The 121,896-nt window shown below is 47.1% G+C and overlaps 5 protein-coding genes and 1 long non-coding RNA gene across 6 annotated transcripts; 2 read left to right on the top strand and 4 right to left on the bottom strand.

Annotated features, from left to right (window-relative positions):
- Nucleotides 1-1,513: 1,513 nt before the first annotated feature.
- On the bottom strand, nucleotides 1,514-7,334 carry RBMX2 (RNA binding motif protein X-linked 2). Its single transcript, XM_026674736.2, has 6 exons — nucleotides 7,248-7,334; nucleotides 5,811-5,926; nucleotides 5,636-5,687; nucleotides 4,502-4,631; nucleotides 3,074-3,254; nucleotides 1,514-2,248 (listed from the first exon to the last, which is right to left on the bottom strand). Exons 1-6 carry the CDS (start codon nucleotides 7,250-7,252, stop codon nucleotides 1,839-1,841), a joined length of 894 nt encoding a protein of 297 aa, XP_026530521.1. The 5' UTR covers nucleotides 7,253-7,334; the 3' UTR covers nucleotides 1,514-1,838.
- A 2,287-nt stretch (nucleotides 7,335-9,621) lies between these two features.
- RAB33A (RAB33A, member RAS oncogene family) lies at nucleotides 9,622-16,627 on the bottom strand. Its single transcript, XM_026674735.2, has 2 exons — nucleotides 15,969-16,627; nucleotides 9,622-10,203 (listed from the first exon to the last, which is right to left on the bottom strand). Exons 1-2 carry the CDS (start codon nucleotides 16,161-16,163, stop codon nucleotides 9,751-9,753), a joined length of 648 nt encoding a protein of 215 aa, XP_026530520.1. The 5' UTR covers nucleotides 16,164-16,627; the 3' UTR covers nucleotides 9,622-9,750.
- A 2,834-nt stretch (nucleotides 16,628-19,461) lies between these two features.
- Nucleotides 19,462-25,360, bottom strand: MARS2 (methionyl-tRNA synthetase 2, mitochondrial). The gene is made up of 3 exons (XM_026674734.2): nucleotides 25,027-25,360; nucleotides 23,337-23,671; nucleotides 19,462-21,977 (listed from the first exon to the last, which is right to left on the bottom strand). Exons 1-3 carry the CDS (start codon nucleotides 25,286-25,288, stop codon nucleotides 20,811-20,813), a joined length of 1,764 nt encoding a protein of 587 aa, XP_026530519.2. The 5' UTR covers nucleotides 25,289-25,360; the 3' UTR covers nucleotides 19,462-20,810.
- A 77-nt stretch (nucleotides 25,361-25,437) lies between these two features.
- On the top strand, nucleotides 25,438-30,333 carry LOC148129757 (uncharacterized). The gene is made up of 4 exons (XR_015750745.1): nucleotides 25,438-25,618; nucleotides 26,898-27,037; nucleotides 28,077-28,173; nucleotides 30,107-30,333. It is a non-coding gene; the product is annotated as an uncharacterized LOC148129757 (long non-coding RNA).
- A 2,854-nt stretch (nucleotides 30,334-33,187) lies between these two features.
- On the top strand, nucleotides 33,188-56,153 carry AIFM1 (apoptosis inducing factor mitochondria associated 1). The gene is made up of 17 exons (XM_087972374.1): nucleotides 33,188-33,349; nucleotides 36,650-36,789; nucleotides 37,551-37,641; nucleotides 38,797-38,826; nucleotides 41,529-41,647; nucleotides 41,743-41,873; nucleotides 44,046-44,136; nucleotides 45,154-45,238; nucleotides 45,503-45,579; nucleotides 45,974-46,082; nucleotides 47,705-47,812; nucleotides 49,185-49,273; nucleotides 50,488-50,628; nucleotides 51,216-51,358; nucleotides 52,675-52,799; nucleotides 54,530-54,726; nucleotides 55,896-56,153. Exons 1-17 carry the CDS (start codon nucleotides 33,277-33,279, stop codon nucleotides 55,965-55,967), a joined length of 1,821 nt encoding a protein of 606 aa, XP_087828500.1. The 5' UTR covers nucleotides 33,188-33,276; the 3' UTR covers nucleotides 55,968-56,153.
- Nucleotides 56,154-57,663: 1,510 nt separating this feature from the next.
- On the bottom strand, nucleotides 57,664-121,386 carry BCORL1 (BCL6 corepressor like 1). The gene is given in 16 exon segments (XM_087972357.1): nucleotides 57,664-59,679; nucleotides 61,337-61,493; nucleotides 63,143-63,220; nucleotides 64,600-64,745; nucleotides 66,262-66,428; nucleotides 68,736-68,921; nucleotides 71,543-71,763; nucleotides 75,269-75,673; nucleotides 78,122-78,202; nucleotides 79,384-79,513; nucleotides 81,344-82,899; nucleotides 82,902-83,691; nucleotides 83,829-83,913; nucleotides 86,754-86,879; nucleotides 105,444-105,533; nucleotides 121,266-121,386. Coding segments are annotated over 14 exon segments (4,374 nt in total). The 5' UTR covers nucleotides 86,840-86,879; nucleotides 105,444-105,533; nucleotides 121,266-121,386; the 3' UTR covers nucleotides 57,664-59,393.
- Between the last annotated feature and the right edge of the window lie 510 nt (nucleotides 121,387-121,896).

Raw genomic sequence — 121,896 nt, 5'->3', positions numbered from 1 at the left:
TCCCCCTTAAAATGAAGATGCGTGTTATACGCCTGTGCGTGTTATACGCCGATAAATACGGTATTACAAAGAGGCAATGTTCATTGATCAATGAACAATGAACCCTCACCATTGTCATCCCCAATGTGCATAGCAAGCATTATTGAAAGTGTAGAAAAGTTCTGATGAACTGCCTGCAATACTGCAAGGGTGCCAAGCTGAGTAACAACCAAGCCACTTGGGGGGGATACTGTTCTGCAAGGTTAGAAGCCCCTCCCACCCAAAACACATTATTGGTGAGCTCCCACCTCACCTCACCTTTGCATCTCCACTTGGGAGAAAGGTCAGAATGAGGGAATTTCTGTTCTGTTCTATTCTATTCTAATATTAAAAAGCATATGCATCTAAAATGTACTCAGTAGCCCAGTTGGTGGTGATAAGGGCCTAAGTCACACTCCCTGGGGCCTTTTGCTCCTGATAAGGCTGCAAAATGCACATTTCCCTTATCAGGGGGAAAAAATAAAATCAGCTGCTGCTACCAATAGAAACAGCACATGTTCTACCAGTGCTAGTAAAAAAAAAAGAAAGTGCCTGAAAGGAAAAAGGTAAGAAATGAGCCAGCAAACATGACAGGGTGAGAGAATACAAGCTGGCAAACACACCCACACAGGAGCATGTGCATCTGTTAGAATGTGGGTGCGTGTGTATGTGAGAAGATGAATGGATGAATCTTCGGGATGAGGGAGGACATGAACCAAAGTTTCTGCTTTGCTCCAATCAGCGTCAGGTGTGCGTATCCCAATTGCTTAGCTAAGGGAATGCAGTCTCTGTCTTGAAAAGACTGCTCATCCCTTGCCATGCAGTTATATCGCAACAAAGCAAAGGTAAAGGTGTTCCTGCGAGTTTTACTTCGCTAGTCGTAGCAGACTTTAGGAGGCGGTGGTCATATCTGTTTCTTCAAGCCACTGAGCCCGTGCTGCCCAATGTTTCTGCAGTCGTGGTCAGCATGACATCATCTTTTAATGACCCCATACTCCCTTGTGCGGGGTGGAATCTGGGCAACTGAATGGAGCTGAGTGTTTACTGGCCGGATGCCCTTCCTGTCGCCAATGCGGAGCTTTATTCAGCAGATATATTCTCATTGTGCCCAGAGAAATATCTGCCTCTACCTAGGACTGACCTCACAGCCTCCTGAATGTGAGGCGAGAGCTCCACCTCTAGGCCATCGCACCACTCTTCAGCATGATATCATGCTGCAGTGCAAAACACAGAACGCTGTTTGCCTTCCTACGGGAGTGGTACCCATTTATCTACTTGCACTTACATGTTTTCGATCCGCTAGGTTGGCAGGAGCAAAGGCAAGTGACGGGACCTCATCCCATCACACGGTAGTAGGACTCTAAACTGCCAAGAGCACAGACCTTCTCGAGCTCCTTTGAAACCATCACGCCTCTGTACCGCCACTTAAGGAGGATGAATGCAAAAGGACGAGCAGCAGAAATGAGTTTGGCACGGGAAGCTGCAGACATGGCAACACGGTTCAAAAGCGGATTTATTAAAGCCTAGATTTTTGAAGTGGGGGAAGGGAAGGCTCCTACTGCTGCTTTGCACCTGGAATTCAGGCCTTTACTGGGAGGCAAAATAGCACCTGGGTTTTTGTTTTGTGTGTGTAGTTTTCCTTTCTGGAAAGACAAACCGCTGCTCCAAAGAGCACACCAGAGTTTCCTCTTGCATTTTCAAATTTTAACATTGTGCTGTCTGCCCTGTCTACTATATTTCATAGAGCCAATGTTCTGAGCACACAGCCTACAGCGGCCTTTCCTCGTGCGTGCAAAGAGAGAAGATACACAGCAGTTGAATTAATAACGATTTGAGGATTTCTCCCGGGGAGGCTTGTCTCTATTTTCTGAACGATCGCGCAGTTTGCTTCCTGATGAGCAGCGCCTATCTTTCGTGGCCTCTGTTTTCTTGTGCTTTTCCTCGTTTAAGGGTGTTCTGCGTTCGCGCCTGTCTCTTTCTGACCCTCTTTCTTGAGGTCGCTCTGTCCCGCTCTCGTATCTGAGCTCTTGTCCTTGTGGCATCCTACTCTGCTGGCGGTGCCCGGATGCGCTGCCCCAGGTTTCCTGGTTTGTCCCAGCGTAACATTCATAGTCCGGGTCCTCTTTTTCCACTTTAATCTTGGATTTGGGGAAAGGCACATCTGTAGCAGGCTCCTCTTTCAGATGTTTCCGATGCTCTTGCTTTTCTTTCTTCTTCTTCTTCTTTTTCTCTGAAAGTACAGGAAATGTAGTCAAAAACACTTCCACAAATCTCTCCTTCAAGATGCTTTTCTAGGCCTCCTTTTTATATTTCCTGGTATTCCATCGTTCCAGAAACTCTTTCCTAGCTTTCAAATCGCAGGCAACTTTCTTTCCAAACGATTTGAATCTACTGACTCTTTTCTCTCTCTTTAATTTTGTATTTCTCCTGCTTACCCCGAAATGTTAACCCTAATGTTTATTGTACCTCATCTAAACAAAAATGACCAGCACTTTCCATTTCATTTTTGCTCAGTCTCAACAACTTTTCAGATGTGTGAATTTCAATTCCCCAAATTTTAGCTGGGAAAGTGCAAGAGCCAAAATACAGGCAACTTACAGTGGCTCAGAATGAGAAACAATGTTCAATTTTATTTTATATTGCAACAAATTTTTAAAAAATAGGAAATTAGCCTTTTCTCCTTCATCCCAATATTTTTTTTTGTTTTCTAAAAGCCCTCCAGTTAATAGAGGCTGAAACACTACATGTATATTGATGCAGGTATAATCCACTCTAATCAGATATAATTCAAAAGCCAGAAAACTAACAGGATTCTGGATTTCCAGGTCATTCTTCTTCACTGAAATGTATATTCCTACATCTGGAAGCTTCCTATAGTTTTAAAGTTGATGTTTGCACACAGCATAGAAACACACAACACAGCCTAGTTCAAATAAGGCACATTGTAGCACAGCACATTGTGTGAATCAAGTCAGTTGTGACTTAATCAAATGTGATGAAAGGAACTATTAACTTATCCAGATTGTATAATTCTGGCCAAAGAAAGACATCTCACCTTTCTTGTGCCTTTTTACTTCAACTTCCTCATCTTCTGAGGATTCAGCTGAACTTGGAGGAGGGGTTTTAATACCGCATCCTTTCTCTCGGAGAGCCTTTGTAATCTCATCAATGTCCTCAAAATCTTTGGGTGGGCGGTAGTTGGCCACGTGGTCCACACGAATTGTCCTTCCTTTTATCTGCAAACATGAAATTACAAACATTGTGAAACTACTCAGCAATATACTTATTTTAACTGTAGCCATCCTTCCTATCAATGATAGTTTCATTTTTTTCCAATTTTCCAAATCTGTTTTAATTTGTTGTATCAATTTTTGATAATTATCTTCCTTAATCATTACACACCTTACTGTCAAATTCCTAAATATTTATTTTCTTAGTAATCTGAACATCTATTCTCTTCATTAACTCTTTTTTATGTTTATCTGTAATGTTTTTCACTAAAATTTTGGTTTTCTCTTTATTTTCAGTCCTGCTACTTCCCCATATTTTTCTATTGTTAAAATTAATTTAGGCCGTTTCTGTGGGTCTTCCAAAATAAATACGTCATCTGCAAATGCCTGTAGTTCATACTGTTCTTTTTTATTTCCATACCTTTTATCTCTAGAGATTAGTGAAATAAAGAATATATGTTGAGATAGAGATGTAAACAATACGATGATTATTAAATATGATTGTTAAGGTGACCATACTCAATACAATATTATATTTTTATTAGAAGATATGTTAAGAGGGAGAAATGAATAGAGTTATAATGCTGATTATTAATATTGTAAGATTAGAGAATTATTATCAATGTAATGAATATTGTAAACTTTGACTGTAATGGCACAGAGACATTTGAACCTAGATGACACGCTGTTTAATGGAAGGTATGTTCAAGTTTTTAAAAAAATTAAAACACTTAAAAAAAAACATTGTGAAACTACTGTTTTTCCCATGGAAGCTATAAGGAGTCTCGATGGCGCAATGGTTAGGTGCAGTACTGCAAGCTACTCCTACTGCAAATTTCCATCCTTCTGAGGTGGGTAAAATGAGGACCCAAATTGTTGGGGGCAACAGGCTGACTCTGTAAACTGCTTTGAGAGGGCTGTAAAGCACTATAAAGCAGTATCTAAGTCTAAGTGCTTATTGCTATTACTATATGAGCAGGTAACCATCAAATATAAGCAATTAAGATTTTGGCTTAAGACACACTGAAGCCTGAGATAATCTTTGGATTATTATGAAAGAGGCTTTATTTTTGCTGATCTAAAAAGAGGATTTCCAGCCTGCTGTTCCCTTTCTGTTACGTCCATGAAACCCTGCATAAATTCACTGCATCCTTTCTTAAGAGGTGTTTCTAAATATATATTTTGCGTGAAACTGTATCACAGCCCAATCTGAGCAGCAAAATACCCAGAGGATCTCTGGCGGTGAAACTAACCTTTATCCCATTCAAGTTATCAACTGCAAGGATAGTGCTTCGCTGATCTTCGTAGCATATGAAGCAGAAACCTTTGGATTTCCCTGTCTTTTTATCACGTACCAGGTTTATATTCACAATTTCTCCATACCTGAACAGAAAAAAGGAACTTGTCAAAACAAGGACAAATAGGCTGAAAAACAGCTTCTATCCCAGGGCAGTAGCTCTTTTTGAATTCTACTGTATAGTGCAGTGTTGGTGTGGTGTCGGGGGTTTTCGGTTCAATGTGTGGAGGGTGAAGGATGTGTGTTTGTGCTTATTTTCATGATCATGATGTGCACTGAAGATGGTGTTTGATTTCGTTGTACGAGGTGCAATGACAATAAAGTAAACTATTTAGTCTTGGGTCTAAAGAACAAAAAAAAAGCATGGGATGATTTTGAGAAAATACAAGTGTTGATGTAGGGCTTAAAGACTGTAGCCCTGTTCCATATGCTGAGATTAAGAGCTATCTTACTAGATTATACTTCATCCAGCATTTTCAATCAACTAAGCCTTCCAGAAGCAATATAAGAATATTACTTATTTTCTAAACTTCTGCTTTAACAAATAATCTCAGGAAAAAAACCTGCCCTGGAATGGATGCTGTTCCAGAATACCTGGGTTTTCTCCAACAAAACACTTAATATTATTATTTTTCAGATTTGTTTCAGCTAAACTGATGTTTTAAGTAAAAAATAAAGGCATCAGTTTAGCTAAATAAAATAATTTTTATTGTTCAGAACTTTTTTAAAAAAATAAAAAAATGGTGTCCATGTGGATTTTCCCAACAGAGGGAATTCCACATTTACGCTGTAAAGCCTGTAATAGCAGCATCTCCCTGGCAGTAGGTAAAGACAAGAGCTGGCAAAATCATTGGTAAAACTACAAGGCTACACTGCACTATTTTGAAGCAAGCACTATTCAGTTCAATAACAGCTGCCTCCAAATAGATGTGATTTCACTAAAGCTAATTTCGCCAATTACCCTTTTAATTCCCGTTCACTGATGTTATTTGCATTATAGTTTGGTTTTAATTGAAAAGCAACATTTAAAGCAATCTCAAACAAACAGCTTCTCATTTTCTGAAGTTAAGTTTTCCTTCTTCTTACTTACTGTGAAAATACACAGATAGTGTCCCCTTCCGTCAGTTCATATGGCAACCCCCCTAAAAGGAGAACAGAAGGGAAGTGATGGTTAAACGTTTAGCCATTTTCCTATATGACTAATCATAGTTTACAATGCCGCAGGGGCTTGACAGGGGAAGATGCCTCTAGGCACAACTACGCACCCACAAACACCCAGGCGCTGTCACTATACTCCGCGTGCCAAGAGACCTTGTCCTGCACCCCCAGCTCTGCTTCACGCTCATTCAGTTTGTTGATCAGCTTCACTTTGGTTAATGGGCTGGAGAAGGAAAGAAGAATAAACAACCATGAGTCTTAATCTACAGTTCACAATCCTTTTAAACCCCTGCCTCCCAGGAAGAGGTGGCGATCCCAAGAAACTGCTTACTCATTTTATCCCAACGTCACCCCAGAGATCAGAGTTACATGCACACATTTTATCCCTCCACCTCTACTGCCCACATCACACAGGCCAGCTGAAAGAGGGGGCTTGGATGGACAGACATATTTGACCCCAGGCATCCTCATTTTCTAGCCACTGATAGTCCCAATGGGGCTTTTTCAGGAGGCAACTGGACTTTCTTTTTTTCTTTTGAAGATGTTTCACTTCTCATCCAAGAAGCTTCTGCAACAGACAGCGGGTCATTTGCATCCTTTTAGAGGGTCGTTGAGGCACTTGGAGGTTTATCTGTATACTCAGGGTCAGCTGAGTGGTGCAATTTTTGTTGCTCTTGGTTCCTGGAGTCTGCAATTTTTTCCTCTGGAAATCCATTCCTACTCCCACACCCTTCAAAGGGTTTCCATCCCAAATTGTATAGCTAAAAGTCTGTAGAGATTCTCAGCCATCCAGGTCATGGTTGTCTCAAAGGTGCTTTTTCAGGTGGCAACTGGACTTGCTTTTTTTTATTTTTCAAAATCCAGTTTCTCCTGAAAAAGCACCTTTGGGGGCAACCATGACCTGGATGGCTGAGAATCTACAGACTTTTAGCCCACTGATACTATATTTGCCTCTACCCTATATACATATATATGGTATACTTATCCTACTAGTTAGTTGGTTAAGTTAGTTTACTTTATTGTCATGCACCTCGAACAAGGAAATTAAATGCCACCTTCCGTGTACATTATAACTATAAAAAATAAAACATAAACACACATCCTTCGCATTCTGTACAATGGAAAACCCCTGATACTGCATTAAAATTGCACTATGCAGTAGAATTCAATTCAATTCTGGGATAGAAGCTGTTTTTCAGCCTATTTGTCTTTGTTTTTATTGTCCTGTACCGCTTGCCAGATGGTAATAGTTAAAAAAAAAAAGGTGAGCACAAAAAAAAAAGGCAACTACTATTGCCCCTTGTCTGAGCAGAGGGCTGGACCAGACCAGACCAGCTCCAACTCTGTCGTTCTATTACTGCTAGATGAAAACACACTCTGTGTATGCCCAGAAACTCTCTTCCGCATTAATATTGCATCGATTCCACGCTATATTCCCCATGGAGTTCCAAAGTTGAAAATGTATCCCCCCCCGCCAAAGCCCTGCTCCCACTTTTCCCTTTTCCATAAAAATATTTTTTTGTCATTATCCAATTGCCACTTACTTCATCCTGAAAGCGTCCACCCGGATTTGTACATGCGTCCTACAGCCCGCTGCACTGCGCAAGCGTGAGCCCGCCTCTCCCTCTCTCCGATAGGCTACGCCTCCTGGGCTGGTAATGAATGAATTTTTTCTTCCTTCCGTTTCATCTCTCCTCCTCCTCCGGAGTTCAGCAGGAAACCATAGAGATAGAAATGGTAGGATAACACCTTAAAGCTTAAATTCCGCGCAGGAGAGATCGGTTTTCAGACGTCGCCGGTCTAGCACTTCGCTTATCGATGGTGAAAACTCTGCATTTTTGGTCTGGAAACTTACAAACGAATTGCACTTGCGGTGGACATGCTCCTAAAATCACTTCTTGTGGCTGTAATTGCACGTCACGTGTGCATATCAATTCATTGCCTACCCTGTATCATTCCTTCCTAAAATTCTTCCTGAACAATGTGAATGTGGCCAATAGCCCTGATATTTTTCAAATAGTTTTTATACTTATGATCAATGCAATGTAAGAAAATAACCAGACGTTGGCATTAAAAAAAAAGCATGGGAAAGATCCAAATAAATCTGAGTTAGAATAACAGGTTGCTTACCTAACCAGACCAGCTGCGGCATTTGAGTTGGCCAATAAAATAAATAAACTATATCAGATCTACTGATGTATTAGTGATGACAGAATGGGTCTGGATGGCTTGAATACTGGAGCTTGATAAGCAATCCGTATAAGAAAGATGAATCAAGGTCTTAAGTCTCCTGGTACTCTAAGGACAGCTTATGTTTCCATTGCAGAGAATACAAAATTTCTCCTCCCAATTACTGTTGGTAAACCAATAAAGCAAACGTTGATAAGCATTCTTAGACCATCCTTAATTATCATGATGAAAAAAGGGACAGAGTGATGAATTGTTAAGACATATAAACACTCATAGTCTGATGCCCTTCAGATATGGGTGGCCACAAATCTAAGAATGTATCTTACATGAGGATAACGCCTCTAAGTGTCACCTGAAGAGACTTCTCATCTATGAATGAGAACATATTTTTCAAATGTTAAAAGATGCCATTCAGACCGCTTGTTAAGGGGTTTGGTGTAAGGAGGAGCACAAAGCCACACAACTTAGCTGTTTTACACTGCAGACGCCCTTATTGCCAGTCACATGCTGTGTGAGAACTTTTGCAAGATTGTTTGCAAGCGAAACAAGGAGTTGAACTTCATCCTTCAACCAGTCAGGAAAATGTGCCTTAAGTTGTCCTTGCTGCCTCGATTCATAGGCTATGAATGTGTTTTCACTGATAAGCCTACATCTTGTCCAGTTGAACGTGGTTCATTCAATAAACCAACAATAAGATTTGGCAACAAGCATCAGTCAGGTGAATCCAGCCAGGGAAATTGAGCAGCCCAGACAACACATATTGATGATCCTTGACTTATGACTGGTCACTCGGCAACCCTTCAAAGTTACAACGGACCCCCAAAATAGGACTTACAACCTGGTTTAAAAGTTACAACCTCCATCCCCCTGCGACAGCATTTGGACCACCCCAGAGCAAACAATTTTAGCAATAGCCATAGCACTTAGACTTATACCGCTTCATAGTGCTTTACAGCTCTCTCTAAGCGGTTTACATAGTCAGTGTATGTCCCTCAACGATCTGGGTCCTCATTTTACTGACCTCGGAAGGATGGAAGGCTGAGTCAACCTTGCGCCAGTCAGGATCGAACTCCTGGCAGTGAGCAGAATCAGCCTGCAATACTGCATTCTAACCACTGCGCTGCCACTGTTCTTTTTAGTTAATGAATTTTATACTTCATGACCCCCACATTTGCTTAATGACTGCCACAAGCAAGTCACAAAATGGGGCACAGTCCCATGTTGTCCACTTTATGATTGTCACAACTTGGTTGTTTTCCTGAAGGTGTTTCAATTACCCAATCATCAGTGCTATCAGGGTTTTTGGAAAGGAGGAGGAGGAGGAGGAGGAGGAGGAGGAGGAGGAGGAGGAGGAGGAGGATAGGGTCCTGGGTGCTCTCTGAGCTTGGTTGTTTTCTTGAAGGTGTTTCATTACCCAACTAGGTAACCTCATCAGTGCTAGCAGGGAGTATGGTTTTTGGAAAGAAGGAGGAGGAGGAGGAGGAGGAATAGGAAGAAGGAGAGGATGAGGAGGACTACAGAATCCTGGGTGCTCTCTGAGCTTGGTTGTTTTCTTGCAGACATTTCATTACTCAAACTACTGGTAGTTTGAGTACTGATGATGTTACCTAGTTTGGGTCATGAAACGTCTGCAAGTAAACGGCCAAGTTCAGAGACCCCCCAAGGACTCCTCAATTACAGCCAATGGATTTCAACGGAGGGCAGAGAAAAAGCTAAACCCAAAAAAAACCAAGTGTGAAACGTTTATTCTTAATTTAACATGGAATTCATTGGAGACGAGCCACGTTGATTCCATTTATTGAGGCACACACCAAACCATCTGCCCGGCCCTCCCGGTTCAATGGTCAAGGCTGCTCTTCAGCAAGGACAGGTGTTCCTATTGCCAGAGGCTGGTGCCAACTCTATTTTGTGTCCCTTCCCTTGCCTCTCCATGTCCCGATAGAGCAGAGACTTATGAGCCTTCAGCCGGCAGGCCAGGCACATAAAAATAGACTCCACGTTCTGACTCTCTTTGGGGTCCTTGGCGGAGGTTTCAAACAAAAGCATATTGTGGGCATCAGCAAACTTCAGGGCCATGCTGGACGGGACCTGGATTTGATCCCGCAAGTCACACTTGTTTCCCACAAGCACTTTGGGGACGAGAGCTGGGACCGCGTGGCCGTTGCACTCCTCAATCCAGTTTTTCAAGTTGAGGAAGGAGGCCATTTTTGTGACGTCGTAGACGAACACCACAGCGTGGACGTTGCGGTAATAATGCTCCACCATGCTCTTCCGGAACCTCTCTTGGCCTGCTGTGTCCCACACCTGGACCTGTAAAAGAGAGCACAACAACTTGGCAAAACCTACAGATAACAGCGTTCCTGCCTCCATTGCGGGAATCCCTAGCTCCGTATTGCTTTTTTAAATTTCCCCTTACTATGTCCCAAAGGTACTTTTTTTCCACCATCCCCACCCAAGAGGCTCAGTGCTGTTGTAATTTTGAATGGTCACGAAATGAATGGTTTTAACCCCAGGACTATCTACCTAACTTGATGTCCTTCTTGCAAGGGTAACGCAAATGTTTTTCTTCCTTCGTTTTATTCTCCTAACAACCCTGTCTTGGCCGAGAGGGGTTCACCCTGATTTCAGGACCACCACAACAGATTTGCACATGGATATTTGCACACTCTGGAGACAGCGTTGATCCCAGCTTCCTTAACTCAGCACACAGCATGATAGACCCGTTGTCTGGCTCAGCAAATAGAGGCTGCCACTCCCCTCATCTCATTCCTTCCACAGCACAAGCTGGCCTTTGTATTCTGGTCTCAGCAGCTCCTTGGGGCTAGAAAGCTATCTTTTGTCCCCAGAGGGTGCGTAAGATTGCACTGACACATAGAGCAAAACAAGGTGATAAAATAGCTTAGAGAATTTCAGATGAGGGGGCAGAAAGTCACTTTGGACCATCAAACAAAGGAACAGTAAACATCCTGGAAGGACACAGGGATTCATCAGACAGAAAATATTCAGCCTTTTGCATTTTTCTTCTTCTTTACTTCTTCTATTTTTCTCAGCTTGCATTATTCATTTCTCTTTGCATTTTTGAACTGTAATAAAATTATTATCTTTTTTTTTTAAAGGCACCCTCATGCCTGCTCCTTAAAGTCTATTCCCATCTCCTGAACATCCTTTTATCCTTTCTTTACTTAAAAGACATTTTAAAGTAATGTTGCCCCACAGCTACAACTGGATGATGGATGCAGACCATTAAATAATTCTCTGTCCAAAATTCCTCCTTTTGCAAAAGAAATGGGGGGAGGGGGGAATCAAAGGTTTTTTTTTTCTCTCTGGCTGGGATGGTTCCTGGCTACTTAAAAGATTAAAAGCAGCATTTCTCCATAGAACCTCCCCCTCCTGCAGGAATAATCTCAGGTCATCTTACTCTCACCCACACCTGGGCAAGGCAGAGAGAAAAAGGAACAAAATAGAAATAGAATGGGTTTCCACATATGCTAGAGTAGGCTAAGATCACATTTTGCAAATTCTGTATATCATGGATAGACCCGAACTCCGGCCTCAATATGATCTCTAAACCATGCCTTCTGACCAAACCAGAATATGGTGGATTTCAGTGGTGGGATTCAATTTTTTTTTACCAGCGGTTCTGTGGGTGTGGCTTGGTGGATGTGGTGTGGCTTGGTGGGCGTGGCTTGGTGGGCGTGACGGCGGAAGGATACTGCAAAATCCCAATTCCTTCCCCACCCCACTAACCTGCTTTCCAGCTCCATTCTCCTGTGCAGGGCAACCAAAGAAGACCCAGCCGATCAACTGGGACTCAGTGTGAGGCAGAGAATAGATGGGGGCGGGGCCAGTAAGAAGTGGTATTTACCGGTTCTCCAAATTACTCAAAATGTCCGCTACTGGTTCTCCAGAACTGGTCAGAACCTGCTGAATACCACCTCTGGTGGATTTGCTTATGTGCTTCCATAACCCAAGTTTAAAATATATGAATACAGGTTTTGAGTAACATTTGGGTCTTATAGTACAAATAGGAACTAAAAGTGGGCAGTCTGCTAGCAAAAAGTTATGGAAGTTTTGTTTTTCTGTATAACAACAGAAGTGAAATTGTTAGATGTTTAGAAGTGGAAAGGTTTGACACCACCCACAATGGAGGAATGGGGAAGATGAAGGAGCTTGCAGAGGTGGCTATCTTTGATTAGAGAACAGAAAATATCCACATTTATTACTGACTGGAAACCCTGTGTGAACTTTTTTGCATGAAACAGGGGGGGGAATGCATTTAAAAGTTGTGGTTACAATGATTGGGGGAAAATGGGATAATAGAAAGAGTTAGCTTTTTTGTAATCATATAGTAAGAGATAGTTTTGTATTTGCTGCAAAGGAAATCGGATGTTTTTATTTCTTTTTATATTTTCTTTCTGCAGTTTTTTAAAAATTCTCTCTCTCTTTTTTCTTTTGTTCTCCTTATTTGTATCAGTTTCTGTTCATTTAATGTTCTCTTTTTTAAAAAAAATAACATTTAAAAAAAAACCAGGAACTAAAGATTATTGCTACTTTTAAAGAATCGAAGAATACAGAGCCTGTGTTTTTCTTCCAGAATTCAGGGCAATTCAAAAACCTGAATCCTTCTGCAGTTATTCCAATAAAAGTATCTTTCTAACTTTTCCAGACTCCTATTTATACATTCACCTTTATTAACACTAGAACTCTGACTGGCTATCCAGGATATAGCAGATATGATCAAAGGGTTTACAGTTTACAGATGACCTCTCTAATGTGCCAAGTGAAAGAAAAAGAAAAAGCTATTCCTAGGCATCTCATCCTGTTTTCTTCCACATAGAAATAAGAGAAGGATGTTCAGCAGTACCTGCGTTAAAACAGATGGGTTTGTAATCTTGGTGTTCTCACATCTCTCTTCCTTTTTGCCAAGATCCACACCCACATTTTTATCAGATTTTTGCCAATGGGATAAACAAAGCCCTCATCATGAGTGCATCCAAACATTACCAAATCGGTTCATCCATGCATCATCATCTGATCTGGCAAAACAGCAATCTATGAATGAAGCATGACAGCTTAAACATCGATTCCTCTCAACATATATATTTAAAAAGTCCTTTAATGCCTTCAACTTGGCTTCACTGTTTAATTGTTCACAGTGAAGGAGTAAACTATTTTCAAAATAAAATTTCAAAGGAAAGAAACACAGTTCAAATTCAAAGAGCTGATAACGAAGCAAAAAACAAAAACAAACCGCACTGAATAAAGTTCCAGGACAGACCAGGATAGATAATTGCCAACTTCAGGAAGATAACAAGGTGTACAATCCCTTGGAAGAATGCCAACCAAGATAAACCTTCTTTAGGAATGAAACACTAATTTGTCTCCCGCGTCTGTCAGCACGCAGGTCCAAACTCTTATGCAAATCTCACACCTGCAGCCTATGAAGAGGATCATGGCCCTCTCCTCCCAAGTAGACTATGTTTTACCCTGATCCTCTCCTCCCTGCGTGCCCTAGGATGGGGAGGGGATGGGCCTGGGTCCTCCTCTGACTGCTCAGCCGGCATCTGCCCTTCCACACCCTCCTCCACCACCTCTGGAGCCACACTTCCACTCCCTGTCGGCTGTTCCTCCTCTTCCTCAGAGTCAGTCTCCACCAGGGGCATGAAGAGCCTCGCCCCAGACTAACACCACTCACATCTGCCAACTCACATTGGACCAGCATCCCAGTTTATAGTCTATTCCTTCAACATGTCAGTGCAACCTCAAAAAAATTCATATATAGTATAAAAGAAAGAGCCAGTTAGGTGTAGTGGTTAAGGCATCATGCTTGAAGCTGTGAGACTGGGAGTTCTAACATCCACTTTAGGCACAAAGCCAGCTGGGTGATCTTAGGCCAGTCACTTTCTCTTAGCCCTAGGAAAGAAGGAATGGCCAACCACTTTCTGAAAACCCTTGCCAAGAAAATGGCAGGAATCAATCCAGTCAATTGGTCAAGATGGAATGACAAAAATATTATATGTATTAACATTATTTTATATACAAATTTATAATGCACATAATACGTGCACACAAAACACATATACACAGATTTATTGAGTTTTCTCAGTGGAAAATTGTGATTTGGATCCCTTGGCAACTGGGGTGTGGTGAAACAATTCCAAAAATATTATACTGGACAAGCCATTGTTTAAGAGGACCAAACCAGGAAAATCAAATCTGAATATGCTAATTAGTCACACCATTCAGTAGATGACTTCAGGCCAGTGGTTTTCACACTCCCCCTTCCCACTTGACAGGGTTATGGGGAGGAAATGGGGGAGGGGGAGGAGAAGGCATCAATTATTTAAATGAAAAACAGACTAGAGCCAGGCATTGCATTAACCACACATTGCATTAGAAGGATTCGTTCAATGGCTCATTTTCTGAACAATGGGCTGTTTTATGCAAGATCCTGGTTCTGAAAACTGGTGTGAATAATGCTTTTTTAAAAAGTTGCTCGTCTAAATTCAACTCCAAGCTCAACAGGTAAACTTTGGGCTCGTCACTTTCCCAGGTTGACCTACCTCACAAGGTTGTGGGGGGTGTGGGGGAACAAGAGGATTCCTGGAACAAGGCATATACATCTAAGCTAGGTACAAACACATACACCGATAACTCAGAAACTTTGTTTACAGGGAAAGTGGCCAGGTTCACACAGCAGGTAACTCAAATCCCAGCCAGGACACGAACCAAACCATCTCCTTGACTGACCCTTCCAGCCGTTTAGAGAATGAGATCACGCGCTCTCCCGGTCTGTTTCAAATTCCCTTATTTCAAATTCAAATAAGTTACTGTTAGAATAGAATGGAGCTGGAAGGGACCTTGGAGGTCTTCTAGTCCAGCTCAAGCAAGAAACCCTACACGATTTGAGTCAAGTGGCTATCCAGTCTTTTCTTAAAAGCCTCCAGTGATGGAGCGCCCACAATTTCTGGTGGCAAGCTGTTCCACTGGTTCATTGTCCCCCACTATTAGAAAACTTCTTCTTCCTTCCAGGTTGCTTCTCTCTTTGATCAGTTTCCAATCATTGTTTCCTATCCTGGTGCTTTGGAGAATAATTTGACCCCTTTCTTCTTTGTGGCAGCCTTTCTAACACTGCTATCATGTCACTGCTATCTGGCTGCATTCACACGACCCTCTGTAACCCAAACCCCACGGGCCTTTCTGGCTATATAGACACACATCCCCGGTTTATGGACAATCCAGAGATAATGTCACAGGAAGGCTTCAGTAGGATGGGTGGAAGGAAGAAGCCCTGGCTTAGAGATGCTTACAGATTTAACAGAGTTGGAAGGGATCTTGTAGGTCATCTAGTCCACCACCCCCTTCCCCCCTCCCTCTCCCCCCAAGCAGCAGACTCTACCTACACCATTTGTGACAGATGGCAGTCTCTTTCTTCTTGTGGTGGTGTTGCTTATCAGAAATGGGGGCCTCCTGCTTGGGCAGGGGAGGGTTGGACTAGATGACCTACAAGGTCCCTTCTGTTAAATCTGTAAGTGTAAACGGCACTCCAATCTCTTCTTGTGGTGGGGTTGCTTATCAGAAATGGGGGCCTCCTGCCTGGGCAGAGGGGGGTTGGACTAGATGACCTACAAGGTCCCTTCCATTAAATCTATAAGTGTAAATGGCAGTCCAATCTCTTCTTGTGGTGGTGGTGTTTATCAGACATGGGGGCCTCCTGCTTGGGTGGGGTGGGTGGGTTTGGACTAGATGACCTCCAAGGCCCCTTCCAAGCCTGTTAAATCCGTAAGCATCCAGGGCAATCCAATCTCTTCTTGTGGAGGGGTTGCTTAAAGAAGGGGAGGGGGCTGCCCCTGGTCAGGGAAGGGCCTTCCTCCCAGCCTTCAAGCCCTCCCGGTGGCTTCGGTCCAAAGGCAGGGATGTCAAAGGGAGGAAGGAGGAGGAGGAGGAGGAGGAGGAGGAGGAGGAGGAAAGGGTCTCCAAGGAAACCGGGGCCCCGAGCATCTCTCCGCCGGGGAAGATGCTCCCGTCGTCCCCTCACCCGCCCCTCTTTGGCCGCCCCTCCGTCCCCGCCTTACCTTGATGTGCTCGCCGGCGATCTCCACCGCCTTCTCCCTGAAATCCACGCCGATGGTGGCCTCGGTGTTGGCGGGGAAGGTGCCGCCGCAGAAGCGGACGGTCAGGCAGGTCTTGCCCACGTTGGAGTCGCCGATGACGATGATCTTGAAGATGCGCGCCTGGACCGACTGCTCCAGGGAGGCTTCCAGCTCCATCCCGGCGGCGGCGGCGGGGGGGGGACAAGAGGAGGAGGATGCAACAGCAGCTGCAGCAGCAACAGCAGCTGCAGCAGCAGCAGCAGCAGCCGCGCGGGGTGGCCAACGGGACCAGCGGGGCTCAGCAGCAGCTCCGCTGCACCGGCAACGCCAACCTGACCAGGGACGACGGCCGGCCGAGCCGCAGCCGCCCGAGCAAGCTCGCTTCGCCGGCCGGGAGCCGCCCCTGGGGCCGCTCGGCCATTGGCTGCCGGGCTTCCAGGCGGTTTCCCAGCGCCCAGCCCGGCTTAAGGCGGAGCCTACGGTGGGGGCCCGCAGCTGGGACCGGCAGGCAGGCTCGGCCCGGGGGTGGGGGCGGGCGGCTGCCTCTTGGCCGGCTCTGCCTTCCCTTCCCACCCCAGCCTCTCCGCCGGGTCTCGAACTCAGCAACCGGGCTGACTGCTTCGCTAAGCCTTAGTGTAAAGGAAGAGCCAGGCGGGGCGTTGCGCAAGCCGGGCTTTTCATTCTCTCCGGCGCTCTTGAGATGGGCGGTGGGCAGGGCTTGGGCTATTGGACCCACAAGAGCGCTTCATGCTTACAGATTTTAACAAGAGTTGGAAGGGACTTTGGAGGTCATCTAATCCAACCCCGCCCAAGCAGGAGGCCCCCCATTTCTGATAAGCAACACCAAGGCAAGGAGAGATTGGACTGCTGTATATCAGAAAATGGGGGCCTCCTGCTTGGCCGGGGGTGGGGTTGGGGGTTGACTAGATGGCCTCCAAGGTCCCTTCCAAGTCTTAAATCTGCAAGCGTAAACGGCAGTCCAATCTCTTCCTGCGGTGGTGTTGCTTATCAGAAATGGGGGCCTCCTGCTTGGGCCGGGGTGGGGGTTGAACTAGATGACCTCCAAGGCCCTTTCCAAGTCTTAAATTTGTCAGCGTAAACAGCAGTCCAATATCTTCTTGCGGTGGTCTTGCTTAAAGAAGGGGAGGGGTCTGCAGCTGGTTAGGGAAGGGCCATCCACCACTACGGGCCATCGTGTCCTTAAAATAAGATAAGCCTTCATTGTCATTTTTTCCCCCTGTGAGCACACATTAACAAAAAAATTCAAAAGAAACAGCAGGCAATCCTCAGATTACGACCGCGATTCAAACCCCACCTTTCTGATGACCAGCCAGATGTCGGTTAAGAGCTGGGCAGCCACTGTACCGCCTTGCTTGCCCCGGTTTGTGAAGGGGATCATGGCAGTGGTGGGTTAAGCCGGTTAACTCAGTTGTGGAGCGAATCTGGCTTGCGACCACGTTGGCTTGGCTTGTTGTAGGGTTTCAAAAGAGGATCGCGTGACCTTGAGACTCAGCAACGGTCATAAATAGGAACCCGTTGCCTAGCCTTTGAATTTTGATCCCAGGATCGTGGGGATCAGGCAAAGGTCGTAACTTTGAAAAATTGTCAGAAGTCACATTTTTCAGTGCCGTTGTAACTTTGAACTGTCACTGAACAAACTGAGAACTACCTGTATAGATCTACCCATATACATAACACACATACATGCTATGTACCTATACACACACACTCTACCTACCATCTACCTACCTACTGTATCTACTACCTACTGTATCTACTAACCTACCTACCATATCTACCTACCTACTGTATAACTACCTACCTACCTAATCCCTCCCTCCTTCCCTCCCTAAGCAAGGTAGATGCTCTGTGAGTCAGGCCAAATTTGACCCTTTCTGCCACCGTTTTTAAGCAAACAACTGCAGTTGCTAAGCGAATCATGCAGTTAAGCAAATCAAGATTCTCACATTGACTGTTTTGTTGGAAGCAGGCTGGGAAGGTCACAAATGATGATTACGTGACCCCAGGGATGGTGCAACTGTTATCAATACATGCCAGTTGCCAAGCGCCAGACTTTTAATCATGAGGATGCTGTAATAGTCCTAAGTGTGAGGGCCTGTCATGAGTCACTTTCTTCGGTGCTGCTGTAACTTCAATTATCTAAAATGAATGGCTGTAAGTCAAGGATGACCTGTGTTGGCATAAGGGCATCAAGAGGGGAGGCTCTTAAAATCTAGGAGAGGAGAGGATGCTAGTTAGGGGTTCCCATCATCCTGCATTGAACAGGTATGAGCAGAAGTTCAACATTTGGGGGGGGCAGACTCCCCCTCCTCAGCTTTATTCGGGGAATAGGGAAAAGAGAGGTACAAAATTTTACTTAAGAGACGGCTCAGTGTCTAATAATAAAATGGAGGCATGCTTGCTTTCCTAATCGTAATTTTCAATTTTTAGGCACAGCTTTAAGAGATCTTGGCTCTGAACTGTGAGAATTGCACCATGAAAATAACACTTAGGTGATATCCCGTTAGAAGTGAACTAACACTTGATCTCTCATGTAACCCTAGGAGGAAAGAAAAATCACACTAACACGTTAAAAAATGTATTAGTTACACCTTAGAGTAGAATAACAGAGTTGGAAGGGACCTTGGAGATCTTCTAGTCCAACCCCCTGCTTAGGCAGGAAACCCTATAGCATTTCAGACAAAGCTAATATGGTGACTGGCTGCTAAATTCATATATTTTCGCCTTCTGACACACTGAAAAATTAACTTAATGTTTTGGAAAGATTCTGGAGAAATCATCGCCAAGGATTAAGAGAGGAAACGTATCATTTTGGGGCCTTACTGTCTCAGTTTGGTTAATTCTCAATTCTTTGAGCTTCCTTTAGGCTTTTGGAGCTGTTTTGCTCCATTGAAACTGCATTAACCTCGGTTTTATTTTTTGAGTACAAGGGGGTTCACTTGTAAGATTTCAACCTGCAGTTTTAAAGGCCTATGTACCAACGGTTCCCGTTTTTAAGAACTTGGAATAAATGTGGTTAGGCTTGCACTGTTCGATGCTTATTTGCATGCCAATGTTTAATTACACCAGCGCCAACATACTGCCTTCTGGAGAAAAAGCTGCTTCATCTCTTACAGCTTCCAGAATTAGCTGCTATAAAGACTTTTATAGCACCCATAAATTGAATGCACACATGTAAAAATGGCATTCCATCACTCAATAAGAAGGCAGTAGAAATCACTCTTTCTGGTTTCAGGTTTTTGTAGCCTCTTTAAATCTTCTTACAGGAGTTTCAACAGCATAACAGGAATATATCACCTCAAACTGCATCTGATTGTTGGTCTCCTTTGGCTCTTCCAAAGTGGTACATAAATCAAGCAATTAATATGGGGTTTTTAAAACTCCAGAACAGAGGAGGCAAGAGGGTGAAGTAATAACGCATGCGTAGAAAGAATAAATATCTGTGGAAACAACAAAGGATTGTGCAGTTTGTTGCAATGTGGGAAGGTTTTGGCAATGAGTGGTGAAATACAAACTCTGATATTTTCAATCTTTAACACTGTGCTTAACATAAAGTTGTTTTCCTTCAACACGGTTATTTCGATTGAGTAGAACGTTCATTCTTTACTTAATCTTCTTAATTCCATACATCTTGAGAAGACACATATTGTCGAAATTCAAGTGAATTACACTAGAATATAAAAAAAAGGTAACCCCACAAGGCGTGGAAAGCTAAAAATAACAACTCAGACATCTGAGTTAGTTGCATATTATATGAATCCTTTCCCCCCTTATTTTAGTTCACCCTGACTGCACATTTTCAGAAGTTTTAGTTCCCTGTTCTTCTCTTTTTTTAAAAAAAACCAACTTAAGAATTTGCACCGGGAGACAAGTTCCTTGTGTATCCAATGAAGTATTCTAAAAGTAGAGGTAAAGGTTTCCCTTGCACATACGTGCTAGATGTTTCCGGCTCTAGGGGGCAGTGCTCATGTCCGTTACAAAGCCGAAGAGCCAGTGCTGTCCGAAGACGTCTCTGTGGTCATGTGGCCAGCAGGACTAAACCCCAGAAGGAGCACGGAACGCTGGAGCACGGACACCAAAGTGGTCCCTATTTTTCTACTTGCATTTTTTACATGCTTTCGAACCACTAGCTTGGCAGAAGCTGGGACAAGTAACGGGAGTTCACTCCGTTATGCGGCGTTAGGGCTTCGAACCGCCAAATTGCCGACCTTTCTGGTCGACAAGCTCAGCATCTTAGCCCCTGAACCGCCAAAGAATAGAACCAAGATGGAGAACCTATGGCATGCATAGGTAGCACGGAGAGCCATTTGTGCGGGTACGCGAGCCCCAGCCAAACCTACTTGCACTGCGCATGCACGCATCTTCCAGCTGATTTTTGGCCTGTTTGAGGCCATTTTTGCTCTCCCGGGGGCTTGAAGGAAGCCTCTGGAGGCCAAAAAAAACGGGCCTTCCGGAAATACCAGAAGTGCCAAAACGGGCCCATTTTCAGCCTCCCGAGGCTTCTCTCGAGCCCCTGGGAGGACGAAAACGGTCTCAAATGGGCCGAAAATCAGCTGGGAGCTGCGCGCATGCGCAGTACAGGTAAAGGGGTGGGGGTGTTGTGCATGCATGTGCAGGGGGTGGTGGGGCGCATTGCATTGTGGGTGCGAGCACACGCGCCTTATCGGCACACCAGAACAAAAAGGTTCGCCATCGCTGGAATAGAAATATTCTATTCTATTCTGTTCTGTTCTGTTCTTCTATTATTCTATTCTATTCTATTCTATTCTATTCTATTCTTCTATTCTATTCTATTATTCTATTCTATTTTATTCTATTTGCCAGCTTCAGACTTTTCTCAAGCCTGGGAAAGAGGAGGCCAGGATCCGGCCCCAGCTTCCTGCCTTCAAAGGGGCATCTTCTGCCATGATAGCGGGGGAGGAAGTCCAAATCTTTTAGAGATCTTTCCGTAGGAGAAACGCCCAACCGTGAGAGAAGTTTGTCAGCCATGGCCGGGACCACCGGTTGCAGCAGGAGCCCGTATACCCGAAGGCATTCCAGAGCCACGTGGAGAATGGTTTCTTGCCACTCTCTCTCTGCGGGATCCTCCCGGCGTAGCTTCCACGGCCTGTGCCTCTGGACGAAGCCGTTGGTCTGCCTCACGCACTCCGTGATGGATTCCAGAGCCTTGTAGATCTGGAAGCGATCGAAAAAGGCGCTCACTGTCACAGGCAGGCTCTCGACCGACGACACCAGCTTGTAGTCCTCTGTTAGGGCCTTGCCAGATCTGTTTGGAATCTCCACATCCCTAGGGAAGCAGGTCTCGGAGAAGAGGGGGTAAGCCCCCCTGGGATTCAGGGCAGAGGCCGTGCACCTGTTCAGGAGGCCCCCTAAGGCGTCGGCCAGCTCCGAATTGAGCAGCTTAACCACCTTCTCGTCGTAGTAATCACAATCCCGCTCCGGAACCCCCTGTCTCAGCAGGAAGTACCGAAAGCCATCGACCGTGTAGTGCCGGAAGCACTCCTTTGGATCAACCACATTGCCCAGGCTCTTGGACATCTTCTGGCCTTCTGCCGTCCAATGAGAGTGGACCCAAATCCGCTGGGGGGGCTCCAGGCCTGCAGCCATCAGCAAAGCAGGCCAATAGATGGCGTGGAACTTGAGAATGTCCTTGCCCACGATGTGGCAAACGGCGGGCCACCAGGCCCCGTGCTTCTCAGGGTAACCTACCACCGTCAGGTAGTTCACCAGGGCATCCACCCAGACATAGATGGTTTGGGTCGAGTCCCCAGGGACAGGGATGCCCCAATGCAGCCGGGTTCGGTCACGGGATACAGAGAGATCCGGGAGATCCCCTTCCAGACCCTGGAGGACCTGTTGATAGTAGGGCTCGGGGGTGATGGCGCCCTTATTCTCGCACAGCCATCGTTGCAATGGCTCCTGGAACTTGGACAGCTGGAACATGTAGTTTTTCTCCCTGGTCCAGTGCACCTAAGATGCAGGAGGGAAGTTATCACAAGGTTTTCCTGGTTTCATCAGCCTCTCCCATACAGTATATATTTATATCAGAGGTCTCCAAACTTGGCCACTTTAAGAGTTGTGGACTTCGGCAACTCCCAGAAATCTGGGACAAGTCTTAAAGGGGCCAAGTTTGGGGACTCCTGATTTATATTAATGTCTATTTTTCCTTCTTTAGAGGTGAAGGCCGCACGCATGCACCAGAAAGCTTGCCTCTCACCAAGGATCTTGTCTTCCTAGCTTCAAAAAGCTAGCAGCTCCAGCGCCTTCAGTCTGCCTTTTCACAGCTTTCTTGGGCCACATCTTTTCTTCACACTATCCCACTTTTCTATTCTGCTAATCTTTGTTTATCCCTCTGATGTAACTCCGAAGGTGTCGGCTTAGACACCAGGGGACAGTGAGTTCTAGGTCTCCCTCAGGCACGAAAGCCAACTGGGCGATTTTGAGCCCGTTTTTCTCTCAGTCCAACCTCCCTCAGATTGTTGTGGGGAAATAATCATCTAATAATAATATAATAATATAATAATAATAATAAAGAGACTGTAGATTATTTAGATGTGGGTTCTCCAATATAGACATGGGACATATTACCGTGTTTCTCATATAATAAGGCCGGGTCTTATTTTTTTGTGAGCCCCGAAAAAATGGCTAGGCCGCTTTTTTGGGGGTGACTTAATTCCCCCTTTGCATCTTCGGGCAGGCGGCGACAGCTTGGATGTTGACCTCGGCATTGGTGGGGCACTTCGTATCGGGGTCAATGCAGGCAGCACCATATCCGGGTGTGCAACCAAAGTACTTCCTAATGGCAAGCCCCCCACCATTCCCCCATTTTGCATATTTTAATATAGGCCTTAATTTGAGAGGAGGGGCTTAATTTCATTTCATGCCTATAAAACATGCTGGGACTTCCTATTGGGGAGGCCGTATTGTTGGAGAAACAGGGTATTATTATGGACAGTTTGGTGCAGTGGTTGAAGGGCTGGCCTAGAACCCAGGAGAAAGTGAGTTCTAGTCCTGCCTTAGGCACGAAGCCAGTTTGGTGACTTTGGGCCAGTCTCTCTCTGAGCCCCACCCACCTTTGTGAGATAAATAGAAAGAGGAAGGTGCATTAGGCATGAATTACCTAAAAAGTAATACAGGCGGGAGAAACATATAATAAATAGATAAAATATTATGCTATGTGGTACTTGTGCATTATTGGCTGGCTATGTGGAGAAAGCACCACACGGAGTAACTGGATTCACACAACTCTATGACAAAACCATGTGCATGAAGGCAAAGCAAGCTGAGTAAAGGCACTAAGAGAACTTGCCAGGGTACATTGTACCATACCTGGTGCCCACTCTCTATGGAAACCATCTGCTTGCTCCCTTGGGCATCAACAGACTCTGTCACCTGAGAGGCTGCCAAAAAGCTCTCTTCCGCTGTGCAATACCACCCTTCGTAGTCAGCTTGATAGAGCCAGCCACCATCCTGCAAGGCAGCCCAGAAGCACTCCACAGCCTGCCGGTGCCGTAGTTCTGTAGTGCGGATAAAATGGGTGTAGGAGATGTCCGCCTGTGCAAAGAGCTCCCGGAATTCGGCCGATACACGGTCACAGAACTCTTCCGGAGAAATGCCGGCAGCTGCCGCTGCTGTCTGAATTTTCAAGCCATGTTCATCCGTTCCTGGCAAAGGAAACAGGACAGGTTAAGAAGCCAAGAGGCAGCCTTCCCCATCCTGGGCTGGGAGGGCTACTACTTCAAGAGTCATACCAACGAGATGAGCAGCTATATAAATTTGAATAATACATAAATGCTTTCATTCCCAGCAAGCAAGGCCAAACCTTCAAACAGCGCTCTCAGAATCTTTATAGAGGTTGCGGAAGCTTATACAATGAACAAAAAGTTTGAGACTTTCTCACACATAAATGCATGGTTTATTGAAGAAATGCTACTAACTTTATTCACATCTAATGCCATCAGCCAGGATGGAAAAACTCATCAGAAAAGTGAGGTTACTAAAAGGGATGTTTGCCAATTTTCTGAGGGGAAACAAGACACTCTGGAAAAGCAAGGTTGTTTTGTATTCTATTTAAAAAGTCATTCCCACCAGCAAAAATTCACTCCTAAAGAGATGAGTGTGAGGTAGCAAGTTCCCCCACTAAATCCCCCCCAGATTAGTAAAAAATCAGAGATGTAATGTTAGGGCAAGGGTCTTCAAACTTGGCCAGTTTAAGACGTGCGGACTTCAATTCCCAGAATTCCTGAGCTAACATGACCGGAAGAGGAATTCTGGGAGTTGAAGTCCACACGTCTTAAACTGGCTAAGTTTGAAGACCCCTGTGTTAGGGTGTCATATATGAGTTTCCATCAACCTAGCCTTCAACTACAACAAGATTATTGCAAAGGACTGGAGCATGATAATATGCGGCCCACTTTTCTTTGCACCAATATTCATCACGCCAACACTCCAACACTGTGCATAATGTATTGTACTGCAATAATGCTAATGCAGTAGTTTTTCAACCTAGGCAATTAAGCTGAGTAGACTTCAACTCCCAGAAGTCCCCAGGCCATACATCTTAAAAGTTGGCCAGCTTGAAAAACTCCACCCAGTCCTACCTAGACCAAACGTTGCTGGAAATGCAAATAGAAAAGAAAGACGAAGGACTTGCTTCTCCGTTTATAGCGCTTTTTATGCATCCTTGCTAGAAGGAAACCTATTTTTGAACTCGTGAAACACGCGGATTCCCTAAAGCTTCCTCCAGGTTTATCTTAGTTTCATCCAGGAGTTTCTAGCCGACTCCCTTGCTTTGCAAAACAGACTACTACTCCATTCATAGTATATCTTTTGCATCCTGGTTAGAAATAAACCTATTTTTTGGAAGCCCCCGCGCCTCCACACGTGAAAGCAAACACGCGGGGTTCCCTAAAGCTTCCTCCACGTTGATCTAAGTTTCACCCAGGAGTTCCTAGCTGACTCCCTCGCTTGCAAAGCAGACTGGCGGCTTCAAAAAACCCTTGCACAAGCCTCCGCAAACCTGTAGCCAGCCGCCCTCCCTCGCAGCCCAGCAACTCCCGATGCCGGTGCAGAGCATCAGCCAGGACGGCCGAGTAGAGATGCCCGATGTGGGGCGGCCCGTTCACATAGAAGATGGGCGTGGAGAGCAGCAGCAACCGCCGCCGGGACCCGCAAGAACTCCGCCGGAGACCGCCGCCCGGCTGCTCCGCCAAGCGCCGAAGGAACCCCGGGCGGAGAAAGCAGCGCGCGGCGCGAGCGTGGCACACCTGCATCGCCGGCATTTGCCCGGGACGGCCACGCCCCTCCTTCCCTCCTCCGGCCACGCCCCCCGTCCCCCGCTCGAGGAGCAAAGGATAGAGTGCCGGACACCTAGAGCGGCGCGCCCGCGCGCCCCCGCAAGGACAAAGCGGGCGAGCGCTGCCGCGCCTGCGCACGAGAGGGCCGTTCTTGGGAGCGGACGGAAGGACAGCCGCTGAGGAGGGAAGGAAGGAGCCGCTGAGGAGCTCGTGAAGGGCCGCCGCTTGCCGCCGACCCCGCCGCCGTCATGTCCCGCTTGGGAGCCACCCTGCTGCGGGCGGCGGGCCCAAGGGCGCGTTTCCTGGAGGGCCCAGGTGAGCGGGGCATCGCCGTGAGGGGCGACAACCTGAAAAGGTGTCTGGGGGCGGGGCTTATCGAGGGGGCGGGGCTTGTGCGGAAGCAGTGGAAACCCTCTCCCCCCGCATAGTCCTTTCGTCCCTAACAGTGGGGGGAGGGGTGGGATCGTCTGGACCGTGGGGGGGGGATTTCTCTTGCTTGGGGGCTTCTTTAGTGGTCCTCATTTGCTCATCCCAGCCCGCTCCCCAAAGCCCCCGCCGGGACTCCCCCACTCCCACCTCCCGAGCGAAATCCAGTGGCCGCGAGTTCCGCAGGATCCGCTAAACGCCCTGGCTGCCCGTCCGCTCGACGCCAAGGTCACGTGACAGGTGCAGGGCGGAAGTGGGTGCCCTTAAATTTACACAGAGACATATATTAATGTAATATAATTAATATGATATAATATATAATGTTATGTTATGTTATATATTGTAATGTAATATATATTATATATAATATATTATAATATATATTATGTAATATATAATATATAATATATAATTATATATAATAATATAGTGTGTGTTATGTTATACTTTGTTTATGTTTATTATATTTATTATATTATATATTAATTAAGGTGAGTACTCCTTCTGAGGAACATTACAACAGCCCCCTTCCAATGCTTGATTAAAGAGCTATGTTTTCACTCAATTTCTGAGGATTGCGAAGAAGGGACACGAGAATGCTATCCCAGAGGAGGGGAGATGGCACCTGAAAAAAAAAAGCAGCATGTTTCTAGGACCCCATGGGTGACACTCTCTAATCAAGGGGATGAATGAAGAGCCAGGCCTATTAGATATAACTGGTGGGCAGATATTTATTGACCAAATGTATTTGCCTCCCATTTTGTGGTTCCGGCGACTCTGAGCGGCTTACATCAGGATAAAAAGTCGTACTGTACAACAATGATTGTAAATATAAAAATGAATTAAAATGACAAGCAAGCTAAAATACTTGGAGGGGGAGCTGTAGGGTGCTTCCTCTATTAGTGTATCAATTCCCCTCCAGCCAGCAGCTTTTCCTTCAGGGTCCCATGTAAGCTTGCAGAATCAAGGGAGATACTGCCACAAATGTTCTCATTTTCTGACCTGGTGCCTACCCAACCATTGTATGATGTCAACCAGTCATCTTCGGCCTACCAACTGGTTGTAATGGGAGCAGAGCCTGCTTGTGGGACACTTGGCCTTGTTTTCATCCATGCCTTATGAAAGTGCATCACTGACAATCTTCCTTCTTAATAAATTGTGTTTCCAGGCCTCTTTCAGCAATGGAAGGCTCCCTCAAAAGCACCACCCTGCAGACAAATGGCCACTTCTAGCTTTGCATGGCGGCACAACAAAACACTCTATACTGTCATAGCAACGAGCCTCTTTGGAATTGGAAATGTGTTCTATGTAAGTAGAGAAGCTTCCTTAGAACAGGAATCCAGGCTCTTCTAATATAGTGGTTACTGTCTCTTTCCCATGGGTCTCCCCCCTGGCCTCCATATGGCTTTCTCTGCAGAATCTTAAGAGGAAGCTTAAACCTAAGGAGTCCGTGGTGGGCTGAGCCTTACCCTTTCTCCTCTCATTGTTTCAATTAATTTCCTAGAAGGTCACTCGGAAGACACAGAGAAATGAAATAACGCCTTCTCGCTATCTGATGTATAAAAGTCAACCTGCAGTCCTAGATGCTGCAGAAACCAGACAGTTTCCATTTTTTAAAGAACCTGGTGTTGTACACTTTGGAAAAGTGGGTTGGATGCGGCCCTGATATCGGTAATGAGAATGCAAGGGCACTACTTCGTTATTCAGGAAGTGTTAGTTGAGGCAGAGACATTCTTAGAGAATGTCACCGATTTGAGTTTGGAAGGGTGATGGCAGGTGGCCTTTTCCTGTCCACCAAGGAAATTATATTCCCTTCATCCAACTCAATCTCAGGTTGAAACAGACTTTCAAAGGATTGCTGTAGGCTTATGGCAAGCTTCTTTATCTCAGCTCAGTTTATTTGGCCGTTGACATTCAACCTTTAGCATGCAAAACTGTTTTTAATTTGGAGATGTATGCACGGATTGGCAAACACCAAGTGAACATTACTTTGCTTTTTAAAGCTGTCCATCACAGTCTCTGCTTATCAGGCATAGGCAAGGGAATGGAGGGCGAATAGTTTTAAAGAAGTGTTCAGACAACCACACTGGAAAGTTTTCTACCTTTCAGAACATAAATTTGCCATCGGTTTGAAACAGCTTAAGAACAGTTTGCATATTTTATTTATAGAAATTACTGTGCTTTCTTCTCCGTCTGATGGTGCCAGCTTATTTGTTAGAGATTAAAATACTTTTATTTCTAAAATAGAGCTTTTTTAGCTATAGCAAAATACAAACTGGGAAAAGTTGGAGTTTCCCCCCTGCCCCCTATAGTATTATGTTAAATATTACTTTTTTTGGTTGCACAGGGATATGAAATTATGAGGAGGGCTCGACAGCGCGATGTGGACCGTGCAGAGAGGTTCTCACGCATGGAGGCCCAATTGAGGGCTCATAACTATTAAGGTAGGAGTGAAGTTGTAACAAATTGGCTTTTTATAACTTGGATTTGTAGGCTTTCTACTCAGAGGAGGAACTCTTAAGTGGCCTTTTGTAGACTAAGCATGAACATTTCCATGGACTGCTGATCTCCAACAATAATAAGTAAAGGACCAATCTTGAAGTGATTCTGGAGTAATTACACCCAGGGATTTAGGGATGAAACATTTAGTGCTTTGGAGCTTTGTCATACTATATTCTCCCTTTATTGAGCTCTGTATGATCAAAGATGTCCAACACTTAGAGGCCAAGTGCCTCATCCGAATCTTTCTTTTTCTTTTTAAATAATTTTTATTAAAGTTTTACAAAAAAAAAACCCACACAAATCGTGTTTACAATTTTTGCAATTTATCGTAGCATTGGTTTTCCCCCTCTTCCCTTATTCATACTTACATATCTACATTATTTGTATTTACCTTATACTTTATTATTCCTGTTGTCTATTCAAACATACAATTTCTCCCAGACTGTATAAAATACTTCTTTTTCTTTCTCTTGTAACTCCATCATAGGCATATTCATATCTGCACAATCGATAATTTTTGTAATCAACATAGTGTCTGTGGGATTATCCTCCGATTTCCAATTTTGAGCATAGGCTAATCTCGCTGCTGTTAGAATATGTATTATAAGATATTCAATTTCTTTTTTATATTCACCTTTAGTTATTTCATTTCCGGTTTGAGTTCTATTTTTTCATTTGTTATTCTAGCCAAATTCTAATTTTGTTCCAAAATTTTTTAACTTTGGGGCACAACCACCACATATGAAAGAAGGTACCAGTTGTTGATTTACACTTCCAACATGTTGACTCATCCAAATCTTTCATCGGCAAAGTATTGTTTTCTTTCTCTGTTTTTACTCCTGTGGAAGTTCATGTAGAATTATTTAATTCCTGCATGGTATGTTACAGATTAATTTACAACCATATTTTTTGAATGTAGTATGTTTATCTTTTTTTTAATCCCACTGCCAAAACATGGGTCCCAGTTTCTACATTAAGTAAGGACCAATCTTCTCCAACCTATCACACTCTAAAAGTATTGAATGGTCGCTCTCAAATCCAGCCAAATCTAAACACTAGTAAGGATGGCACACTATTGGATTCAAAAGAATGTTGATAAACTAAATAAAGCAGTATTTTTGATTCGCACTTGAAAGAATTCCTAAAAATTATACCACTGTGATATCCAAGATAAGCATGCAGTAATTCTTGATTCTTTGTGAAATTCCTTTAGCCCTGTTTAGCCCTGGGCTAAACTCAATTGAATTACCCAGTTCAATTGGCATTAATCTCATAATTTGTTTTGGTGTACAGAGAGGTTCACTTACAAGATTTCAGACTACTAAAGAACTACATGGAAATAGTTCTGTTAAGATGAACAACAACTTTGGTCATGGTTATGATTAGACTGTTCACTATATATTTGTATGCCAATGTTTAATTATATTACCTAAGGGCAGAAAACTGCCTTCTGACTAAATTAAAAGACCTGCATCTCTTGAAACTTCCAAAATTAGCTTCTGTAAAGATTTTGGCTCTTGTATCCTTTTTTTTTTTAACCCACTAGTGAGTTTTGGTAGCTTACTTAATTTGTCCAATTCTTTTTTCCCTATCTCCCTCTGTGCAATGTTTATATATCTGAGATTTTAATAAAAGTTTGAAGAACCTGTGTGTACAAATGTCCCCTGTCAGGCAAACACTTTTTTGGGGGAAATGTTATCATTCCTTGCAAGCAAAAAATAAATAAAAAATCCAAGAGCCAAGAATTTTATAGCATTCATAAAGCTAAAAGGGACATAAGCAAAAATGCCATTTGATCAGCCAATAAGAAATCTGTAGAAATCATGTTCTCTTACTACTAGTTGCAGCTTTGTTGACTTCCTATTCTTTTTCCAGGAGCTTGACAGCACCAGAAAGCTACATCCCCCCTGGTTCTTCAAAGTGGTAAATAATTCAATTAATATGGGGATTGTAACTCCAGAATACAGAAACAGCCATGAAGATCAGTTGAACACTGCAGTCAAAGATTTGGTGGCAGTTTCCTTACTTGAAACACAAAACTTTTCACAGTGACACAGTTGTATTTTGAAGCAGTGTCAAGTAATAAAAACAGGTGGAAAGAATACAGAATCCTGTGCTATGTTACACAGCATACACATACACTGCGTTATGCTAGAAGACTTGGGAGTGATTGGGGATTTTTTCTTTTAACCTCTACATTTTGTCATCTATGAAGACAGACATGGATACATATGAATAGAAAGCACAGAAAAGCCTCTTTATCTGTACAGCAATAGAGAAAAAATGGCTACTTGGCTTTATTCCTGTTGTCAAAACAATAACTTCAGTATCTTCTTTTAGCTCCGTTGTTTCATTCATATGAAATGAATCATCACTAAGATTTTTTTTCCTCCCCAAACACCAAAGAAATAATTTTCCTGGTAATAAATGCTTGATATATTAGCAAAATATTCTCCACCTACCAGTTTCTTTGGGAGAGTAGGGAAAGGCATAAGAGGAACCATGGCAACAAAATCTGGCTGCTGCATGAAATATTTATGAATCTTGCTACCTTTGAGTGATCAGGATTAAAAAATACCAGAGGAGAATAACCTGAATCCTACAGCACTGATCTAAAACAATTGAGCATCCTGTGATAAAATCCTTGTCTTGGCAAATCAGAGGGCCAAACAGAACAATGGAGTAAATTTTCAATACATGCAACGAGTAGCTTATTTTTCTTAGTTAAAATATACCTGCTAGGTGGGGAGAGGAGAGAGCTGTGAGAAGCGGTCTATCCAGTCATAACAAAATCTGCCCAGAGCTACCATACCTGGCTACAGAGCTTTTCTGGGGGAAAAAAGGGTTTACTTAAGGGACTACGCTAGGGTTGGTTTAGCCATTTTTATTGATGCAACATAACAAGATGGGGTCATAGTACATGGTAAACCATAAGCATTCGCACAACACCATAAGCCACATTCAGATCAAAGCTTAACTCGGTTTCTTCCACATTCCGATCCATTTAATCTAGATTGAGCGTTCCTTCTGCCCCCAATCAGCCCTTTCAGGGCCAAATATCAAAAGTAGACTAATCAAGGTGTTCTGAATGGATTTTCAGCAACCAGCCTTGACTTCAACAGGGCTCAAGCTGGATGATCTGAAGTCCTTCTCTGTGCAGCCAAATTCATCACCCACGCTCCCATTGCGTTGCAACTGCATTAACAACTATTTCCCATAACACCATCAAACTATTTAGTAAGACTCTATTACTATTACTATTCTCATCCTTCCTATTCCCTATCTCTTCCAATTTATAACTATAACTGTGTTGCTTGAATCTTTAGAATAGAATTCTTTATTGGCCAAGTGTGGTTGGACACGCAAGGAATTTGTCTTGGTGCAAGTACAATTTATATTGGTTTTTTTTGTTTCCTAGTATGATTTGATTGCTTATTTAGTAACCTATGACTATCATTAAGTGTTGTACCTTATGATTCTTGATGAATGTATTTAATTTTTTCTTTATGTATACTGAGAGCTTATGCACCAAAGACAAATTCCTTGTGTGTCCAATCACACTTGGCCAATAAAGAATTCTTTTCTATTCTATTTTATTCTATATTCTATTCTATTCTCTTTTATTCCTATTCTATTCTATTCTTCATTCCATTCTATTCTATTCTTCATTCCATTCTATTCTATTCTTCATTCCATTCTATTCTTCATTCTATTTCTATTCTATTCCTATTCTATTCTTCATTCCACTATTCTATTCTTTTTTTTATTTTATTCTATTTTATTTTATTCTACTCTACTCTTCATTCTATTCTATTCTATTCTATTCTATTCTATTCTATTCTATTCTATTCTATTCTATTCTATTCCATTCCATTCCATTCCATTCCATTCCATTCTATTCCATATTTTCTATTCCATTCCATTCCATTCCACCAAGTGGACCAAGGAGAAGGAAAGGCTGGCTTCTCCAGCAGATCTTTTGCATTCCTGGTTAGAAAAGATGCTATTTTTGCAAATCCCCTAACCCCCACCCCCACACGCTTACACTGGTGAAAGCAAGCAGAGATTCCCTAAAAGCTTCCTCTACCTCGATCCAAGCTTCACCCAGGAGTTTCTATCCAACCCCTTGCTTGCAAAATGACACGGGGGGCTGCAAAAAAAACACCTTGGACCCTGATGCACAAAGACCAGTACCAGCCCTCCTCCCTTGCAGCCCAGCTGGTGCTGATTGAGTTAGAGATGTGGGGCAGGTCCATTCACGCAGAAGAAGAGGCTGCTCCCAGAGACCCTGTGCGTGGATCTGCACAACCCTCCCTCCGGCTCTCTCCCCAATGCAGTGCGTATCATTTATTTTTTATTCAATAAATATTTTGAATAGGGTGTATTGTCAGGGCATATCATTTGCAGAAAAGCAAAGAAAGAACAAAAAGATGTATTAATATAGAGGCTAATACCAATTGCAATCGTGTAACAGAATAGTTTCAACTACATTTATTTATATTAGCTCTTTATATTAACTTATTTATACTGACATATTTATCATTATAAACCAGAGGTCTCCAAACTTGGCAAGTTTAAGGCTTGTGGACTTCAACTCCCAGAATTCTCCAGCCAGCAAGACCTCTGTTATAAACCATCTTTATATTCAGTTCATAGTAGCAATAATCTTCATTTAATTTCCACCTCTCCTCTCTAACCTCTCGTAAAACCTATTCCATGTTAAGTAATATTCTGGGTCTTCTTTGTCCTTTATTTTTAATGTCAATCTATCTACCTCCGCCCAGTCTTCACATTTCTAGAATTACAAAACCCGGCTGTAGCCCGAAGCCAGCCACGCCCCCTTCCCCACTCACTTCCCCCCACCTCCCCACAGGCATAGAGTACGAATGCCTAGAAAGGCGGGCTGGGTCCGGCTTTCCAGCATGGCGTCGAGCGCGCGCAAGGGCAGGCATCGGCGCGCCTGCGCAGAAAGGAGGGGGGGGGGAAACACGGTTCTTCCATAAGGGACGGTGACCGGGAGTCCCGTCCGCGCCCCGCAGGTCGTCATGTTCCGCTACCGTCTAGCCGCGCGAGCGGCTCAGGGCCTCGGGCGGAGGTCGTGTTTTGTGGCGGGGCCAGGTGAGAGGAGCTTTCGCTGGGAGCGGTGGCGGCGGGTCGGACGGAGGGGTGCAGAACCCGTGGAAACCCCCTCCCCTTACACCCGCTCCCCTCATCCTGCCCTCCCCTCAGTGGGGCTCATCGGGGGTAGGGTGGGCTGGGGTCTGTCTCTTGCCGCCCCCCCTTCTTTAAGTGGCCCCTCATTTGCTCCTCAAAGCCCCCTCCCTCCCTCGCCCCGCAGGTACAACCCCCCCTCCCGAGGGAAATCCAGTGGCCGCGAGTTCCGCAGGACCCGCTGAACGGGCCAAGGTCGTTCTGACAGGCATAGGAAGGAAATGGGTGCAGCTTCTGCTCGAGGGGAGGAAGCTGCTTTGGGCCGGAGAGGTGGGGGGGGGGGGAATTGAGCAGCCCCAAAGGGCGCCAGGTTGGAGGAGCCTCCTTGCATGACCTGGTGGGGAGTGGGGTGGTTGGGGAGGAATATCAGGTGAATCTCCCGATCTGGCTTTGCCCTGAAGCTGGGCTGTTTGCTAGAATCGCCCAGGCAGAAATGCATGGCTAAATCTCTATGGAGGTTGTCAATCACCCAGGTTGTCAATCACCCAGGACATGGTGGTCCGCCAAAGGTGTTTTTCCAAATGGCAACTGGACTTTCTTTGGGTTCCCCTCTCCCCTTTGGAAACGTTTTGGCTTCTCCTCCAAGAGCTAAAGAAGCTTCTTTAGTTGAGTTGAGTTTCTAGTTTAGTTTCTAGTTTAATTTATAGTTTAGTTTAGTTTCTAGTTTAGTTTCTAGTTTAGTTTCTAGTTTAGTTGAGTTTACTTTATAGTTTAGTTTATAGTTTAATTTATAGTTTAGTTTCTAGTTTAGTTGAGTTTACTTTATAGTTTAATTTATAGTTTAGTTTCTAGTTTAGTTTAGTTTCTAGTTTAGTTGAGTTTACTTTATAGTTTAGTTTATAGTTTAATTTATAGTTTAGTTTATAGTTTAGTTTAGTTTCTAGTTTAGTTTCTAGTTTAGTTGAGTTTACTTTATAGTTTAGTTTATAGTTTAGTTTATAGTTTAGTTTATAGTTTAGTTGAGTTTAGTTTAGTTTATAGTTTAGTTTATAGTTTAATTTATAGTTTAGTTTATAGTTTAGTTTATAGTTTAGTTTATAGTTTAGTTGAGTTTAGTTTATAGTTTAGTTTATAGTTTAATTTAGTTTAGTTAGTTTCGCTTTAGTTTACCATGGATTTCAGTCCCAAAAAGTGCTTCTCTGAAAGGCAAATGGTCTTTCTTTGGTTTTTTTTTCCTCCTTGAAAACATTTCTGCTTCTCCTCCAAGAAGTTTCTTTAGTTCAACTAGAACTTCACATGCAGCTGTATTGAATTTTACTGTACAGTGCAATATTAATGCAATATCAGGGGTTTTCAATTCAATTGTACAGAATGCGAAGGAGGTGTGTTTGTGTTTTATTTTTATAGTTATAATGTACACTGAAGATGGCATTTATTTTCGTTGTACGAGGTGCAATGACAAGTAAAGTAAACCAAGAAGCTTTTCAGCTCTGTGACGTTCTAGTTGAACTAAAGAAGCTTCTTGGAAGAGAAGCAAAATGCTTTCAAGGAGAAAAAGCCTGCTCGCCTTTTAGAAAAGCACCTTTGGGATAGAAATCAGTGGGTTTCTTAAACAAACAAAAGGGAAAAAAACTTCCAGTTTTTCCTCTGCCTTGTCTTTGCAAAATGCCACTTTTCCACTGCAGAGAAGCCCAAACTTTCCCCAAAGTTTCAGAACAGGGCTTGTAAAGAGACAATGAAGCTGTCTGTCATTGCAGTTTTTTTTTTTTTTTGGAAACTTGGCTTATTCCTCAAAGGCTTTCATTGGTATTCGTGAGTTGTATACATGTGATCCTTGACTTACAACAGTTCATTTGTTGTGACCGAAGTCACAATAGCACTGGAAAAAAAGTGACTTAGGGCCGTTTTTCACACTTAGGACCGTTGCAGCATTCCCACGGTCACCTGATTTACATTCACACGCTTGACAATGGACTCACATTTATGACCGTTAGAGTGTCCCGAGGTCACGTGATCCCCTTTTGCGACCTGACGGGCAAAGTCAATGGGGAAACTGGGTTCACTTAACAACCATGTTGCTAATTTAAGAACTGCAGTGATTCGTTTAACAAAAATAGAAAATTCATAAAACGGGGCAAAACTCACTTTAGCAAATTCCTCACTTAACAACATAAATTTTGAGGTCAATTGTGGTCATAAGTTGAGGACTTCCTGCATTCTATCAATGCTTGTTCTCCTTGGTTATACTGGGCTTCTTGAATTAAGTCTCAGTGCATAGTGTTGCACAAGTGCGGTCTGTCTATGGGTGTTTAGATTTTACAGGTTAGAACTATTTTCTCCCAGATCAATGTGTCTGCCAAATGTCACCAATTGAGAAAGAAATGGATAAAACTTAATTATTGCATATAAAATTATCCTGATCTTATTTCAATTATTTGCCCTCCATGTCTTATATGGAACAATTTATAATAAAGTTGTTACTTTATTATAAACTACTAAGTCATAATTGTTATTCAGCAAGAAATGGGTGAAATGTGGCATTTAAGACACTATTAAAGAAGCCACATTAAAATAATTAACAAGAGAATCAAAAGCCTCTCCTGTCTAAATTCTATTTCATTAGAACTGTGAACTTGGATCGGAGATTATCATGCATTGCCTTGAACAGTTGTTTAACACACCTAGTGCACATTCCTTTGCCTCTTGCAGGCAACCCAAAAGAATTAAAGTTCTTTTTTCTGTTTTTAATTTAGCATAATAGACCAGTTAAGATAAACATTGTAAACTCTAACCATGTGAAAGATAAGGGGGAGAGAGCATGAACCTGAGGTCTTGCTGTGGCATGTTCCCACTTGAACATGGCACCCTGGGAACTGTAGCTTAAGCAATCTTGGCCCTCTGGCATGAGACCATCTGTTTCATAAGATATTTAATGACTTAATAGATGGTCAAATTAATCAGAAGAGAACAAAAATGGATGGATGAGTTCTATTCTGACCATCTGTTTCTGAGAAGAGGGCTATGTCGTGTGAGCCAATGTTTGAGACCAACTTTAAGGGGTGTCCACTACTTTAAGACTTGTGGACTTCAACTCCTAGTATTCCGCAGCCAGCTTGCTGGATGTTGTGATGTCAATCACTGTCATCTTTGGCCAGTCAACTGGTTGTCATGGGAGGAAAGCCTTCTTGTGGGAGGGTTGGCCTTCTTTTCATCCATGGTTTATGAAAGTGCATCACTGACAATCTTCCTAATAAATTGTGGTTCCAGGCCTCTTCCAGCGATGGAAGATTCCCTCAGAAAGACAGCCCTGCAGGCAAATGACGACCTCAAATTATTCATGGAAGCACAACAAAACACTCTATACCTCCGTGGCGTTGGGCATCTTCGCAATTGGAAATGCGTTCTATGTAAGTAGACCCTGGATGACCGAAAAAAGGAACCCAATCTAACAAGGTGGCCCTCCTAGCCTGTATTCTGGCATCCCATGGTTTTTTCCCCCCTGAAGTTAAAAATATTGAGGACAGAAATTGGGATGATTAGGGGAAAACATAATTCTGCTGCCATATCCCAAATGGGCAGAGCGGTGGCTCAGTGGTTAAGATGCTGGGCATGTCAGCTGGAAATCCGGCAGCCCAGGTTCGAGACCCAAGTGCCATGTGACAGGGTAAGCTCCCATCTTCACCTCAGCTCCTGCCATTCTAGCAGTTCGAAAGCATGCAAGCGCAAGTAGATAAACAGGTATCACTTTGGTGGGAAGGTAACACTACTCCATGACATCATGCTGTCCACATGAATGTGGAAATGTCTTCGGACAGCGCTGGCTCAGTGGCCTTGAAACAGAGATGAACTAAGTGCCTCTCACCGTCTCAACCACTCACTGTGTCCTAAGATCACAGCATGAATTTCTTCACTTCCACAAAACTTTTTTGATTCTGGTTTTATGGACCTGGGTCCTGCAAATCAATAGTTAACTGATGTCCAATTTAGCTATTCACGAAAGAAGCTCTCAGCTTCAACAACAGTTTTAGGAAAGGCTTCCCAGCTGCTGCTCTAGCCACTGGAATAGTAAGCTGAGCTATAGCAAAATGCAAAGTTGTGTGAGTGGGGGAATGGTGCTCCCCCTGTGCCCCTGTAGGGTTGTGAAAAACGTGCCCTTTTCGTTCTACAGGCCTACGTGATTTTGAAGAGGGCTCGACAACGAGATGTAGACCGTGCAGAGAGGAACGAGCGCATGGCTAGCCAGATGAAATCCCTTTCAGGTAGGAGCCAAGTTGTAGCAGATTGGCTTTTATAGCTAGGTTCTGTAGGTTTTCTGTTTGAAAGGGAGAATTTGAAGTGGGTTTTTAGCACTTGAGGACGCACAAAATTTCCATGGGAATCTAAGGTAGCCTTAGTTGTCCATAAACATAGGTTCAGAAATTGGAGCAATAGACTCTGATTAGACCAACTGGAAGATCAGAGATGACAACTTTTTGAAGACAACATTACTACTCTTAAATAGTAAACACAGCAACAATAGCAATAGCCCTGAGACTTATATACCACTTTACAGTGCTTTACAGCCCTCTCTAAGTGGTTTACAGTCAGCATATTATCCCCAAGTACCTGGGTCCTCATTTTACCCACCTCGGAAGGATGGGAGGCAGAATCACTCTTGAGCCTGGTGAGATTTGAACTGATGGCAGTGGATAGAATTAACCTGCAATCCTGCATTCTAACCACTGGGAGGGAGGGAGGAAGGAAGAGGAAGGAAGGAAGGAAGGAAGGAAGGAAGGAAGGAAGGAAGGAAGGAAGGGAAGGAAGGAAGGAAGGAAGGAAGGAAGGAAGGAAGATAGCACCTAGACATAAACCACTTTACAGTGCTTTACAGCCCTCTCTAAGCACTTTACAGAGTCAGCATATTGCCCCAACAATCTGGGTCCTGATTTTATCAACCTCAGAAGGTTTGAAAGCTGAGTCAACCTTGAGCTGGTGAGAATCGAACTCCTAGCAGTGGGCAAAGTCAACCTGCAAGCCATCAAAATAAAAGAGGACTAGAAAAATATTGAAGACGTGGACACTGTATTTACTCGCAGCCCGAGAAAGAATACGAGACAAAAGTTTCGGACATGGTGGTGCAGTTCATCTCAATGCAGTCATCGAGACTGATTTCCCATTATTTATTAAATTTCTATGTCACCCATCTCACTACCGAGCGACTCTGGGAGGCTCATGGAATGAAGGAAACTAGCGGAGAGAAACTTCATGTCAGGAAGGGAAATGAAATAAACTACCACCATATTAGGACTCAGCACTTATTAGCTGCACCAGACAACTGTAAATAACAAGCACATTGCATGTTCTGTGACATAAAATTGTACCCTGTGGTCCTGTACTTGATATCCTGCCAGACTCTTTATCTTCTTTCTTTTTAGAAGGAGATTCTTCCTCCCAAGGCACTAAAGGTAAGCAAGAGTTCTTAAAAGCAAGATATGGTTTGTCCCACCACCAACCCCACTTAAATTTAGCCTTTTCCTCCTATAACACCTGGCGACAACAAAACAATTCTTTTTCCACTCCAGTGAAGAGTCACACAGCAAAAGCGGACATAAAAAACTAGTGCAACTGGGGATTATTACATTTTGCTTCTGCAGAGTTGATAGCTGATCATTTTGGTCGACTTTGGACCCTTTGGGGAACTTGGGAAATGCTTAATACTGCACAAGACCATTGGCCCTCGTAGCTTAACTGTAGATCATATAAATTGATCCACAAGACTTGGCTTTGATTCCTTCAGAGTCCCTTTAAAAGTTGTTAATAAACTGTGAGAATGTCATCAAAAGATAGAATCATACCCTTATGACTGAATATGTACGTATGTGTGTGTCTATATGAAACAGACATCCTGCGATCTCTGGAACTAAAAATTACATTTACTACTAAGCTTTCGTCAGCCTTTGCTGACATCGTCAGAGTATTAAGTTACCATTACAGAGATCTCTGCCTTTTTATATTATTAATCAATTTAGCCCTTACAAGGCCCTTCCAACCACCTCCCATCTGTAATTTTAACTTTTTTGTTTCAGTCATGTTAGTCAAAGGAGGCTTATCTTTTGTGGTTGGTTCCTCCCTTGTCAGACCCAGCGCACACATCCATCTCTCTCTCTCTCTCTCTCTCTCTCTCTCTCTCTCTCTCTCTCTCCTCTCCCTCTCCCTCTCCCCTCTCTCCCTCTCTCCTCCCTCCCCCTCCCTCCCTCGGATAAATCACTGTTTTAATGAACTATTTGAAGGGAAGAGATTCTCTTTGTCCAATGTCGGTTAAATCCAAGGGCATTTTTGTAGACATGGAGAAAGTCCGACTGCAGTTTTGTGCATATTGCATTACATATTTTGTGCATATATGTTGAGCCACTTGCCTGCCTGCCTGCCTCTCATCTTAACCTGGGTTTTGCCACTGTTGTTGGCCAATTACTCAGTGGCCGGTCATGCCACTGACCCAGGAAGCAGAAGTCTCAGCTGAATGAACTCTTCCCATTATTTCAGAGATGTCTAGCCACACATTTCATTCTTTGCGTCCAAAGTCTGTTGAAGTGAGGTCTGTTAATTTAAGCATTCACAGGTAGACCTCGACGTATGACCACAATTGAGCCCAAAATGTCTGTTACTAAGCGAGAAATTTGTGAAAGAGTTCTGCCCCGTTTTTTTTTTTACAACTTCTTGCTGCCCTTGTTAAGCGAATCCCTGCTGTTGTTAAGTTCGGGAAACAGTCGTTAAGTGAATCTGGCTTCCCCATTGACTTTCCTCACATGACCCCTAGATACCCTAACCATCATAAATATGAGTCAGTTGTCAAGCATCCCGTTATAAATCACTTGACCATGTGGGGAGGCTGCAGTGGCGGTCATAAATGTAAAAAACGGTCGTAAGTTCACTTTGTTTCAGTGCCGTTGTAACTTTGGTCACTAAATGAACTGTTGCAAGTCGAGGACCAGCTCTACTACATTTTAATGTTGATGGACCATAAATTTGAATTGAGTTTAAACTTGATACTGGGGTCAGGGGATTATTGGTCCTGGCCTTGTTCTGTTTTGCTCCTCACACTCGAGGGCAACTCCAGACTCTTAAAAGTTGTCCGTGCTTCTCTTGTGGCAGCGCAACAGATTTTGCTTTTTGCAAAGCTTTTTCCGAGCCCTGCTAGGACACCCCGGGGATCCAACCTGCCTGCAAAAGGTTGCCAGTGTTGTGCTGGATCGTTCTCCAGGAAGTGCTGAAATCAGGTTTAGTTGCCAACCCAAATCTGTTGCAATACTTGTTCTTTCCCTCGGATTGCAAAAGACCCTAAAAAAATGTGTGTGCAATGCAGGTGGACTTAGGGATGCGGTTCTTGATGCAGGGAGAACCAGAGCATTAAAGGAGAATATTTGTAGCTCAGGGTTGAGAGGAGGGGTCCTTGGTGGTTTTCTTGCAGACGGTTCCTTAACCCAAACTAGGTTACCTCAACAGTGCTAGAAGGGAGGAGGGTTTGCACTGATGAAGTTGCCTAGTTTGGGTAAGTGGAAAAAAAAAACCAACCTCAAGAACACTAAGGGGTCCTCAAAACAAAAGCAACTGTAGCTGCTTCCGAAAAAGGAATTCACAGGTAGCAGGAAGACGAGAATAAGGCTAAGAACTCCTGCATTTCAGCTTGCTTTCTTTCTTTCTTTCTTTCTTTCTTTCTTTCTTTCTTTCTTTCTTTCTTTCTTTCTTTCTTTCTTTCTTTCTTTCCTTCCTTCCTTCCTTCCTTCCTTCCTTCCTTCCTTCCTTCCTGTTTCTCTTTCTCTCTCCCTTTCTCTCTCTCTCCCTCCCTCTTTCTTTCTTCTTCCTTCCTTCCTTTCTCTTTCTTTCTCTTTTTCCCCCTCCGTCCCTCCCTCCCTTTCTTTTTCTTTCTCCCTCCCTCCCTCCTTCCTTCCTTCCTTCCTTTCTCTTTCTTTTTCTCTTTCTCTCCCTCTTTCTTCCTCCCTCCCTCTTTCTTTCTTCTTCCTTCCTTCCTTTCTCTTTTTCCCCCCCTCCCTCCCTCCCTTTTCTTTTTCTTTCTCCCTCCCTCCCTCCCTCCTCCTTCCTCCCTCCTTCCTTCCTCCCTTCCTTCGGAACTAAGTTTTGTTCATGATATTTTTATTACTTCATGCAGCTGCACCGGCAGGTCCTCGTCCAGAAGTCCCGCCCCACGTTCCTTTCCTGCTGATCGGGGGAGGCACCACCGCATTTGCTGCTGCCAGATCCATCCGGGCTCGAGATCCTGCAGCTCGTGTAAGCACCCCGAATGTCTCACTCTTACTTGGCGGCTTTTTCTGGGGCCTGTTGAGGTGTTGAATGTTGTGTGTTCCTGTGTTCCCACCCCCCAGGTGTTAATTGTGTCTGAAGACCCTGAGCTTCCCTACATGCGCCCTCCTCTCTCCAAGGAGCTTTGGTTTTCGGAAGATGCGGATGTGACGGAAACTCTGCGGTTCAAGCAATGGAATGGCAAGGAGCGGAGGTGGGCTCTGGGCTTTTCCCTCCCCTTTCAATCCGAAATGATAGAGGCAGTCCTCGACTTATAACCATTTGTTTAGTGACCGAAGTTACGGGAAAAGTGAATATGATCATTTTTCACACGTATGACCATTGCAGTATCTCCACAGTCATGTGTGATGACCCAAAGGGTGTGGCACAAAGGCAACCCAAGTCAGATAATCGGTAGGAATCCCTTTATTAGCTCCAACTTTGCCCCCAATGTCCTGATTACCTTCTGGGCTAGAGAAAAACTCTCCCAGGAACAGCCTTTGGCTGCAGAGAATTAAGTCCAAAACGTGGTCAACAAAAGCTGTAACTATAAGTCCAATCAAGGCAAAATGAGGCAATTAGTTTGGCAGGGCAGGAGCAAGAATTCCAGATGTGAAAGGCATGGCAATAACTCAACACTGTTGGGAGGATGCCAGGAACGCAGATAACCAAAGTCAACACAAGATAAACTCATGTTTGCTCCCAGCAGCTGCCGCAGTCAACATTCAGTTCTTATAAAAACTCATTCCCAGGTGTGCCTTATGAAGGGAATCAGGGCCCTTTCCTCCCCCATAAGCCATGCAACTCACGTTGCTCTCTTCTCCGTTCCTCTCTGCGTGTCCTAGGATGAAGAGGGGTTGGGCCTGGGTCTTCCTCTGAACTCCCTTGTTCTACCTCTCCCCTGCTCTGTCCAGCTGGACTTTGCCCTTGCCCAGTTTCCTCCACAGCCAATAGAGCCACACTTGCACTTCCTGTCAGCTGCTCATCTTCCTCCTCAGATTTAGACTCTGACAGGGGCATGACACCAGTGTGATCCAAATCCAGACACTTGGCATCTGACTCCTATTTATGAATGGTTGTGCCGTCCCAGGGTCATGTGATCCCCTTTTGTGACCTTCTGACAAGCAAAGTCGATGCGGAAGCCAGATTCACGTAACAACCATGCAGGTGTTTTGTCCTAGGCCTCCCCAAAAAGCACTAAGCCAACTCTGAGTCCCGGCAAAGCTTCTTTTTATTAAATGAATGTGAATTTATTGCATTCACATTCAGCCAACGGCCTGGCAAACAGTCTTGCAAAGGTATAATTATTAGCTCAGACCTTATCTAACTTGGAAAGCTGCCCGGTAAATATTTCCACGCTTAGTGCTGACAGGGAAGGGCTGGGTGCACAGTCTCTAGGTTACACAGTCAGATCTTCATGAGGCTGGAACGAACGAATTGTTTCCTGCAAAAGGCCCCTCCCCTTTCTCTCCTTTTTTTAATCCTGATAGGAAGGGGCCATTCATCGTCCACCTGTGGCCGGAGTTCTTAATTGTTCCTTCCTTTTGGCAGCTCTGCGCATGCGCAGGCTGGGAACCGGTTCCAGAAGCTCCCCTGCCTCACTGCTGTCCGAGCCTGAAGGCAGCTGATGACTGCCAGCCTGCCCTGGCCCCACCTCTGCCTCTGATGCAGAGCCCTCATCTGAGCCTTCCTCAGCCTCCAGGAATGGCCCAGGTTCCTCCCCAACCTCCTCATTACTGTCTGACTCTGCTGCCAGCTCCGCCAGCCAGAACAGCAGGAAAAGTTGTAAAATGGGACAAAAACTCCTTAGCTGTCTTACTTAGCAATGGATAATTTGCATTCAGTTGTTGTTAGTGGAGGACTGCCACAGTAGTTGTGGGATGCCCAAGTTTAAAGCCTTTATCCAGGAACCCACAGAGAACCCACAGAGAAGCCATGGCTGCGTCTCGAGAAGTACTCCTCTGCTTCACAGAAAAAAATAAATAAATCCTGGCACTTCCTCACAAAGTCTTCGTTTTCTTCCTCTTAACTCACCTTCCTTCTTTGTAGAGTTGTAATTGCAGGAAGGTCATTATCTTGATGGCAAACCTCAGATAAGGACAAAAGCAAATCCAACGCAGACAAACAAAATCACTAATGCAAAGAAGGATTAGAGAGAGGAAGTAAACGTGTTAGACTTTAACTAGAGATAATTAAATTGTGTTAATTACTATGCTAGACAGTAACCAAGGCTGATCAACAACCAAAGTTAACCAATGTTAGAGGATTACTAGAAATGTGTATAAATACAAGACTAGACTCCAATAAAGTCATCATGATTCATTTGATCATGGTCAAACACCTCGACTGCCTCATCATTGCAACACTTCTTCTCTTCTCCCTGCAGCGTGTACTTTCAGCCCCCTTCTTTCTACATATCCCCTCGCGACCTGATGTTTGTAGAGAATGGTGGCGTAGCCGTCCTCAGCGGAAGGAAGGTGAGTGGAACAAGGATCAGACCTTGGTTTGCAGCCCATTTTTACTCTGTCCCGTTCATTTTTCTTTCTGCAGGCAAGGGCAGCCAAAACATTCAAAGTGTACCATAAATTCGAAACATAAATACTTCCTGGCCATCCCTAGTAACACGACTCTTCTAGGACAATTGTTCTGGTTTGGTGAAAAGGAGCACAGATGGCACAAAACCAAAATTCCTTGAGCGAGCCGCGGTGGCCCAGCGCTGAACCATGAACTATTCTGTATAAATCTCAGTAGCTGAGTTCACCCAAGACTTTCAGATAAAAGCTAACCCAGTTCCGTTACAGCTGTGCGTGAGTGCAACTTTGCCCGCATACACTTTTTGACAGAGGTGGGGTCGATGCTCTTTATAGCTTTGGCTCGGATGCCTAGATTTCTTGGACCAGTCCCGGTTACCAGTCTGATGGTGACCTTCTACCTCTGCACCATAGAGAATATCTTAATCCTGCACCTCTGTATGGTTTGCCAATTGCATAGGGGCAAATAGGAAAGCGCTCTAGAGGGTTAATGTCCAGAAGATCCTGGGTTGCCCTCTCCCCTCTTTGGAAGAGCTTCATAGCTCCCGCTGACTTAAGAAAGTTTAAAACATCCTCAAAGATCCATCTCACCCTGGGAACCCTTTTTTTGAATTGTTACCATCTGGCAGATGGTACAGAATAATAAAAGCAAGGACAAATAGGCTGAAAAACAGCTTCTATCCCAGGGCAGTAACTCTACTGAATTATGCTGTATAGGGCAACACTAATGCAGTATCAGGGGTTTTCAGTTCAGTTGTACAGAATGCGAAGGATGTGTGTTTGTGTTTATTTTCATAGTCATAATGTACACCGAAGATGGTATTTAATTTCGTTGAATGAGGTGCAATGACAAGTAAACTAAAACTAAACCCAAACCAAACTAGGGATGAGCTCTGTTTCTGCTCCAGAGATGTGAAGAATCATTCTGAACACAGAGAAAAAGCAACCTTGTTTGACTTGCAGGTGGTCCACATGGATGTCCGAGGCAACACGGTGAAACTTGACAATGGCCTGCAGATTGCCTACGACAAATGCTTAATTGCTACAGGTGAGGGCCTGCTAGGTTGACTTTATGATCATGGGGGTTTGCGAGGGGCATAACTTGGAGACGGAAGTCACTTTTCCGGAAACCGTCATCACTTTGAAACATCCTGAATGGATCGTAAGGCGAAGACTGTCTGTAGTTACATCGGCGGGATGACATCGTTGTGTATTGGTTTCACTGCCGTTGGCTACAGACCCTCTTGGGTGATGGCCTGAAGAGCTTTGACCTGAAGTCCTCATGTGAGCTTATTCTACCTTCTCTCCTTAGGTGGTTCTCCAAGGAGCCTTCCTGTGCTTGAGAGGGGAGGTCAAGAGGTGCAAAAGAGGCTCACGCTCTTCAGGAAGGTAATCTGAGGAAGGTTGGGCTCCTCTACCTCTTAATTTGAAAAGTGTGCAATGAGCAGAGTTTTAGATTTATTTATTTTTTAAAAATGCATTAAAATTTCATTGATTCTATTTCATTTGTATGTTACTTGGCTGGTCTCTGTATTTCCATGAGCAGAAAGAGAAAAAAAAATACACTACAGCTATTCTATGAAATGTTCAACCAAAACTTGGGATAAGGAGCAGATTTTTCAGAGATCTCAGTGGGTCTAAGAAGGCAGATTTGTTTCTTTCACCTGTCCCGTGGCATGTTTCTGGTCTGACTTTAAAAAAAAAAAAAGAGAGAGATAGGAATTTTATTAAACCTGATGATGAAAAAGAAAAACTAATACAAACTCGCACAATTTCATTGCAGATTGAGGATTTCCGTTCACTAGAGAAAATTTCCAGAGAAGTCAAATCAATCACCATTATTGGTGGTGGTTTCCTAGGGAGTGAGTTGGCCTGTGCTTTGGGGCGAAAAGGTGAGTGTGGCCACCCAGAAAGAGCAGCTGTAAGTGGCTCTTATGTTTTTTTAATTAAGGTATTGGAACCAGTAACTTCAAATGTATCTAAATCCTTGTTTTCCTTACGAAATTTCAACGCATATATCACTAAGAACATCTATTATCTTAATGAAGACAGCTCTTCTTGTTTTCTATGACCTATCAATAATAATAATAATAATAATAATAATAATAATAATAATATCATGTGTTATTCCAATTGTGATTGGAGCCCTTGGGGCAATACCTAAAGGGCTACCTCGCTATTTGGAAATCCTGAATTTATCAGAGTTGAATACCCTGATTCTGCAAAAAACCACCCTACTTGGAACAGCCTATATCCTCCGACGCTACCTGAACAGTTCCTAGGTCCTTGGTTAGGACTCAAGATGTTGAGCTAGCAACCAGCCCCAAAGGCTGTGAATCTCACTAAAGATTAACCAGTAATAATAACAACAACAACAACAACAACAACCAGAACAGCAAAATACTGCGCTACTCGGAACATCGTATATTTTAAGAAAATACTTGGTTGATACCTAGGATGCTGGCAGCAACCCATCAGTGCCAGTTAATAATATTCGTGATATATTTTTAAATGTTCAGTTGACTGCATTTCATGTTTACTGAATAATGTATATAATTAATAATAAAAATCTGGAAAAGAACTGGAAAAAAGTCACGAAATATCGCGACCTGACCATTGAAACTACACGATTATGGATGAAATATGTAACAGTGATACCCATTGTCATCGGGGCACTTTTACCATGTCCAAGAATTTTACAATGCTGCCCTGTGTGCTGTGCCTTTTGATTTTCTCTCTCCTGAATTTTGGCTTAGTTCTAGACGTTTTAAAAAATTACCTGACACAACGTGGCATTTCTTCAGATACTGAATTCCTACTCCCGTGTATTTTTGGTACTCGGGTATTAACCCAGCGAAATAAACCAAATTATTTTATTTTTATTGCAGCCTGGCACATTAGTTTTCTTGGATGCCAAAGAAACAGCAATACCCTCTGGTAGCTGGCTGGCTTTATAAACCCTCTGTTTCCAAACCATTCAGCCCAGATTCATTGGTGTTGCTGCTCATTGGCCTTGTGCCTGGTCTTCATTTAGTGTGTGTGTGTGTATTGTCCATGTGTTTAAATATTTGCACTTGATCTTCAGGTTTTTTTTTTTTCACTTCGAGGCAGCTAGCAATAAGCAGACAAGAAAAAAAAAAGACACTATAGCTGCGTCAAATCAAATGAGAGGAAAGAAAAACGCAACAACAAAGCCAAAACAAAGGCTCAGCAATAAAGTAAAAAAAAAAAATAGGCATATTGTCTGCACCTTTTCTGCCAAAGCATGTCAAGCATCCTCCAGATGTCTTCAAATGGTATAATTCAGTCTAGGCACCCACAGGCAGAAGGGCTTTTTCCTGGTTACTTTCTGCCTAGTAAGAAAACGGGAGTGAAGCTGTTCATGGCCATGTGGTAAAAGAGACACGTTTGCAGGGCCCACAGAAACCCCCCCGATGCCCAAATTCCAGACTGAACGAATCACTCCCAGAAAAAAACCAAGTAGGCAACCTAATCTCTGCCCTTCCCTTTGCAGCGCAGTCGAAGGGCCTTGAGGTCATCCAAATGTTCCCAGAGAATGGCAATATGGGCAGAGTCCTTCCTGAATACCTGAGCAACTGGACCACCAACAAAGTTAAGCAAGGTGAGACTGCCAATTGCTTTCTTTTCCACCACTGTTCCTAGTGCTGCTGGAGGCTTAGGGGGTGGAGTCTGGGCAACTGAATGGAGCTGAGTGTTTACTGGCCGGATGCCTTTCCTGTCACCAATGCGAAGTTATATTCAGTAGAGATATTCTCATTGTGCCCCGAGAGAGAAATACCCTCCTGTACCTAGGATCGAACTCACAGTCTCCTGATTGTGAGGCGAGAGCTCCACCTCTAGGCCACCGCACCAGTCCACTCTAGTATAAACCACAAGGCTGTGTGTAAAATACATTCTGTGTTTCCTTGGCACAGACAGCTTAATGTTTTCTAAGGGAAATAATCACTGCACCGAGATGCCAAGCCTAAAAGTTGGGCTCTGCCCACATTGATGTCATTGTTCTGACCAAGGCTTCGTTCCAATTAAGAAAACACAAGCTGTGTGTAAAAGCAAACCTTTTTAAATGTGACGTTGGGAATTATTTGCCTTCCCAGCCAAAAACTCATTAAACACAATCGCCCGAGATAAGAGCAGGCCTTTCAGGGGTTGTAAAAGGCTGCCGAGAAACAGACGTCCACTTAATTAGCAGATAAACTGTCAGAAGTTCCAGCAAAGACAAACCAGAGTCCACAGGGCTGCGATGAGGAATCAGAATCTAATGAACTTCTTTGCTTCCTGCAAAGATGTCATCCTTGAGGTCTGACTTTTATCCCTTATGGGAGGGGCAATCCCCTCCCAGCCTTACTCCCGAGTCGCCCCTTCTGCTCCAGCTGCTCTCACACGCACTGGGAACAGGCTCCCTGGGGCCTCCTCCTGCTTCTCTGCTGCCAGACTCCCAACGGCTCTGAAGGTAGCACACCACTCTCAGATAGTCCTGGCCCCATCCTCGCATCGGACACAGGACCCCCGTCCAAGTCCTCGCCGGACTCCCTGACTTGTTCCCTTTCGTCCTCGCTGTCCGTTACCTCAGCCGTCCGCACCGGCTGCCAGTGAGCCACAACAGTCATGAACGCACCATGGCTATGGTCTTGCCATCTCTCAAAGATTGACAAAATAAGTTTTGCTCCTGGAAAAGAACGATTGACTATTCTTTTCTAAGCAGATACGTATTGGCTAAGCTGCCGACATGTCTCTTGATGGCTGGTTGCATAAATGAAGGGCGAGTTAGGCCGACCATCTTCGTTTTGGTCTTCTTAGGAGGAGCTGGGTACAGCCGGACACTTGAGCTTTGCTGCCATGAGTGTCTGCCTGCTAGCAGGAGAGCGCAAAGCCTCCCCGTTTCTCCTTGTAGCAAGGCTGTAGTTGTCAGTGATGTCAGCCCGATGCTTCCCCTCATCCTAAAGACGCAGCTTCTTCCGCCTTTCTCTTTTCAGAGGGGGTCGACGTGATTCCCAACGCCGTGGTGAAGTCGGTATCTTTAGCCGGGGATCGGCTGCTCATAGAGTTGAAGGATGGGAGGAAAGTGAGTAATGCAAAACAACGCTTGCGTATTTCTCCAGGGTTAGATTGTCCCAAAGGTGCTTTTTTTTATTTTTTTTTTTTTTCAAGAGGCAAAACTGGACTTTCTGGTTTTTTTTTTTGTGGAAGACGTTTCGCTTCTCATCGAAAGAAGCTTCTTCAGCTCATTCTTCGGAGCTGCTCGGATGAGAAGCGAAACGTCTTCAAAGAAAAAAACCGGAAAGTCCAGTTTTGCCTCTTGAAAAAGAAAAAAAAGCACCTTTGGGGCAACTGTGACCTGGGTGGCTGAGGATCTGCATAGACATCTAGGGTTAGATGCCTGTGAATTCCATTTACTGCAAAATTTGTGGAGTTTCCCAGAGGGGGTGTGATGACCCAGAGTGTAACACAAATGTAACAAAATCCAAAGCATAAATAAATGTCCTTTAATGCCTCCAACTTGGCCCCACTGTTCAAATAATTCTCAGCTGGAGATAAAACTTATTCAAAAATAGTCTTCAAAAGAAAGCAGTACAGTCCGAACTCAATGAGCGGATAGAGGTGAAATAAAAAACCAAAACAAACTACAATGAAGGAATTTCCACAACGGACTAGGATAAGTAATTACAAGGCACAGTCTGTTGGAAGGATGCCAACCAAGATAACTTCAGCCCAAAATAAAACATGCTTTGCTTCTGGCAATGCTGTGTTTTAACCGTCTCTCTTATATACTATTCTCCCCAGTTGCAACCAATGAGGGGGATCATGGCCACTTCCTCTCTCGCAAGCCAAGTTGTTTCCTTCTCTGTTCCTCCCTGCATGCCCTAGAAGTGGATCACTTTGCACCGGGCCGCAAAGAAAATATAAAATAAAATGGCGGCTTTCTTCGCCTTGGTGAATGCTGCTGGGATCAGGGATCAAGGACACAAATGAAAGAAGGGAGGGAGGAAGCAACCAAAGCCTGTCCTGCTCTCCGGCTCAGCGGCTTGGTTTCCTCCGCCTCGTTCCTCTCTCAGTCGCTCTCTCGCTCCTCCACCAGCCCAGGAAGAAACTGCTTCAAAGAAGCCGGCAGGGTGGCTTTTCCTGTCAGTGCGCAGCTCTCCCAGCGCCCGTTCACCCCCACCCGCCAGCCAATCAATCCAGGTTCACAGAGATGGCCCTTTGGCTCTCTTTGTATCCTAAAATCCCCGTTGAAATGCGCAGTGCAAACAGTTGTGTCTGCTTTTTCCTTCCGCTCAGGTGGAGACGGATCACATTGTGGCAGCTGTGGGCTTGGAGCCCAACGTGGAGCTGGCAAAGTCGTCCGGCTTGGAAGTCGATTCCGACTTTGGGGGCTTTAGAGTGAACGCTGAGCTACAGGCCCGCTCCAATATCTGGGTGGTAAGTCTGGATGACCTCACAAAGACCCACAAAGAATCCAACATGTAGATCAGCCATGAGATCTGAGAAGGAGCTTCTCAAATCCCACCATCAAGCTTCAAATAGTCCTCGACTTACGACCCAACAGAGCCTGAAATTTCTGTTGCTAAGGAAGTCGTTAAGTGAGTTTTGCCCCATTTTACAACGTTTCTTGCCAAAGTTGTCAAGTCAATCACTGCAGCTGTTGAGTTAGTAACACGGTTCTTAAGCGAATCTGGCTTCCCCGTTGTCAGAAGTTGCTGACCCCAGGACAATGCAACCGTCATAAATAGGAGTCAGTGGCCAAGCGGCTGAACTTGTGGCCGCAGGGATGCTGCAAACGGTCGTAAGTGTGAAAAACATGCGTGCAGGTTCCTTTTTTTCCCCAGTGCCGTTGTTAGCTTTGAACGGTCACCGAAGGATCTATTGTAAATCAAGTGCTCCTTTCCTATTTGTCCCCCCTACAAACAAGCCAAAAAATAATCCCAAAGTGAAGCCATCCCAGCCAACTGAAAGGCGAGGGTGAAAATGCACCTTATCTCTCTCACCTTCCTCGTTTTGTTATACAGGCAGGAGATGCTGCGTGTTTTTATGACATTAAGTTGGGCCGGAGGCGAGTGGAGCACCACGATCACGCGGTTGTGAGCGGAAGGCTGGCGGGAGAAAACATGACGGGAGCATCAAAGCCGTATTGGCACCAGTCCATGTTTTGGTAACTTTTCATTCCTTTTCCTTCTTTCAGTCCAAGGACTGTTGAGAAAAACAGTGCAAAAGGGGAAATTAGATTACAGGTTACGGATTAACAGAGTTGGAAGGGACCTTGTAGGTCATCTAGTCCAACCCCCCGCCCAAGCAGGAGACCCTACACACCATTTCTGACAGTTGGGAGTCCACTCTCTTCTTGAAAGTCTCAAGTGATGAAGCTCCCACAACTTCTGAAGGCAACTCTGTTCCATGGGTTGATTGCTTCTCACTGTCAGAAAATTCCTCCTTATTTCCAGGTTGAATCTCTCCTTGTTCAGTTTCCATCCATTATTCCTTGTTTGGCCTTCTGGCACTTTGGAAAAGAGTTTGACCCCTTCCTCCTCTCTGTGGCAGACCCTCAAATATTGGAAGACTGCTCTCCTGCCTCCCCTGGTCCTTTTCCTCCCTAGACTAGCCACGCCCAGTCTCCTTTACCTGATGCCTGGCGGCAGGGGAATACTCCATGGAGAGGGAACTAATAATGGCAGAGAGAAGCTACAAAAAATAGGGACTGAAAGAGGCCTGAATCCAGCCAAGGACTGCAGCAAAATAATTCCAGGAAAAAAAAATCACCAGTGGTTTCTTTACACACTGGGGAGGCAGCTGGGCAGCAGCTCACAAGTTTGCTGATGCCACCCACCCTCCTGTACCCAGGGTGTGTAGCCCACCTTGTGCTTCCCAATGCACACACAGGCAGCACGGAATAAAATGCAGACCACCTCTGGCCGCAGCTGTTAAAAGGCTGGAAAGAATTCCAGAGGCTGTCCTAAGTGCGTCCTTGTCAGTTTTGTTTCCGAGTATCTCTGCTCCCTGTGGATCTGCCTTGGGTGAAGGCATGCAGGGGGTGAATTCAGTCCGTGGCTGCAGAACGCCCTTGCAAATCCTTCCTAAAATTGCTACCGAGCTGTCATTTGTGACCTGGCAGAAAGGAGAAATGCTAAACATACCAAAGGCATCGTATTAATTATATGTAATCAACTTCATTATACTTTAAAAGGAACGGCTCGCTTGTCAGTGATCTGGAGTTTGGTCCCCAATGGCTTTCTGTCAGTAAAACAATATTTTGAGTATGATTTGTGTCTGCAGAAGGATTTGTTCTTTCGTGGCACCAAAAGAGAACGATGTTCCAGCGTAGGTTCATTTTAAGTCCAAAGGTTCAAAAAAAAAAAAAAAAAAAAGAGAGAGTGAGAGAGATCCCTTTATGTCAATAGCAAGATTCCCAGGATTTCATCATTCCTTTCTAAACTAATCCCGATATTGTGTGCTCTCCTGGCTTCATTTTAGGAGCGACCTAGGCCCAGATGTTGGATACGAAGCTATTGGCCTTGTGGACAGCGGCTTGCCCACCGTGGGGGTGTTTGCTAAAGGGACAGCAAAGGACACTCCAAAATCTGCCACAGAGGAATCAGGTTAACAGTCTGAATTATTCTAGAGGGGTTGTTTTCCATCGTGTGGACCGCTAGGTTACCTGGGCAGGCCATACTGTGGTTTTATTATTTGTGTAAGCCTTCCTCCTTGCATGACCCATAGTTCCAAATCCTAGAATGTAAGGATTTGGGAGTGACCTCATCAGTCATGAGTTCAGCCTCTCCTGTCTGTGCATTGCAGGCAGGTGGGCCTCCAACTTCTGTTGAAACACCCCCAGCAGAGGGGCTACCATCCCCCTAAAGTAATCTGTTCCATTGTGGCAGTTTTTTTCACCATGAGGAATTTTATCCTGGTCTCCAGGCCAACTTCTGCTGCCTTTTTCTTTTTGGTCCTATCTTTTGAAGCTACCGTGAACAATTTTTTGCCATTTGTGAGGCACAAAAAGCCAGATCCGCAGGTTGAAGGTCCAGTTAAACTGATTTATTGCTACTTGTGCCTATGCAGTGGAATCTTCTCAACTAACCGTCAGCACCTGCTTGGAGTTAGATAAGGGTCAGTAGAATTCAAGGGGAGGTTGGACTTAATTTGCTTATGACTACATAGAGATTCTAGGCAGAGTCCTTTTTTTAACTCCACCCCCAGGTTTTGCCACTCCTCCTCCCACATTATGATTTCTTATTTGACCTTTAATATACTCCAACATTGCTGTCACCCCCTGGTTTTCTTATCTCCAGACTTGAGTATATCCAAATATCTCAAACATTCTCAGTAGATATTCCTTCCAAAGCCCTTAACAGACTTCAATGCTCCAGTGTGTCAGTGTAATAGCAATCGCACTTAAGACTTCTATACAGCTTCGTGGTGCTTTACAACCCTTTTTTCTAAGTGGTTTACAGTCAGCCTATCGCCCCCAACACAATCTGGGTCCTCATTTTACCCACCTTGGAGGGATGGAAGGCCGAGTCAACCTTGAGACAGTCAAGATCGAACTCCTGGCAGTGGGCAGACGCAATACAGCATTCTAAGCACTGGGAAGAAAGGAAGGGAAGGGAAGGAAGGAAGGAAGGAAGGAAGGAAGGAAGGAGGGAGGGAGGGAGGGAGGAAGGAAAGGAAGGAGGGAAGGACGGAGGAAAGGAAGGGAAGGAAGGAAGGAAGGAAGGACGGACAATAGCAATAGCTCTTAAGACTTATATACTGCTTCACAGTGCTTTACAGCCCTCTCTAAGTGGTTTATAGAGTTAGCATCTTGCCCCCCAAAAGCCAGGTCCTCATTTAACTCACCTTGGAAGGATGGAAGGCTGAGTCAAGCTTGAGCCTGGTGAGATTCGAACAGCCAAATTGCAGGCAGCTGGCAAGCGGCAAGAAGTAGCCTGCAGTACTGCACTCTAACCACTGCGCCACCATAATGTGGTTAACTTTAGGGCAGGGGTCTCCAACCTTGGCAGCTTTAAGACTTGTGGACTTCAACTCCCAGAATTCCTCAGCCAGCAAAGCTGGCTGAGGAATTCTGGGAGTTGAAGTCCACAAGTCTTAAAGCTGCCAAGGTTGGAGACCCCTGCTTTAGGGCCTAGTGTGCTCTGAGGAAGTAGCCTCTTCCTTTCGAGGGCTGAACAAGCTACTCATGCCTACCCAGTGGAAATGGAAGTGCCTGTCTTTTGAAAGCATGGGGCCTCCCTGGTGTGATGGGAGAAGGAAGGGGCCCAACATCTCGGGGGTGGGTGGGGTGGGGGCAATTGTTGATCCAGTTTGTGTTTGGCCGATGTTCATCTAGGAACTGGAATCCGTTCAGAGAGCGAAACCGAACTGGAAGCCTCGGAACTCAAGGTCTCCGCAGCCTCCGTTTCCACTCCGCAAGCTCCACAGCCGGGAGAGGATTATGGGAAAGGCGTCATTTTCTATCTCCGGGATAAAGTGGTGGTAGGAATTGTCCTGTGGAACATCTTCAACCGGATGCCGATCGCTCGGAAGGTCAGCTTGGGCAACTCTTCTCCAGGAGGGGGCGTAGGGGGCATGCACGGAATCAACTGGGTTGGAGGAAGGAGCCTTGATGGGTTCAGTTTACTCTGATTTGGAATTCTGTAGCACGTCGATTTACACAGGTTACACGTGTGTATGTATGTAACAGTTAAGGCCTCAGGGTAGAAAACCGCAAGATGGTGAGATCTAGTCCTGCCTCGAGCGCAAAATTAGCTGGGTGACCTTGGGCCAGTTTCTTTCCCTTCGCCCTAGGAAAGAGCCAATGACAAACCACTTCTGGAAAAACCTTGCCGAGGAAACTTAAGGGACTAGTCCATGCAGTCACCAAGAATCAGATGTCCTCATTTAATGACCCCATAATCCCTTGCAGGGTGGAGTCTGGGCAAGTGAATGGAGCGGAGTGTTTACCGGCCAGATGCCCTTCCTGTCACCAATGCGGAGTTTCCCCCCCCCCCCCAGAAATATTCTCATTGTGCCCAGAGAAAGAAAAGAATCAGATATGACTCTACTAGAAAATATCTCGTCCTCAGGATGGAGTTTGGTCAAAATTTCTTACTTCCCTTATTTGAAAGGAGCATATAATAGGCTAAAGAGAGAGCCTTGAGATTCAGCTCCAGCATATAGAGACGAGGATGATGAAGGAGGGAGGGAGAGTGGAGTATTTGCTGAATCTTGTGATGGGCTGGCAGTGGGAAATACAGATGTTGGCAGCTGGGTTTACAGAAAGTGTGCAGTGATTTTAATAGAAATCTAAATAGTCCTCCAGCAGTGAGGGATTCCTCTTCCACCTTGTAACATCCAAATCTTTTGACCTTATAATTATGGATTGGGTTAATTCTTTTTTCCCCCCTACTTCTTCTGCCCTTACTCACTATTCATCAGCAACTAAGGATCTACGGGTAAGGCTACTTCGGAGAAGCAGGCAAACATAAAACTCTTCTAAAATGCAGAATAATGAAGGATGAGTGAGCTACAGCGAAGTGCCGTGTGTTTCTTCTTTCCTTTCTTGCCCTTCCTGGATAAAGGAGCCAATAGCCAGAGATTCGTCCAGCTTTTTAAGTGGGCTTCTGTTAGGCAAGGCACGAGTAGATCCAACAGAAAGAGAGAGGCCTGCCCCAAGGGCCTTTTACTGAAAAAAATGCTTCCTTTTTCTCTTGCAGATCATCAAGGATGGGGAGGAACACGCTGACCTGAACGAAGTTGCCAAACTTTTTAACATCCATGAAGAATGAACGCTGGGTGGGGCAGTCTGGGTTGCATTTTGCAAGTGGAGTGACAGAGACGGGCGCAGCCTTGTACAATCCTCTCCGTTTGTGTCTTCCTGCCACTCGGGGGCAAATGTGAATATGAGATTCCCGGCCCCGTTTTTCTTTTCCTGCACCGTGAATTAAATGAGATTTAACTTTGCTATGATGAAGGCCCAGCCGGCCTTGGCCTACTCCCTTCTCTGCTCTTAATTGGGGGGGGGGGGCATATTAAGTGGGGCAGCGGTTCACAGCTGCTCTTCGGAGCGACTGGTTCTATAGAACCGGACCGAATCGGTAAGATCCCAACCCCTGGGCTACTTGGAGGTTTGTCTGTGTTCTCAGAGTCGTCTCAGTGACTCTCTTAAAAGGATGCAAATGACCAGCTGTCTGCAAAGAATATAAAACCTTCTATTTCCCACCATCCAGCCAGAGCTGAAGAAGCTTCTTGGATGAGAAGTGAAACACCTTCAAAAGAAAAATCAGAAAGTCCAGTTGCCTCTTGGGGGAAAAAACACCTTGGGGAAAATTTCTGTTAAGTCACGTACGATCACAAGGGCAAACTCTCCTTCCTGTGGCCTTGGGCAGGAGGCCTCTGACCTTGGCAACTTTTTAAGACTTGTGGATTTCAGATCCCAGAATTCCTCAGCCAGGCTGAGTCCACAAACCAGTTTGGGTGCTGGAGCAACCCTTTGATATGCTGAGGGAGTAAGCTAGGCTGGAGCAACTTCTTTGGTTTCCTGCTGAGTACATCCCATTTGAATAGGCTGAGTGGCCTGGAAACAACCCCTCCTTGCCTCTTTTGTGTGTCATACCTGTCAAGACCCAAAGAAGGCTAATGCTTTAATGGAGTGAAGTCCCCTCCTCAGGCCTGAGGCTCCTCCTGCAACCAGTCCCCTTAATATTTACATTTTAAAAAGAGCCAGGACCCTGTAAATCCCACCGACTGGCACGTCTGGATTCTTAGAAACACAAAGAGGTGTCTTTTAAAAACGGCACATCCGCAGCTGAGGCTGCTCTGGCGCGGCTGAAACGGTTCTCCCGTCACGGCTTGGAACCCGGCCACTTTTGTGGAGCAGACAGCGCCGAAGAGCAAGGCAGGGAACAAAAGAGTTAAAAGGCTGCTCTTAAAAACAGGAGCTCCCAGCTGCTTTTAACTGCAATTCCCTTCCACTTTTTGATTTGGCTGGCGGGAATGGCAGGCACAAAAGGCGGTGACGGCTTTAGGCTGCCTGAGAAAAAGCTGGAGGCGCGTAGATACCGGTCCCGTTTCCTGGACCAACTTTCCTGCTGCCTTCGACTTATTCCCCCTTCCGCCCTTCTCTGAGAAACAGAGCAAAATTCAACATGGTCCCTCGGAAGGACCTGCTACACACACGCACGCATGCACACACACACACCCAGCTCAGATGGGCTGGGCACCCGTGGCGTGCAGAGAGAAAGGATGCTGGGTTTTGATCAAGGAAGGAACACAGGTTTCCCTCGCGGCCAGGATAAAGCGACAGCAGGCAGGGGGATCCCAGCTCCTCCTCCTGCCTTTCCGAATCATCCATGCAGCACAGCGGTCCTTTTCTCCCCTTCCCAACGGAGGAGCCGGCGTGTCGTCGGCGATGCCAGGTTCTTCCACCCACCTTACTGCGCAAGACCCACCCACCCCCTCCCCAGAAATGAGACACGGGAGACGGGGGGCCCTGATGCAGGTTTTTTCTGTACAGAAGTGTTTTTTTGACACCAAAAGCCTCGTTGAAGAAGAAAACAAAACCGAAGAGGGGGGGAAAAAGTGGGGTGGAACCAGCAGCCAGAATAAAACACCCAAAGGCTGAAGCCTCGACATGAGAAAGAAGAAAGGGGGGAGAGGGAGAGAAAAAAACAGAATTGGGGAGGGGGGGTGTCAAAGAGGCAGCCAGCCTCCTTTGGGGGGGGGGGAATGGAGCGGAGGGGAAGACAGAAGTGGGAGGAAATGCAGCTTTTCCCCTCACCACCACCAACTGGGAGGGCGGCAGGGTGTGTGTGTGTGTGTGAGGTGGACCGCAACACAAAAGGATGAGTAAAGCATCCTGGCACCCCCCCGCCCCCCAGTCCCGTTAAGAGGGGGAGAGCTGGTCAAATGGGGCTGCCCAGTCCTTGGTTAGCACCTGTACATTAAAACTGTACCACCTACGCCAGGGGTCTCCAACCCTGAGCAACTTTAAGCCTGGAGGACTTGACTTCAACTCCCGGGAGCTCCTCACGTTGCTAAAGGTTGGAGACCCCGATCTATGCCCCTTTTCCTGCTCCCCCCCCCCAATCCCCACGCTGGGCTGCTGCTCCACTGCCTGGCTGAAGAAGGTGGCCTGGCCAAGCTCAACCCCCCCACCCCACCCCCCGGGAAGATTAAAACAGAACAAAACCACAAAAAAGATACCCCCCCCCCCCAAAAAAAAAATAGCAGGGAGGAGACAAGGTGGGGGCGAGGGGGGGAAGTTAGACCAGAATACTGAAACTCCTTTGGCTTCCATAACCGGTTCAGTCCCCGTCCGCCTCTCCCAAAACAGCCGAGGTGAGATAAATCGGGAAAAGGGCACGGAGGGAGGGAGCCAAAGAGGGAATCCTTCCCCCTCCCCGCCCCAGAACAGAAACTGGAGGTCCCTCCAAACGAAAGAAAAGGTGTGTGTGTGGGGGGGGGGGCAACCCCATTGTCCTCCTCCTCCTCCTCCTCTTCCTCACATTTCATAAAGTCCACGAAAGCAGGAGCAGTCTGGTCCAGCCGGCATTGGAAAAGAGGGAGGGGGGCGCTCCAGGAAGACCCCCCCTCTCTGCCCCTCTCTGCAACTCACCCTTCCCAAGAATCACAGTGATACAGACCTAGCAGAAACCCCACCCCTCCCCTCTTCCCCTCCCCTCTCGCACTCCCCTCCCCTCCCCCACTCAAAAGGAACACCACAAATTAAATACTAATTAAATAAATACCCTGGAAGAACTTTGGGGGGGGGGGGGCAGGGTTTAAAAATGAGGAGGGGGGGAGGAGGAAAAAGAGGGAGATGCGTTCCACTCCAAAAAAAAAACCAAAAACCCAAAAACCCACCAAGTTCTGCAAGAAGGAAAGGAAGGGGGAAGGGCAGCACACTTTAAGAAGTCCGAGGAAAGCAGGGGGGCTGTTGTGGCGGTGGAGAAAGAGGGCGAGGGAGGAGGCAGCTTCTGGCCATCTCCCTCCCCCCTCCACCTGCCCCCCCCTCAACCTCTAAATGGGAGGAGAGCCGCCAGTCAATCGAAGAGTTGTGGGCAGCGGCTCCATCCCCTTCGGCCTCCTGGGTCCGTTATTGCCTCGGGGTGCAGTCCGACGGGTGGTGGGAAGATGGTGGGTGGTGGGTGGGGGGGCCTTCTCCGGCTGGCCTGTCACGCGGGAGTGGGGGAGCAACCCCCCCCCCCCGCCGGTCAGCTGCTCCAGGCTTCGAACGCCACTTCGGAGCCCAGCAAGCGGACCAGCTCCGGCTGGTAACGGACCAGCTCTACCGTCTCTAGGGCGCCCGGAGCGGCCGGGGGACGACACACGTATTCCCGGATTTCTTCGGGAGCCAAGACCTGGCTGAGCGAGATCTGGTGCTGGAACTCGGCACGGGGCAGAGTCGCCACCTCAAAGTGCGGGAAGCGAGCTTGAAAGATGCGGGAGGAGAGTTTGAGGCGCTTCAGGACGTCCGAGAAGAGGAACCAGTTGCAGGGCCTGGAGAGGAAAGGGACACAAAAGGAAGGTCGGGTTGGGTGGGAACCCCGAGGTCCCCTCCTCTGGCCTGCCGCTCTCGGACGGACGTTGAGCTGCACGCGCCTGCCCCAGCCAGCCATTCACAGGGCCCAATTCCCAAAATGGGGTTGGGGGGAGGCCCTGCGGCAACCTTCAAAACTGCATTTTGGGAGGAGGGGGGATGAGGTGAGGTCACTTCTCTCTAGATTTGGCTTAGCTTTTTTTTTTTTTTAATTAATTGGGCTCCGAGATGCCGGCTGGAAGATTGTGTAAAGTTAAATGTATCTGGCAGGCTAAGCGACATGAACAAGGTTCAAAATATATGCCTAGGTCCATATATGGGTCCAAATATAGGTCCAAATATATGCCTAGGTCCATAAGAACTCAGGAGTTTGGAACTGGCTACAGACTCACCATCCCTGCCTAATCCTCCTTTTTCTTTTTCTTTTTGGTGTTGGAAGATGAAACGCCAAGACTTTGGCCTCCTCATGAGAAGGAAGGACTCACTTGGAGAAGAGCCGAAGGCTGGGAACGGTTGAGGGCAAAAGTCCCCTCCTTCTAGGGCAGGGGTCTCCAACCTTGGCCACTTTAAGCCTGGAGGACTTCAACTCCCAGAATTCCCCAGCCAGCAAAGCTGGCTGGGAATCTGGGAGTTGAAGTCCTCCAGGCTTAAAGTGGCCAAGGTTGGAGACCCTGTTCTAGGGGACGACAGAGAATGAGGTGTACTGAAGGGAGTCACTGGACAGTCACTTGTCTGGAATGGTATAGGATCTCCTGCTTGAGCAAGGGGGCTGGACTAGAAGACCTCCAAGGTCCCTTCCAGCTCTCTTCTGATTCTAATTCAGTCGGTGTGAGCTTAAATCGACTCTGTAGAGCAGTGGCCCCCAACCTGATCCGCGGCCCGGTACCGACATCAGCACGCATGACAAGGTAAGGCGAGCCGAGCGACCGGCCAGACAGCCGTCCCCCGCTTCTCCCCGCCACCTTCAACTCCTCCTTTGTACCTTTGTCGATGGGCTTCGCTTCGGGACGTTTCATTCGAAGCCCCCCCCCCCACCCTTCGATGAAACTAAGGCGCGAGGATTCTTTCAGCACCCAAACGCCGCTTTCCAACCGGAAAAGCTCACCCGGAAGCACTTTCTCGTCAAACAAGATGGCGGCGCCCAGCAAACCGGCAGCCCGGTAGGAAATGTTCCGCGGACCGGTACCGGTCCGCGGCCCGGTGGTTGGCGACCCCTGCTGTAGAGGACAGGAAGGCCTGGAGGAGCGTTGTCCATGGGGGTCGCAATGAGTCGGACACGACTTAGCAACTAACAACAACAATCCTCCAAGCCCTGCTTACAAGTCCTTTGGAAATCACTCTAGGGAAAGAAGGGGCCTCCCTCGTCCCCCCAAAACCCCAATAAATCCCCCCCTTTTGCAAGCCAGGTTTTTGCCAGCTTCTCATTTCCCACAGCGGGTCGCCTAGATGCCCTTCCCTTCGCAGAGCAGCTGGCAAGCCACCCGCCAGCTGTGCCCAAGCTTAGGAATCAGAGGAGGGGGGGCAGAGAAAGGGGGGCAGAGAAAGGGGGGCGGGGCTCTTGCATAGGGGGAAACTTCCCCCCCCCCTCCGCCGAGACGCTCTCAACAGCTCCCTTACCCTCGGGAGACGGAAACTTGCAGGTTGTAGCAAGGGAGCAACGGCTTCTCCGAGAACTCAAACATTAAGCGGTCCGAGTCCAGCTCCTCCTCGTCCTGATCGGAGGCCCCGGGAGGCGGGTCGAGCAAAAGGTCGCAGCTGATCTCCTCTTTCCCCTCTGAAAAGAGATGCGAAAAAGACAAGGAGGGAAGGTGGAGGGAGGAAGAGGCGGTTGGCCCCCATCGGGGTCACCAGAGGTTCCCGGTCTGCGCGCCTGGCCCTTTAAACGACTCAGTCGGGGCTGCGGCAGGAGCTCCGCGGAGAAGAAACAAGCGACATCCGCAGGAGCTGGAGGAAGCCCAACTCCCCAAATTACAGGCGCTCACGTTGCTTTGAAGCCGGCTTGAAAGAAAAGCAACCCGTTCCCTAATTGTTCTCGCTGCAGGATGGACAAGCAGATATCCCTCTCCCCCCCCCCCCTGCAGTGGTGGTGGCGGTGGGCAGTGGACTTGAAGAATAGTCTCTTATTCCACTAGCAAAACCAGTAGCGACTTCGGTAAATGGGAACAAAAAGAAAAGAAAATGCTCAACGAAGGGAAGGAAGAGAAATTTTGCACAGGTGCCCCATTTGTTCGGTTCTGCAGGACAGTGAATTCTGAATGCGGAAGACTGGGGAGAGAATGGAAGGGAAGGGAAGGAAGGGAAGGAAGGAAGGGAAGGAAGGAAGGAAGGAAGGAAGGAAGGGAAGGGAAGGAAGGGAAGGAAGGAAGGAAGGAAGGAAGGAAGGAAGGAAGGAAGGGAAAGGAAGGAAGGAAGGGAAGGAAGGAAGGGAAGGAAGGGAAGGGAAGGGAAAGGAAGGAAGGGAAGGAAAGGAAGGAAGGAAGGAAGGGAAGGAAAGGAAGGAAAGGAAGGGAAGGAAGGGAAGGAAAGGAAGGAAGGAAGGGAAAGGAAGGAAGGGAAGGAAGGAAGGAAGGAAGGGAAGGAAGGAAGGAAGGAAGGAAGGAAGGGAAGGGAAGGAAGGAAGGGAAGGAAGGGAAGGAAGGAAGGGAAGGAAAGAAGGAAAGGAAGGAAGGGAAGGAAGGGAAAGGAAGGGAAGGAAGGAAGGAAGGAAGGGAAGGAAGGAAAGGAAGGAAGGGAAGGAAAGGAAGGAAGGAAGGAAGGAAGGGGAAGGGAAGGAAAGGGAAAGGAAGGAAGGAAGGAAGGAAGGGAAGGGAAGGGAAAGGAAGGAAGGGAAGGAAAGAAGGGAAGGAAGGAAGGAAGGGAAGGAAGGAAAGGAAGGAAGGAAGAAGGAAAGGAAGGAAGGAAGGAAGGAAGGAAAGGAAGGGAAGGAAGGAAGGAAGGAAAGGAAGGAAGGGAAGGAAGGGAAGGAAGGGAAGGGAGAGAAAAAAAAGAAAAGAAAAAAGAAAAATGAAAAGAAGGGAATGGAAGAGTAAGAGAAAGAGGAAAGAGGAAGGGAAAGGAGGCAGAGGTGAAAGCTGTACTTGTTAACTGGGCATGTGTTCAACCACGAAACCCAAACCAAATCACCACATCCATCCAAGACCAAGATTACTTTTTGACGATTGTAATTCAAGTACAGCTTTCCAGGCCCTACTTTTTGGGGGGTGGCTGACTAAATAAGTGTTTTCTCTTCCAGAGGCCCCTCAATTAGGGAGCCGTGGAAGGAAAGGGGGGAGAAACCCCGTCTTTATTGGTCGTCGTTAAGTCACCCAACCTCCGTCTCCGGTCACTCCGGGATAGGAGGAAATGAACATAGACTGCCCATTGCTTGCGCTGGCCATGGAGTCAAGCAGGCGGGGGTGGGGGGAGGCTGAGTTCTCTACTCACCTAGTACTGAGCTGCTGTAAAAATCCCAGGCAGTTTGGGGATCCCCGTCAGGTCGTCCCTGCAGGTCCAAGAGGTGATCTACAAGAAAGGAAGAAGCAAGCTGAGGTGGATTCTCTTGATCCAAAGGTCTTGGAAAAGACTCCCTCAATTTCTATCGTGGTGTTTTTTTTAAAAAAAAATCACACTGGAATGACAAATCCAGCACGATTTTGCAAGTCGGTTTCTTGCTGGATTTTATGTTTCTTGCTCAAGGAGCTTTCCTGCAAACCCCAGAGTATAGACTTTGCATTCAAACCCATCTCAGCCTTTCCTCTGAGAATATTATTATTATTATTATTATTATTATTATTATTATTATTATTAATCTGCAGAAAGCCACCTTACTGGGACCTGCTCGCATAATCCGCCAATACATCACACAGTCCTAACACTTCAAGTGTTCGACTAGTGATTTGTGAAACGAAACCTAGCATAATTATCTCGTTTGGTGTGTACACTGTCATTTTTTGTGTCAAATAATAATAATGATGAAGATAATGATGATGTTCTGGAGAATGAAAGAGTCAAGATCTTGTGGGACTTCAGAATTCAGACTGACAGGCACTTGGCCCACAACCATAGTTGAAAAGAAAAAGGGTTGGTTCATTGACATTGCAATACCTGGTGAGACACGCAGCAAGAAAAAAATCACGAAGTATCGGGACTTACAAATTGAAGAAATTGTGTGTTATCCCAATTGTGATTGGAGCCCTTGGAGCAATACCTAAAGGGCTACCTCACTATTTGGAAATTCTGAATTTATCAGACTTGAATACCCTGATTCTACAAAAAACCACCCTACTTGGAACAGCTTATATCCTCTGACGCTACCTGAACAGTTCCTAGGTCCTTGGTTAGGACTCGAGCTGTTGAGCTACCAGCCAGCCCCAAAGGCTGTGAATCTCACTAAAGATTAACAATAACAACAACAACAACAATAAAACACATCCTAGCCAATTCAAGAGTCCAACTGTTCATCTCCTACAAATCGGTAATCATTATCATCTTTTAACGATCCCATAATCCCTTGCGGGTGGAGTCTGGTTAATTGAATGGAAATAGCGGAGTGTTTACTGGCCGGATGCCCTTCCTGTCACCAATGCGGAGTTACATTCGGCGGATATATTCTCATTGTGCCCAGAGAGAGAAATATCTGTCACAACCTAGGATCGAATTCACAGTGTTCCTGATTGTCGAGGCGAGAGCTCCACCTCTTGGGCCACCGCACCACTCCTCCTAGAAATCGGTAATCCCTCCCACAAAACTGAAATAGATTTTCCATTTCAACGTAAGTCTCTGTGTGCATTTTCCATCCCTGTGGAGGAGGATGGCTGGAGAGTTGAATGGAGAGACCGAGGATGGTGGATAAATAAACAGCTAACAAACCACCGTGTTGCTTTTAGGAGGGAGCGACTTACCAGTCAGGTAGTTCTTCATCACATCGCTGTTGGCTAGCTTCAAGGCCGTCTGCCCCGAATAGGTAGCCAGGGTTGGGTCAGCACCGTAGGAGAGGAGCAACCACAAAATCTTCAGGTTGTCGTTTGCGACTGCATCGTGTACAGGCCTGGTGGCAGGAGAAAAATTTTAAATAAATTTCACTGCCTCCACTTCCTGGAACAGGCCAAACATTTGGCAGGTCTTACGGCTGTAGCCCAGGTATCAAGAGTATCATCAGCTCCTTCCGGCTAACGTGTTTTAACACCGTGAAAGAAATTTGCATTTTGAATATTCTTTGTTTTCGTTCTCTTTTGGAAAAAAAAAACTCCTTTCTCAGATTTTAAACGTTGCTCTAACTCAGGCGCCTCCAAATTTGGCAACTTTAAGCCAGCATGGGGGATTTTGGGAGCTGAAGTCCACAAGTCTTTAAAGTGGCCAAGTTGGGAGACCGCTGCTCTAACTGGAGAAAGGGGAAGGGAAGGGAAGGGAAAGAAGAGGAGGAAAATAGAAAAGAAAAAAGAAAAAAGAAAAAAGAAAGAAAAGAGGGGAGGAAAGGGAAGGAGAAAGGAATTTTTTTCTCTCTCATTGCAAACACAAAATCCGAAAGTATTTTCAAACGAGCGACAAGAGTAAACATAATTTCTTATCTGGATAAAAGAAACGTGTTAACCGTCTCAGCTTCCCTTGCTCTGGGGAATAATATATCGTTCATTCTCATATTTTCCCATCTAGTCCATAATATTTTACCAAGTTAGAATATTGTTCAGCATTACTTAAAAAAAACTGTAGTATAGTAATAGCAATAGCACTTAAGACTTATATTGAATTGAATTCTTTATTGTCATTGTATGTATATACACATACAACGAAATTCACCTAACACCCAGAGACCAGACTCAACATGCACACACACAATGACAATCCCCAAACACCTCCCCACCCAAAATTCCCCGCCTCCTAAAAACACACAAGCATCCACACAACAGACCAAATAATACTGTCCAAAAGCTTGCTGATGGTGGTCTTTAAGTTCATTGTTAAGTGCGATTATAGCTCTGGGATAAAAACTATTCAGAAAACATGTGGTCCGAGTTTTAATTGTTCTGTATCTTCTGCCAGAAGGCAACAGTTCACAAAGATTGTAAGCAGGATGGGAATATACCGCTTTATAGTGTTTATAGGTTTTTACAGAATCCGCCTCTTGCCCCCAACAATCTGGGTCCCCATTTTACTCACCTTGGAAGGAGGGAAGGCTGAGTCAACCTTGAGCCGGTCAGGATCAAACTGCTGGCAGTGGGCAGAGTTAACTACAGTAATAGACTTAGACTTATATACCACTTCACAGCGCTTTTACAGCCCTCTCTAAGCAGTTTACAGAGTCAGCCTATTGCCCCCAATAATCTGGGTCCCCATTTTACCCACCTCGGAAGGATGGAAGGCTGAGTCAACCTTGAGCCTGGTGGGATTTCAACTGCCAAATTGCAGGCAGCCAGCAGGCAGCAGAAGTAGCCTGCAGTACCGCACTCTAGCCACTGCGCCACCGAGGCTCTTATATGTACATATAGATACAGGCTCAGTTTTATATATTCCAAAAGTTGGAATCCAGAATCCACACCTGCCCCCCCCATGGAAGGCCCGCTCACCTGGTGCCTTCTTGTGCACTGCAATTCACGTTGGCCCCATGTTCCAGCAGCGTCTGCAGGATGTCGACCCAGCCCCGGGCGCAGGCCTCGTGCAGAGCCGTGTACCCGGCGTTGTCTCGGTGGTTGACGTCGTTGTTTGGCTTCTGCAGGCAGTACATCACCACGTCCTGCGAAAGGAAAGGCCGCGGTTTGCACAGGTTGGGCTCGGCTCCCGCGCATGGTGACAAGAATGTCCATGCCACGAAGCCAGGTGGCGGTGAAGGGAACCTCACCTGATTTTATGGGCCCCTCCCCCCTTTTTTTGCAATGGTGGTTGGAAATGAAATCAAGCAGTCGTTAAATGAATCACACGGTTAGCTTGTTGAAAGCTGACTGGGATGGTTGCAAATAAATTGACCCCCCACACACACACACACCCTCTTCTTTGTGGCAGCCTCTCAAATACTGGAATCATCCAGGGGGGGGGATTCAACTAGTGTTACTACTGGTTCGGTTATTGCGTTTTGCGCACGCATGCACCTTAGGCTGTGCCGCCCGGACAGCTGACAAACGCTGCGTGCGGGTGAGCAGCGTTTGAAAAGCCTCTTTTCCCCTGCTTTTTCAACCTCAGCTGTGCCGTGCAAAGCAACTGAGGTTGAAAAAGCAGGAAATAAAGGACAGGTAAAAGCTCAGGTGGGGCGGGTGGGCCAAACAGCAGCAGACACAGAACCGGTTTGGTGTCTGCTGCTCTTCAGAGCTACCGGTTCTATAGAGCCAGGCAGAACCGGTAGCATCCCACCCCTGGCTATCGTATCTCCCCAAATTCTCCTTTTCTTTAGTCTAGCCAGACTCAAAACCTGCAGCCGTTCTTCGTAGGTTTTAGTCTCCAGGCCTTGGATCATCCTCAACAGATGCCGGCTGCCAAGCCCCCAAATTCGATCACATGACTGTGGGGGATGCTAGAGCAGTCAAAAGTGTGAGGACCGGTTGCAGGTCATTTTTTTTCCCAGTGCCTTTGTAGCTTTGTAGATTCCCTAAATGAATGGTTGTTAAGTCAAGGGCCACCTGCAACACTGTCCCTCCAGCACTGCTGGCCTTCATTGCTCTATAGCAGGGGTGTCAAAGCTGAGGCCCATGGGGGCCGGTTCTGGCCCACGGGGGCTCTCTGGAAAAAGGGACGGACCGGACTGCTGTGTCTCTGCCAGCAAAAACAGCTTGGAAGGGCCCCACGAAGCCCTCCTGGGCTCCATTTTCAGCCCCGATGGCCTCCTGCAGCCCTCTGCCAATGAAAATGCCCCCCCCCCGGCTCCATTTTCGCTGGCAGAGGTCTAGCAAAACAAACTAAAAACAAAACAAAAAGAGAAATGTTTCCCCTTTTGCATTTCAACATCCAAGAAGGGAGAAGAAAGGAGAAAGGGAAAGAGGAAAGACAGAGAAAAGATGGGAAGAAAGCAAGAAAGGGAGAATGAAGAGGTAAGGACAAAGAAAAGAAGAAAAAGAAGGAAGGAATAGAAAGGAATAGAATAGAAAGGAATAGAATAGCAATAGCAATAGCAATAGCAATAGCAATAGAATAGAATAGAATAGAATAGAATAGAATAGAATAGAATAGAATAGAATAGAATAGAACAATGGAATGAAGAATAGAATAGAATAGAATAGAATAGAATAGAATAGAATAGAATAGAATAGAATAGAATAGAATAGAATAGAATAGAATAAGGAATAGAATTAGAATTAGAATTAGAATAGAATAGAATAGAATTAGAATTAGAATTAGAATTAGAATAGAATAGAATAAGGAATAGAATAGAATAGAATAGAACAGAATAGAATAGAATAGAATAGAATAGAATAGAATAGAATAGAATAAGGAATAGAATAAGGAATAGAATTAGAATTAGAATTAGAATAGAATAGAATAAGGAATAGAATAGAATAGAATAGAATAGAATAGAATAGAATAGAATAGAATAATGGAATGTAGAATAGAAGAATAGAATAGAATAGAATAGAATAGAATAGAATAGAATAGAATAAGGAATAGAATTAGAATTAGAATTAGAATTAGAATAGAATAGAATAGAATAGAATAGAATAGAATAGAATAGAATAGAATAGAATAGAATAGAATTCTTTATTGGCGAAGTGTGATTGGACACACAAGGAATTTGTCTTGGTTCAAAGGCTCTCAGCGTACTTAAAAGAAAAGATACATTCATCAAGAGCCAAGAATCATCAGGTACAAGAAGGAAGGAAGGGAGGGAGGGAGGGAGGAAGGAAGATTAAGGAGAGTGAGGGGGAATCTGAGGGAAGTGCTGCCCTAGCACTTGGCCATCACAGGTGTCCCCCCCACTCCACACACACAAGTGACATTGAGCTGGCCATGCCTACCTGGGGCCCCCTGAGGTCAAACACAGCCCTGACACGGCTCTCAATGGAATGGAGTTTGACCCCCCTGGTCTATAGCATTAGCCCCCCCAAAGAGTACTCACCTTATACCCAAGCCGGGCCGCTCTCTGCAGCAACGTTTCCCCGGCGTTCTTGTTCACGATCAGACGTCGAGCTTCGGGGGGCACGGCTGGACTTGCGGAGGTCTCGGGCGTCCTTTCCAGGCTGTGCTGCCGGACTTTGCCAAAGGGGCTGGGCTCCCGGGACTTCTTTGGAGAGCGGGATTTGGCCTGGAGAGGCACGCAAAGACACGGAATTTAGTCAAGGTGGGGGCAGAGAAGTCAAAAGACGCTTACGATCACAGAGATGGGGGAAAAAATAGCAGGATGAGGCCTTGTGTGCCCAACAATTCCCTCCTGGATACTACAGGCAGAATAAATGATGAACCTGAAATAGATTTATGCCAGGATTTGCACTGGATACTGTTTGTTCTCCTTGCAGTGCCTTGCTAAGTGGTCGTTGTGTTTCAGAGAACTAATTCCCACCTGCAAATAACAACTTTAATAATATTTTTCATTGCTGTGATATCATTTCTTCTTTCGTGTTCTTTCTTTCTTCTTTCTTTCTTTCTTTCTTTCTTTCTTTCTTTCTTTCTTTCTTTCTTTCTCTCTCTCTCTCTCTCTCTCTCTCTCTCTCTCTCCTTTGTATGCCATCTTTATTATTTTTACAAATAAATCAAGGTGGAAAACATATCCAGCACACTTTCCTCCTAATTTTCCCCACAACAACCCTGTGAGGTAACAAATTAACAGATAATCAGAGATGGAAGGGACCTTGTAGGTCATCTAGTCCAACCCCTTGCCCAAGCAGGAGACCCTACACCATTTCTGACAAATGGCAGTCCAGTCTCTTATTGAAAGTCTCAAGTAATGAAGCTCCCACAACCTCTGAAGGCAACTTCTGTTCCACGGGTTGATTGCTCGTGCTGTCAGAAAGTTTCTCCTTATTTCTAGGTTAAATCTCTCCTTGTTCAATGTCCATCCATTATTCCTTGTCTGGCCTTCGGGTGCTTTGGAAAATAGCTTGACCCCTTCCTTCTCTCTGTGGCAGCCCCTCAAATATTGGAAGACTGCTATCCTGTCTCCCCTGATCCTTCTCTTCCCTAGACTAGCCAGGCCCAGTTCCTGTAACCGTTCATCATATGTTTTAGCCTATAGTCCCTTAATCTTCCTGGTTGCTCTTCTCTGCACTCTTTCTAGAGTCTCAACATCTTTTTTATAATGTGGTGATCAAAATTGGATGCAGTACTCTAGGTGTGGTCTTACTAAGGCTGTATAGAGTGGTATTAGTATCTCACTTGATCTTGATTGTATCCCTCTGTTCATGCAGCTTAGGATTGCATTAGCTTTTTTGGCTGCTGCTGCACACTGATGGCTCCTATTTAGCTGGTTGTCCACTAAGACTCCAAGATCCCTCTCCCAGTTCCTGCTATTGAGCCTGGTTTCACCCAGTCTATATGTGTCCTTTTGGTTTTTCTTGCCTAAGTGTAGGACTTTATACTGAATTTCATTTTGTTAAATGTGTGTTCCAGTCTGTCAAGATCCATCTGGATCTTGAGCCCACCTTCTTGGGTGGGCTGGGCTGAGACAGAGGGACTGGCTCAAAGTCACCCAGCTGGTTTCCCTGCTTCAGATGGGTGGGCCTCCCACTTTCTACCTTGGCGCCTTAATCACTAGACCAAACTGGCTTTTTTTTTTTTTTTTTTTGGAATGGTTTTATTCTGTATTGACAGTGTAAACCAGGGGTGTCCAACCTTGGCAACTTTAAGACTTGTGGAATTCTGGGAGTTGAAGTCCACAAGTCTTAAAGTTGCCAAGGTTGGACACCCCTGGTGTAAACTAACCTGAAGCATTTGGAAGAATGGCCGTATAGAAATACAGTCAATGGGTAAATATAGCCATCAAATGATATCTATGTGCCCGAATCCCCAATTTGGTCATCCTGACCATCCCATTCCCAACATCGCTCCGTACCCCAAAGGTGCTTTTTTTTCCTCAAAAGGCAACTGGATGTTGTTTTTCCTTGAAGACGTTTTGCTTCTCATCCCTTCACTTCAGAACCGAAGAAGCTTCTTGTCAGGTTCCAAGCAATGCAATCACCATAAAACGAACTCAGAGCCATTCTAATTCCTAAATTCAGGCATCTTGGATGAGAAGCGAAGCGTCTTCAAGGAAAATCTTGGAAAAAAAAGCACCTTTGGGGCAATCTAGGACCTGGATGACGGAGAATCTCCTGTTCTGACCCAGGCTTCCTAAACCGTAGTTACGCACACGCTTATTTTAAAAACAAGATTTATTTTATTGCCACACTGGGAATTGCTTTCATTCTCAGCCAGAATTAATCTCAATCCCCGAGATAAGCACACACCTCTCGGTTCTGTGAAGTGCTGCCAAAAACGGAAGTATCAAATGAACAAGAGAAGAAACCAACCAAAGTACAAAACAACCCAACTGAAGTACAAAGAGCTTCCAGAATGACTCTGAACTGATTGAACGACTTTGCTTCCTGCAAAGGTTTCGTCATCTTGGCCTGACTTATCTTGGCCTGCCTTACTCCCGAGTCACCCCTTTTGTCTCAGCTGCTCTTGCCTTCCAGCAGCTCTGTGCACACATGCACTGGGAACAGGCTCCCCTTGTTCCTCGGCCTCACTGCTGCCAGACTCCGGAGGCTCCGGAGTCAGCACCCCACTCCCAGATGGTTCTGGCCCCATCTCTGCATCGGACACAGGACCCTCATCCGAGTCCTCCCCAGACTTCCAGACTGGTCCCTGTTCTTCACCACTGTCCGATTCTGCTGCCGCCTGCACTGGCTGCGGGTGAACCACAACATCTCCATAGACCCCTCTCCTTACCTTCCCCTCTTCGCAGATGCCCGACAGGTGTTTGGTTTTGCATTTGCGTTTCCCGGAAGGTTTCTCCAGCCCTTCTTGAATTGGAGCCATGCCGGAGTGATCCAGGAGGAACCCATTCTGGAAGTCCAGGTGGCCTTGGAGGGATGGAGAGAGCCGGCTCCTCAGGCAGAGCTCGGAGCCTTTGCCCAGAGCGGAGCTTTTGTGCTTTCTGTACCGGAAGTCTGCAAGCAGACCACAAAGAGAGAGAGAGAGAGAGAGAGAGAGAGAGAGAAAGGTTAGAGGTGCCCTCAGAGAAAAGGTTCTGCCCCTCCAGAATTTGTCTGAGAGAAGAGAGAGGGGAGGGCCAAGAAAAAGGGAGCAGCAACAATCAAACAGCGGCCTGCTTGTTTTGAACTTTTGCTCCTGGGGCTCAGCAACTGACTAGAATAGATGCCCACTTTGGGTGTGAAATAATTCCCAATCTTTGGAAGAACCCCGACTGTGTGTTGTGATCTATAGTCCTACATACAACATTCTCTCTCTCTCTCTCTATATATATATATATATATCTACCATCTCTCCCCCCCTCTCTCTATATAAAAAATACCTATATCTATCTACCGTCTCTCTCTCTCTCTCTGTGCATATATGTATGTTTTCTTAAGTTTTCGCGGGTACTTACATGTATGGTATTCAGCTTTGTTCGGGTATTTTCCCACGTCATTATAGTTGTGCTTTTAAAGGAGCAACGTTTCAGCAGAATCTCATCTGCCATCATAAGGCTTCTGTCTAGAAGACGAACACAATACAGAAGCCTGATGATGGCAGATGAGATTCTGCCGAAACGTTCCTACAACTTTAAAAGCACAACTACAATGACGTGGTAAAATACCCGAACAAAGCTGAATACCATACATGTAAGTACCACAAAACTTAAAACACACACACACACACACACACATATATATACACACACACACATACACACCTATATCTATCTGTCTGTCTGTCTATCTATTTCTAAATCTCTCTCTCTCTCTCTCTGACTATCAAGAAGTGTTGTATCTTATGATTCCTGATGAACGTATTTTTTAATGTACGCTGCATTTGCACCAAGACAAATTCCTCGTGTGTCCAATCACACTTGGCCAATAAAAGAATTCTATTCTATCATTCTATTCTATTCTATTCTATTCTATTCTATTCTATTCCCATTCCCATTCCATTCTTATTCTAATCATAATAGTTAAATTGTGGCATACACAGAGGTCATGGGCTAAATGTCCGACTTCTAGATTTAATTGATTCGAAGCACTTCAACGTGTTTCACCAGCCCTTTCCCTACCAAGCAGAGCTTTCCCTCCCCCCCTAAGTGTTCTCCCCTTTTCGTGTTACAGTTCCTCGCACCCGGCTTGCGATCCAATCCAGACTATTTTAGGCAGGGAGGTCCAATCTTGGCAACTTTCAAGGCTTGTGGCCTTCATCTCCCAGAATGGGCTCAGGGTACTAAGCACCTGACAGCAGTGAAAGACAGCCTGCCCTGCTAAAACATTTTAGACTTTAAAAAAAAAAAAAAGCTATCTCTTTTTCTTGGTGGATTTGCCTTGTACTTTTCTAGTTGTATAGTAGAAAATGGGTCTTGTGTTATTAAGCTGCTTGTATTAAAGCATCTCCCGCTACCCATCCTGGTTACTCGGGCCGAGTTCTTATGTCCGCATTCACCAACTGCTAAGGAAAGAAAGGAAAGACCGTGTGATTCAAAAGCAAAGGATTCTGGGAAAATAGGGAGGGTGCCAGGAGGAAAGGATGCTAGGAAAAAGGAACTTCTGCCTTCTTACTAAAGGCTGCCTGCATCCTGCAAGAATGGAGGATAAACTACAACCCAGAAGTTCTCGAGGACTCAGGATCAAAGTAATGCATTTGGCCAAGGATGATGAGACACCACAATTTGTCTGTGGTGCAGAAGGTGGAGAAGATAAAGAAGATGGATTTCATCCCGCCCGTTTTCCAGTTTCTGCACAGTGTCCCCGCGTAATGCACCCTGCATGGATTCTTCCCTCCCCCCCCAAAATCCATTTCCCTGCAGCCCTTCCCAGCCTCTCCGTCTCCGCTGCCACCTTTCCTGCCTGCGACTGTCGCCTGTGGGAGAAGCCTGCCCCCTGGTGGCTGTTGCAACCGGGAGGCTGCGGGCGTCTTAAGTTCAAACCGAGCGCAAGCAGCGGCGTAGCCGGGGGCCCGTTCCTGCGGAAGTGGGTTGCCTGAGCCAATGTGTAAAAGCCGCCATTCTCCCTCCCGCCCCAGGATCCTCACGGTCTGAAAAGGAGAAGAAGAATAGCAATGCCACAAGGGAGAGAGGGGGAGAGGGCAGTGGGTGGAATGAGAGAGAGAGAGAATGAGAATGAGAATGAGAATGAAAGAGAATGAGAAAGAAAAAGAGAATGAGAAAGAGAAAATGAGAGAATGAGAAAGAGAAAGAGAATGAGAGAATGAAAGACAGAAGAGAGAATGAGAGAATGAGAAAGAGAATGAGAGAGAATAAGAGAATGAGAAAGAATGAGATAGAATGTTAAAGAGAATGAGAAAAGAGAATGAGAGAGAATGAGAAAGAAAAAAAGAAAATGAGAAAGAGAGAAAATGAGAAAATGAGAAAGAGAAAGAGAATAAGAAAGAGAGAATGAGAAAGACAAAGAATGAGAGAGAATGAGAAAGACAGAGAATGAATGAGAGAATGAGAAAGAGAATGAGAGAATGAGAGAAAATAAGAGAATGAGAAAGAATGAACGAGAAAGAGAGAATGGGAGAATGAGAAAGAGAATGAGAGAATGAGAAAGAATGAAAGAGAATGAGAGAGAATGATAAAGAGAATGAGAGAGAATGAGAGAATGAGAAAGAGTGAGAGAAAATAAGAGAATGAGAAAGAATGAACGAGAAAGAGAGAATGGGAGAATGAGAGAGAGAATGAGAAAGAGAATGAGAAAGAATGAAAGAGAATGAGAAAGAGAATGAGAGAGAATGAGAGAGAATGAGAAAGAGAATGAGAGAATGAGAAAGTGAGAGAAAATAAGAGAATGAGAAAGAATGAACGAGAAAGAGAGAATGGGAGAATGAGAGAGAGAATGAGAAAGAGAATGAGAGAATGAGAAAGAATGAAAGAGAATGAGAAAGAGAGAATGAGAAAGAATGAGAGAGAATGAGAAAGAGAGAATTAGAAAGACAAAGAATTAGAAAGAGAGAGAGAATGAAAGAGAGAGAGAGAAACGGGGACTCTTTTTCAACTTTTTAAAAGCATGGCTGGCTGCTGCTACTTTTCAATGGCATGAAGCAGGTCGAGACAGGATGAAATGCTCCAATTTGGAGGGAAGTGGGGGAGGAAGGGAAGGAGGAGGGGGCTACGGCCAACCCTTGGTGGCTGTTGAGACCTCCAGAGAGGTTCTGCAAAGGGAACTGGGGTGGGCATCGCTGAGGCCCTGAGGCCTTTGCAATCTCTGGCACAGCTTAGCCAATACAGGAAACTGATGGTGTGTGTGTGTGTTTGTTTGTTCCCAAGCTGACCAGGAGAATCTCTCTTGTTTGTGCTTCCCTCACAGCGAGCGACTGTTTGTCCTTGGCCTGATCCTCTTATTCCAGCCGGACCAGGAGGCTGGAAGCCCGGGGATGATGGGAGCTGCAATCCAGCCGAAAAGCGGCCACCTCGAGATCCCTCCTCCCTCCTTCCCCCCACCAACCCCGAGGCCTATCCTTTCTCACCTGCTTTGGATTTCCTCCGCTTATGGCGGCAGCAGCTCAAGTGTTCCCCTTTGTCCCTTTCGATCAGATATTCTCCGCTTTGGTACTTCCAGCTTTTCTGCCGCCTCCTTTTCTTCCTCTTGACGTGGCTGGTCTCCTCGTCGGCTTCCTTGCGGCTCCACGGAGGCCGGTTGGCCTCTCCTTGCCAAAGAAGTCCCTGATTCTTAATGGGGTGGTGGAAGAGGCCCCTTTCCGACCGAGAACGCTCCTTGCAGCCGGAGTGAGGCGAGAGGCGGTGGGACTTGCGTAGCCGGTGATGCTTCGGGGACAGTTCCTGGGCTTCGTTCGCCTCCTCTAACAGCGGCACCGTTTCCTGCCCGGCTCCGTCACATTCTCCTAACATGCTGGAAGAGACCCCTGTGGTCCCTGCAGGAGGGAGAGGCGGGGGGGAAAAAAGGAAAGACCCCCTCCCGTCAAATAGGAAACACAAACTACCACGAGGACCTGAGCTTTGACCCTGCTCTACTCTGGGATGGCTTTATTTGGCTAAACCCATCACTGCTGGTGCTCTCTGAGCTTAGTTTGTTTCCTTGGAGACGTTTCATTACCCAACTAGCTGGCATCATCAGTGTTCGAAGGGGAAGGGGTTTGCTTTCTGTTTAGACACAAGCGCCTTGCCCTGCCAGTGAAGAAACCCCACATCCTTCTAGCATTGATGATGTTATCTAGTTGGGTCATGAAATGTCTGCAAGGAAGCAACCCAGCTCACCGAGTACCAAGGACCCCACAGTTCTCCTCCTCCTCCTCCTCCTCCTTTGTAAACCCCACTTCTCTTCTAGGATTGATGAGGTTCCCTAGTCGGGTCGTGAAGCGTCTGCAAGGAAACGACCCAGCTGACAACAGTACCAAGGATTTCATAGTTCAATCCTGAGCTACAAATATTCTATTTGGTATCCTCATCTTTCCCAAATGCACAAAATTGACTAAAATCTTTGGGGGGTGGGGAATAACAGTGTATTTATTTAGAAATTTTATATTGGTGCCTATTCGCACATGGCGACTCAAAGAGGCTTACAGGAATATAAAAACATCACGTATAAAAAAATAAAACTAACAGAAGAAAATTAATCAAATAATATAACAGCCCCCAATCCTCCACCCCGGTGACAACACATCACACAAGCTGTTTAATGGGCTCCATCCCACTTTGGGTCCCCCAGGCAGAACCAGGTCCTCCGTATGGTTCATTTGAATGCCAACCTGTGGAAGGAATGTACAGTTCCAAAGCCAACATGCTCCAGTTAAGAACGAACGCTCCTCCAATCAAAGTCATTTCTCTGGCTCATACATCATCCTCAGACCGTAAATGAGGTTTGGGCTTAGTGCCTTGTGGGAACATAATCGACTGCAGTTTGCAAAGTATGAACACCACTCCTGCAGTTTCTTCAGCAAACTCTGCTTAAGCAAGCCATGGTTTAGGGCGAAGTTAAGTCCCGATCCTGGCTGTTTTGCCTGGCAAACGAGGCCCTATGTCAGGGGTGCCAAAACTCAAGGCCCGGGGGCTACATCTGGCCTGTGGGGCTGCCGTGGAAACAGCGAAGGACTGGCCTGTGGTGCTTTCTGGCAGCAAAAATGGAGCCCACAAAGGCTGTGCGCAGCCCTCTTTTCACTGGCAGAGACTGGCAAAAGGCTGTCGGCAGACGAAAACGGAGCTCGGGAACCCCGTTTTCTCTGGCAGAGTGCTTGGGCTACCACTGTGGGCCCCCCCAACATGTGTGATGCCATGCTGGCCCGCCCCCCCCAGGTCAAACACAACCCTGATGTGGCCCTCAATGAAACCCTGCCCTATGTCTATGGAAATTCTCCAAACATCCAGATCATCGTTGTCCCAAAGTCACTTTTTTTCCCCCAAAGGGCACCCAGACTTCCTTGTTTTTTTTTCCTTTGAAAATGTTTTGCTTCTCATTCAAGAAGCTTCTTCGGTTCTGAACTAAAGCACCTTGTCACGCCCCTGTTGGAGTCTGAATCCGAGGATACTCCCATTGGCTGTGGAGGAAACTGGGGAAGGGCAACATCCGGCTGGGCAGAGCAGGGAAGAGGTAGAACAAGGGAGAGGGAGCTCAGAGGAAGACCCAGGCCCACCGGTTCTTCATCTTAAGACACGCAGGGAGGAAGAGAGGAGAGAGCAATGTGGGTTGCATGGCTTATGGGGGAGGAAAGGGCCCTGATTCCCTTCATTAGCCACAGCTAGGAAGAGAGTTTAAAGAGATTGCATGCTGAGTGCGGCAGCTGCTGGGAGCAAACATGAGATTATCTTGTGTTGACTTTGGTTATCTGTGTTCCTGGCATCTTCTCAACCGTGTTGAGTTATTGCCATGTCTTCACATCTGGAATTCTTGCTCCTGCCCTGCCGGATTAATTACCTCATCTTGCCTTGATTGGACTTACAGTTACAGTTTTTGTTGACCATGTTTTGGACTTGAATCTCTGCAGCCAAAGGCTGTTCCTGGGAGAGTTTTTCTCATAAAGGGACTCCTACTGATTATCTGACTGTGTTGCCTTTGTGCCACACCCCGGGGTCATCACACTTCTTGCGAGACATTTTCAAGAGAGAGAAGAAAAACCCAAGGAGGTCCAGTTGCCTTTTGGGAAAAGCAACTTTGGGACAACCACGATCTGAATGTTTTGAGAATCGTCATTGAGATCATGGATAGCACCTTGGGGACCAACAAGGCCCTACTAACGGTTGTCTGCAACCAACCCCCAAGTCAGGGTGACCAGATCATAACCCTGCCCTTCTCCCCCTCCTCCATAATTGGCATGCTGCTCCCTTACCCCTTGACCCAGTCATCATCTCCTGGCTCAGCCACCAACCTGACTGGCTGCGTGTCCGGCTGCTGAGAACGATGGGAATGAAGTCTCTAAAATTGTTCTTGGCTTTCTTCTCCACGTAAGCTGAAAGAATTAAAAATAAAATATAAATAAAACTGAGAAACAGCCATCGGAGAGGGACTACACTTTTGGGACCTGGAAAATCGTTTCTGCCCCATCCAAAATCCATAAGAAATTCGTTTTGAAAATACAGAAAATCCTGAAAATGGGAGATAAATTATGAAACCAGAACTTTTCCTCTTGGGTCTAACGGAAAAAAGAATTGGAGAAAAAGTTAGGAGCTTTGTTACTATATATGTTGACAGCAGCAAGACTAGTATATATGCAAAAATGGAAGGACACTTCCATGCCTACGCTGGAAGAATGGTTGCAGTAGTTGATGGGAGTCGGACTGAAACGGCAGTCTTTTCTTTGGTTAAAGAAAAGAACGTTAAGTACTTTTCTTTCCCCATGGAAACCGCTTCAGAACTTCGTGCTCGAGGTGGAAAAGAGTGAAACTTTGATTTGGGGTTTCACAGATCAGATTCATAAAATTTTGCAGAAATGACTGGTTCATACTATTGTGGTCTAACAAAAAGTTTTGTAAACCAAAGAGAATGGAATATAATGCACAAATACGAGATGAAACTAATGTATGAGTATAAAAGACAATTGTAAATATGTATATAATGTATATAAATGTATATAAATGTAAATAGAAATAACATGCAGCTAGCACTATACATAAGGGAACAAGGAAATTAACTGTTACGTGTATCTCTATACTATAGCTTGTATGGCCAGAATGATGGCCAAGAAAGTTGCACTGTGTTCAATTGTTTTTAATGTTTATTCAATAAAATTTAATTTTTTTAAAAAAAAGTTATGATTTGTTTTTAATGCCTTATTCTACTGTAACAGAGAGAGTCAGAAGTCAATGTTTCTTTTTCTTTCTTTTTTTCCCTACCCTTCCTCCCTTTTCTTTGCCCTCTTATTTGCTTTTGTATTTTATAGTACGAAACTTAATAAATAACTTATAAATTTATAAATTAACTTATAAATTATAACTTAATAAAAATGTATTTGGAGAGTACCTCCCTTGATCTCCATTGGATCCCTCTGTTAACGCAGTTTAGGATTGCGTTGGCTTTTTTTGGCTGCTGCTGCACAGCCTCTTCCAGGAGCATCCTGGGATGGTTGGGACAGCCTTGGATGAGAGCGGGAACGGCCACTACCCAGCCCGAGACACCACCACCCCCGCTTACCTTCCTCGCAGCTGTGGCCCCGGGACAACTTCCGGCATTTGCGCTTGACACGCAGGTTCCCCCGCTCCTTTACGCAGCCCAGCCGGCCGTCACCCGTGATCTCATGGAGGTTGCTGTGGTGCTTCCGCCACTGTGGGGGTGATACAGTGGTTAAGTGTGTGGCCGAGTTTCTCGCTCCGTGTTTTTACATCGGATTGGAATATATATATATATATATTTTGGACCCCTGGATGTTCTTTAGCCCTTGACCTACGGCCAAAATGGAGGCCAACATTTCCGTTGCTAAGCGAGATGGTTGTTAAGCGGGTTTCGCCTCGTTTTTAACGATCTTTCTGGCCACGGTCGTTGAAAGCAAATGACGTGCAGTTGTGAAGCTGGTCACACGGTTGGTAAAATAAACCGGACTTTCCTCGCCAGAAGGTCGCAGAAAAGAGGAGCCCACGACTCTGGGACACAGCGACCATCATAAATATGAACCCGTTGCCAAGAATTTGGCCCACGTGGCCACGGGGATACCGTTGTTGTTAATGGTCACTGAGATCCACGGGGAAGCCAGATTCACTGAACAGTGAACTGAGGGCGGCAAGGAAAGTCTCAAAATGGAGGGAAAATTTGCTCGACACATTTCTCGCTTAGCGACAGAAATTCTGGGCTCAACGGTAGTCGTTAAGTCGAGGACTGTCTGTACACTGTTAATTAAGTAACAGCCTGGTTTTCTTCCTTTTTAATGTTGGGCTAAAAGGACAAAATATAAACAATCGTTGGAGGTTTTTAAGAAGAGACAAAACAAGCACTTATCTGAAAAAGTATAGGTTCTCCTGCTTGAGCAGGGGGCTGGACTAGAAGATCTCCAAGGGCCCTTCCAGCTCTATTCTGTTCTGTTTTACTCTATTCTACTCTACTCCTATTCTATTCTATCCCATCCCTATTCCATTCCAATTCCTATTCTTATTCTTTATTCTCTTCTATATTTTCTATTCTTTTCTGTTCTATTCTATTTCTATTCCTATTCCATCCTAATTCCATTTAATTCTTATTCCTTACTCTATTCCATTCCACTCCAATTCTTATTATTCTATTCTATTCTATATTTTCTATTCTATTCTATTTCTATTCTATCCTAATTCCATTTAATTCTTATTCCTTACTCTATTCCATTCCACTCCAATTCCTATTATTCTATTCTATTCTATTCTATTCTATTCTATTCTATTCTATTCTATTCTATTCTATTCTATTCTATTCTATCCTTATTCTATCCTATCCTTATTCCATTTATTCATTTTATTCCTTATTCCTTATTCCATTCCAATTCCTATTCTTGATTCTATTCAATATTTTCTATATTTTCTATTCTATTCTATCCTAATTCCATTTATTCCTTATTCCTTATTCTATTCCACTCCAATTCCTATTCTTAATTCTATTCTATATTTTCTATATAATTGTATTCTATCCTATCCTATCCTTATTCCATTTATTCCTTATTCTATTCCATTCCACTCCAATTCCTATTATTCTTTATTCTATTCTATTCTATTCTATTCTATTCTATTCTGTTCTGTTCTGTTCTGTTCTATTCTATTCTATTCCCTGCTTCTTGTCCTGTCCCATCCTATCCTCATTCCTTTTATTCATTATTCCATTCCATTCCATCCCATTCTAACCAAACGGAGCATGCATGGAGAACTATAAACACAAGCCCACCTGCAAGGCTAACAAACAAGGTGTCCATGTTTCCTTTAAAAAAAATGGATGCCAAGCTTCCAAAAACTTTTGCTTTTCTGCCACTGCCATGCTTCCCCTCACCCAGCAAGGATCACCACCCTTCAGCTCATCCCCCCTCCCACCGCACGGGAGCTAGCCCATCCTGTAGGCCCCTAACCCCACTGGCTTTTGACTCCCCATCCCAGAGCGCATCCCTGCCCTTCCTCTCTTCTGCCCAGCCGCGCCAAGTCACCTTCCGGCTGTGCTGATTCTGGCTGCTTGTCTTGCAGGCGGCCGCCAGTTCTTCTCCCCCGCGTGACTTCGGCTTCTTCTGGGCCGGCCGATCGGGCCCCTCGTGGTGCCGCTTGGATTTGCATGGGAAGCCCCCCTCGACTTTGATGTGGGCCACCCCCTTCAGCTTGGCTTTCGGAGGGTCCCGCACGGTGGCCCCCGCATTCAGGCAGGTGGCCGAGGCAAAGGGGGGCTCGGGCTCCAACCGCTCCTTCTTGATCCGGCTGAGGTCCACCTGGTGCACGGGGCAGGGGGGCACCTCAGCCTTCGGCGGGTTGCGGGAAGTGTCCCCTCGCCACTCCCGGCCCTGTTTCTCGGCCGGGGAAGCCGACTCGGCGGTGACCCGGAGGCTTGCCTGGGCGGCTACGGGCAGGCCGTGGGGCAGGTGGGCAGTCACGAAGGGGCTCTTAGCTTTGGGGTCCCCCAAGTGCTTGTGGGCGCAGCCCTCCGGGGCAGTTTCGGGCGGAGGCAGAAGAGCGTTCTCAGCGGCCGAGTCCATCTCTTGTCGCTCGAGACCCCTTGAGCCCTTCGCCTCGGGCGGGCTGGCCTGGAGAGCCGGCGAGATGCACAAAGGGCTCTCAGTGCTGGGCAGGGCAGCCTTACAGCCTTTGCCCTGGGAGGGGGCTTCGGGGGGCTTCTGGACCGCTGGGGTAGCTTCCGCCAGCTGCCCAGCAGGGAACACAGCTGGTTCGCTGGGGCCGGGTGTCTTAGAGGGCCCGACCGGATTAGGGGACAGCTGTGCCGTCGCCGAGATGCCGATGGAAAGCAAGGTGCCCGGATGGTAATGGGACCACCCGATGGGCAGGAGTTGGGGGCTGGCCGGCTTCCCGTTGAGCAAACACCGAGAGTAAAGGTTGGCTTGGCTGGGATTCCAGAGGGACAGGTCCTTGGAAGGGCGTAACGGAGGAGCCGGGGTGCGCCTAGTGGAGTCCACTTGTCCCTCAGCCCCGGGTTTTTTCCCGGACGGCAGCCCGGCGCTCCGGGGTTCTCCTTGGTCGATAATGCAGATGGGCTCCTGCTTTGGAAGGTGGCGGGAGTCCCTGCTGCTTAAGTCGGTCCCGGAATCCTTGCTCAACAAGACCGAGGCCGGCACGGGGTTGGCCACCCCCATGTAGGTGCCTGGAATGGTGCCGATGAAAGCCGTGGGGTTTTTCACCCAGGCGCTTTGCTCGCCGTTGCGCAGGAGCTCTGGGAAGATGACGAAGGGCGAGGCGGCGGCCTGGGCCACTCGCTGGGCCTTGGAGGAGACCGGCGTCAGCAGAGCTTTGCCGCTGGGGTGCACCGGGGTCAACACGGGCATGGGGGGCGTCTTGCGCTGGCTCGGCGGAGGCAGCTTCTGCCGGTTGGACTTGGAGGACAGATCCAGAGGCTGCATCTCGCTGCATTCTGGCGGGGAGACCATCTCGCGCTCCAGCTGCGGAGGGGACTTCAGCGGGGAGAGGGACGCCAGGACCCCCGCAGCCAGCCGCTCGGGGACACGGGGCAGCACGGTGGCGGGACCTGAGAGCGGGACGGCCCGGCGCAGGAGGCTGCCAAGGCAGGGGTGCCGGAGGGCAGTTCTGGGCCGTTGGCAGGAGGGCCGGAGCCCGGTGTCGCAGGGGCGCTGCCATTTTCTCTGGGAGGCGGAGGAGGGCAGCTTAACGGAGCCGCCTCGACACAGGCTGCTTTGGGGTCAGGAGCCAAGGGCCGGCCCACAGAGAAAGCGTAGGGATAGGGGTGGGGACCGGGCAGGCAAGGGTCTTGTTGGAAGGATGACACCGGGACGGCCAGGGCAGGTGAGACCCCCAGCGGGTTGGAAAGAGGAGGGAGGTAAACCAGTGGCTGGCTGGGGGCCAGGACGGTGGCTCCGGGAGGCAGGGAAAGGGACATTTTTTGCATAGGGGGGGCCTGAGAAGCAGAGAAACAGACGCTCTTCAGGGTGTAGGTGGCAGGAGCCGGCGCCACCGTATTGCAGCTGCTGCTGCTGGCAGCGGAGATGGGGTTGACAGAGGCGGCGGGCGTGGGGAGTCCCTTTTCTTTGCCCATCTGCTCGCTCTCCAGAGCCTTGGGGCAAAGCGGGGTCACCTCCGCCGTGTCTGCAGCAGAAGGAAAGAGGCAGCACAGGCTGCGGCTGCTATTGTTGTCCAGCTGGGGCAATTCTGGCTCTTGAAGCTTGCCAGGCTTGGCATCGCTGTCCTTCAAGGCCTTCTGGGCACTGTCTGGCTCGTGGGCCTGCTCCCGGAGTCGAGGGCCGGCTTCTGTCTCCACGGTGCCCTCCGGTTCAAACCCTTCGGCGCCCCCACCGCTTCCCGAAACCGCTGTGATCTCCACCTGCCAAAGGGGACAGAGAGAGAGAGAGAGAGAGGATCAGAAGCGGGGCAGTTCGGCCACCTTCATGGGGACGAGGCCATTCTCCCCGGCCATTCCCACCCTCCTTCCCTCTCCATCTCTCCGACCCAACCTCTCACCTTGGAAAAGCTGTTGCAGAACTCAGTCGAGCCCAGGTGCTGGGAACTGCTGGTGTCAGATTCTTCATCAGAAAGTGGGGCTCTCCTACAGGAAAGTTTAAAAGAAAAAAGAGAGAGAAACATGGAAAAATTATCCAGAGGTGCTGGGGATGAAGCCACTGATCTGACCGGCATGGCACATCTGTGGCCAAAGTCACATCCAGCTGTCATCCGACTTTTCTTAAAAGGGGAATGAGTAAGAAATAGCCTCTTGCTGATAGAAGGGAGTATTTGTAGCTCAGGGTTGACATGAGGGGTCCTTGGTGATCTCTGAGCTGGGTGATTTCCTTGCAGACGTTTCAAAACCCAACTAGGGAACATCATCAATGGTAGAAGGGAAGGGGATTGTGAAGAAGGAGAAGGAGGAGGAGGAGGAGAAGGGGAGGAGGAGGGGGAAGGAAGAGGACTATGGGGTCCTTGGTGATCTCTGAGCTGGGTGATTTCCTTGCAGACATTTCATAACCCAACTAGGTAACATCATCAGTGCGAGAAGGGACCAGAGTTTGTGGAGTGAAGAAGGGAGAGGAGGGAGAGGAGGAGAGAAAGAGGCGGAGGGAGAAGAAGGAAAAGGACCAATCTGTAGTTGTTCCCAATCTGGCCCCTTTCAGGAGACTACTGGAAACCTGTTGGAGGTTTTCTTAAGAGCGGCTTTCTATTCAGAATTGTTTAATATAAAAGAGATTATGAGGTCATAGGTACTTTCTGAGCTTGTAGACGTTTCATTACCCAACTAGGTAACATCATCAGTGCTAGAAGGGAGTGTGGTTTGTGGAGAGGAGGAAGAGGAGGAGGAGGAGGAGGAGGAGGAGGAGGAGGAGGAGGAGGAGGAGACAATGATTGTGTGGACCTTGGTGCCCTCTGAGCTTGGTGACCTTCTTTCAGACATTTCATTACCCAACTAGGTAACATCACCAGTGCACTGGTTTGATACTAAAACCTAGTCGGGTAATGAAAACATCTGCAAGAAAACCACCAACCTCAGAGAGCACCAAGGACCCCGTAATCTCCTTTATACTAAACAATTCTGAATAGAGAGCCGCCCTTAAGTCAGAGCACCGCAATAGCTTTCCCAGTCTCCTGACGGGTGCCAGATTGGGAACCGCTACAGATCAGAGAAGACCATTTCCGTCAGCCTGAGCTTACCTCTCTTGTAAAAATGGGCCGTAAAAATAAAAGAAATAGAGAGGCCAGGGGATGCTTTAAAAAGACACGGAACTTCCTTTGCCTCTGTTCTGAATATAAAACTTACCAGCAAAACACCTTTTAGAGCCAATTTTAGAAAGGCTATTTTGTTCCCGCATGTACCTGTTCGAAAGGCAGAGATGCTGGCGCATTTTAAAGATCGGAATATTAAATATGACTTTAAACCACAATGTCCCAAAGGTGCTTTTTTTTTAGGAGGCAACTGGACTTCCTTGTTTCTCTTTGAAGACGTTTCACTTCTCAGCCCAGAAGCTGCTTCAGCTCTGACAGCAGAGGTGGTATTCAGCCGGTTCTGACCAGTCCTAGCGGACTGGTAGGGAAATTTTTTGACCGGTAGGGAAAATTTCGACTGGCCCTCCCCACTCGCCCCCTCTCTTACCTTTCCCACCTTTCCTATATTTTGTTGTTTTATTAGCTCATCTGATTCGCGTGGCAGAAAAGGGACTTACCTCAGCTGAGGTAAAAAACAGCAGTTGATAGAGAGGGTGGTCCTTGAGCCCCGTGTACGCACGATAGGCATGTTTGGCGCGCGCACAAGATAAGCGTCAATATATTCCTTCCAGCGTCGATACAGGGGGCAGTGTTCGAGCACTGCGCAAACACCCGCAAAGTGATGTGAGCTTGCAAAGCGAGGTCTGCCAACTGGTAGGATTTTTTTTTTTTTGAAACCCACCACTGTCTGACTGGATAGTGGGGAATGGAAGGATTGATATTCCTGGCAGACAGCTGGTCATTTGCATCCTTTTAGTGGGTCGTTGAGGCCACTTGGAGGTTTATCTGTGTCCTCAGGGTCATCTGAGTAGCGCTCCTGGTTCCTGGAGTCCGCAATTTTTTCCCCCTCTGGAAATCCATTCCTACTCCCACACCATTCCAAGGGCGTTCATCCCAAATTGCCTAGGTAAAAGCCGGATGTCTGCAAGGAATATAAATCCTCCCATGATCCACTTATCACTGTCAGAGCTGAAGAAGCTTCCCGGATGAGAGGTGAAATGTCTTCAAAAGAAAAAAATAATCCAACAGGCTTTTTTTAGCTATACAATTCGGCTCAACTGTTGTCAAGGACCACCTGTGATTTCCCCCCTCCAATTTACCTTATGCGCCTGAATGCATGAGTGGCATATCTATGCGCCTTCCCAGCCCTACTGGCTCGGCCTTCCATCACCGTCCCAATTTCTCACGCCGGCTCCTTGGGAAAATTAACTGCCATCCCGTTTTTAAAGCTTCCGCTTGAGAAGGCAAATGGACACACACACACACCATACACACAATATTTTGCAAGCAACCTGAGTTGTGTATGTGTGTGAGTGATCTCAGGCAATGGGGTTTAAAATCTCGAAAGAGGCCGGCATTTCTTCTCCCCACCTCATCCCTGAAAGGAAACAGGATGCTCTCTGCACAGATGTGCATGCTCTCTCTCTCTCACACACACAAATAACCTCTTCCCCAAATATTTTGCAAGCAACTTGAGTGTGTGTGTGTGTGTGTGTGTGTGCGCGCGTGTGTGTCATCTCGGATCGCCGACGGATTCAGCGAAAGGAGAGAGGCGGCCATGGGGTTTAAAATCTCGAAAGAGGCCAGCATTTTTCTTCTCCCCGTCTCATCCCCGAAGAGAAACACAAGTGCTTTGCAGAACGCTGCCCTCCCCCCCCCTGCGCAAGGGCACACACGCACACACACACACACCTTTCTTCGTCGAGGCTGCTCGTATGAAGCCGCTCTGCGCCCGTCCAGTTATGCACCCCGCTGTAGAGAGGTGCCGCAGAGATCATGACAGCCGCTCCGCGCGTCCGCTTCAGTCAGGGGCTCCGCCTGGAACGGCAAAAAGAAAGACACGCCGTGAGGCTCGGGGGTTCCGGTGCTGCTGCTGCTGCCGCCGTCGGTGCTGGATCGGCAGCTCCCAAAGCTAAGCAAGGCACATTGTTTGCAACGGCCCAACAGCTTTGATGGGAAATGCTGCTCTTGCATCCAGAGAAGGCTGGAAAGGAAACAAACGAACTGCCCAGGAAGAAATATAAACGCAGGTCATCCTCGCCTGACAACCGTTCATTTAGTGACCATCCAACCTTACGACGGCGCTAAAAAAAAAGTGACTTAGGGCCCTTCTTCGTAGCAGCATCTCCATCACTGTGTGATCCAAATTTGGACGCTTGGCAACGGGTTCGTATTTATGACCGTCTCCGTCTCCCGGAGTCCTGTAATCCCCTTTTGCGACCAGCAAAGTCAACGGGGGAGCTGGATTTGCTTAACAACCGGGTTACTGCCTTATCCACTGCAACGATTCATGAGAAAGGCTCGTAAAAATGGGGCAAAACTCCACTTAACGAATGTCTCACTTAGCAATAGAAATGTTGGACTCCACTGGGGTCGTTGAAAGCTGAGCGCTGCCTGTCATCCAGCCCTAATCCTGAAGGGATCCCAACTCTCCCCAATGCTAAAAACGGGCCCTGGGAGATCCGTTAATTTGCATTTGGACTGTTCGTTCTTGAGCCAAAATTCACGTTAGGGAAGAAACCATCCACAGGGCAGCTCTGCAAGGTCCAAGCTGTCAAAATCTGCAACTCGGAGCAGTTCTGGGAACGGATTAAAAGCCGCTTGGTTCTCCCCAGACGAAGAGCTGGCCCTGCTTCAAGACTCACGAGGAATGCAGACCCGGGGACAGCCAGCATGGCTTCCCGTGTGTTTCTTCTCCCCCCCGCCACCCCCTCCCCACGCCTGGGAATAACCAGCATTGTGGTTTTAACATGTCCCGGACAGCCCCCAATCTGGGGAATGCTAAAGACCCGTTTGTGGAGGTCAGTTTAGAGCTAAACGGACAGAGGCTGGGATAAGTGCGTTGATTTTCCCTACGTTCAGTCTAGCCTATGCACAAAATAAAAAATAAATCACAAAAACCGTGTAGGTTTCCTCAATTGGTCCAGAGCAGACGTGGAGTGTATTCGTTAGGGCAAGTAAAAGAATGAAAGAAAAATCAGTCATTATTTTATTGGCTGCAGTACCAGGCCCAGGGAAAATGCATCCCAAAAAGAGGCTTTAGGTCAGCTATTCCTTCCGGGGGAGGCTCCCCAAACTTGGCAACTGTGGAGCTGCTGATCCAGTTCTACAGAGGAATGATTGAGTCTGTCATCTGCTCCTCTACAACTGTCTGGTTTGGTTCTGCAACCCAACAGGACAGACACAGACTTCAGAGGATAATTAGGACTGCAGAAAATACAATTACTACCAACCTGCCTTCAATCGAAGACCTGTATACTGCACGAGTCAAAAAGAGGGCTGTGAACATATTAACAGACCCCTCACATCCCGGACATAAACTGTTTCAACTCCTTCCCTCAAAACGACGCTATAGAGCCCTGCACACCAGAACAACTAGACACAAGGACAGTTTGTTCCCGAACACCATCACTCTGCTAAACAAATAATCCCCTCAACATTGTCCAACTATTTACTAAGTCTGCATTACCATTAATCTCATCACTCCTTATCACTCATCCCCTCCCACTTGTGACTGTATGACTAACTTTGTTGCTTGTATCCTAATGATTTTTGTTGCCTGTTTCCTAGTCTGATTTGATCGCTTATTGTACCCTATGACTATTATTAAGTGATGTACCTTATGATATTTGACTCTTGATGAATGTATCTTTTCTTTTATATACACTGACAGCATTTGCACCATGACAAATTCCTTGTGTGTCCAATCATACTTGGCCAATAAAGAATTCTATTCTATTCTATTCTGTTCTATTCTTCAATTCCCAGAATTCCTCAGTTTGGAGGAATTCCTCAGTTTGGAGACCCCTGTTTTATAGCCCACGCTGACCTTACAGGTAAATCTTCCGTGAAGGCAAAAAGAGGAGATCCAGTGGTGTCCGAATACAAAACCTCCAATGTAGAAATAAAATAGGGAGAGGAGAGGAGGGAATGATCCAAGGCAGACCCCTCCCTCCCTCCCTGGGACGCATGACCCCGGTCCAGACGGAAGGCAGCCCAGGGATGGAAGAAGAGCCATGTGGCTCCAGCCTCCAGTAGAACCCAACCCTACGGCCTGGAGAAGAGATGGTGGGGGGTGGGCAACACAAGGAGGGATCCTTGGCAGACACCCCCCCCCCAAAAAAAAAACAGAGGCTGGAAGGAGGAAAGTGAGGCTGCCTCAGCAGCTGCGGGACATGTGGGGGAGATGTTAGTGGGGCATTCACCAAAAACGGACATGGTAGCAGCTCATTTTTCTTTCTTTTCTCCCAGAGAAGACGTGGGAAATGAGCCAGACAGAAGCATTCCCAGGAAACAGCAGCAGCAGCAGGAGGAGGAGGAGGAGGAAGTAAAGGAGAAAGAAAAGGAAAAGGCGAGGAGAAGGAGGAGGACAGGAGGAGAAGGAAAAGAAGGAAAGAAGGAAGAGGAGAGAAGGAGAAGTAGAGGAGGAGACGGAGGAAGAGAAGGAAAAGGAGAGGAAGAGAAGGAGAGGAGGAGAAGGAGAGAAGAAGGAGGAGAGAAAAAGGAGAGGAGGAAGCGGAGGAGGAGAAGTAGAAGAGGAGAAGGAGAGGAGGAGGAAGAAGAGGAGAAGGAGAGGAGGAAGCAGAGGAGGAGGAGGAAGAAGAAAAGGAGAGGAGGAAGCAGAGGAGGAGGAAGAAGAGGAGAAGGAGAGAAGGAGAAGAAGTAGAGGAGGAGAAGAGGAGAAGGAGGAAGAGAAGGAGAAGGAGAGGAGGAGAAGGAAAAGGAGAGGAGGAGAAGGAGGAGGAGAGGAGGCAGAGGAGGAGGAGTAGAAGAGGAGAAGGAGAGGAGGAGGAAGAAGAGAAGGAGAGGAGGAAGCAGAGGAGGAGGAAGAGAAGGAGAAGAAGTAGAGGAGGAGAAGAGGAGAAGGAAGAGAAGGAGAAGGAGAGTAGGAGGAGGAGAAGAGGAGAAGGAGGAGGAGAGAAGAAGGAGGAGAGAAAAGGAGAGGAGGAAGCGGAGGAGAAGAAGTAGAAGAGGAGAAGGAGAGGAGGAGGAAGAAGAGAAGGAGAGGAGGAAGCAGAGGAGGAGGGTAGAAGAGGAGAAGGAGAGGAGAAGGAGAGGAGGAAGCAGAGGAGGAGGAAGGAGAGGAGAAGGAGAGGAGGAGGAGAAGGAGAGGAGAAGAAGGAGAGGGGAACAGGAGGGGAAGAGGAACCCTCCCAAGTTGAGCAGAATCGAAACCTCTGAAAAGGAGGCGGGCCATGGCGAGAGGGAATAATGCACATGCAGCCATGCATGCACACAAAGCTATGGCATCGCAAGGGCATGTTTTTTAAGAAGACAGGGGTGGGGTGTGGAGTTTCCTGGGAAGGGGGCATCAGGAACAGGGAGGTGCCAAGCCCAGAGGCTTCCCCCAAAGGACTTTCCAGAGGTCCAAGGCCACTGTGAAGACAGGCCAGCGTGAGAGGGGCTCTCCTCCATAACCCAGGAGAGAGCAGCGAGACCCTCCTCCTCCTCCGGGGAATGCCCACCGCCTGTGGCTCCTCCTCTTTCCCTGGGGTCGGTCACATGGCTGAGCAAGAGGTCAGGGCAGCCAGATGTCCCTTGCCTTGATCCTTTCAGGGAGAAAGGCAATGGAGGGTGCCCGCACGAAAAACAGAGAAGGGGCTGAGAAGGGAAGAGATGCTCAAGGGTTTTGGACCTAGGAAAGAGGAGATGGAGACCCCTTGGGGAGCCGGGGGGGATGAACCAACTCCTTGATTGTTTTGCAACATCTCTCTCTCTCTCTCACGCACACACACACACACACAGAGGAACGAAGCAGAGCTTTTTGCAAGGAATCCACTTGAATTGGCACCTCTCTTGTTAGAGGGAGGCTGGAGAGATTTCAGGCGGATTCATTTGAGGATGCAGAAGACTGCCACCGAAGCAGAAGTTCTCTTATTGCAGAAGGAAGGAAGGGAAGAGAAGGGAAGGGAAGGGAAGGGAAGAGCTAGGGGGTGACATAATGGCAGCCTTGCAATATTGGAGGGGCTGTCGCAGAGGAGAGGGGAGGTCGATCTGTTCTCCAAAGCACCCGGAGAACAGGACCAGAAGTAATGGGGGCAAGATCATTAACCAACCTGGAATTAAGGAGAAATTTCTGGTCGATGAGAACAATCAGTGGAATGGCTTTCCTCCTCCAGAAATTGTGAGTATTTTAAGAACAAAAAAAGTAGACTGCTACTTGTCCAGAATGGTATATCATTTCCTAGTTGAGTACGAGTTGGACCAGAAGAACTCCAAGGTCCTTTTCAACTCCGTTAGTCTGTATATTTCGGGATTATACACCGGATTGTTGCTAGCTGTCTATGTCCATTTCTTAAAATCTTTCAGAGGTTCCCAGATCAGGCTGACTCTAACTCATCCCTCATCAGGTGAGCTTCCCAGGGTTCTCCTTGCCCGCTTTGGTCTAGACTCAGAGACAGTAAGCTGGCAGTACCATTCTACTAAGACAAGGGTCTTCAAACTTGACAGCTTTTAAGACTTGTGGACTTCAACTCCCAGAATTCCTGAGCTAACATGACTGGAGGAGGAATTCTGGGAGTTGAAGTCCACAAGTCTTAAAAGCTGTCAAGTTTGAAAACCCCTGATCTACAGTATCGATCTCCATATCTATCTATCTCCATATCTATCTATCTATCTATCTATCTATCTATCTATCTATCTATCTATCTATCTATCTATCTATCTATCTATCTATCTAATCTCTCTCTCTCTCCCTCTCTCTCATCCAAGTGTCTTCAAACTTGGCAAGTTTAATACTTGTGGACTTCAACTCCCAGAATCCCTGAGCTAATATGACTGGAGGAGGAATTCTGGGAGTTGAAGTCCACAAGTCTTAAAAGCTGTCAAGTTTGAAGACCCCTGATCTACAGTATCTATCTCCATCTCCATCTCCATCTCCATCTCCATCTCCATCTCCATCTATCTATCTATCTATCTATCTATCTATCTATCTATCTATCTATCTATCTATCTATCTATCTATCTATCTATCTATCTATCTATCTATCTATCTATCTATCCTCCCTCTCTCTCTCCCTCTCTCTCATCCAAGTGTCTTCAAACTTGGCAAGTTTAATACTTGTGGACTTCAACTCCCAGAATTCCTGAGCTAACATGACTGGAGGAGGAATTCTGGGAGTTGAAGTCCACAAAGTCTTAAAAGCTGTCAAGTTTGAAGACCCCTGGACTAAGATTACCTGGAAGCCCATCACCCAAGCTACGTCCCTGGTGCAAACCGCTCGCAAAGAAGTGATGGGGAGGAAAAAAAGGGACTCAAAGTAGGTAATCCGGAGAGGCAGGTGGAGGAACACCTAGGCATGACTCAGAGCCTAGAGACTGACAGGACACAGGGAACCAACCACAAGCTAGCCTAAGCCACCCAATTTTAGCCAGGCCAGACAGATGAAACCCAGCCTGTCTATTGTACAAACTCCCAAAACCACAATTCGGTTCGTCCTGCGGAAGCCTTTCCTACAAGCATCGCCAGGAGGGATCATGTCGGCTGAACGAACAGGCGAGGTTTAAAACAGGGTAAACAAACCAACAAATAAAAACAAGGCAAGGCACTTGTGGAAGGACAGCAATGACTACACACCTTCAGGACTTAGCAAAGCTCCCGTTCAAAATTCTTTCAAGGGGTTGGCAAATGCTATTTAGGCTTCAAACCGGCACCTTCCCAACACACCAGGTGGGAAGGGACGGGAGGGAAAGAAATTCCTGGAGTTTGGGTTGAGGGAGTAAGCACCAGTGCTCTGGAGCAGGCTGGCCACGGGTTTGACTTAGGTGGCAGGGCTGCCAGAGTCCCAGCTGAAAAGCAACAGCCCCACATGGGCTTATCTGAGGCTAGTGAATGGGAGGTTGAGATAGCTCGGCTGCCGAGCAAAGCAATTATGCCGAACCTCCCCCCTCCTCTTCCCTAAAGGCTGGGAAAGGTGCAGACAGAAATGGAAGTATATAGATTTTTCAAAGCCAAACACGTGGAGAAACCTTCTCCACTTTATACCAATTTCAGCTGCTCCCTCCAAAGTCCGAAAGCAAAGTCTGAAGGGCGAGGGGAGAGGGTCTTCACCTTTGATCTTCCAACTCCTTGGTAAGTTAGATCCTCCTGTCGGATCAGTCAAGGCCCATATAGCCCATACATATATATATACACACCCCTATACTTTACCATGCCAGGTGTTGCTAAATAGAGCCACTCCTACAGCCACATTCCAGACGGCACTGCAAACAGCCCAGCGCATCCCCCCACCCCAATTTTGCCCAGCTCAGCAACCAAGTTCAGTTCTGCAGTCCGGCACCGCTGGCCCAAGTGTTGACAGAAGAGCAAGACGCACTTAAAAACAAGCATTTCCTCAAGAGAAACGCAACGGTGTGAGCTGCCAGTCCACACCTCTGAAGCGAAATAATCAACTGAGAGGCAAAAATCCCACCAAGGCTACTTCCCGGGATTGCCAAGAACTAGCCAGAACTCAGTGGGCTCACCTAAGCCTTGCAGGATTTGTAAGAGTTCTGACCCACAACTGGGAATCTGGGCTTGGCATCTCTGCGCAATCCCCCCAAAAAAAAACATGTTGGCCATCTTTCTAACCAGCCCAGAGAGATGAAACGGGACAATTTCATGCTCCTGCCCCAAAGCCAAGGCGGCATAGGATCAACACGAACAAATCCTTAGCCTTAAATAAGCTTCTGAAGGCATAATTCAAGGCAAGAAAGCTCACAATCTTCTAACACAACTTTCGTGGCTAGACTTCCAAGTTCTGAGTTCCGTTTAGCCTACATCTTAAAAGGAGTCTCAAACATCAAGATATTCCTGCTGTGTTTAACCCTATCACACAAATATGTGAGATGTTTAGTGAAAACTGGATATTGAAATAAACAGATAGATGGATAGATGGATGGATGGATGGATGGATGGATGGATGGATGGATGGATGGATAGATAGATAGATAGATAGGTAGGTAGATAGATAGATAGATAGATAGATAGATAGATAGATAGATAGATTAGATAGATTAGATATATAGATATAGATACACACACACACACACACACACACACACACACTTTACAGTTGGATATATATACACACACAACAAAACAAACAATGCATACACATCTACCAAGGGACAGGACTACTTATGGACATCTATGGAGATTCTCAGTCACCCAGGTCTTGGTTGCCCAAAGGTGCTTTTTCAAGAAGAAATTGGACTTTCTGGTTTTCTTCCTTTGAAGGCGTTTTGCTTCTCATCCAGGAAGCTTCTTCGGCTCTGACTGGATGGTGGGGAATGGAAGGATTGATATTCCTTGCAGGCAGCTGGTCATTTGCATCCTTTGGGAGGGTCCTTGAGGCCACTTGGCGGTTTATCTGTGTCCTCAGGGTCACCCGAGTTAGTGCTCCTGGTTCCTGATTTGGGACAACCATGACGTGAATGACTGGGAATCTCTACAGACTTTTAGCTATTCAATTTGGGATGGAAACCCTTCGAACGGTGTGGGAGTAGGAATGGATTTCCAGAGTGGGGGGGAAAATTGCAGACTACAAAAATTGCCCTACTCAGGTGACCCCGGGGACACAGATAAACCTCCAAGTGGCCTCAACGACCCTCTAAAAGGATGCAAATGACCAGCTGTTTGCAAGGAATATAAATCCTTCCATTCCCCACCATCCAGTCAGAGCTGAAGAAGCTTCTTGGATGAGAAGCGAAACGTCTTCAAAAGAAAAACCAGAAAAAGTCCAGTTGCCTCTTTTGAAAAAGCACCTTTGGGACAAGACTTAGGGAGTTTTCTCGGACTTAATAGTCAAAGGAGATATATCTGCAAGAACAATGAATACAGATCCTGTTCCAAGACCAACGGATGGTCCAAATTTTGGAGACGAGGAGGAGGAGGGGGTTGGCCCTAGGGACTTTTTACATACTCTGATGTGGATTCTTCGTTATCGAAGAGATCCAGACAAATTTCGATGGAGGGAGGCCTGGCATATGTCGCCTGAGCCTTCTGGACCCTGGATTCCACACAAAAGTGGCATTGTGTGCGTGAAGAAATACCCCTTAATTTTCCTTCAGAAGTTAAGGGGGGTCTTGCCTCAATAAGGGCAGGGGGAAAACGAGGGAAGAAAGGAAGAACAGACGAGACACAAACAAGACGCAATACAGGTAAGCCTTTGACTTACGACCGTAAGCGAGCCCAGAAATTCTGTTGCTAAGTGAGACATTTGTTAAGTGAGCCTTGCCCCCCACCCCATTTTACGACCCTTCTTGCCACCGTTGTTAAAGGGAATTGTTGAGAAGTTGGTAACCCCAGAGTCGTGGACGTTGCGTGTCAGAAGGTCGCAAAACGGGGGGAAAAAAATCACACGACCTTGGGACACAGCGACGGTCGTTAAGTGCAAACCCGTTGACAAAGCGCCTGCATTTTGGTCGCACGATCACGGGGAGTTACGTGTGAAACGTCGCTTTCCCCCCCGGTTGCGATGCAATTTTGAACGGCCATCCAATGAGCTCTTGTAACCAAGCAGTCCTCATCTTACAACAGTTCATTTTGTGACTGTTCAAAAGTCACAACGCAGCTGGGGGGGAAAAAACCCCAACTCATGGATGTTTTTCATACTTACAACCGTCGCTGCATTCCCCCATGGTCACGTGGTCGAAATGTGGCCGTTTGGACAACTTGCGTTTAGGATGGGCGCAAGGTTCCCTTGGGACATGGGATTTACTCTTCTTTTCTTTTTTTAAACCTTTGCTAACTTTAACAACGTGTGGCGATTCACTTAAGAACGGTGACAAGGAAGGTTGTAAGATGGGGAAAACGTTCGCTTTAACAGCTTGTCTGATTCAGCCACCAAACTTCAGGGGTTCCATTGTGATCGCGTGTCAAAAACTCCCTATACTGGATGGGTTTCAACCGAAATGATGGTTTAGTTCACGTAGGATGACCTGTTAGGGCTGTCTCGAAAAGGAAGGTCACTTTGGGTGCCAGTGTGGATGCGCACCCCACAACGGCAACTTAGCTAACGAAAGGAATAGAAGAATAAAAGTGTGCAGAGAAGAGCAACAAAAGGAATTAGGGGTCTGGAGGCTAAAACATACAGAGAATGGTTGCAGAAACCGGGTATGTCTAGTTTGATGAAAAGAAGGGCTAGGGGAGACGTGATAGCAGTGTTCCAATCTCTCAGGGGCTGCCCCAAAGAAGAGGGAGTCAAGCTATTCTCCAAAGCACCTGAGGGCAAGACAAGAAGCAATGGGTGGAAACTGATCAAGGAGAGAAGCAACTTAGAACTAAGGAGAGATTTCCTGACTGTTAGAACAAATAACCAGGGGAACAACTTGCCTCCAGAAGTTGTAAATGCTCCAACACTGGAAGTTTTTAAGATGTTGGACAGCCATTTGTCTGAAGTGGAGTAGGATTTCCTGCCTAAGCAGGGGGTTGGACTAGAAGACCTCCAAGGTCCTTTCCATTTCTGTTATTCTGTCCTAAAGAGGTGGCTGCCCAGTTTCTTAAGAACTTCTGAGATAGAGAACCCACAACCTCTACAGACAGACTACTCCATTAGCACTGATGATATTGTGTGTGTGTGTGTGTATGTATGTATATGTATATATAATATGCTTCTAATCAAGGAGAGAAGCAACTTAGAACTAAGGACAGATTTCCTGACAGTGAGAGCAATTAATCAGTGGAACTACTTGCTTCCAGAGATTGTGAACGCTCCAACACTAGAAGTTTTTCACAAGATGAAATGGTATAAGGTTTCCTGTCTAAGCAGGGGGCTGGACTAGAAGACCTCCAAGGTCCCTTCCAACTCTGTTATTCCAATTCAGAATTTTCTCCCCTTTTCCTACCACACAGTGCCAGCTATCCAACAGTCTTTCTTTGAATGCACGAAAACGAGGCTTTGGTAGCCACTCTATGCGTCTAGACAGCTGTTTGTTTCTTTAAAGAGTGTTTTTTTAAAAATAAAATAAAATACAGTCCTCAACTTACAACTTGAATGGAGGCCCAAATTTCCGGTGTTCAATGCAATGTTTGTTAAGCGAGTGTGTTGTTAAGTTAGTTACATGGTTGACTGCGCTTGGCAAAAGGTCGCAAAAGGAGGCTCACATGACCCCAGGACACTGCATCCGTCATAAATACGAATCAGTGGCCGAACGTCTGAACGTTGATCAAGTGAAACATGGGGAGGTTCCAAGGGTCGTAGCTGTGAAAAACGGCCATGCGTCACTTTTTAAAGTACCATTGTCACTTTGAACGGTCACTCAATGAACGGTTGTAAGTTGAGGGCTACCTGTACTCCTTTAAAGGTTGTTGTTTTTTTAAAAAAGATTTTCTGAGGCTGCCCCCAAACCATTCTGGAACTGGGCAGCCCAGAAACCCAGCCAGTAAATAAATCCGATTGAAGCATGTTAAAATTAAAAGGAGGACGGAAAAGATTCCGCTGGGAATACTTCCGTGGCCGACAATTTCAGAGGCTGCCCCCAAAATCTGATATTGACACCTCAGTTTGAACCCCAGTCAAAAGCTAGAGAGACCGATGCTCCTTTCAGCGAGTTTTCAGCTCTGTCACTTAAAGCGAAGTTCATGCCTCCTTTACAATTCCTTTAAGCAGAGACAGGCTGCATATAAAACCAGACTTTGAAATTGCGCATGTGGCGGAGGATATATTTGAAGGAGGAGAGGATCCCCCTATTTCTCCCCACCCTCTGGAAAGAAAACACCCGTATAGCCGCCCCCCCCCCCAGTGCCAGGCTCCCAAAACTTTTAGGGATATGCGAAAAGGCAGAGAGACAATTGCAGCCCTATGTCCCTGCTGGGACTTCCTCTACTGATTCACAAAGGCGTGTGCTTGGAGCTTAATTTGAGCCAAGGCATAGCCGTCACCCGGGGAGGAGCGGGGAAAGGGCACCGGTGGCTCTTTACATTTAAAGAAGCCGAGAAAGGCTGCCATCTCCCCCCCCCGCAAAAAAAGGCAGTTTCCAAGGTTTGGAAGTCGCCAACTTCTCTTTCGGAAAGCAACCGATTCGGGGTAGCACAACGGAGGACGACGGACGATGTCATCGTGGAAGACATGCCTAACAGCCGCAGGCCTCTCGCGGTAGAATGGCCCAGCTCAGCCCATCCTTCCCTACTAACAAGACGAACAATTATGTACACGGCAACAGCAACAGCGGATCTTTTGCGCTGGCACACCAGCTCGGTCCAACGCGGTGCTTCCTACTCCAAGGAAACGCAGTAGCGGGTGTTTCCGTTCCTCCCCTCCTGCAGCTGCCCCACACAAACTTTCGGGCCCCTTTCCAAAACAAGGCTTCTCCTTCCCTCCCTCCCTCCCCTCTCTCTCCCTCTCTCTCCCCCTCCCTCCCTCCCTCTCTCTCTCTCTCTCCCTTCTCTTGCTCTCTCCCCTCTCTCATTTTTTTCCTCTCTCTCTCTCAGCAAAGGGGCACAGGCGAGTTTCCCTTTTTTGCTCTTCAGCCTGCCTCACCAGTGGAGGAACCTGATTGTGGAAACCTGTGGCAGCTGCAAATTAGCATGATGCTTTTGAAAAACACAGGCAGTGAAGAAGGCGAAGGAGGGTTGGGGTGGGTGGGGGGAGAGAGAGAGGAAGGGAGCCTCTCCCAGACCTTTTGGAAAGAACTGGAGAGCAATAAAATCTGCCCCCAACTCAGTTTTCTCTTCCTGGCTTCTCTGTTAGGCGGAGTTTGTGCCGGAAAAGCCAGGATGCCTGCAGGGATCACCGATGTGGATGGGTCACCTGTTGGGGCAGGTAGAGGAGGTTCCCCTCTCTCTTTCTCTGCTGTCAGGCTGTGGTTCTCCAGGCAGGCGGGCCAAGTAAACAAGGCCATTCCCCTGGCCTTTGGGCAGGCAGGGAAATGCCTACCTGCCAGGGAAGGACCTCTGGCTCCAGCCTGCCGCAAGCAGCCGACCTCTGCGGCGGCCGGCCTGCCAGGCACGGGGCTCCTTGCAACTCGCGGAGTCGCCCGTCCCCTTTGCGCCGCCGCGCAATCCCTCCCCGATCGCCGCTTTCTCCTCCACCTCCTCCTCTTACCCTGCGCTTCCTTTTCAAGCCCCGGCAGGCCTCGGCTCCCCCCGACCTCTCGCTCTCGCTCTCTTTCTCCGCAAAAGCAGCAGCAGCAGCCGGCGAGGTTTACAAGCTTCCGCCGAGGCGCCCCCGGGACACAACCACCCGGCCAACCCCGGGGCCAGCCCCAAGTTTGCCCGGCCCGCTTCGCCTTGTTCAAACGGCCGTCCCCGGAGCTTGCTTCCTTTCTCCTGGCTCGGCCCCGCTTAGCGATCGGGGTCTGCTGTGCGCGCCCGAGCTCCGCGGCATCGCCTCCGGGGCGGATTGGGCTCCGCCTCCGGCCGCGCACCCAGACCTCCAAGCCCCGGGAGCTGGCTGGCTTTCTCTCTCTCCCTCTCGGCCGGCCGCCCGCGCGCTCCGCCCCGGCTTCCACGCCACCCACCCACCCACCCACTCGCCAGGCTGCCCGTTCCCTCGGGGCCGTCGCGGGCATCGCCCTTGTCTCTTGTTTTTATAGGGGCCGGGCTGGAGGGAAAAGCCGGCGCAGATGCCGGAGGGAGGCCAGCCCAGGGAGCCTCGGCCCGCCCCGAGCCGCAAGTCTCGGGAGAAGCGAAAGCGAAGGGTCCCGGGCTCGCTTCGACGGCTCCTTCCTCTCCTTTTGGGTGGGGGACGCGACGGGACGGGACACGGGGATGGGGGAGCGAGAAGGGTCGGAGGGGGCTCCGATGGCGCTTCCTACCCCTCCCCAGCCAAACGGGGAATTGGGAGACCCGGGGTGGGGTGGGGAGATACTGCTATGGGTCTCCCCTCCCCCTCGACGTGCAAAAGCCCTTTTCCTCCCCGGAGGCGGCAGCGAAGAGACAGTGGTGGTTGCTTGCTTGCTTTTTGGGGGTGCAGAAGGAAGAGATCGAGGTGGCTTCTTCTTCTTCCCGGATCGACGCTGCGCCCGCCCCGTCGGAGGGGAGACGGGGAGGGGAGGGCAGGGCGCGTCCGGGCGGAGCAGCTTCCTCTCTCCCTCTCCCCTGCCCCCTCCCCGCGCTGGACGGGCCGTCGAGGAAGTGGATCTCTGCTTCCTGCTAGACGGAAGGGGCTCCTCCGAGGGGATCTCTACGGCCCCCACCCATACCCATACGGGGGTGGGGGGGCAGAGAGTGGCCGCGGAAGAGCCGCGGGGCGCTGCTGCTGCCGCCGCCGCCGCCAGCCCCGTCGCTCTTGGACGGGACCTTACCCGGGCGGGCGAGGAAGACGGGGCGGGGGGCGCCTGAAGGAGGCGAGGCGGGGGTCGCGCGCGAGGAAAGGGCCGCGGTCCAAGGCCCGCTCCCTGTTTCCATGGAAACCTCACTCACACGCCGCGGCCCCCCTCCTCTCTCCCTCCCCGATGGCGACGAAGGGGGAAGGCAGGCAGGCAGGCAGGCGAGCGAGCGAGCGCGGCGGGCCTGAGGAAGGGAAGCGGCGGAGACGCACCTGCTCCCGGGGCGGGCCCCCTCCGAGGGACCAGCGGCGTCTTGAGGCGGTGGGGGGAAGGCAGCCCCAGCCGAGCGGAAGGGCCGGACGGCGGGGCTGGGCCGGCTCCCCTTCTTCTTCTTTTTCTTCTTCTTCGCTCCGCGGCGGCGGCAGCCGGAGAGTGCGAGGAGGACGAGGCGAAGCCAGGCACGGCGGCTGCCGAGTCGTCCTGCTGCTGCTGCCGCTGCCGCCGCTGCAGGGCCTGCCGGGAAGTGTAGTCCGGCCGCCCGGCGGCCCCCACGCCCACACCGCGCCCGGCCCTGCCCTGCGGACTACCGCTCCCAGGCTGCACCGCGGCAGGGCCCTGCCCGTATGGGAAGGGGAAGGGTGTTGGGGGGTTATTCTGAGCCAGCCGAGTCCAGAGAGGGAAAGAAGGGGAGAGAGAGAGAGGGAGGGGCTTTGCGCCCTGCCCGGGGAGGGGAGGGGCCGGGCCAGGGCGGGTCCCTCCTCCACCCGAGGGGAGGGAGAGAGATAAGAAGGGGTGGGTCGAGGGATCAACGCTGGGGGCAGCCGTGACGCTCACAGGGCTCCCTGCGACCCCCCTCGCCCGCTGCCCCGGGCGGGAAGGAGGGAAAACGGGAGGGGGTTCTCAGTTCCCACGCAGGGCTCAAAACTCGCATGGGTGCGTGAGTTGGGGGCGCCCCCATCCCAAAGCGGGGCGCCCGCTTCTTCTCAACTGCGCCCCCCGAGAAGGTCACGGGACCCGAGCGGAGGCAGCGGGAGAGGGGAAGAAGGGCCCGGGGGATTGGACGGAGCATGCATTTTTTGGGTGGGGGTGGGCGGCTGAGGGAAGGTTGCATATCGGGGTCCAAAGACGGGGAGGGGGCGAGGGGCCGGGGGCGCGCCCGCCCTCCCGCTCTCTCCCTCGCCCACGGGACGGCGCGGGGTCCGGCTAGCGCCCGGTGGCTAAGCCCCGCGCGGAGAGGGGAGCCCGCTGCACCCCGACGGAGGGGCGGCGGCAGCAGCAGCAGCAGCCCAAGCCCAAGTCGGCGGGGCCGGAGCTTCCCCCCTCCCACCACCGCACTCCCCGCGATCGGCGTTACCTGGCGCGGCCCGAGGTCGCCTCCTTTCCCCTGCTCTCTCTCTCTCCTTCCTCCCGCCCTCGATGCCGCCCTCCAGGCCCGGCCGGAGCAGCTGCCGCTGCTGCGCGGGGTTTGGGGCTGTCCGCACCTGCGTTGCCTGGGCGCACCCTCGGATCCAGTGGCGCAGCGCGGCGGCGGCGGTGGCGCCCGAGCCTGGCTGCCTCCCAACGCCTTTGCCCTTTTCCAGCCGGCTCGGCCCCCGCCGGCTCTCCCCGGGGTGGAGGGAAAGCGCTGGCCTGCTTACCTCCTTCCGTCGCTCCCTCGGCTCCTCTCGGGAGGGCTGGCGGGGGGGGGGGAGATGCCGCCGGAGGGAGGCGCCCCACACCGTTCGGCCGGACGATCGCCTCTCTCTCTCTTTTCGCGCTCCCCCCCCTCGCCGGCCGGCCGTTTCCGCCGCCTCGCCTCGTCCCTCCCGACGCCCGTCCGCGCCCCGTAGAAGTTGCTCCCGCTTCGAAGGCCCCGATCGCCGGCCCGGCCTGCTGCCACTCGCAGCAGCAGCGGCGGCGGCGGCAGAGCAGAAGCCAAGCGCCCCCAGCACGCCGCGGCGCGCCGCCCTTGCTCAGCCCGGCCCCCCTTGTGGGCCGTCTCGGCCGCTGCTCTCGAGTCCGGCTTCCCTCCCCTGGGCCCGTCGTCGCCGCTGCTGCCCAAGGCCCTCCCCTCGGCCGGGCTGAGACCCTCCTCCTCCTCGCCCCCCAACCCACCCCGCCACCCGGCTCCAGCGTCTTGCCCCCCTCCCTCCCCTTTGGCCCTCGGATCTCTCGGCTTGGCAGGCCGTCTAAGACCGGGGCTGGAGGGACGGACAACCGCCGCCGCCTTCCACCTTTCTTCCCCCTGCTGCGTTTGCCCGTTGCTCCGCTCCTCCCCGCGCCGCGATGCTCTCCGGGGCTTTTCCAACCGGCGGTCTCCCCTTCAACTACCTCGCCCGCCCCGGCCGCTCCGAGGCTGCTGCTGCTGCTGCTGTTGGCGCGAGATCGCCGTGGGGGCGTGGGGGGCTTAAGCTTGGGTGGGTGCGGGGAGATCGCCCGGTTCCTTCTTGGCTTCGCCGGATCAACCCCCCTCTCCCGATCGCGCCGTTGACTTCCTAACGGGCGACTCGGAAGAGAGAGAGAGAGAGAGCGACTTTCTCGGCCTCCTTTGCCTTCTGCCAACCGGCCCTAAAAACCGAGAGAAGAAGGGAGAGAAGAAAAGAAGCGAGAAAAAGGGGAGGGAGGGGTGTTGCGTTTTGCATCGCGCCCGGGCTGCGATGCTCTAAACGCGGCGATCTGGGCTTCTTCTTCCAGCGATACTTTATTGGGTATTGGGGATGGGGTGGGTGGGTGGGAACGGTGGGTGAGGGTTGGGGAGGACCGTTTAAATGACCCTGGCCCGTCCAGGGATGAACGGTAACAGACGATGGGGAGGAGGAGGAGGAAGGAGTGAGGAAGGGCTGGGGGGCAAGAGATCCTAAGCTGTCCAGCTGGCCTGGATGGGACTAGTATCCAAGTTGGGCTCCCTTCCGACGGTCCCATCAAGGGAGGCTTTCCCTTCAAACGAGTTCAAAGCAGGGAAGGATGGATTGAGGGCCCCTAATGGACAGGTACCCGTTTTTTTTTTTTGGTTTTAATTCATTTTCACTTTCCCGCCAGCTCCTTTTCTAAAGCCCAGAGCTACTTCCTGGAGTAAAGAAGGAGCAATAAGCAACTTGGCTGTCGAAAATCCCAAGTCCCAGCTTCTGACGCTTGGTTCTGGATGCCAGTTTGGGCAGGGAACGGGCCGATTCAAACAATATCAACTTTTCCACCCACCCAGCTTTTCTTTAAAAAGTTTGATTGGGGGAAGCCTGATGCTAAGCCCCAAAGAATGAGTTGATTACTTCCAGATCCCTTACTTCCCCATCTGTCATTTGGATTCACACCGTGGGCTACACAGAGGCTTGTTTCAGCCCCGATTTGGCCAATGGGCCATTGCAGTCTTGTGCATGTCACTAATCCATAAACTCTGGCTTGCAGACCGCAAGGCTGAGTTCACAGGGGAAGAAAAAAAAAACTTTAGCCTAAAGTGAGAATAGCCATAGCCCTCTTAAACTTATATACCGCTTCAGGGTGCTTTACGGCCCTCTCTAAGCACATGAAAACTCAAAAAGGGTTTATGCCGCTGCCTTTCCTACGCCATTTGTAGGGCAGAAATTTCATATATTTCACTGAGTGGTTGTAAGAGCAATAGACTCTAAACTATTACAGAAATGTTTCTTTTTCTTCCCATTATTGCAAATCGCTCCCAAGAAGAGTGCAAGTATTTAATTATCTATGGATTCCTACCGTGAAGAATATCTCCTGTGTTCTTTGTACTGGGTGACCCAATTCCCAGTTTGCATTAAGGCAAAACCGCTTTAACCTGTATTCTGTAACAATATACCCGCAACCATTTGGATATTTCCAGCGTGCTAAACCATATACACTATTAGTTTGCGGACCACCAGAGCTGGATCAACTCAACACATTAAACCAGAGGTCTCCAAACTTGACAACTTAAGACTTTTGGACTTCAACTTCAGCTGGCTGGACAATTCTGGGAGTTGAAGTCCGCAAGTCTTAAAGTTGCCAAGTTTGGGGACCCCTGCAGTAAACCAAAACCCGACTCACCTTACTTACGCAACACCCAAAATGGACGGAGCCACAATTTACTAGGCCAAGCCGTGATTGGCTAGCCTGTGCATCAACCTGTTGGGTGAATCCAGCCGATACTGTTAGTTTATGTGCATCCATGCATTCAATAAACTGTTGCTAAGAGTGCTACAGGTTAATGAAGAATCACAGGTACGATTGCACCGAATCTTAAGCTGGCACGGACCGGTTCACGTAACAACCTGAGCTCCCAAATTACTCAACCACGGTTTGGCCTGGTGATTCCCAACCTGGGAGTTTAGTATGGTCTGAGACGCTGCCGAGGTTCCCTATGCAGAAAACCCTGGCTGCATTCAAAGGTGTTTTTAAAAGGCCTGACCACACTAGATAGTAGTAAGGAAATCATAAGTGCCCAACCCATGTAAAGTTCCATTTTGTATGCCTCCCACTGAAGGTTGTGAGAACAGCCCAGGATGGATAAGTTGCAAGCAAAGAAGAATAAAAGGTTCCCAATTAGCCACTTGGTAAAAAGTGCTTGGTAAAAAGTGCCCAGGATAAATAATCTGGGAAGATGATCATTTACTTTTCCAAGGCATCCGAAGGCTAGACGAGGAATAATGGGTGGAAACTGAGGAAGGAGAGATTCAACCTGGAAATAAGGAGAAAAATTTTCTGACAGTGAGAACAATCAACCCATGGAACAGAAGTTGCCTTCGGAAGTTGTGGGAGCTTCATTACTGGAGGCTTTCAAGAAGAGACAGGACTGCCATCTGTCAGAAATGGTGTAGGGTCTGTTTGGGTGGGGGGTTGGACTAGATGATCTACAAGGTCCCTTCCAACTCTGTTAGCCTCTACCTGTACTTTCATCAATGACAGATCTGCAAGTGCCTAAGAACTGAATTCTTTAGTAGATATCCTTGCACTGGCAAACTCTACTTCATTTATTTATTTTCCAAGTCGAGAGCATTAAAAGACCACTCGATCCATGATACCCTTAAGAGCTGGCATATGTGAATGGGCACAATGGATGAAATGGCACCAGCAGGAGTCTGGTATCATTCAGGAAAAGCTCACACATAGTTTCTAAGGAAGAGGCTCCCTATGCCAGACAACCAGCGAAGAACATAGCAACATGACATCATAGTGGACCGTTGAATCTACGAGCTTCCATCACTTAAAAGAAAAAGGTTAACTCACCGTTAACTTGGAAAACCGGAAGCCGCTAAAACTTGACGATTCGGTTCGCCTATCAGACTGTCTGGATTTGGTTCAGTATGCTGGGAAAATCTAGACCAAAAAGACAGGATCACCAGATGGTTTAACAGAATATAAAGACACAAAACCTCTGGAAACGTATAGAATAATATAGGAGCAGGAAATGCATTTGCAAAAGGACTGCGGCTTGGCTGATAAGGTGCCCAAATTGGCAGTGGGTCTTTCAGAAAAAAAACATTTTTTCCCCCAGTTTTCCTCTGAAAGTGGAGATGCCAAGGACAGGGGGGAAAAAAACCTAGCAGGTATGTAATAATTACATTGGCTGGGTATCTGCAATATCCAATTATAAGCACATGCATCTTGCAGGCAGCGTGATAGGGTGATATCAACCCATGGCAGTGCTTTCCAACTCATAAGCCTGCCCGCCCTTCATTTCGATCTCGATTCTGGGAGGACCAAGTAGAGAAGGAGGCCACATGCAAATGCAGAATGTTTCTCTCATCCAGATACCCATCTTAAAGGCAGCAGAGGAGATGCCAAGCAGGTGGTGAAATGAACTCAGGTTTACGCATCTCACCAAGCCACGGTTTGCTTAGCAAGCCTCACTGACCAGGTTTGCCTACTGCGTACCCGTTCCAAATGTCACAAGGCATCCGATAAAGGAAGCCAGCCCAATAAGAGAGATCTGGATTCTTGGCACCATCGTGTAATCCAGAGCCACTTTCTTTCCAAATTTTGCACCCCTTTTTTTTTTTAGAACCGGCGATTCCTAGAAACAAACTGCCAAATTTATATATAAATATATATAGTCTGGTTTTCTTCCGGTTCTTAAGATTCTGGCGAAAAGCAAGCAGCATTTTTCCTGACCTGAAGCAGAGGGGAGTTTTTGGTGTTGACGTGGTTGATCAGAAAATGCCGATTAAAATTTCGCAGTTCAAAGGTTAATAGATGGAACAGAGGGATCCGTAGAAGAATCGTGGGGTTTTTTTTTTTCCCATTGGAAACAAAGCGGATCTCCCTGTTCCCCCTTCTCCTGCCTTGGGGGTGGGGGTGGGGAGATGTGGTCCCAGTTAAAGGCCTTCTTACTTATCCTGCGGGGATAACCGAAACACCATCTTCCTGGCATGGAGGCGAAACCTTGCAGAGAGAACAAAGCTGCATACATTTCATATCCTCCTTTGCCTGTCTGTACAAAAGATTGTGGTGGGGGGGGGAGAGAAAAGGGGGCAGTCAGTCTCCAACAGACCCTGTTTTAGGTCTGTTGGAATCTGGTTCTGCATGCTGGAAATAAGGAAGAATTAGGGGCATTCCCCACTCCCCAAAAATGAACGATGTTCTAAACCTTCTGGAGCACTATTTCCCTTAGGAAAGGAACAGTGTGGCTTGTCGTAAGACGACCCTCTGGAAAACTTTAAGTTTGAGCCAAGGCTCTTCTGAGTTTAAAAGGGCCTCTGAGCATGTGCAAAGAGTCCTCACAAACACAAACACACACACACAATGCTACACAGGTACCAAGAGTCTAAGCCAGAGAGACTGAGACCAGGATTTCCAACAGGTGAATTCTGGAAATCTATGGAGATTCTCAACCATCTAGATCATGGTTGTTCCAAAGGTGTATTTTTTCCCCAAAAGGCAACTGGAGTTTGTTTGAAAATGTTTTGCTTCTTATCCAAGAAGCTTCTTCGGTTCTAGAAAGCTGCTTGGATGAAAAGTGAAATGTTTTCAGAGGGGAAAAAAAAAAAAACTCTCCCAAGAAAGTGCAGTTTCCATTTTGGGGAGAGAGAAAAAAGTACCTTTGGGTGAATTTGAAAATGTTCCTTTTGAGAAAGGAAGTGAAATTAGTTTTCCTGCAGTTGGCAGAGATCCTGGCAAGGACCTCAACCCCATAACCTCAGCTGCATTATTTTCACCATCCTATAAGTTAAGAGCAAAACCCATTCGCCAGGCATGATTCGGGTTGCCAAAATGGAACCGTTCACACACAAGGTGTGAAGGAGAGTGAAGTTTGGGAGAAGCCTGACTGTTTGCAGAAGTACAATTACAGGTAGACCTCAAGTTACACATGTAATGGAGCCTGCCGATCACAGTCATAAATCACGGCAGTTGTGACCCACGTAAGGGATCCAATTTTACAACCTTTTTAAAGCAACACCACAGTCATTAAGTGAAACCATTCTTTGGTGTGGGCTGGTTTTGCCAAAATCTGGAAACGAATGCCAGTTTTCAGCAAAAAAAACATCATAAAAAGCATTCAAGTGACTCTGGGACACTGCATAGGAGCATAAATACAGACTGGTTGGTGACCACTTCAAATGCAGTCACTTCAACCATCAGAACTGGATTATAAATGCCCCAGGGACATCTTTCATAACTTGGAACAGTCGCTAAGGGACTGTTCGTAAGTCAAGAACTCTCTTTATTTGGATCCTGGAGGTGCAGTCTTCCAGGCTGAAGGTTAAGAAATGGTTGGGGCAGAAGCTACATTTACTATTAGGCCTCTATAACTAAAACCAGCCATCTGGTTCACAGTATCTTCCACTTCTCCATTCTCTATACTCTCCATTTAAGCACAGGTGGTCCTTGGCGTACATCCACAATTGAGCTCAGAATGTATGTTGCTAAATGAGAAACGGACTATGTCCCCTTTTACGACTTTTCCTGCCACGTCTGCTGAGCGAATCCACGGCAGTTGTTAAACGGGCAATCCGGTTGTTAAGCGAACCTGGCCAATCCCTGAGGACTTGGCTTGTCAGAAGGTTGCACATGAGCCACTATTACTGTTATTATGTGATTATTATCAATGATAGGTATATTGTGATTAACATGATGCTTGTCGTCTTTTTGTTGCCTAAAACCAACTGTACTCAGACAACACACCATTCATAGAGTTTTTTAGGTTTATTAAAGAAAAATGTATCACACGCACACACACACGCACACATATATAAAAGCGAAATACTACTCACACGTCATCACAAAATCTCCAGAACTGTAAAGCCTACAAACTTGAAATTTAACACTTATGTTCCTCTTGGCTTTTCGATGCTCACTAAGAAAGGATTTTTCAAAATGACCATCAGAGCATTAGTATTTCCTATATTATTATTATTATTATTATTATTATTATTATTATTATTATTATTATTATTATTATTATTATTGTTGTTGTTGTTGTTATTGTTGTTATTGTTATTATTATTATTATTATTATTATTATTATTATTATTATTATTATTATTATTATTAACACGCTCTGATGCTAAGGAGTTCTACTCCCCCTCCCCACTTGAAAAATTAAGGCAATAATTGTCTTGAATCAAACAGTACATTTGTGATTTAGTTCTATATATAAAGTGGCATTTTTAAACTAACTTAATATATGTTTTAAATAGGTTTTAGACTAGGTTTTTAATTATTATTATTACTTTAATTATTTTACTTTTTAAATACTGTGTAGTGTGATTGTGATATGGTGTTTGGGGCACTGTGCTGGAGTAGCTTTCAAATTTCATTGTACTTTGAATGCAATGACAATAAAAGCTATTCTATTCTATTCTATTCTATTCTATTCTATTCTATAAAAAAACCAAATGCAAAACACAAGCAGAGGAGAGGAGTTTCAGTTTCAGAGCACCAAGCAGCTTTAGTACAGAACAGTTGAGCTAAGCCACGCCCAGGCTCCTTGCTGTCTCCTTGCTCACATAGCAAATACTATTTCACTTTCCAAACAACCCTCAATTCTCTCACACACTGACAGGACGCTAACCAAATGAATACCGATGGATGCTGGTAAGCAGAGGCAGAATTTTTCCCCTTATTTTCCTCTCCAAAAACTAAGCCCGACCACGGGTATAGCATGGGTATCAAGCTAGTGTGTGTTGCAAAGATGATCAGGTGACCCTGGGACACTAAATATGAGTCAGTTGTCAAGCATCTGGATATAAATCCCATGACTGTGGGGATGCTGCAATGTTTATTAAGTGTGAAAAACGGTCATAAGTCACTTTAGTGCCATGTTAAATTCGGACGTTCACTCAATGAACTGTTGTAGGTCGAGGACTACCAGTAACATCCTCACAATACAATATCGGCCTTTCATCTAAATCACAGAATAACAGAGTGGGAAGGGACCTTGGAGGTCATCTAGTCCAACCCCCTTTGCACCATACATCTGCGAAGTAGTAGTTAACGGAAGGGAGCTACCGTCCTCCAGCCCATATCTGGACATCGTTAAGTTTCTTCAGTGCCACACTGAATTACTGGAGGTGATTTAAATTGGGGGTCCCCACCCCCCTTTTGGAACCGGTCCCCACGAGCAACAGACACTAGGGGAAGTTCCCGGCACTTGTGCAAATGGAACTGTTGTAAGTCGAGAAGTACTTGGACTTTCCCTACTATCATCTGTTGGAAAGTGTTGTCTTGGTGCTACAATGGACAGATCGGTGTGTGTGTGTGTGTTTGTGTACGTGTGCGTGTGGGGGTTGCGTGTCATGCTAAAGACCCAGATTGTGCTTCTCCGAAGAGGGAGGGGGTGGCGGTAGAGCGAAAGACGGAACTCAAAACGCCTAAAGCAGAGATCCCCAACCTACTTATCGTATCGTATCGTATCTATCTATCTATCTATCTATCTATCTATCTATCTATCTATCTATCTATCTATCTATCTATCTATCTATCTATCTATCTATCTATCTATCTATCTATCTATCTATCTATCTATCCACCCCGCAGACCTGGAATGCTTCAGATACATTCTCACACCCCTTACAACAGGAAATAATTACATGCACATCGTTCTGCATATAATTTTGAAAACTTCTAAACTCAAGTTTTTGCGCCCCTGGAATACTGTCTCGCAACACTAGGCCTAAAGAGATCTGGATCTAACGAGTAGAGAATGAACAAATGACATCTTTTTTTTTTAGAAAGAGAGAGAGGGAGGGAGGGAGGGAGAGAGAGAGAGGGAGAGGGAGAGGAGAGAGAGAGAGAGAGAGAGAGAGAAAGAAAGAAAGAAAGAAAGAAAGAAAGAAAGAAAGAAAGAAAGAAAGAAAGAAAGAAAGAAAGAAAGAAGGAAGGAAGGAAGGAAGGAAGGAAGGAAGGAAGGAAGGAAGGAAGGAAGAAAGAAAGAAAGAAAGAAAGAAAGAAAGAAAGAAAGAAGCAAGGAAGGAAGCAAGGAAGGAGGAAACTCAAACGGAGTCATCTGAAAGAGGGTATTGCAAGCTGCGGGCACCCTCCGGGAGTTCAGCCCGAGCTGCAGCTCTTTGCTGCAGGTGCCACTTGGTCAATCTCCTGCGTGTTATGACATGCCGTGGGTTCCTGCAGCCCTAGATCAGGGGTCTTCAAACTAGGCAAGTTTTTGACTTTGTGGACTTCAGCTCCCAGAATCCCTGAGCTAACACGACTGGAGGAGGAATTCTGGGAGTTGAAGTCCACAAGTCTTAAAGCTGCCAAGTTTGAAGTCCCCCTGCGCCTAGTTCCTGCTTCACTAAGATCGCGTGTTTTGGGGCCAGCTCCATGGCCTCTACATCATCCGGAGCTTAAGCAGCCAAAGACTTTCACCCCCCTCTTTGGCCAGTTGAACCTTCCCAAAGGAACCGATTCCTGCTCAGCCGGAATCCCAAGCGGCGCAGGATCTATTCCAAGCCTGATCCTTGCGGATTGACAGCCGATTTGAGCTCCTGCTGGCTCAAACCCAGCAAAGCAGAAAACTTCCCAAAGCCGGCGAAACTCAAAATTGGAAAGAATGCCTTTCTTTCATCCTCAAACGCTCCCTGCAACCCTCGTTCAAAAACAGGCAGTCCTTCACTTGCAATGGTTCATTTGCTGACCGTTCGAAGGGACGGAGGCAGTGGAAAACCCAACTTACGACTGGGTTTTCAGAGTTACGACCTTTGCAGCATCCCCATGACTGCGTGATCAAGATTCAGATGCTTCGCAACTGACTCGTGTTTAATTTTGATATCTACATATATAATATTATATTTTTATATGTATTTTATTTGCTTTCTCTTTACATGCAATATGGGTTTAACGAACAGGCAGCCGACTCGCGTTTATGATGGTTGCGAGGTCACATGATCCCCTTTTACGACCTTCTGACCTACCAAGTCAATGGGAAAGCCACATTCACTTAACAACCGAATTACTAATTTATCCAACTGCAGTGATTCTCTTACCAACAGTGGCAGGAAAAATGGGGCAAAATTCACTTAGCAAATGTCTCGCTTAACAACAGGAATCCTGGGCTCAATTGCAGTCGTGAGTTGAGCACTAGCTGTAAATACGAATTGCCTACTTATTACATACTCTCCTCTGTCCAGAGCAGAGGGTGGTATTCAGCTGGTTCGGACCAGTTGTGGAGAACCGGTAGCGTAAATTTTGAGTAGTTTGGAGAACCGGTAAATACTGCCTCTGATTGGCCCCGCCCCCATCTATTCCCCGCCTCCTGAGTCCCACCTGATTGGCTGGGTCTTCTTTGGTTGCCCTGCACCGGAGAATGGAGCTGGAAAGCAGGTTAGTGGGGTGGGGAGGGAATGGGGATTTTGCAGTAACCTTCCCCTGCCATGCCCACCAAGCCATGCCCACCAAGCCATGCCACACCCACCAAGCCACGCCCGCAGAACCAGTAGTAACAAAATATTTGAATCCCACCACTGGTCCAGAGCCTCTTGTAACCAGTTTGCAAAAGTGAGTCTCCAGTGTGAGTCATGGTGATTACAGGGTTACATCCAGGCAAGGTTCGTTGCTTAAGAATAGAACGTGTTTTGTGTGTGTATCTATGTGTGACTGTCTGTTTGTACTTCCCAGCTGAGCTGTAACTGAAGGATTTCCTCTTGGTCTTCCATCCAAGTATTAACTTGCTTCTTTCCTACTGCTCAATTGACAAGAAGCAACTGATAGAATCAAGAATCAAGATAGGACCAAGGAGAAATTTCCTAACAGCGAGAACAATTAACCAGTGGAACTGCCTGCCTCTGGAAGTTGTGGGTGCTCCAACACTGGAGGCTTTTAAGAAGAGACTGGACAACCATTTGTCTGGAATGGTATTGGGCTTCCTGCTTGAGAAGGGGTTGGACTAGAAGACCTCCAAGGTGCCTTCCAACTCGGTTAATCCGTTTATTTCGAGGGATTGGCCAAATTCGGTACACATCCCACCTTTCTGTGGGGCTCTTAAGAAGAAGAGCACATGTTTCTCATCTTGAAAGTAAGTTTATTCTCCCAGGAACTTTCTCTGATGCTTAAAAGAAAATATGCAGCCAGCAGAGAGGTGTCTGGAGGACCAAAAACTTTCTTGTGTGCTGTGGGAGAGGCGAGACGCATCCCTTCTAACAAACGAAGAAAGTGCCCTCAAGGACACACAAAATTTTTGTTTTCGTGCCATTATCTAAAGCTCTGGCAACCCCCACCCTGCTACATCTACAAGCTAATGTCTACCTATTTTGGCTTTCCAATACGGTAAGTTTTTTTTTTTCTCGTGTCCCATTTAAAGGAAAAGAAGAAGCAAGTGTACATTGGAAGAAATCCTAATCATTTTTTTTGCTCACATCTCAAATTTATATGCTCTTAACTTTATCTGCTTGGAAAACATTTTTTTTTCTCTTCCATCCTTCTGCGTGAACTTATATTTTGGATAGCATCTAATAAGAGATTCCGCCACTAGAAATATTAAAAGAGATGTTTTTTTTTCTTCTTCAAACAAGTGGATTCAAAAACAAATTGATATCTTTCAGCTATTTTGTAAACTACGATTGACTTTGCTGACTAGAGATAATGTCAGTTGTGGTCTGATACAAGGGAGCACCAGATTGGTTAGAAGAGATCTGGAGATTTGATAGGAAGGATCTTCTAGAGAGGCAGGGTAGCTAGCTGAATAGAACAGCAGTTGAGAATATGTCTGATTTCAGTTTCTATTTTGCCATGAAATTCAGGAGATGAGTTTATTACATCATCCTGTGATATCTTGGTTTTGGTCTTAACGTATTGTGGGAAGTCAACCAATTGGGTTCTATGATTAAAGAAACCGTGGTGGAGTCAATCACAACTGGCTTGATTTATAAATACGATTTACAAAATGGCTCGAGTTCTTAACAACATGCTAAGATGAAACGAGACATGCTGCAGCTTGGCAAGAAGAACTGGATCTAGGACAAAGTTGTTGTGTGTGAATAAAGGCCGAAGAACGGGTCCATGACAGCTGCTTTGATTCCTTGCAGGAAGAATAAGGATGGAAGTGTCAGATGGATAGGCTCTGCTATTATTTTATTTGTGAAGTTCAAGCACAGATTTCCGTAACGGAAAAGGATGGCAAAGAAGAACTCTCATGTTGCTGAGAAGGGGAATGGCTTCAGAAATAATACAAGAAGTACGAAAAATTTAAGAATAAATGTTTCAGAGTCTCAATTGTTAACTCATGGCAATTTCCAGGACAAGTCACTGCTGTTTTCTTGGCAAGATTTCAGAAGTGGTTTGCCACTGTCTCCTTCCTAGGGAAAGGGGGGAGGGAAGGAAAGAGAGAGAGAGAGAAACAAAAAGGAGAGAGAGAGAGAGAGAGAAAGGACAAAGAGAGAGAGAAACAAAGAGGAAAGAGAGAGGAGAGAGAGAAAGAGAAAGAGAGTGAGAGAGAGACTGGCCCAAAGTCACCCAGTTCAGGGGTCCCCAACCACCGGTCCGCGGACCGGTACCGGTCCTTGGAACAAGTCCTACCGGGCCGCTGGCTTGCTGGCGCCGCCATCTTTTTGATGAAAAAGTGCTTCCGGTGAGCTTTTCCGGGTAGAAAGCTCACCGGAAGCACGTTTTCATCAAAAAGATGAGCGGCATGCGCTTCGTGAGCTTTTCCGGTAGAAAGCTCACGGAAGCACGTTTTCATCAAAAAGATGGCGGTGCCAGCGCTTCCGGTGAGCTTTTCCGGGTAGAAAGCCATTTCTACCGGAAAAGCTCACGAGCTGCGCCATCTTTTGATGAAAAAGTGCTTCCAGTGAGGTCACCGGAAGCACTTTTTCATCAAAAAAGATGGCGGCGCCCAGCTGATGCCGTACCGGGCGCGGCGCCTAGCTGATGCCGGTACCGGGCCGCGGCGTAAAAAAGGTTGGGGATCACTAACCCAGTTGGCTTTGCACCTAAGGCAGGACTAGAACTCCCAATCCCCTGGTTTCTAACCGAATGCCTTAACCCTAACACCAAACTGGTTCTCTTTGCTCATCTAACCCTCAGTAATAAAACAGTAATGAAAGCAAATTATAAAAGTAATAAAAACAAGGATATGCAGTAGTTATAGAATCTGGCTTGACGATATGGGACAGAAAGGAAGAACAGAAAACCAGAAGGATATGGGAACAAACCGCATAGAATGGGAAGGCATATGCTCCATTCGTGAGAACCTCAATTCAATTCACCATTTCAGTGGAATGGTACACAGGATCTGCTAGATCTACCCAGCAATATTTTGTGGTGTAGTTCCTCCTTACAATATCATACAATATACAAAGATCAGAGTCCAGGGAAAGGCTAGAAACAGATGGAGCGTGAAAATCTTGATTCTACCGAAACGGGAGCGAAGGTTGCTATTTTATTAATTCAGTTGCCGACTCCACTTGGGGTCTTGCATAATGCAAAATGAAAGCCCAGCAAAAAAAATAAATTGTATGAAGAGCAAGGACGCCATAGAGCAGAGGTCGCCAACCAGTGGGCTGGGGACCACTGGTGGTCCGCGAGAAAATTTTGGTGGTCCGCAGAGAAATATCACACCCCAAAGCAATTAATCTAGGCTGTGCAGGAACACAAGGCTGCGCCGCCCACATGGCCCGCGGGACCACAAGGCTTGCATTGCGCACAACACGAGGTAGTGAGGGGAGGGTGGGAAGGGAGGAGGGGGGAAAACTTGCCCCACTCACCCACGCACCTCGCCTGGCCACTGGGCTGCTTCTTTCCGCTTTTTTCTTCTTCTTTTGGCTGCATGCAAGGAAAGCAGCAAAAGTCTTTCTTTCTCTCACCCCAAACTCTGCCAGAAATGAGTCTTTGTGACCCTGCAAGGCCTCCTGTTCCAAGAGGCTGTGCCGGCAAAGACTCATTTCTGGCGGAGTTTGGGGAAGTTTGGGGGAGAGAAAGAAAGAAAGACTTCTGCTGCTTCTGCTGCTTTCCTTGCATGAAGCCAAAAGTCTCTCTCTCTCTCTCTCTCCCCCTGAGAACGGAGATGGTATCCTGCCATCCCAAATAAAGAATGACCGATCGGTAGGAAAACAGGGTGGAGAATTTTCCTGCAGACTTTTTTGGGATTTTGCAATTTTAACCATTTTTTTTTTTTTTTGCCGGGCGTTCATTTTGCATTATGCAAGACCCCAAGTGGAGTCAGAACCGAATTAATAAAATGCAGCCTGGATTAATTGCTTTGGGGAGTACTTTGGGGGTGACATTTCTCTGCGGAGCACCAAAATTTTCTCATGGGCCACCAGTGGTCCCCAGCCCACCGGTTGGCGACCACTGATCTAGAAAATTGCCCACGGTACCATAACAGAGTTCTTGTTTTGTTTTTTAAAAATGAAAGAGATGGGAGGGGGCAGAATCAGAGCCAAAGTATGCACAGAACATAAAGGGAAAAACTAGGAATAATATTTAAAACTATCTTCTTCACCTGGGTATTTTTCAGGTGACTGCAACCCACAGGATATGGTGGGAATCAAAATTCAACAGAGCTGCAAGTCTACCCCAGCCTTGAGGACATTACGTTTCTACCAGGGGTGGGATTCAATTTTTTAACAACCGGTTCTGTGGGCATAGCTTAGTTGGTGGGCATGGCTTGGTGGTCAGGTGACTGGCTGGGCGTGGCCAACTCAACATCACTCACATCGAGGCACGCATCTCCTCGCTTGGCCTCTCATGACTGTGGGGATGCTGCAACAGTTGTAAGTGTGAAAAAGGGTCATAAGTCACTTTTTTCAATGCCATTGTAACTTTGAATGGTCATTCCACACAAGCAAAGTACCAGCAAAGGAGGGGAAAAAAACCTCCAGAGAAGTTCCTGAGACAGGAAGTCTAGTCCTGCCAAGAATGTAATAAGGGTTAATGGAGAGACAGTTTCTGTAAGCAACACCAGAATGTTTCCTTCCTGCCTTCCTTACAGGATTAGGCCAGTAATTTCCTCTAACAACTGGTTCTCCAAACTGCTTAGAATGTTAACAACCGGTTCCAGCGAATAGGTGCGAATTGGTAGAATCCCACCCCTGGTTTCTACCACTCTGTGGGACAAATTAATTAAGCATTTTACTTCTTCTGAAGATCAGATCAGACTCTCTTCAGCAAGTGTTTTAACATTATTCGAGGATGCTTTGATTTCCGAGGGGTAAGTCTGAATTAATTCCTCGTATTTTAAAATATGGGAGCTGTGTTGCCAATGTGATGCCTGACATTTTAAATAAAAGAGGAAACACCGTTTATAAGCACAAAGTTTATAAACGGTGTTTCCTCTGGGAAATGAATGTGAGATTTGCAATGGTTTTCTTATTTTGTATTCACACAAACAGCCACTCTGGGTGAAAACTGGGGGGAGGGGGGAGGAGAGAAACAATGGCTGGATGACATCTAGGGACCCCACAAAATAAAGTGCGACTTTGAATCTGGGATTAGTTTCGCACAACATGTTAAAATATGGTAAGCTATTTTGCACTTCACTGGGCAAATCTGGCCAGTGTTGTTACTCTGTGTTGCAAATCTAAGCCACATAGGTCAGCATGTTGTGGGGAGACAGACACTCTTCTTCTGAGAAGGAAATTACACACTAAAAAATGTCATTCTCAATCGCTAAAAAGAAAGACACATTAATCTGATTTTGTACCAGAACTGGATTTTGCTTTGCTTTGCTCCTTTAATCATGAAAAGTTTGTGTGAACTTTGAGTTAATTTAATAAAATATTGCCCCAGCACTCGTGTAAGAGATGTAGTCCTTTCTCTGTACAAGGTAACTATTTTTCACATTCAGAAAAAAAAACACCCAATTCTTTCACATTCTGTCTGCTGCCCAGTGAATAGGGAAGAGTTTTTCAAGCCGAATAAGATTGTCAACTGAATTTGTCCATTTATTCTGATGGCAAACAGATGCCTGCATGTTATAAGAAAATACAATAGATAAGAATCCCTTTAGCATTTGGGGTTAGCCTGTCCTAAATTCTTTAATATTACTATAATATTATAGAGAAGCACCTGCCACGTTGTTGGAACTTTTGTTTTTAAAAAAGTAGTTTCTTATTGCTTTTCTTTTTCAAAATAACATGTATTTTCCAAGTAACATGTAACCAATATCAATAACGTCTGAAAACTACAGCATGGAGATTGCAAGCAGGACATTAACAAAATATATTAATTGGGAAAAGACATTCCTGCATATGAACAATTCTTTTGATGAGTTTGAACAAATGCTAAGGATGACAGATCAGAGACCTACACAACATCACCTAGTCTATACAGCTGTGCCTTTCAGACAAGTTGGAGTGCAGCATCCATCCTCCCCTTCCACCTTCGGTGGAAGTGATGGAAGGGGTGGAAGTCTAGGATGATGGGAGTTGTAACCCATCATGTCTGGAGATCACAGAGTTATGAAAGGTTAGAGTGCTAACAGAAGAACCAAACAGAAACGGTATTTCCATGGAAAGTTTGGGATTCATCAGTAGTTTGTTAATTTCCCCCCCATTTTCCTTGGAAAGTTGGTTACTTGTCATATGTAGGCAAGGAGGAGGAGGAGGAGGAGGAGGAGGAGGAGGAGGAGGAGGAGGAGGAGGAGGAGGCAGGAAGGAAGAGGAAGAGGAGGAAGAAGAAGAAGAAAAGAAGAAGAAGAAGAAGAAGAAGAAGAAGAAGGAGAGGAGGAGGAGGAGGAGGAGGAGGAGGAGGAGGAGGAGGAGGAGGAGGAGGAGAAGGAGGAGGAGGAGGAGGAGGAGGAGAAGGAGAAGGAGAAGAAGAAGAAGAAGAAGAAGAAGAAGAAGAAGAAGAAGAAGAAGAAGAAGAAGAAGAAGAAGAAGAAGAAGAAGAAAAAGAAATCACACAGGTGAGTTTCATTTCCTGACACAGGCCAGCAAACTGGTCCTTGGGAAAAAAATATATATCTCCATGGAACTGGTCCCTGGTGCCCAAAAAGTTGGGTGGCCACTGATTTAAATAAATCTGTGAGTGATGTCCCTTCTCTCTCCTGGCTAGCTTTACCCCTGGGGGGGAAATTATACCCTTGAGTCGCCATGGGCGAAGAGGCAGCAATATAAATCAAATAAATAAATAAAATGAGGCACAGGCAGGTGGTAGATTGGATTGAAAAGGAAGCCAATGGTTATGTCTGCCATTTCAGCATCAGGATGCTGCTGGCTTTACGATTATTAAAAGGAGAAATTAACCAGGTGGCTGTGGACATGCAGGTTAAAGGGAAAGGGGGGGGGTACCTACATCTGGCCTGGAAGCCCCCATGCCGAGTCCTCCAGTGGTTGTTTACGCTTGTCTAACCTGAATGACTTTCTCAGCACCGCTGCGGATAGGATGAACGGTTGCAGGAACGGGATGCCTCTAGTCTCATGCAAAGAAGGATTGGGGTGACAGGAAAGCAGTCTTCCGATATTTGAGGGGCTGCCCCAGAGAAGAAGGGGTCCACCTATTGTCCAAAGCACCTGAAGGCAGGACAAGAAGCAACGGATGGAAAGTGATTGAGGAGAGGCGCAACCTAGGAGACATTTCCTGCCAGTGAGAACAATTAACCAGAAGTGGTGGTTGCTGTGCCATCCCTGGAGGTTTCAAAGGAAAGACTGGGCAGCCCTTTGTGTGGAATGGCACAGGGTCCCCTACTCGGGCAGGGGGTTGGACTAGAAGACCTTCAAGATCCCTTCCGACACTATTGTGTCAGTCAGTCTCAGCCCCTCTGGGAGACAACGCCTGAAAAGAAAACTGTCTGACTGACGGAGAAACTTCTCCAGGCCTGGAGTTGGCCTTGGGGGAAACCAAGGTACATCCGCAGGGACAAGGCAAAGAGGCCTTCTCGGTGGTGGTCCTCAACTCGCTTCTCCCAGGGGAAGGTCAGTTTTGTTTAGAAGCCCCCTTGGACTCCGTAAAAGCCTTTGAAGCAGGATCTGGGGAAAAGCTGGCTGATTTTGACAGGCCCTGCTTCCTGTTGGGATGTCTCTCTCTCTCTCTCTCTCTCTGCATCTCTCTCTGTCTCTCTCCGTGTGTCTCTCTTTCTCTCTCTTTCCGGCATGGTTTTTTTTTTGACCCTCCTTGCATTTTCGTACCAAGAGTCAGGAATGAAAACACAAGCCTTTATCCCAGCCAGGGCAGAGAGAAACGTTCAAAGTTAAACGAAACGGGGCCACTCTGCGCATATTATAACTGGTCTCCAAATGCCTTTGTTTCCCCTGACCCCCTCCCCCCAAAAAAAAAAAAACAAAGGGGAAAGAGCCCAAGGTGTGTGTGTGTGTGTGTGTGTGTGTGAAGGGGGGGGCGGTTATTCCCTCCTAAAACCCAGCAGGCTCCCCCTGGGCAAGCTGCAATCCTAATACACACTTTTTAAAAAAATAACAAAACCACATCTCTCTGGAAGTTGCCCTCGGAAGTTGTGGGAGCTTCATCCCTGGAGGCTTTCAAGAAGAGACTGGACTGCCATCTGTCAGAAATGGTGTGTAGGGTCTCCTGCTTGGGCCGGGGGTTGGACTAGATGACCTACAAGGTGCCTTCCAACTCTGTTAATCTATATAAGGTTCGCTGAGTTTTACTCCCCAGGAGGTGGGGGGGGATCATATTTGACTGCCACAGGCTATAACTTAGAAAGGCACCCCTCCATTCTCCAGCTTCTTGTGTTTACCCAGATAGTTGGGGGCAAGAGGCTGACTCTGTAAACCGCTTAGAGAGGGCTGTAAAGCACTGTCAAGCGGTATATAAGTCTAAATGCTATTGCCCTTCCTTCCTTCCTTCCTTCCTTCCTTCCTTCCTTCCTTCCTTCCTTCCTTTCCTTCCTTCCTTTCCTTCCTTCCCAGTGGTTAGAATACAGTTTTGCAGGCTGACTCTGCCCACAGCCAGGAGTTTGATCTTGACTGGCTCAGGGTTGATTCAGCCTTCCATTTTTCCAAGGTCGGTAAAACGAGCATCCAGATTGTTGGGGGCAAGAGGCTGACTTTATAAACCGCTTAGAGAAGAGCTGCAAAGAGGTATACAAGTCTAAGTGCTACTGGAGTTGACTCAGCCTACCGTCTTTCCGAGGTTGGTAAAACGAGGACCCCAGATTGTGTGTGTTGGGGGGGGGGGACTGTAATAATAGGCTGACTCTGTACACCGCTTAAAGAAGGGCTGTAAAAGCCCCGCGAAGCGGTCTACAAGTCGAAGGGCGATCGCTAGGAAGCCATGCTCAAGCCCCACTCCGCGATCCCCGTCCCGACACCGTAAACAAACAAACAAACAAACAACCAGAGGCTTCGGATGTTGCCTTGTTGGTTTGCGTGAACTCGGCCAGAGCGGGCTAGCTCGGCAGCCCGGGGTTCCGCGTGTATCCCCTAGAGCTCAGCCAATCGTGCCTTAGTTTCCCCATTCCAAATCAAGGCTTAAGAAACCCCGGTTTAGCACGACGTGGGACAGAAGAAGGGGTGAAGGGGGGAATCTCCCGCGGATCGCCCCCAATGTCCGGAAACTTTTCTTCACCCCCCCTACCCTTCCCTAAAGTTGGCTGGACTCGGCTGGGGGGTGGGAAGGAAGGACGGAGCCAGGAGGGGTCCGGAGCCGAAGCGATGCCGGCGCGGGGCTGGGTCAAGGGGAGCCGCAAGCTAGCGCGGAGAGGGGGGGGGGTTGTCTCACCTGGCCAAGGCCAACACGTGCCTTCTCTCAGGCTCGGCTGGCGCTGACATCGGCCGGCGGCGGCGGCGGCGCTTCCTCCTCCTTCTTCTCCTCTTCCTCCTCCTCTCCGGCCAGCAGCTCCGCCGGGCTCCTCCGCGGCATCCTGGAACGAGAAAGGCTCCGGAGCTACGAAGCGGGAAGGAGGCGGAGTTTTCTGGCAAGCCTTGTACGCAAGCAAGCTCCGCGCGATTGGCTTTCGGAGAAAGGATTGTGGGAGATCGGGGGACGGGCGGCTCGGGGAGGGGTCTGCGGACCGAGGCCAACGTGTGAAAAGGAGGGCGAGCGGAGAGGGGTTCAAGGGAAGCGCGGCGGGGCAGCCCGGGGAGCAGGTGGGTTGGGGTGGGGGCTTCCCCCTTTTCCCACCCCTCATTCCCCGGCTGCCAACTAAGGAAGGTTGGGTTGGGTTGGGTTGGGTTGGGTTGGCCACTCTCAAAGCAGCCAAGGGGGGCCGGGAGTGTGTGTGTGTGGGGGGGGGGGCTGCCAAGTTCTCCCGAGCCCCCCCTCTCCCCCGGGATTGGGGTGGGAGGGGGGGACGACCCCCGGTGGGCAAACCGCTCCTGCAGCCGGAGCGGAGAACAAAAGGACGGCCGGG

The sequence above is a fragment of the Notechis scutatus genome, chromosome 10 (assembly GCF_049901735.1).
Source record: "Notechis scutatus isolate UNSWTSFEM ecotype Mainland chromosome 10, rNotScu1.2, whole genome shotgun sequence".
NCBI lineage: Eukaryota > Metazoa > Chordata > Lepidosauria > Squamata > Elapidae > Notechis > Notechis scutatus.
This window is presented reverse-complemented; position numbering and strand designations above follow the sequence as displayed.

Excerpts from the sequence above, each read along its gene's own strand:
- RBMX2 (XM_026674736.2), bottom strand. Across the intron at positions 3,255-4,501 it reads ATAACTTGAATGGGATAAAG|ATAAAAGGAAGGACAATTCG; the intron begins GTTAGTTTCACC and ends TCATGTTTGCAG. Across the intron at positions 2,249-3,073 it reads AGTAAAAAGGCACAAGAAAG|AGAAAAAGAAGAAGAAGAAG; the intron begins GTGAGATGTCTT and ends CTGTACTTTCAG.
- RAB33A (XM_026674735.2), bottom strand. The coding sequence starts at position 16,163 with ATGGAGCTGGAAGCCTCCCTGGAGCAGTCGGTCCAGGCGCGCATCTTC. Across the intron at positions 10,204-15,968 it reads TCGCCGGCGAGCACATCAAG|GTCCAGGTGTGGGACACAGC; the intron begins GTAAGGCGGGGA and ends TCTCTTTTACAG.
- MARS2 (XM_026674734.2), bottom strand. The coding sequence starts at position 25,288 with ATGCCGGCGATGCAGGTGTGCCACGCTCGCGCCGCGCGCTGCTTTCTC. Across the intron at positions 23,672-25,026 it reads GGGAGGGCGGCTGGCTACAG|GAACGGATGAACATGGCTTG; the intron begins GTTTGCGGAGGC and ends TTCCTTTGCCAG. Across the intron at positions 21,978-23,336 it reads CCATAGAGAGTGGGCACCAG|GTGCACTGGACCAGGGAGAA; the intron begins GTATGGTACAAT and ends CCTGCATCTTAG.
- AIFM1 (XM_087972374.1), top strand. The coding sequence starts at position 33,277 with ATGTTCCGCTACCGTCTAGCCGCGCGAGCGGCTCAGGGCCTCGGGCGG. Across the intron at positions 36,790-37,550 it reads CAATTGGAAATGCGTTCTAT|GCCTACGTGATTTTGAAGAG; the intron begins GTAAGTAGACCC and ends TTCGTTCTACAG. Across the intron at positions 44,137-45,153 it reads CCGTCCTCAGCGGAAGGAAG|GTGGTCCACATGGATGTCCG; the intron begins GTGAGTGGAACA and ends TTTGACTTGCAG.